Source organism: Monodelphis domestica, chromosome 8 (assembly GCF_027887165.1).
Source record: "Monodelphis domestica isolate mMonDom1 chromosome 8, mMonDom1.pri, whole genome shotgun sequence".
Taxonomy (NCBI): domain Eukaryota; kingdom Metazoa; phylum Chordata; class Mammalia; order Didelphimorphia; family Didelphidae; genus Monodelphis; species Monodelphis domestica.
In genome coordinates this window covers 68,569,180-68,713,358 of record NC_077234.1, presented here as the reverse complement: position 1 = coordinate 68,713,358, position 144,179 = coordinate 68,569,180, and the positions used below count along the sequence as shown (strand labels likewise).

Sequence of the window (144,179 nt, the reverse complement as noted above, 5' to 3'; positions counted from 1 at the left end):
TCTGCATGCTGGTACAGACCTGAGAGCCCAGACTTCTGGGAAAGAGCACCAGCATGAAGGAAGTCAAAACTGAATACCAAATTTACCAATGACAGAGGACAGAAAAAGGAAAAGGGGATTGTGGGAAATGTAGTCTAGGGTTCAAAATTCTAAACCAATATATTCCCCCCGTGATCCTTTGGGGAGACCAGTTTCCCTAAAGGATCATGAAAACATAACTAACTTATAACTTGTACTAGAGGTATGTACAAATATTATAGTTTTTAAAAAGAAATTACAATAATTTGGGGATAAGAGGAAAACAAAAAGTAAAAGGAACAAAACCAATAATAGGTGCATTGACAAAAAGCCAATTAGGGGGCAGTCCCCTTTGTCATAAGAGTGTACATTCAAAACAAAAGCATTTCAAACTCCCCAAAGTTCAAATTCACCATATCTCAAAGTTCAATCTAGATCTTATGGTGCAGCCTGTGGTCTCTGCTGGCATCTTCACAGCACCTTCTAGATTCTGAGAGGTCGTCTTTCTAAATTAGGCTCAAATTCAAGTCAAAGTTCACAACAATAACATAGTCCCCCACTGAGGAAAATAATAATACATTCCCCCCAAGGAGGAGACAGGGATACGTGTAGGAATTACACAGGAATTACATTGTTGCATCATAAGCCATATGAATTAGGTATCAAAAATATGAAAGAAGTCAAATAAATTTAAAAAATAATCTCTGAGTCAGATATAACTTGAGAAAAAAATTCTGGGAAGAAGGAAAAAAGAAAAAATGAAAAAAATAGCACAACTCACAACAGGTTCTTGTCCCATAATCGTACAACAACAATCAAGTCACTAACCTAATTTAGCAGTCTGGATTACAGTAAGTTGTCACATCATGAGAGAAAATAGAAAAAGAGACTAGATCTCAAGACAAATGGGAAATAGAATTCTGTGATTCAACCCTTTTCTTCACTTTTTCTGGGTAATGGAGCCAGAGCAATCAATGTTATATGCTTGATATAGAATGTGGTACAAGGAAGTCCTGCACTTAACACATGTTAAATAGCCGCAACCTCGAATCTCACATATGATCAAGTCATTGTGTTTTTTCATACAGAATGTCATTAATTCCCATAGGATTGATTTTGTTTCTTTTACCTTTTTCTCTCATTTGGCACTTTGAAGGTCAAGTTCCGTGCTCCTTTGTGGTCTGTTTCTCCTTTGATTAGACATAGTCATTGAGGAAAAGTCTCAGAATATTTAAATAACCAGTGGCAGGTTGCCATAGTCCAAAGCTTTTTGAGTATTCTTTTATATGCTAGGTGAATGAACATCTTAGGTATTCTATTGCAAAAAGTAAAAGGAGTTTTAAAAAAACCCTTTGAGTACTAGTTACATGTGTTTCAAGGCAAAAAAATGAGAAAAGAATAGAAAAAATCAAATACTGTATGACACATGTAGGAAGAAAACAAAATATTAAAATTGCGAATATTTCACAATTACAGAGGTATAGAGTCTACTTTTCAAAAAATAAGATTCTTTTCCTCTTAGACTTAACATGATCCCCAGTGCAAGTGTAAATAAGGTAAACAAAACAATGTGAGTGCAAATGAGGTAGATAAAGCAATAATACATTCAAGAAAATACAAAAAAAAATAGTAAAGGCACAAAATGTTACAAAAGGAACATCAGGTCAAGATAGGTCACTAATACAGATTTTCTTCTTTGAGGTAGTTTTTGTGTTGCCCTACAAGGCAATTTGTGCAAATACAAGGATCGATCAAATAAAGTGGAACAAAATAGTACAAGTCCAGCAATAAAGAAGTCTTATTACATTCAAAGGTCAAATGCAATCAGTACAAGGAATGATTCATCATAAACAGAAGGTACTCATTTTACATGGCTACAAATGAATCCAAGAATCCCTCTCTCCAATTTTTATGGGTGTTGGTGTAGTTAGTAGGACCTGGAATAGTCCATCATAAGCAGGTTCAGTCGACCCAGTACTTTTGAAATTCTTTATGTACACACTATTACCTGGGGTAAAATCATGAAGTGAGAATTCTATTGGGCCTGCTTGAACAGCAGTTCCAGCATCGTGGAGTTCTCATAATTTTGTTTGTAATTGTCTGATATATGTAGCAATAGTTGTATCCCCTCCTAACAGTGAGGTATAGGCAGAGGTAATGGTTCTGTCTGAATAAGTGGATTTTCAAATAGGATCTCAAAAGGTGAGATGTACAAATAATCTCTGGGTCTGTTTCTGAGATGAAATAGGGCCAGAGATAGAATATCAGGTCACTTTAAAAGAGTCTCCATGGACAATTTGCCAATCATGGTCTTAAGTTTTTATTAATTCATTCAACTTGGCCATAGCTCTGGGATAATATAGTGTATAAAATTTAGGGGTTATCTCTAAACATGAATAAATTTGTGATAAGACCGAATCAGTACAATGAGTTCCTTTATCTGAATCAATATGTGTTAGCAGACCAAAATGAGGAATAATTTCTTTCAAAAGGATTTTAGCAACAAAGGCCACTGTGGCATGAGCAGTAGGAAATACTTCAGACCACCACGTCAGTTGTTTAACTATGACCAGACAAAATCGATACTATCCAGCTTTTGGCATAGAGATAAAGTCAATTTGTAGGTGCTCAAACGATGCGTAAGCTGAAGGACATCCACCAAAGGCTTTTCCTAGAAATATGTGTTGGTTAAAGGCCTGGCAGGTAGGACAAGCTGTACATACTTTGGAGGCAATTGTAGTTATTCCATACTCTTTTAACAGAGTCTACAATGCCTTGGGTGCCAAAATGGCCATGTTTATGAATGGAGTGACAAATCTGGTTTTAGAAAGCTCTAGGGAGCAAGGGCTTGTGATATGATGATACCCATACTCCATTAAACTCTTTTGCTTTGAATCTTTCCTTCCATTTTTCCACTTCCTTAATATTGTATCTTGGGGATACACCACTGAACTTTGTCTTTGGAGACCATGTGGACTCTAAAAGAAGGTGCTTGCTAGTCTTCCCATTGGTCATTTAACAGAATCATCTTATAGTCCTAAATTGTAACTACAGGTGTATAAAATATTTCAATTTCTAAGAGGAAATTTAAAATAGTTAGAGAGAAATAGAAAAGAGAGAAAGCAAAAACAATGTTTTTCTAGATGCAATGACGACAAGCCAAATTAGGGGGAAGTCCCCTTTGGCATAAAAGTGTACATTTACAATAAATGTTCATTCCCCTTTTTTTCAATCGATTGCACCCAAAAAATCATTCTGTATCTCCTTGATGCAGTGTAGGATTCTGCAAGCATTTTTTTTTTTCAAAGAGTTCATTCTCTGGATTCAAGAAGTTAGAAAACTTCTTTTTCTGAAAATTTTCTGAAACAAAATTTTAAATCTTGGATTTTTTATTAAAAATATAAGAAAATCCCCCCAAAGAGGGTGTTCACCAACACCCAGATCAACTCAAAAACGTTGAGTTATGGGTGTGTGAGTCAATTATGAAAAGAAAAATTCAAAAACATAAAAGAAAAATGAAGAGGAAAAAATTAAGCTTTTGAGAGAAATAAAAGTCAAAATCAGAATAAAAATATGAAAAATTATGTATATAAAATTTCTGAATTAAAATATAATAAATTCATAACAGGCCCTTGTTATTAAGGTCCAAGTAGGGGAAACAATTGCAGTAATATTGTATTTAAGTTGTCATAATATAAGAGAGAAAAAAGGACTAGATTTTTTGTGTAAAAAAGGTAAGTGTCATTTTCTGGTCTGATATTTCATCATTTCTCAGGGATAGGGGAGCCAGAATAGCCAATTGTTTGGTACTTTCATAGAAAGTATTTTACAAGGACGGTATTTCAAGGAGTCTTGCCTCTTAACATATGCCAAGTACCGCAACCTTGAGTCTCACACTAGGTTCAAGTCCTTTCATACTAGCATAGAAATTCATCAATCCCACATGGATTGGTTTCCTTTTGACCTGTGTCCTCTTTCGGCACTTTTCAGGTTAAATCTGTGCTTCTATAGCACTATGTAGATAAAGTTTGTGCTCCTTTTTTTAAATCCCATTTCCTAGAATTAGACACAATCATAAATCACAGTCCCATAATATTTATCAATAAATGGCAGGTTTCCATAGTCTAAAGCTTTTTGAGTCAGCATTTTTATGCTAAGCAAATGAATATATTAGCTTATTGCAAAAATAAAAAGTAGTTAAAGGGACTCTTCAATATAATTACAATTTCAAATGCAAAAAATGAGAAAAAGACAAAAAATAAAATACTGTATGACACAAATAAAGTGCAATAAAATAGTACAGATCCATCAATAGGGAAGTCTTATCATAATCAATAGTTAAATACTATCTATATAGTTAATTATTCATTATCAACAGAGGGTATAATCAGTCACAGAGGTACTGCATTCAAAAAATCCATTTCTTCTTTTCTACTATTTGGAGGGGAGACAAAACTGAAAAAACGGTTAATTAATATGAACAAAATCAATGGAGTCTAAGAGGAACCTCTTTCTGCCACACATTGAGGGGCAGTAGCACCCTGAGTATTTTTTGGATGAGCTCCACTTAAGTTATAATATTGTGGAGTTAGTTGGTTTGAGTTTTTTTCCCAATTTCTATTTCTATAATTTTTATTCCTATAGTCATTATAGTTATTTCTATCACTCCTAAAGTTGTGATTTCTATGATCATTATTATAGTCATTTCTATAGTTATTATTTCTAAAGTTAGTATTTGTTTTTTCCCATAGCCAGTTCTTTCAGACCATTATTACATAACCTATTTTTCCACAGTAAAGGCATGTTATTGATTTATCTGTGGATTCCTGAAAAGGGGCTATGGTCTCTCCCTGATTTTTCAGTTTTCTTTTTAACATTTCTATTTCTTTCTGTAAGTTTTCCACTGATTTCCTGTTTTCCTCACATCTTTTTGTATGGACCTTATAAATGTAGACTGCTACACTCCTCAATTCTTTGAGGTCCATAGAGTCCCAGTTTGGGCAGCTAGTTTTAAAGTATTTTACCACTGAATAACAATTTTTAAGGAATTGCATACATATCTGTCTAATGTCTCTTTCTCCAGATCGATCAAAGTTCATATATATGTTCCCCACATCAAAAAGTCTGTCCATAAACTGAGATGGAGTCTCATCTATTTCTTGTTTGGTGCTTTTTAATTTAGACCATGAGTCTGGTCTATCAGAGCATGGTCTCATGGCTATCAATAATGCTTCTCTGCCTGGTTTAATTTTGTATAATCTAGTTCAACATTGGGGTTCCAATGTGGATTTTCAGTTGGCCAATAGTTTGCTCCCTTACCTTGTTTCTAATTAGCTAATAATTAAAGAGATGACTTTATTTTTCTCTCTGTCAGAAATTTTGCTAATAAATTTTCATCATCTATCCAAGTGGGGTCAAAAATTTTGAATTTTTATAATTAATAATAATATTTATAATTATTATATAATAATAATTATATAAATAAATATATAATTATTACAATAATATTTTTATAATTAACATTGGATCTTCCTCAAATGAGGGAAGGTCTTACTTGAATTTATTTAAATCCTTAGGATTGAAAGTTGTATGGTGTCTTATAGATACCAAATTCCCATTTTATTGAAAGTTGGAATTTCTCTTAAAGGGAATGAACTTCTATCTGAATTTTCTCATGTTTCTGTCTCTAGGCTTCTTTCTCCATTCTCAATGGGGTAAGTAGGAGAAGGGGAAGGGGTGGACAAGCTGAGGGGCGGGGGTTGTGGGCCCATAGTGCCAGAAGGATGAGGGGTAGGAGCAGTATGGGAAATGAATTGGGCAGGGTAGGAAGGAGGAGCAAAGGAAGAAGGGGCAGAGGCTTGGGGGAGGATGAGTAGGGGGTGGGGCTGGAGGCATGGGTGGGGGAGGGGCCAAGGAAGAGGGGGTGGGACAGGAGGCATGGGCAGGGTGGGGGTTTAGGGTAGAGGGAGCTGGGAAGACATGTGTGGGGGGAGGAGTGGGTTGGGTAGTAGAGAAAGGAGTAAGTTGGGTATGGGAGGGGTTGGTTTGAGAACTAGGAGCCATATTGTGTAGAGCATGGTGAGACAGAGATTCTGATAATGATGAAGTGTGGAGAGATAAATCACTCATATTATGGGATGTTATTGAGTCCTTTTTAATTCTTTTTATAAAATCTCTAAGATACCCCAAACTTTCCTCTATAAACTCAAGCCTAGTATTCAGTTCTGCATTTTGTTGAGTAGTAGAAAGAGTAATTGGTCTGTTTGACCAGGAAATGGGCTTTTCAAGAGGAGACTGACCTGAATCTCTTATCTGATTCTATAGCTTATGTTTGGTATTTTCCAAGTTTCTCTTAGAGAAAAATAGATACAACATTATAGCTCCAACAATTAAAATCCCAACCAAGAGCAGTGAGGAGTATAGCTAGTGCCATATATACTCTGGGATTATGAAATAGTCAAAGAACAATGTTTGTCCAATTTTGGTCATTTCTGAAAGGCCAGTTGTTAATTAAGTTGTGTGCTGGCTCTAACCATACTTTTTATGGGTTTGGGTGTGGTCCTTTTAACAGTTTTTATCCAATTAATTCTTCTGTGTGAAAGGGCAGAGTGAGACAAGACTAAAACTTAATACAATCACTTTCTCTAGTAGGGTTCCTTTCTCCAGGTTTTTCTCACTGCTAGTTAACAACATTCCAGTGAGTTAGTATTGTCATTGAGGATCGGCTGATGGAGTTGTTTTATTCAATAAGGCAAGGGAGATTTAGAAACAGCTCACCCAGCTAGGAGCTTAGGGTCCTGTTGCTAAGATTAAATAGCTGTGTTCTATCTAATTTTAAGAAAAAAAGAAAAATTTAAGATAGATTATTTATAATACAAGGAAGATATTAAGGAAGTGGGAAAAGGGGAGAGAGAGGGAGAGAAAATTCTTACTTCCTCAGAACCAGGTAGAAATTCTAAGCCCCAGCCAGGGGAAAGGAGTCTCAAGATGATGGGCCTTTCTTAGAAGTTTACACTTCCAGAAAGGCAAGGAAACAAAGTCAGTCTTTCCACTCACCATGGTGACCATCTAAAAGGAAAGTAGTCTGAGGTCTTCTGCACAAGTTCCTCCAATAGTCCAGTTCCACAGCCAAGTGTCTTCATTCCAAGTCTGAGTGTCTGTTTTCCAGTCTCTCCTCAAGTGTCTGTCTTCCAGTCTCTCCTCCGAGTGACTTCCTCACTCTAAGCCCGAGTCACTGATATCCAGTCCAGCTCCAAGTGACTGATCTTTTGATCTATCTCCATGTGCCTCTGTTTCCTCTATTTAAAGACCTTTTTCTTTTGTGTCACCTCCCCTAAATTTTATGTCTATCAATCACAGTAGACACTCCTCTCCAGGACTGCCAACTCAATGTATGAAATACGTGTTCACATCTTTTATAGTTAGTTAACACTTTTTTGTGGTTAGTTAACAGCTTTTTTTGGTTATTTAACACCTTTTTGTAGTTAAAATAGGTAGATCTACTTTAAATACTGAGTTCACACTTTTGGGGATTAAAATCTAAAAATAGATAGTGGATTACAATTCAATCTTCCTAATAAAGGAAGAGCCAAGTACTTTCATTGTTACAGTCAGTAGATCATCAAATCCAATTTTCACAATCCTCTGATTCCTGTGTCCCCCTTCCCCATACACCTTCATAATTTTTGGGTCATTCCTTGGGCTCCCCCCTGAGGGGAAGTAGCACCCTGGGTGGTTAGGCCATAAGCTCCACTCAAAATATACTGCTGAGAGGTCATTTGGTATGAGTTGTCATGCGTCTGATTTATGTTCCTAGGATTATTATTATCAGTCCTAAAATTACGATTCCTGAAATCACTATTGTAATTATTCTTTCTATAATTGCTTCTTTGATAAATTTTCTAGTAGATATTGTTTCTTACTGCCTGTAACAAAGTCCTACATGTGGCCCTTCCTCTGACAGAAGCAGCAGGTAGGGGACTGATAGTTAGATTCTTATAGAGGGGCTAGTGCCATTGGTTGAGCATCATGTCCTTTGTCTTATTTATAAAACCTATCCTTTAAATATTTGATTTCTTTTTTCAAGGTTTCTATGACATTATTAGTCTCTTCTGGTTTTTCTTTTTGGCCTTTAAAGACATAAGCAGCAGTGTTCCTCAACTCTTCAAGGTCCATCTGAGGCTACCATGTGCAATGCATCTTAAAATAATCATAGACCACCCTGCAAGAGTTGTTTACAGAATGTCTATTTGCCTAATATCTTCGTCTTTGGAAGTATCAAGATCTAGGTACCAACCTCCAAGCTCAATGAGTTTATCCATGAATTGTGAGGGTGTCCCATCATCTGATTGTCTAAGGCTTTCAAATTTTGACCATGCTTCTGTATCCTTGGAGCATTCTCACATAGCTGTTATAATGGCCTCCCTACAACAATGTCATTGCAAGCGGTCCTTGGGACTATAATCCTATGCAGGATCCTGAGCTGGTCAGTGTGCGATGCACTATGACCCCAAACCTTGTTAATATGACAGATTATCTTTTTTTTCTTATGTTCTGTTAGAAAAGCTTTGAACAAATACTCAACATCCTTATAGGACAGGTCATATGGATAAAAAATATCAGCCATTTTTTGGTCACTACCAGACATTCATATTCAAAATGAGGTAGATTACATTTCAGTTCTCTAATTTCTTGAAGAGTGAAAGGTATATGGGTGTCTTAAGGACACCATATCCCCATTGCTTCCTTTTTGGGGTACTTCCCTTAAGGGGAAAAAGAATTCATAGGAGTCATTTGATTGCTGTGATTCCTTAGAATTTGACTGTGGGGATGCCGAGGCAACATGGATAGGAACAGGTATGGTGGCAGGAAGAGATTTCTTTGGGACTGGGACTCGTCATGGGGTGGGGGAAGGGACAGGAGAGGATGGGGGATTAGAAGAAGTATTAAGTGAGGTAACATCAGTCAGGAGTTGCAGAGCATGAGAGAGATGTTGCAAAGTATGAGAGAGAAGGTTCTGTACCTGATGTATATGAAAAGGATGTCTCGTCTCCATTTTGGGGGGAATAGGATTGAGCGCTGTGGTTTAGGGAAAGGCTTGCAAAATTCAGACTTGCTTTGGATGGGATCAGTATTTTTCATTAGATTATGTAAGTAGTATTTGAAGTTTTCTGATTGAATTTGTTTGTCGGCCTGCATTTCTGCTTTGTTGGGTCTTAATTTTTTTTGTCTTAATATTGAAGATCAGAAAAATAAAATTTCCTAGAAGTACAAGGAGAAGGAGGGAATTTGGAATATCACATGCCTCTAATTGGGCAAAAAGCAGAAGACTATCATGCATGCTAGAATTTATGCTGCTTAGCATTTTGATCAAAAAAGAAAAAAAATGTATATTTTTACTTATTTATTTATTTTTAATAATGATTACTATAAGGGGTGGGGGTAGAGTAAGGTGAGAATATTTAGCTTATTTCATTTTACTTTAATTTTTATGATTTTATTGGATTTTTATTCATAAAAAAGGGGAAAATTATTTAATTATTTATTTGTTGCTGTCCTCTACTGGTAGCAGGCAAACACTGTAGTTAAGCAGTAAAAGGGGGAAAAAAAGAAAAGAGGGGAAAAAAAGAAGACAAGAATTAGAAGAAAAAATCAGTGCTCAATATTGAACTCTAGTGGCCAAGAAGCATCACTACAACTGGGAGGGGTTAGGGGCATGGTTGGGGTGAGTTTCAGGGTAAGGGGTATGGTTAGGGACTGCCAGAGACCAAAATGCAGGATATGACTACAAAACCTGATGGTGACTGAGAGAGGGAAGTGAGACAGGTTTGGTAAGGTAAGGAGGGGTAGGAGTTAAGTTGGGGTGGCTAAAAGAGGGCCAGGACCTCCTAGCCAATTCAAAAAGCCTGGAAGAGCCAGGGAAAAGTACTTCCCTTTCTCACTAGACTGGGGAATGGTAAGCTTACACTCACCAACTAGAACAGGAGCAGGTCGGCAGAAGAGGCAGAAAGATGGGGGTGTGGTAGCTGCAGGAACAGCCAAGCTTAGCTAGGGTTTGGCCAAAATGTGGGCAGGAATGGCTGATCAGGCTGATCGGGCTGCTCTCCAGACTGTGGGAGGGGAGCGGCTTCTTCACCAAGTCCCCCAAATTAAAGCAACTGGACCAGTAGAATAGCACTCAGCAGGCTGAGTGGAAAATAGTCATAGTTGCCTGAGGCTCGGAAGGTTGAAGGAGAGCTAGAGGAACAAGCCCAGCTGGGTGACTGGAGCTAGGGTTTGAAAACTCCCAGCAGAAGAGTCCTTAAAAAGTTTTTAGTTCAGATCCCTTCATAAGTCGCCAAAATGTAAAGATTAAAATTAATATTCAATACTCCAAGTATTAATTTAATACTATTTTTTAATCCACTTAGAGCAAAGAGGAATTTTAAAAAATGGAGAAAGGAAAAAAACACTCTCTTCCTCTAAGCCTGGGAGATAACATCAGCATGGAGAAAGTCAAAACTGAATATTAAATTTACCATGACACAAGACAGGAAAAGGAAAAGGGGATTATGGGAAATGTAGTCTCTAGGGTTCAAGATTCTAAATCAATACATACCCCTCCAGAAGGTAGTCTTCAATAGTTATCATGTCTGAAAAATCCATCACTTCCTGGCATACCTAATATTGACCTTAGGAAAAAAGTGAATGCAGTTGAGATGCAGGCTGTACTAAATGCCATTTCACTTTGACATCATTTTCAGAGCTTACACTACAATGACATAGATTTTAAGAACCCAGGGTTACTTCTGTGCCACGAAGAGATGAAGCATCAGAAAGAGAATTTTAGTCAATATGAAAATAATAAAAAGCTATGTGAATACACAGGATAGTGATGGTGGTGTGTTGGAAAGGACAATCAGGGAGGAGAGAAAGGGCAGTGAGATCATGGAAAATATAAAAGGGAAGATATTTCTTCAGATAAATTTTCTAAAGATTTTTAAAAAGGAAAATTTCAAGAGAAAAAAATTGTTTAATTGATAAAATGTTACAAAACCTAAATACTCTAAATAAGTTGCTTCTTTCTGTCAAAATAGGTCAAAATATAATCATGTCCATACTTGTAAAGCACAGATAAATTTAGGACTTCAGATAATCAAACTAAAAACAACTTTTGCTTAAATTTTCAGATAAATCAAATACCTAAATCATTATTAATAATTAAAGGATAATTATTTTGGAGAATCATTTCATCTTTAATTTTTTTTTTTATTGGTGGCTTTTTGTTTTTACTTTGTTGTTATTTCTAGATTTAATGATTGCCCTCCTCACTTACCCATACCAGTTCACTTCTATTCCCTGCTTTATTGCTTGAGCCCTCTATTATAATTAAGAAAATCAAAACAAAACCATCTAAGTGCTCATGAAAGGAAAAACCAACAATTACAACCAAACAAAAACATTTTAAAGATTTTGCATGAACGTAGTACATCTAAAATAGGAAGGCATCCTGTAGTGGGAAAAATAATTTCATCATATGTGTCTGATAAAAAAAATTAGAGGGAATTGAAAAAATATATGACCAAGAGCCAATTAAGAAAATATTACTTTGTTGGAAGAATCTCTCTCTCTCTCTCTCTCTCTCTCTCTCTCTCTCTCTCTCTCTCTCTCTCTCTCTCTCTCTCTCTCTCTCTCTCTCTCTCCCTCTCTCTCTCTCTCTCTCTCATATACACATGTATTAGTTGAGCTAAAGGTTGATTAATTTTATTAGTCTTTGGATATAAACTTGGCTTTTTTAGAAGTTCAAAAACTTTTTACTTCCAATTTTGTTTATTTCTCTTATTTTTAAGACACTTCTTTTGTGTCTAAATTGGATTAACTAATTTATTGACATTCTAATTTTTTTATAAATGTATAAATCATTAGTCTTTTTTTTCTGACTGTGATTAACTATTCACAAAAGTTTTATTTCTCAGTGCCATCAGGCTCTTGATAAAGCTATAATTTAAAAATTTGTTCTTTGACTCATTTTTTATTCAGAATATCATTGTTTAATCTGAATTTCAACTTGCTACTATTGTTCATGTTCCCTATACTAATTATTATTTTTTGATATGGTCTAAATAATGTATATAATTAATTTCCCATTTTATACTTATGATTTCTTTATGTGATAACATATGACCTATTTTTGTGAAGGTATTATTTGATACTGAGAAATCTGTATGTTCATTAATATTCCAACTCCAAAGGTTCCACAGATCTTTCTAATTTTACATTAGCAGCAGTATGTTTAGCTCTATATTATCCTTTTTATTTACCCTTATGTTAGCTTTATTCAGGTAGGGATATTAAGGTTGCTAGCAATTATAATCTATGGCATTTTGAAATGGCTAGCTTTTTAAAAGGATTTAGACTGAGTTTAGAAGGTTAATAATGATACCGTTTTATCTATAATGACCTCATGTATAGTGCAGTTTCTAGATTTCTATACTGGCATTGTGAATCTTGTTTTCTCTTTTTTTCCTAATAAGATGATGGCAGTTTCTGCCTTTTTTGGAATTTGTTGGAGCATGAGAAAAAACAAATTCCCTAGTCCCTAATTTCTTATATATAGCAAACAGTTGGATATTGTGTTCTTATTCAAGGAGTTTTTCTCTTTTGTTTTATTGGAAAGTTTAATCCAGTTAACTTTAACTTTATAATTGTTAGTTTTGAACTTTCTTCCATTCATTTAATTTATATTGGTATATTACCCATTCATCTTTCCATTTTTTTGTTTCTATAATTAGTTTTGTTTGTACTAGTTTATTCCAATCTCTTCCCAAGGTGCTTACTCTTCACTTTTATTTGTGTTCCCTATCCTTAGTTCTATTTTTAATTTAATTTTCTTTTGTTTGTTACTGATTTATTTAATACCATTTCCTTATTTTTACCCTTGCATCTATAGACCTACATAAAGATATATATGAACCATTCCCCACCATATTTCACTCACCACTACTCAAGATCTAATCTCTTAATTTGAGTAGCATATATTTATTTTATTTTTTCCTAGGATGTATTTGCCTTTTGTCCCCATCCTTACTTTTTAGAATCCCTAGTCTATCCTGAATTTTACTCTCCAATTCCTGGGTTATTTACCAATTTTCCCCTCTGAATTCTCTTGGTTTCTTTTTAAAAAGATATGAGTTTGAGAAGACAAAAGCTTGTTCTCCTCTTATTCTAATCTTATATTAGTAAAATTTCAGGTATTAATCTACCATCTCTTCCTCCCATTTTTCAGCATATGGGTTCATTATATTTTATGTGTATGTGTTTATTACATTCTATGGGGACTTCTTATGTGAAGTTCCCTTAAAAATATCAATTCATGAAGAAGGTAATAAGGTAATATGATACAATGAGAGTTGCAGTCACAGGACTCAGTTCTCTTCTTTGCCCTTATCATTGCCATTCACCCATAAAACAAGAAATTCTTACCTCTCTGTTTATATTCTCCTTCTCTTTCTAGTCTGGATGCTGACTACCTAAGGCAGGGTGGGGGTTAGGTACCTATTCTTACTCAGTAGGGTGCAATAGCACACATAATGTTTTCTATGAGTTCATCTTCTAAGGAACCCCTTCTCCTCAAACAAAATTTGGTGTGAGTTTCCTTTTTCCTCCAGGGTCAACACTATTATGGGAATTTACTTTAAAGGATGCCTCCCTCACTTACCCCTGTTAAGGAAAAACTACCATACCAGCTAAGCAATGTGATGGATAGGGCACTAAACCTAGAGTCAATAAGCTCTGAATTCAAATCTCACATATATTCGCTATGGGGCTCTGGGCAGGAAAATTGACATTTCTCTGAATCAGTTTCCTCAACTATAAAATGATAATCATAATATCTATCCCCAGAGTTATTTGTGAGGATCAAATGAGATAATATTTGTTAAGAACTTAGTTCTTAACACACAAGTTGGTGGCACAGAGTCTAGTCTAGTAGTTGTCTCTCAGTAACCGAGGATGACTATTGTCTTTGTGCGTTTTCGTGCACAAAAACACTTGTGCATGAAGATTTAAATGGAAAAGTCAATGCACAGAGACAGTCCCACTCTCTCGGCTTTGGAAGCCTGGGTCCAGTGGCACAAAAAGTCGTTACATCTGGAGACTTCCTCAGCTGCATTGGATGGCCGTGTTGTCTTTTGTGCTCCAACATGCCCTAAGCACTCCACAGTGCCTTGCTGCGTCGCCATCTCAGCCGTTGAATCTTCTTATTGGTTTCTTCTGTCTGTTCAGCCGAAATAGTCTTCACATGCTGGGTGAGCAAAGCTCTAGTTTACCAGGGGTCCACGACGACCCTATGGCTATCCTCACAAGGTTTAGCCGGCCTGTCGAAGCCGTTGCCCGGGGTGTGCCCGCTGCCTCATGCTAGCAGCTACTAGGAGCCACAAGTGAGAGCTGGGTGTCAGGTGAGGGTCAGAGGCTGGAGAGCTGCCCTAGAAGGGCACAACAAGCCCTCCATACCAGAGATACTACCCCTCCCTGAACACCCCATACACCCCTGACTCAGAGTATGTGCTTAATAAATGCCTGTTGCCTTCCCCTTCTTTTCCCTGTCTCACCCTGGTGACTCTTTTCTACTTGACTTACCTTACTATTCCATGCCCTTCCTGTGATTGTCAAAAGAAAAATGAAATTGCTCTCCCTCTTTCCATGGAGTCTTGCGGGGGTGGGAGTGCACAACCTGCTCTACTCTTGTTCCTATTTCTATCCTACCAACCCAAGTCATTGAACTATATGATATCCCCACTCCACCCTCAACACACACACACACACACACACACACACACACACACATGTTTCAATCCATGGAACATTAACTCAATCATTCCCTTCTCCTGATTCTTTAAGAACTTCATTAATCATTAATCCCTGGATTGTTAGTTCTATGAATTCTCATTGTACCATCCTTTTTAAGGAAAAAAAAAAATTGATAGTATCTTTTGACATTTGTTTTTAAAACACCCTTGTTCTACCCTTGAAATATTAGTAAATTAATTTTTTCTTAAGAATATTATTTTTAAATCACCCATACATATATACACATATATTTTTGCATCACCTTCATTTGCAAATATTCTTCCCCTATTTACATAAAGATCTATTTATTTTAACCAAGCATGAGAGAAGAGCAGTTCAATAAGACTAACACATCAACCAAGACTTAGAATATAATATTGCTTAGTCTTTTTTATCAGTTATGTTTATTTACCAATTTTCATCTCACTGCTTTTGAAATTTTATTCTGCTTATCTTTATTAAAGGTAATTCCATCCTCTGGGCATTTAGTGCCATAACTTTGTTTCTTGTTATTCAGTAATTTCCAGTCATGTCCATGTGACCTCTTTGTGACTCCTTTTGGGGTATTCTTTGCAAAGACATTCAAGTGGTTTGTCATTTCTTGGTCCAACTCATTTTACAGATGGGGAAACTGAAGCAAACAAGGTTAAATGATTTGCCCAGGGTCATAAAACTATTAACTCTCTGAGGTTCAATTTGAACTCAGGTTACCTGACTACAGACCCAATTCTCTATCCATTGCTACAATACAATACAATGTTATCCATTGCTACAATGATCTTGTAGCAATCTTTGATTTCTCCAATCCTTCCCCATCATATAATCTCATCCCAGATTTACAGTACATGGCTAATGCAAAAATATATATTTCAATTCCAAATAATCTCCTTCCCCACTCATTGAGAAGGCAAAAAATATGAAACCCATTATATATGTCAACTGTAAAGATTAAAATTAGGGAATATGGGGAGACTGAGGCAGGTAGAAATTAGTTTCTCTCTGCAAGGAATATATATTTTTTAGAGGTTTATTAAAGGTTAAAGATTAAGAATATACAAGTAAGAAACATGTGCCTAGGCCAGAGGCCTAGACAAAATAACCTCACATCATGGAAGAGACGCCTCTGCTCCAAAAACGGAAGTCCAAAAGGCCCCAGACCTTCAAAAGCCTTTGCTTAAATATCTTCTCGATCTCGGCCCAGGTGAGATTACAAGGCATTCTGGGGAAGTGGAGCAAAGGCTCATGGGGATTGTAGTCCTGTATTCGAGTCTATTTTTTACATCCCCCCGTGTGATCATTTGTGGAAAAATTAATTTTTCCCCAAAAGGATCATAAAAACATAATAAACTTAAAAGATTACAATAGTGTGAGGATAAGAGAAAAAAGAATAAAACCAATAATTTCTGAACACATTGACAAAAAGCCGTTAGGGGGCAGTCCCCTTTGGCATAAAAGTATACATACAAATAAATGTTCAATCAACCACACCCAAAGTTCAATTTTGTGCAACTTGTGGTCTGGAGGCTTCTTTATGATGGCTTCTCCAACAGTTCAGTTTCTGGATTCAGAGAGGTAGCATCTTCTTCACCTAAAATTCTTCTCAAAAAGAATTTAAACTTTGCAATTTAAATAATGATATTTTTTACATTCCCCCGTGTTGTGGGTGATTGAAAGATTCAGAATCAGTTAGGGATGCATGGCTGAGGTATAAGGTATATGAATCAATTGGCAAGAGAAAGAAAAAAAAACATCAGAAAAATCCAAATAAAAAAGAAAAGTTTCTGGATGAAAATATAGACTATCAAAGTCTTATGTATAAAAATTCCAAGTAAAAGAAAAATAAATCTATAACAGGTCCTTGAATCAGGGCCCAATTAAAATGATCTAAGCAATGATGCATTTACCCAATCAGCGCCAGGACTACAGAAAGGTACCACACTATGAGAGGCAGAAAAGAAAGGGACCAGAGTATATAAGCCAAGGTTCCGGGAGCCAAGTTTGAGGTACTTGGTAGAATGTGGAACAAGGAAGACCTGCTTTTAACACATGTTAAACAGCCGCAACCTCGAACCCCAAACACGTTCAAGTCCTCTTTGTCTAGGCTCAAAGTGACGTCAATTTCTCCAGGATTGGTTGGTCTCTTTGACCTTATGCTCTATTGGCACTATGCAGTGGCTCTTTTGTGTATATCTTGTCCTAGAATCAGACAGAATCATTAAGCAAAGTCCCATAATTTATTTAAATAATTAGTGGCATAATTTTTATAGTCACAAGCTTTCTAGGGCATGCATTAGCAAATGTATTTCAAACTTGTAGCACTGAAAAGTTAAAGAAAATCTTAATACTGGTGACATGTGCTTCAAATATAAAAAGGAGAGAAAAAATAATAAAAAAAACTGAAAAAGTATATTGCACATGCAAGAAAAATATAATAAAAAAAGAGCTTTAAAAAATTCAAAAATATAGCTTATAACCATTGACACTCTGTGTCAGTTAAGAAAATATAAAATACAAGGCTTTCTCACCAAAAAATGAGATCCATTTCCTCTTTGTATCTGGCCATGATCACTGTGAGTAGAAGGCAAATGAATTGAACAAGGTTAACAATTTTTTTATCTTTAAAAATACAGTAGTACAAATATGTAGATATCAAAATCCCCAAAATTCTCAATAGCCCAATTAATTACAATAGCAAACAAACACACTTTCATATTTCACATAAGTTGCTGTATGACATTTTTAAAACCTATGAATTGATGGACATTTGTCACAATTTTTACAAACAGAGCAATCCTTTAACCTTGGTAATAAACATATTTTTTTTTAAACAAAGTAAAACTCATCTTGGGTTTAGAACATAATCAAGAAATCTATATATCATTCTGGTGCAAGTAAAGTAGTGAGCTGAAGAGTATAAATAAAGGGTGCTCCTTTTGGAGGCTTTTCCCAAGGGTACAAATGCCCTGAAATTAACTGCCCAACTTCCATTCGCATGTGGGAAGGTTGGGGGTTATAAAATACATTTCACTTCAGCTACTAGAATGGGCCTTACCTCGTGGTAGGGGCAGGCAAAAATAACCAGACTGTTAAAAAAAATTCCAAAATCATATTTAAAAAACCCTTAAAATCAAATCATTTGAGATATTTAGCACATTAAAATTCCAAAGGTTGTTAATACAATTATAACCAGTTCTGAAGTCCATCTATCCTCAGCAAAATAGAAAAAAGCTGTTTTTTCATATATGGGCTTATTCACAATAATGTTTGTTCAACACAGTTATAGGGGAAAAACAACAGAATTTTAAAACTCAGTACATTCAAAATAAATTCAATCAACCTTCAGTTCACAGAATAATATTCAATCCAGTAATATATGAACTTAAAATCACAAAGTTAAACCTTAAACAAAACAATGCAATAGAATACAGAGATTTTCTTATAAACCATTGGAGTCTGAAATGCCTTAGAATATAGCCTTTAGTCTCTTCAAAGTTCCTTGGGGTTTTTTTTTTCTTGTTTGTTTGTTTGTTTTTAATTATCCATTTAAATGTCTATTGTCCGAAGGTAGAGTAGTAAAGGCTAGGCTATGGGGTTCAAGGGATCCGTCCAGGGCCCCATAGCTGGGAAGCATCGGAGGCCAGATTTTAGCTAGAGACCTCCCGTCTCTGGGCCTGGCTTCCAGGTCGCTGGGCCACCCATTTTCCTCCCCAAAATTAAAGTTGAATCTTTGGGCTGAGTCTGCTCCCAGACAGGCAGGCAAAATCAATGAAATTGCCAGAAGAGTCAAAAATCCTTTTAAACAGCCCATTGCTTTTTAGGTTTCTGTTTGAAAAGTCTGTTTCTTCTCTCTAGTCTTTTCTCTCTTTCCCCTCTCTGATCCCGCAGTGGCCAATACCCCCAGCCACGTGGAGGCTTAGCCTAAGGGAAAATCTCCTTTCCCTCTGGTCTCTCCCCTCCGCCCACGTGGCCAATACTGTTACCAGCTGGTCGCAATGAGTCCTGAGCGATCTGCTCCAAGGATCGGGCTCCTGGGTCTGGGGCACAGAAATAGGCAGGCAGCGGGCCGGTGAGAGGCCAGGAGCAGGAGCGGCTGCGGGGGTGGGCAAGGCCGGGACCAGGTACCAGGTGAGGATGATCAGGGCTGCAGGCTGCAGGCAGGAAGCGGCGGGGCCGCTTTCTAGGTACTAGCTATTAAAACTGAATTTAAGATCAGAAAAGAAATCAGAAGACTGAAAGTTCTTTTTCCCGTAGTGGTTAGCCAAACTGTAAAGATTAAAATTAGGGAATATGGGGAGACTGAGGCAGGTAGAAATTAGTTTCTCGCTGCAAGGAATATATATTTTTTAGAGGTTTATTAAAGGTTAAAGATTAAGAATATACAAGTAAGAAACATGTGCCTAGGCCAGAGGCCTAGACAAAATAACCTCACATCATGGAAGAGACGCCTCTGTTCCAAAAACGGAAGTCCAAAAGGCCCCAGACCTTCAAAAGCCTTTGCTTAAATATCTTCTCGATCTCGGCCCAGGTGAGATTACAAGGCATTCTGGGGAAGTGGAGCAAAGGCTCATGGGGATTGTAGTCCTGTATTCGAGTCTATTTTTTACACAAGTCACATAAAATATAGTCATTAACTATGTACTGAAGAAAAAGGAAAAAAAAAGCAAGAAAAATATACTTCAACCCACTCTCTAAAAGTGGGTCACATTTTATATTAGGGATTCTTTGGAGTTGTGGTGGATCAGACAATATTTTCCTAATCTTCCCACTGTTCTCTTCTCTTCTAATAGTTACCATCACTACTCCCTCCTTCACTCAAGTGCCAAATTAACATTCCTTTAACATGGATCAGTCTCTGTTTCAAAGGCTTTAGCTGCTTCTTATTGCCTCTAGGATCACGAAATAGACTCCTAAATTTGGCATTTATGGTTTCCAAAACCTGCATCCATCCAATCTTCCTAGATTGATTTCACATTTTTCCTCTCACATACTTTACATTTTTATGAAGTTGGCCTATTTACTATTTCTCATACATAAAATTCCTGAGCCTTTTCCATGAGCTATTTCCTACTTCTAGAATGTTCTTCTTCTTTTTCTTGGCTTTTCATGGCTTCTACGAATTCTAAATTTCTTTCAATGCTTATGGTCCAATCTCCTCCTAAGCCTTTACTCTCAGTAGCTAATATTCTCCTTTACCAAAATTAATATGTATCAAGGTTTCAACAAGGGAGTTATTTGATTGGTTTGAACACCTTATCAGAGGGTGATTCTGTGTTTGAAACTTTTGCTTGTCCATACCTTTCCCCTGTGTGGACCTGCTAATTCATGCCTTTTGTAAATTGCTGACCAGGAATGCTTCAAAACGAGTTAGTTAATCTATGGAAGGATTAGCTTTTTACTTTTTTGTAATATAGCATCATTTATTGTCCAGACATCTAAAAGTTAGCAGAACTGGTATATGTTTTGTTGTATTTTTTTTCAACATTTCAAACTTTTTTTTGGTGGTCAGCATTGGATTTGAGTGGGAAAAAATAACTTTCCCTTCCCCAGAAGGGAACTACTTTGGGACAGTCAATCAGCTAATATCTACTATGAAGTGACTACTCTGTTCCAGAGGGTTTATGGGTTGTGCCGGAAAGACTAGCACCTCTGGTTTAGGTACTTGCCAAACCTTTTTCAGGGTTGCTCATTCACCTTTGATATCCAGTTGTCCTTCAGTTCTCACCTGTGTTTCCAATAAGCTATAGGATGCACAATGCCCATACCTGGTAAAACAATTTTGCCAAATGGGCTAAACAAACAAATCAGTGAGTTAGGGGCATGTCAGTACCATGTGAAGCATATGAAGACTTCTCCTGACAGAAGGGGAAGATGAGAACACTTTGTTCCAAAGACCATGAAGGAGGCTGAAATAGATATGGTGAAGAGCTTAAAGTATGATCAGTTAGAAGTTGCCAAGTTCTTTCCCAGGTCATCTCCAGTTGTCCTGACTTTTATCTTGCCACTATACTACAGACTTTGGAAGAGCATGGCTGATGACTGTGCAACTCTGCCTCACTCAAGTTAAATATAGGGGCAAGTAAAGACATCACCCTGTAATGTCATTGGTCCTCTTCAAAAATGAAGGCCAAACAATAATTATTTTCCAAGAACTGTGATAGGCACCAGGATTACAAAGAAAGAAAAGAACACAAGTGATAAAATGGCAGACTAAGGAAAGATTGCTTTGAGCTTGCCCAAACATACCTCCAAACAACTAACAACACCCCCCCCCAAGAAAAAGCATCAAAATGAATTCTAGAGGAGGACCAATCTCAATTCTACACTTTGGGAGATAAAATTCAAAGGGCGATATATAAGCAAGATACATACAGAACAATTTGGAGATAATTAATAGATATAAGGCACTACCATTAAGAAAGATAAAGAAAGGATTCTTGTACAAGATGAGGCTTTATCTGACACTTGAAGGCAGTAAGGAAGCTAGGAAATAAAGAGGAAGAAGGGTAGAATTCTAGGAATGAGAGACAGTCAGTGAAAATTCCTTGAGTCAGGTGATGGTAATATTCATGGAAGAATTTAATGGAGGCCATATTTAAAGATGAATTTTGTGAATGGAGGTGAATATGCTGATGTGAGGGGGATAAGATGACTGAAGAGATAGGAAGGGGTCCATGTTTTGAAGAGCTTTGAATATCAAATAGGATTTTCTATTTAATTCTAAAAGTGACTGGAAGTCTCTGAGTTTATTGAAAAGTGGAAGCAACCTCACTCAATTTAGGAAGGTCACTTTGATAATTAAGTAGAGGAAGAAATCTAGTGGGACTTTTTTGTTTCTTTGTTTTTTAACCTTTACCTTCTTTCTTAGAATTGATTCTAAGGCAGAACAGCAGTAAACTCTACAAAATGTAGGTAAGTGACTTGCCCAGGATCACATAGCTAAGAAGTATCTGAGGCCATATTTGAAGCTAGGATCTCCCATTTCCATGACTGGGTCTCTATCTCCTGAGCCACCAAGCTGCCCCCATGGGAAGAGTGTTTTTGCAGGGAGATTATTAGAATGGTCTAGGTATAATGGAAGGCAAACAATTCTGGAACAAGAGGAAAGACTTACTCCAGAATTTAGAATTTGGTACCATGAGTCAGAAGGAAACTAGAACACTATGCAGGTGAGAGGAAATCTTTGGAATTCCAGAGTTTTGTTTTGCTTGCAATTTTGAGTTCAATTTCCTTCTGATAGGAGTCCAAATGATATGGTAGCATTGAATGTTTGTATTTGAAGCCATATGTGCTATCCTCCAGAAAGGGAGAATAATTGTGTTGATTTTTAAAAAAACTTTTGTGAATCCCTTTATATGTTTTCTGTATTTATTTATGAGATCCTGTGAGTTCTTTATGTCTTTTTCATTTTGTAAGGGGTGAAATAAAATTTGTCCTCTATCTGATACCACTGTTACCTTGAGTGTTTATATGGGAGCTGGGGGATCTCTATTCTCCACATTTCTGAGAAACCTAAATATAAGTTTTATATAAGCAATATTTGAAGATTTCCTAGAGTTAATTCTAGTTTTAGATATAATAAGTCAAGTAGAGAATGATCTTTTTGGGGTAGGTCCCTAAATCTAATCTAATCCTTATGGGTGCTGAATAACAGAAAGTTATTTTTATTTTCTTACTAAATATTTTTTATTTATTTATCTGTATATATATTTTTTGTATTCCCCTACTAACATATAACACTTTGAAAGAACAGGTTTTTCCTTATTTCTGTTTTGGGGTTTTTCATTCATTTGTTTTCTTTTTTTGTTTTAATTCTAGAGCCTACCACAGCAGTTTACATATTATGGGCGAAGCCATAAATTTTTTTTCATAAAAATTCTTTCCTTCTATCTTAGAATCAACACTATGTATTATTTCCAAGACAGAAGAGTATTAAGGGCTAGGCAATAGAAGTTAAGTGACTTCCCCAGGGTCACACAGCTAGGAAGTATCTGAGGTCATATTTGAACTCAGGGCCTCCCATCTAAAGACCTGGATCTCTGTCTACTGAGCCACCTAGTTCTCCACAGAGCTATAGTTATTCATTTTGGCAGGTAAGGAAATGATTTAAGGCATGGCCTCTCTTGTGTGGGGTAGAAATAGAATGGAGAAAAGTTAGCAATAGTTAAGGAGTTTATATCTGAAGAAGTATAAAACCTTTTGACTCAGTAATACCATTATTAGGCTTATCTCTTAAGGTGATTAAAGAAAAAGGAAAAGAACCTACATGTTCTAAAATTTTTATAGCACCTCTTTGTTATGGCAAAGGACTGGATATCAAAGGGATAACCATTGGTTGGGAAATGTCTAAATAAGTTGTGGCATATAATTTTGATGGAATACTACTAAACCATAAAAAAATTGAAAGGCAGATTAATTAAAAATATGGAAAGACCTACATTAAATTATTTTTTAAAAAAAGCAGAACCAAGAGAGCTTAATATATAGCAATAGAAATATTCTTTGAAGAATGACTTGTGCATGTCAACCTCTAGAGAAAGAACTGATAAACAGAAAGAAGTAAGACATAGCTTTATATTGTAAGGAGGAAAAAAGTTTATTAAAAAAGTTGAACTGGATTATATTTAAATAGGGTTGTCAGGAATTTATGTTAATTCTGAAGAGATTTATTTACAATTTATTTATAAAATATAGAAAGAGTGAAATAAGAAAATCAGAGAGAGATTAGGGTAAAATATCTAGCTTAAGCACTAAGTAATTTACTCCTGGCCCCTGTCTCAACCCAGGTAGGGAGCGTTAGTCCTTAAACCTCAGCAAAGTTGAGGAACTAGGAAATTCTCTCCTGAGGCTAGTCTCTTCAGAAAATCCAATATGAAAAGAGTCAGTCTTTCACTCACCATGTCTCAGGTCCAGTCAGCAGATTTTCCACCAGCCTCCACTCCAATGAAAGAAAGAACTGCCAGTAGAACTCCACTTAGGAAGTTGTCACTCCCTTTTAAAGACACTTTCTCTTGTGTTACTTCCTGTGCCTTCCCCTAATTCTATGTCTACCAATCACAGTTGAAGTCCTGCTTAAGGACTGCCCAGGATGCAGTCAATTCTGATTCATTACTCACTATCACACAGACCTCCCCTACTCAAGTGAGAATGGGGTGTTTATACCTCCGGTGATTTCATCTAAAAATGGGTAGATCTTCCCACTCAACTTTAAGTAGGGTATTTATACTTTTGGTGATTAGATCTAAAAATAGGCAGGGGTTACAATTTATTCTTCACAACCAGGGGAGAGTTAATTATTTTCATTTTCACAAGCAGGGGAGAGTTAAATTTAATCTTCACAATCCTCCCGATGATCATTGGGAGACTAGTCTTCCCATTGATCATTTAACATAATCATCTTGTACCCCTAAAAATTTTCTAACTACAGGTATATACAATATTGCACCTTCTAAGAGGAAACTACAGTAGTTAGAGATAGAAGGGAAATAGAAAAGATAGAAAGCAAAACCAATATTTTTGGCAAATGATGCCTTCTCTAATAGAGGGAGCAGAGGAAGGGCATTTTAATGTAACAGATAAATAAATAAATTTAAATAAAAAGGAAGATTGAGGAATTGGAAGAGAAGACCAAGGTATTTGAAGTAGGCATAAATTGAGGAATGAAGAAAATTGTAAAGTATGTATTATAAGGGTGATCTTGACGTCCATCAATAACAGAAACAAATATCTTGGTGGTATGCTTAGAAATATAAAGGTCATTGCCAGGCGATTATGAAAGCAGGAGCATAGTAATCAGGGAAGGGGAGATTGTTCAAGAAGTATGTCCTTCATGGATATGTGTATATAAGGGAATAAGCTAAACTTGGGGAAAGTCCCAAGAGATATTATGTCTTTATAATAAGACAGTAGAAAATAGAATAAATATACAATAGAAAAAGCTAGATTTCCTTGAGAATAAAAAAAAAGATGAAAGGAACATAAGAGGAAGGGATCTAGGATTATAAAACAATGGAGCAATATAATGCTTCCATTTTCCAGATTAAAACAAAATGGCATCCAGGAAAAATGAGTCATTTGCCACAGGTCATAGAACAGTGTGTGGAAGAGAACAAGATTCCAATTAAGGGTCTTTAACTTCAAATCCAATAGTCTTTCCATTGTACTGTAATGGGAGTGGTATTGAAAAGTTTTACTAGAAATGGAATGCAAAAGAGAATAAGCACCAGGGAAGAGTTGAATATCTTTACTGTAGCTGACAAGAGAATAGGAGTGTCAATAGTCAGTGCAGCAGATTTGATCTGATCCCAACCTTTATGGGGTTAGTACCCAGACCAAGAGCATGGGATATAGTCTTCCCAGGAAAGGAGTTGATGACCATAGGACCATAGGACCCTGAAGCAAGGGGCTATAGAGCATGAGTTCGTCAGGTGACCATTGCTAAGGCAGAATTTACTCTACCTATCATGAGGATAACTGTGAAAAGAACTCAATGCCAATTCTGGCTCTGATAAAAAGGACTATTAAATACCTATTGAATTGAACTGAATTCCATATGGAATCCTTGAGTAGAATGTGAATTTCTTAAAAGTAGTTAATTTTTCCTCTTTTTTATATCTCTAATGCCTAATACAATGGCTTGCACATTTTAGAAATATAATAAATGTTTATTTAATTAAATTAGCTCTGTAGTATTTTGGGTCTGATATTTCATCTATACAGCCTAAATGGCAGCAAGGATTTAGTTATGCCTTAATGTAAGTTTGTTCCCTCTGAAGTAGTGGAAAATATAAGAGAGGACCACAGGGAGGTGTGGCCACCATTATTTAGGGTTCATAATAAAGGACTGAACTAATTTGGATTAGAGGAATTGGAGTGGAAAAATGAAATATTCCAACCAAAGAGCATGCAAATCAAAATAAACAACAATGTCTATGATTTCAAGTGTGTGGAGAATGCTGCATTTCCTGATATCTTTTAATGTTACTTTTTTATTAGAAAATACTTTAAATAAAACAAATTAACTTTTATAAATGTTTCATCCATTTTGTTTAGGATCCTATATTGAGAGCTGTTAGGCACATCAGTCATTATATTGTCTAATCCTTTTATTTTATAGAAGTAATCCTGAGCTCATAGATGGTAAATAACCATCAAAGTCACATGGGTAGTAAATAGCATGATCAAGATTTGCAGTCAAGTTCTCTTTACACTGTACTATGTATCCAAGTATTTCCTAGAATATAGTTTGTTTTTTTCTTCTTAAGCCTAGAAGCCTAGTCCTTAAATAATACCTAATTTTGGTCCATATCAAATCATTAAAGAACACAAAAATTTAAAGAAATCATCAGATCAAAAAAATTGGCACAGCAGATGAAAATGCTGGTTATCTTGCCAGGTGATATTCATGTAAAAGGAAACCAAATGATCTGGAGTTTATTTTTATTTTATATTTACTGCTAGTTATTTGGGAAAAAGAAAAAAAGTTACAGAAAACTGAGAAAAGGGATTTTTTAAAGAATTTTTCTAGAGGAAAAGCTATACTTGAAATATTCGTGCTAAAAAGCTCAAAGATGAAATTTGACCTATTGATATTCAGCCTTAAAATTTGAAAGTCTGGATCAAGAATCTGTTTCCAAAGGACAGTTTTAAAAGTCATAAACAGTTTTCTCATTTTCCTGACATCATAAGTTTTTAGCTAAAAAGACAAGGGGTAGGCAATATGCCTTAGTGGATAAGGGATCATTCTTAGAGTCATAAAGACTTGGATTCAAGTTTTCCCTTTGACCCATACTAACTGGTAGTCCATTAAACTTTTAATGTCTAAGGTCACTTTTCAGGACTGTCTGTTACAAATGAATTACTGAATTTCATCGGTAAGAGTGTTTCCACACTGGGAGTTCCCTACATGAAGAAATCACAAATTTGGAGAAAAAAAAAAATCTACCCAAGTTAAACTTGGAGAAAATCCAAAGGCAGCTGTAGGTCACACTAAGGACAATTGCCTGTCTAGACATTATCTCTGATAATGATACCTTGGGCCATGATGGAATCCAGAGCAACCATACCTCACTCTCAGGTAACTGGAGAGGGTGACAGGTTCTCATATTACCAATAATTGGCATGGGGTTTGAAAGGAGAAAAGTTTGTATATCCTTAAGTGATTTGGCCAACAGGCTGTCTCTAAGGTTCCCGCTAGCTCTAAAATCTTTTGATGCTATGAATAGAAGACACAGAAAGAACAGAATTTTTATGTTTTTGACCACTAGGTAGCTATTGCATGATACAGAAGGAGAATGGGCTAATTTTTGTAAAGAACTTCATGCATAGGCCAGTTTGTTATTTGGTTTCTGCTGATGCTTTTTGAATGTGCAAGAAGTCTCTTACAGGAGCTAAATCCTATTTAAATACCCTTACTTCAACCCAAGTCAGCTTTATTTATTTTTGTTTCTTTGTTTTCTTCTCCAAAACAACAATAACAATAACCACACAGCATGTCCCTTCTCACCTGCCACAACCTCTAGCAAACCTTGTCAAATATTCCTCTCTCCATCTGTAATCTCTCCTTATTTTAAGCTTGAGCAGTGTTGATAATGTGGGCTGAATTCAGCCCACAGGAACATGCTGCAGCTAGCTGTGTTTAAATTTTGTCAGATTACCATGCAAAAATGCCGTAATAAAAGGGGTTGCTCCCCCCCCCACATACAACCCCTGTTTTTTGATGAGCACAGCGCAAACCAGAAAATGTGCCAGTTTCCTACTGTATGCCAGATTTCCAAACTGGCTCCCTAATTGCATGCTTTACAATGCAAAGACATGTCCTTTGGCACACCAGTGATGAGGGAAGACTAAACTCGCATGCCAGTTGGGGCCATCAGATCAGAGTGTACTGACTAAAGAACCTTTCTTGCAGTATGGTTTTTTTTTTTGTGATGAAATGGATTTGTTTCTTCAAAGACTATTTTAATGACAATTATACTAATATATTTGAGGAATAGGAGTGACAATCAGTTTCTGAGAACATCTTCACAGGAAGTAAAATAAGTAGGCAAACAATAGTCCATCATTGCCTAGCATCTTATTCTAGTTTTACTGAAATTAAACCAACGTACTCCTTTTTAGATCCTTGGAAGAAACATGCTTCTATGTTATATCCTTGAGGGGGGAAAATACTTGAAGAAACAAATACAGAGACCTCATATGATATTTTCCTCTTTGTGCAGGCTTATACACTTTAGAGACCAATGAGAGAATCATTGAATCATAGACTGAAAGCTGAAAGAGACTTTAGGGGTTCTCTAGACCAGCCCCCTCATTGTATAGGAAAGGAATCAGAGGCCTTAAGAGTTTAATTGATTTGCCCAAGGTCACAGAGGTAGAAAAGGGCAACAGTGGCATATGAACCCAGGTCCTAAGACAACAAATTCAGTTCTCATGTTTTCTCTCCTAAATATTTTGAATCATGAAATGTTAGTGTGTAAAGGGACTTAAGATGCTTTAGTAAAGAAAATACTGAGGGGCATTTCGAATAGGTGTGTATAAAAATGCTTTCCTTAAAACATTGGTCCGACCTCACCATTCCCCTCTTCAATAATCAATCATGACCTAGCTCTTCAACAACCTTATTACATGACCCCATTACGCATTCCACAATCTAGCCAAACTGGCCTGCTTATCACTACTCATATATGGATTCCATTGGCTATTTCCAAGACTTTACTTGTCTCCCATTCAGCCTCACTGCTTAGAGACCTTAGTCACATTTAAACATCTGTACAGGGGCCACTTTCTACAGGAGACCTTTCCTGAATCCCCTCTATTGCTAGTGGTCTCCCCACCATCACCTTATATGTATTTTATATATACCTATGTATATCTGTGTCTTCTTCTTTAATAGAAAATTCCTTAAAATTAGAAATTGTTTCTTTTTCTTTTCTTTTGTTAAAAAATTATTCATTTTCTATGTTAAATTATCCAGTTAACTCCTTCCCTCCTCTCTTTCCCCTTTTCCCACCCATTAGAGAAGGCATCATTTGATTTTTAATCATTGAATTATTATAAACAATTCCTGGCACAGAACAAGTGCTTCAGAAATGTTTATTGTATGTTTTCTGTTGTGATTGTTGCCAAGTTGATAAACATATGTTCCAATTTGGATTTATCAATTAAATATCGGCTGTTTAAGAATTCTGTTTGTTTAATATATATGTGGATATATATATCCACATATATATGTAATACATTATAAGCACATAAGTTATGGGTAATATATAATATATTACATGTGTATACATATTTATGTAGTACAACCAGGATCCATAAACAACCAATATGTGTGTATGTGTGTATGTCTGTATATAGAAATATAGATATATGTTGAAAATGAACAAAACAATTTATTTAGTGTTTATTATATGTTTCTTCAAAGTTGATTTTCATGACAATTTGCTAATATACATGGAGGATAGAATTGATGGAAAAATGGGCATGAATTTAGATAATAAAACATTATAAACATATATATTATACACACATACATATATTCTATAAGTACATAAACAAGTACATATATGCACATGTATGTGTGATTGGGCAGGTATGATTATGTATATTTTATATTTTATATAAATATTGATATATGAATATCTAATTCCAATTTGACTACTGACCTCCCTGGTGTTCTCTAAGCTCTAAATAAAATTTCTTCTTCTTAAGAAAGTCTTCCCAACCCTTCTCAATTCCTGTCCCTTTCCTTTCTTGATTATATCTGATTCATCCAGTTTAGGATCTCTTTTGAATATATTTGTCTCCTATCTCTGCTATTAGGTTGTCAGCTCATTAAGGGCAGAGACTGATTTTTACCCTTTTTTTTTAATACCCAGTTTAGCACTGTACATGGCGCATAATAGGCAATATTAATAATAAAAATAATATTTATTGATTGGTTACATCTATAATATTATGTATGTATTATCTATCTTTTTTTCTGACTTTCTGGCTCTTTATTCTTTATATCAGAGTCCTTTTATATAACTTCCTCTCAGTCAACTCCATAACCTTGGAATTGAAACTTACTTGTAACAAAGAAATCTAATTAAGAAAAAATAGCATACATAGTAATTATATCTGAAAAAGTATGCCACATTCTGGTCCTTTAGATGCCCACTTCTCTGGCAAGAGTAGGGAGATAGATTTCTTTATCTTGTTTCTGAGATTAAGATTGATTATTGCAATCACACAGACTGAAATAGAGACTATTGGAACAGAATTTGTTAGAGCTAGGAAGGATTTTAGAGAACATAAACCCCTTCTTAAAATGTGATTTTTGTATGAGAAAGGATTATGGAATTTATTGTTTTTGCTTCTCCAGCTCCTGACATCATTCCTAATTCCTGCCATATAATAAATGATTTACTGTTTATTTATTTTAACTACTCAACTTATAGGTGAGGAAGTTGAGGTCCAGGGAGAAAAGGTGAATGTCACATAACAACTTAATAGTTTAATAGAAAAGTTAGAACCTGAATCCTGTGTTTGACTGATAATCTCATGCTATTTCCAATATATTGTGGTACCCTCCTGGAAGGAAAGGAAAGAAAAGAAGGAAGGAAGGAAGGAAGGAAGGAAGGAAGGAAGGAAGGAAGGAAGGAAGGAAGGAAGGAAGGAAGGAAGGAAGGAAGGAAGGAAGGAAGGAAGGAAGGTGAAACTGGTAGGGAGGGAGAAAGAAAGAGAAGCTTGGAGAGAATGAGGAAGAAAGGAAGAAAAGGAGGAAGGGATGAAGAAATGGAAGGAGAGAGAGCTGGAAAAAGAGAACAACAAAGAAGTAAAGATTAGAAAAAGAAAGAAAGGAAGGTAAAAAAGAATTAAAGTTACATGTTACAAAAGAAAGGAAAGGAAACAATGATTTACCACCAAATTCTTGTTTTAAAAAGATCTTGTCAGAATTTGCTCTTAAACCTTGATGTTTACTAAAAAAATTAAGGTTGTTTATATAAGATGTACAAAGGAAAAAAGCAAATGTTGATTTCACACTGTCTGTTATCGCTGAAGCAACCATGAGTATGGGCTGAAGCCTAAATCACTGTAGAGAGGCACATTTTTCTTTTCATAATGGAAATTGAAATGGGAAAAAAATCCAAAATGCTTTTTTCCTTAGACATGAACTGAACGCATTATTATTCTGTTTTCGGTTTTCCAGGTGATTTTTCTCTCACCCTGATTGTGCAAGTCAAATAAGTCACCGGGCAGAAGGTAAGTGTGCAAAGGAGTTCAAGGTGGAGTTCTGTCAGAGGGAGCTGGAACAAACCATTTCACATAATCCTTCACTTGTGAACAGACATTGCTGCAGTTTTAAGAGGCAGCCATGAACAGCAGAAATGCAGGGCGAGGGAGCATTTAAGTATAGGATGTTTCATGTTTCATTGCTTCAGGCATGGAGACTGGGATGCAAGCTGAACAGAGCAAGATATAAAATTACCATACTGAGTAACCTGTGTGGCAAGAAGAGGACAATACAGTCTTCTCACCCAGAGGCAAAATATAATGGGAAACTGGAAAACAACCACTGTGGTAACAAAGGAGACTGGAATAGACCCCACGCAATGTCAAGTAGAGGGAGGTTGTCTTGTAGGTAGTGAAGAACCTGTCATTAGTGGAAGAGAAGAGTAAATGGAATTCGAAAAGAATGGAGAAAGAAAGCAGAATTCATAATTACCCTCGAAGGGAGTGGAGTGTGAATAAGTGAAAGGCGTCCAACATTAAGAACTTGGGACAAGCTAAAATACCATCTACATTGACAGAAAGACCAAGAAATGTGTTATCGCCTAATGGGATGCTCTGTTTTTAAAGTCTTGGAATAAAGAACACAAAGACGTTGGAGGAATTGCCCAGATTCACTCAGAGTAGGTAGCATATATAGATTTTGAGACCAGATCTTCCTGAAGCTAATCTCCCCAAATTAAGACATCTCTTATGAAATTGCCCCTCATGAGGCTGACAGGAAAGGAAAATGTTAAAGGAAACAAAAAGGTCGAAGAATGTCTATAGAATTTCTCAGCGGCGTTCAGTTACTAAACTGGTGCCCAAAGTGAAAAGTTTGTGGAGAGGGACAGTGATGATGTCAAGTGATTATGAGTGATGATGTCAAGACATTGAATGAGATGAGAAGATGAAGGTCTTCTAGCAGGACTGAATCAATTGATTTTGAGGGTTTCATTTTGGTCCATGAAATGTTTTGACTGAAAGTTTACTGGGCTTAATGAGTTCTTACTCCACTACTCTTCACTTCTGGAAGACTAGATAGGGCAAATTTTTAATTTCCAGAGCTTTTACAGCTCATTCTTCTTTCATAATTTATAATTTTTATTAAGAATATTGATGGCCCAAAGTAGAGATGGCAAAGAAGGGAGAGGAAGGAAAAATCTTCCTAATTCTCCAGAATTTGGTGCATGACGTTAGCATTCTGATTTTTAATAAAATGATCAGTATATATTTATGGAATGCTTACTATTTGTCAGGGGTCTTCTAAGTGGCACAGGGGTAGAGTACCAGACCTGAAGTCAGGAAGACTCATCTTCCTGAGTTCAAATTTGGCTTCTGACACTTCCTAGCTATGTGACCCTGGGAAAGGCATTTTGCCCTGTTTGCCTCATTTTCCTCATCTGTAAAATGAGCTGAAGAAGAAAATATCAAACCACTCTTATATCTTTGCCAAGAAAACTCCAAATGTGGTCACAGAGGGTTGGACAATACATTCTAATTAACTGATAAAACCCAGTATTCCCCCATTTGATATATAAGGAGTTTGATTTTCAGGGGCATTAACAGAACATAACTGGTAAAGCTAAAAGTCAAGCCAAGGTTTTTTGACACTAGGTCACTGTTGGGATAGTTATAAAAGACACATAATAAGTTGTAAATTATGCATAAATTCATTCAGAAAACATAATGAAACACCCACAAGCTCACTGGGGGCAAAGAGTTTTGTTCATGACCTTCAATATCTTGATATGCAACTATATCCTCAGCATGTAGGACAGTGCCTAGCATTTAGTAGGTGGTTTGCATTTGCTTGCTGATTGACTACTAGAACTGCCTTCATGACATTTCCTGCTTTCTACTATTCCTCTAGGTCACTACTTTCCTTCATTCGATTTCATTAGTCTAGACTGTGGGTTGTGTGCAGCATATTTTCACACCAGAATCTCCTGATTGAGGGCAGATGTTTGTGGCTCTTAAGATTGTCATTAATCTACTCCAGTCACCACCAAAGTAAACGCACTTATCACTTTGCTAGTGCCCACTGGAGATACTTGTTTCATCCATTTGTTGGATATGCACATTAGTTTTAGTATTTGTATGTCTGAAGAAGTTGTTCTGTATCAGTATAGCTGAGAATTACTGTAGCGTAAGGAATAGAAGACTGGCAGGAAGATGTGGCTTTGAATTCTGCCTCTGATACATAATAGCTGTCCAATTCTGGGCAGGCCATAACCTCCCTATGCCTCAGTTTCCTCATCTTCAATATGAAAATGATAATACCTGTAACACTTCGATCACAGGTTTATTGTGAAAATAAAATGAGATGATGCATGTCAAAAATTTTGTAAACCTTAAAGCATTCCAGAAATGTCAATTACTGTTATCATAGCTATCGTCTTAGATTACAAATCTCTAGAGGGCAAGAGCTGGGTGTGTTTCAGTAAATGAAAAGAAAACTTGTTATTTTGTCTGCATAACATGAAACAATTGGTTTGAATATTTTTAAACTACATGAATTGAATTTACTTTTTTAGACTAACTCATTTTAAACCCATAATAAGTTATAAATTATATATAAATGATAAAGTGTCAAAAATATAAAATATGATGATACTACAATATTTGAAATTTGTATAGTACTTTATATTATAGAATGTAATGAAATATTTTACATTAGTATAATATTTTTTAATTTTAAAATATTAATTAATTTAACTTTTGTACTTGAAATTATACATACTTTCAAGATTCACTCCAGTTTGAACTCTGGTATTCTAACATGATACCTTACACATAGATCCTTTAATAAATCCTAATTAACTGGTGAAACCCATTATTCCCCATTTAATACATAAGGAACTTGAATCTCAGGGGAATTAACAGCAAATAATTAGTAAAGCTAAAACTTAAACCAAGGTTTTTATTTTTTTTAACACAAAACCCAACATTAGGAGAATTATTAATGATTAACCTCCCCCTTTTCTTTTTTGAAAACTATTTTATTTTATTATTATTTTTAATTTTCCCTCAGATTAGATGTTGGTATAATTTGTAATAATCATTTACTGACACTTTTTTATCTATGTTCTTTTCCTCCTTCCCATCCCTTCTTCTTTCCCAAGATGACATAGCTTATATGTTTTATTATACAATACATATTTCCATGTTTATCATGTTCTGAAAGAAAACATGTTGAATATACTAGAAAAAAACTCGCAGAGGATATAAAGTGAAGAATACAGGTTCTGTATTTAGACAACATCAGTTCCTTCTATGGCGGTGGATAGCCTTTTTTGCAATGAATCCCTTGGGCATGACCTGGAGCCTTGCATTGCTTCTAATAGTTAAACCATTCACCTTCCCTTACTTATTGAGGTAATTAAAAAAAAAATAGAGTATAATCCCAAGAATGATGCAAGGAGATAAATGGGGCTGAGAATGGAGGTTAGATTGTAGAATGGGGTAAGTATCCTATAAAGAGAGTGGTGGCAGCCAGCAGAGAAGAGAGGGACCAAATATAAATTTCTGTCCTCATTTTGTATAAAGTAGAGAGAGGTGAAGAAATGAAGATATTTCTGCAAAATTTTAGATTACTTGAGAATTTGAGAATTCCATAAGTATGCTATATACCATGAAGAATAGCAGGAAAGTGACAAAATGGAATGTGTGTGTGTGAGTGTGTGTGTTATATACCAAAATTCTCAGAAGCATAAGTGTAGAAGCTAGTAAATGTTTAATGAACTAGTCTAGAAGAAGAAAAAAAAGATGTATACCTGAAACTCTTTTAAGTTTAATTTGCATTGATAATGTTTTCTGCATTAATTAATAAATCTGGGGAATAAACAAAGCAATGCCTCAAATTTTAATTTGTAGCATTTGATAATTTCTGAGGTGTAAATGCTCACTTTGAAAATTTAACAATCAACTCTTGTGAGCCAATTTGGACTGGACTCCAGCATGAGCCTGGTTTTAAGTAATTCTAAAAAGTGTCCTCGATCTTTGATTTCTCATTTAATGATTTCATCTGTGATATTGCAAACTGTATGTTCACAAATGGAAGTGACCTTCGGTACGTGAGGCTCTACTATGAATGTATTATTCCAGGTTTCCTTCTGTAAAGGATAGAAATTGGGAGAATGAAAAAATCCTCAACCCCTTATGAAAGAGTCTCTAACCCAAGGAAAGTATATTCATGATGAGCCCATGTATGTTATTTATGGTTATCAAATTTGGGTGATATCCTTAAATTTGAAGTACAGTTTCATATCTTAGAAACAGTTTTACTACTTGTGGGCTTCTTACAAATGTTTAAAGTGAGTTAGTTAATCAATATCTCATTAAATTAGTATGCATAGGCTCAGTCTACACAATACTCCTACAATTGACTGAACACTTGTTTTGTTTTTGTTTTTTAAGTCAATTAATCAAGTGATTGTTTGGGTTACATGACAACAAATAACTGTTCTAACTGCTTTTTTAGATTTAAATTGACTGATTGATGTTTCATGAAGAAAACAAAAAGCAAACTACACAGAGAAGACACATGAAGAACAAGTATAGGTAATACATGAGTGAGAATTCTCGAGGTCTGATAAAAAGGTCTGAATATTTTTCAAGGAAGATAACGGCTTCCCTGATCTGTGATTTCATCTGTCTAAACATTTCCTCCACAGAAAAAGAAAAAAAAAATGACAACCCTCCTCATTTCTGTAAAGGATTAGTGAGTTTCCATGGAGAAAAAGAAAAAAAATCATAATAGTGATAAGGCTTTTTCCACTCAAGTTCAAATCATCTGGTGCCCACCTTCTAATTTGTCTTCTCTTTCTCTAGTAGACATATGTCTAACATTTTGTCACAATTCTATGACAATTTTTATACTAATATCTATCTGCAGGCAGATAGGTGGCTCAGTGAATTGAGAGCCAGGCTTGGAAATAGGAGATCTTGTCATTAAATCTATTCTCAAATATTTCCTAGTTGTGTGTGACCTTGGGCAATTCATATAATCTCCAATGTTTATGCCACTTTTCTGCCTTGGAACCAACAAATAGTAATGATTCTAGGATGGAAGCAAAGTTTTTTTTTTTTTTAATACATCTATATACTCTTTGAGCAATGACAATGAACAGTTTTATCTCTAAATTCTATTAGACAATGTTCTGAAGCTGGAATTTGGAAGGAGACTAGGAAAATTGTCAGCATCTTTAGCTCAGTTACATTTGCAAAAAAGGGGTGGAGCAGCCTAAACACTGAAGCAAAATATGCAAGTCTGATGATTGCAGGGGAATGACTTCAAGTGTGAACTACTCAGCATTCAATGTAAATTGTGTCAGATGTGGGATTCCAGCTGTTGTTTTGCAGTTTTTAATTTCCCATTAGCAGTCTCAATGTGTGGGAAAGCTATCTGGCCTACCGTAGAATCTAAAACTGTAGTCAAAACTTCTACATCTTATATTTGGTCACATAAAGGCTTTGGGATATCGATTAAATGAATCCACTTGGAATATATCCTATATCTGGAGACAAGAGGATGTAATAATATGGAGTCCAATGGATATCTGCTTTAGGGAGAGTGGATTGGAGAAAGCTGTCAGAAATGCTCAGTTAAAACATGACCTCCTGTTAGGGGGTGAAGATTAGAATCACCTCTTTTATCATCAACTAACAATCTGATCTTAGTAAATTATACTTCTCTGGGACTCAGTTTCCTCAAATAGAAAAAGAGAGGGATAGCCTAAAAATGTACTCTATGTTCCTATTTGGATACTCTATAATTTCATGACTTACATCTTCCATGATTCTATGAGTAGATCAATGTCCAATGTAGGATAAGGCAGTGACAGAGAACATGGGCCAAGAAGTATTAATAACTATGTATGGCCAGTAATTCTATCGCTCATATAGTCTTGCGCTGTATAATTTCCAACAGGACACTGGCTATGGGAAAAAAGGAAAATCAAGTAAAATCCCTTTTGTTGGTGACTATTGGACCAGGGAATATTTCTTTTAACCTTCTTGTCTCTTGCCTGAAAGTGATAATCAATGAGAACAACCTAAAAAGGATTTGTCTTCTCTCCTAGACCAAGAAGAAGATACTGCTCAAAAACTTATAGGATGCAAAAGGGAATAATCTATTGATTGTTGCTTTTTTTTTTTAAAGAAGAGTCTTGAAATCTGAACTAACCTTCCTTCAGAATGACCAAATACTATCCCTTAAAAAAATCTTTACCTTCTGTCTTAGTATCATTTTTTTTCTTTTAAATTCTTACCTTCCATCTTAAATCAATACTGTGTATTGGTTTGAAGGCAGAAAAGCAATAAGGAATAAGCAATGCAAGGTTAAGTGACTTGCCCAGAGAGCCAACTAGATTTGAACCCAGGACTTCCCATCTCTAGGCCTGGCTTTCAATCCACTGAGTCACTTCACTTCCCCCTTAGCATCAGTTCTAAGAAGGAAGTGTCAAGGTGTAGACAACTGGGGTTAAGATACTTGTCCAGGGTTGCACATCAGGGAAGTTTCTAAGGCAAGATGCCAGGTGCTTTATGCACTGTGCTACCTACCTGCCCTTGAATGACATTCTTATAATAAAGACTTCTTCTGGGCAATACCTCCAGATAAAACAATTGAAGACATTATCGACTTAGAGCAGAGAGGAGCCTTGACAACTTCTAATCCAATTTATTTTACCAATTTGAAAACTCTAATCTAGAGAAGTTAAGCAAATCAATCTATCAATACACATCTATTAAAAGCCTAATGTTTACCAGGCATTGTGCTAAGCACTGGAGTTAAAAAAAAGGAAGCAAAAAAACAAATTCTTCTCTCAAGGAGCTTACAATATAATGGGGGAGGGAGGAGATAGTAGGCAAAAACAAAACAAAAACAAAAACACAACTTTATACAGCCAGCTATGGACTTTATAAATAGGAAGTAATTAACAGAGGAATGATTTTAGAATTAAGAGGGGTTGGAAAAATCCTCCAATAAAAGAAGAGATTTTAGTTAGGATTTAAAGGAAGTTTGGGTAAATAGTAGGTAGAGAGGAGGAGGGAGGGCATTCCAGGCATGGAGTACAGCCAGAAAAATAATGTTTTATTGGTGGAAATCAAGAGGCCAATGTCATTGGATCAAAAGGTGACATGAGTCAGGGAATAAAGACTAGGAGAAGAACTATGACTGAACGTAGGTCTTATTACTCCAAATCCAATGGTCTTTCTACTGTTTCATAAGTTACATTGTGAGTGAAGGTGCATGGGGGCTCATAATCATCTCTTTTTGTTGAATCATCATCCTCTTGTTGCATTCTTGAAGTAGATCTTTCCTTAGAGGTCTAGCAAGTGAGGTAATGAAAAGCAGATGTGCTCCTCTCCCAGAAAACCCAGTGTTCACAAATGCTAAAATTATAATAACAGAAGGGATATTATCCTTAAAGCCTAAAGTCAGAAAATTCTCTTTCTTAGCACTAATGCCAGCCATATTTGTTCTGTTAAGCATCAGGTGTCCTGATCACTGAAAGTGTCCAGGGGTTAATGTGATGGCAGTGTTGATGATGCAATGCATGCATAGCAATGCAAAATGATAGAGCATACCTACTAGACCAACTGGAGTCCCCTGGAATTTTTATAAAACACTGTGACTAAATTGCAATCATTTATTCAGCTTCTGTTCACTATCTGTGATAAAGGGAAGCATTCTGCAGCTATATTAGCTGGGGCATATTGTTTCCTATTAAGCCAGGCATAAATGCTGGTGAGCCTCAGCACACTGCCAGCCTTCATTTTACTATGTGTATTTCCACATAATGAATGGGTTATTATATTGGTTCTTTTTGCACTACTGCCATTCAGAATAATCACGTTCTCATTATAAGCCCAATTTCCCAGATGAGGTGATTTTATTTGCTTTTTTCCCCCCTTTTGCTTATAGGTAATGCAGAAACAGCTACATTATGGCCATTCTCTTGCCACAACCATACCTAGCCAAACTCAGTTGCACAGTTCATAAGGGGCCACTGTCACTCATGCTCCCTCATTCCCACAACAGCTGTGGGACAGATGGTGGTGCAGAAGGGGTGGGAGCTTGGTCTCCTACAAACACAGGAAGCAAAACAAAGTAGGTAGCAAAGTGCCAGAACCTTACAGACTTTGGCCCCAGATAAAGTTGGACTTCAGCTTTGTCTCTCTCGGTCTTCCCCCAACGTCCGGTGAGGAGGGGCTCTGTCTCCTCACCAGGCTGCTCTGTAATCCCTGCCAAAATATGTAGTCTTGCATGCCTGACCATGTTGGGATTCAGAGCTGGAAGGACATTAAGAGGTCATCTGCATTCTATATAGTAATAAGAATTAGAGCTAACTTTGAAAAAATAGCACTTCAGGGTTCACAAAGTATGCTTTTCAGAAACAAATCTTTGAAGTAGAGAGTTCAAAGATGCCATTCCTATTTTAAAGGGAGATCTTCAGTGGCTTGGTCAAGGTTCTACTGGTCCGAGTCTAGATTTGAACCCTCTCACCTGACTTCAAATCTATCACTCATTCTACACTGTCATGTTAAAGTTTCCAACTCTCCCTCATTAGAGTACTAAAATTGTAATGGCATGCAGTGTGGAAAAATTAAAAATTAAAAAAAAAAGTCGAACCCTTATCTTCTGTTCTTAGAATCAATACTGTGTATTCATTTGAAGGCAGAAGAGTGGTAAGGGCTAGGCAATGGGTGTTAAGTGACTTGCCCAGGGTCACAAAGCTAGGAAGTATCTGAGGCTAAATTTAAATCCAGGACCTCACTCTCAGCCTGGCTCTCAATCCATTGAGCCACCCAGCTGCTCCCTAATTTTAATATTTTAAAGAAATGAATGTTAAAAAATGTAATTGGAAAAATGTTTTTTTAAAAAAATTAACAAACCAAAGAAATGTTTCCTTACATTTGGTCCAGATATTTGTAAATGCAACTTTTGCCTGTTTCCTGCCCACCTCCACCCCCTACCTTCTGTCTAAGTCTAATCTATATTACAGCCTTGCACATATTTTAATACAGATATCACATTCTTCTGATCTCTTATTTTCAATCTCTCCCTCTCTTCTGGCTCATTTTCTACTTCCTACAAATGTGCCCATGTCTTCTTTATTCAAGGAAGAGGGGGAACACTATTATTCTACATCTCTCCTGCCCTTTGTAGCTAAATTCCTTGAAAAGTCTTTCTACAGTAAATGTCTCAACTTTCCTATTCTCACTTTCTTCTTAACCTCATAATCTGGCTTCCAACTTGATCATTCCACTGAAACAGCTTTCTCCAAAGTTACTATTGACCTTTAAGTTGCCAGATCTAATAATCTTTTCTGAATCTTCCTTCTCTTTGACCTATCTGCAGTCTTTGACACTAGTGATCACTCTTAGCAAATTGATTCTCTCCTTTCTCTAGACTTTTGGGACATCACTCTTTTCCTGGTTCTTCTTCTACCTATCTGACATTTCTTCTTTTTCTCCTTTGCTATATCTTCCTCTAGATCATACACTTTTACTGTACGTGGCCCCTATGATTCTGCCCTATTCCCTTTTTTCTTATTCCTATATATTACTTCACTTAGTGATTTCATCAGCTCCCATGGATTTAATTATCATCTCTGTGCTGATGGTTCTCAAATCTACCTATCTTGCTGTATTTAACCTTTCTGGGGATCTCCAGCCTCTCATCTACAACTGCCTTTTGGATATCTCGAACTAGATATCCAGGAGACATGTTAAACTCAATATACCAAAATTCCACTCATTATCTTCCTCCCTAAACCCTCTAACCAACACCACCTTCCTACTATTGTAGAAGAGAGCATCATCATCTCAGTCCCTCAGGTTCACAACCAAAGAATCATCCTGGATTCCTCACTCACTCTCCCATAACAATTTTGTTGCCAAGGCCCATTCATTTTCTCAGCTGCAACATTTCTGCAATATTTCTGCAATATGCCTCTCACATTACCACCACTTTGTTGCGGGCCCTCCTCAGCTCACACCTGGATTACCACAATAGCTTACTGGTGGGTTTATCTGCCTCATCCATCCTCTGATCCATCATCCATTCAGCCACTAGAGAAATTTGTCTAAAGTCACTAGGTTACTCCTTACCCACACTCAATAAATTCCTGTGGCTTCCTATTGTTGCAGAAGCAAATACAAAATGCTCTGTTTATGATTCAAAACCATTTATATCCTTGTCTTCTTACATCTTTCTCCTCAACATATGCTTGTCTATCTTCTTGACTATTCCACAAATAAGACACATCATCTCTCTTGTCTCCCTGAATTTTCTTTTGTGATACATTCCCCATGCCTGAAATATTTTATCTCCTCCACTTTGACTACTGAGCTTCCTGACTTCTTATAAATTTTAGCTAAAATCCCATCTTCTACAGGAAGACTTTCTCAACCTTCTTAGAGGTAAGATTAGCATCCCTTACTTCCCTTTTGAGTAATTATTTTCCTCTAGTGATAATATAGCTCCTTGAAGGTGACTGATGATCTCATGACCATGGCCTTTTCTCTCCCATCAGAACCTGCTCCCTAGGTCTGATATTAGTCAGACGTGGACCAAAAAACTAAAGGAACATGGCCAAATAGATATTGGAATCACAAAGACTTGAATTCATTTTTTATCTCTGACACAAACTATCAATATGTCCATGGGAAATGTCTCACTTTCTCAAGAATGAGAGATTCAATGCCTCCTTGTCCCTACAACTACTCCTCCTCTCCCCTGCCAAGTGAATTTCAGCAATTAGGCTGCAAATGAAGGGAAATATTTAAGTTGGGTGTTCAAGATCCTTCCTTTTACTAATATTCTTGTCCTAATATCATATCATAAAATGGAATATGCATTTATTAATATCTACTGTGTTCCAAGCACAATACTAGATACTGGAAGGGATTTTATTTTATTTTTATTGGAAAATTGTATTTAATTAATTTAGAATATTTTTCCATAGTTACAAGAATCATGTTCTTTCCATCCCCTCCTTCCATCCCTCTCCCAAGGCTGACATGCAATTCCACCGGGTTTTACATATGTCACTGATCAAGACCTATTTCCGTATTATTGATATTTGTACTAGGGTGATCATTTATAGAGTTTGCATCCCCAGTCATATCCCCATTGACCCATGGGATCAAGCAATTGTTTTTCTTCTGTGTTTCTATTCCCACAACTTGGAAGGGATTTTATATGTAACATAATTTAATTGGCAGCATATTTCTATTTTATATATGACAAAACCTACAAATACTTATCTAAATCTTCCTTATTACTATACAGGGCAATACTGTCCTTTCAGTCCCCAAATCTAGGTGTCATCCTGGAGGCTTTACTACCTATCTACTCTCTATCTCTCAATCTATCTATCCTTGGTTTTCCTATATTGCACAGGGTAGAAGTGTAAGGGCTACTGATGGGCCAAATCCCACCACTGAACACCATAGAACCTTTGGCCTGTTCCATTTCTGTCATTCCTCTTTAGATCAGCTGGAAACCCCTGCTCCTAAGGCTTCATCATTTTGATGTCAAATTTAGTGTGGATGCTAGATCAGCTATAGCCCATTTTAGTTCAGAACTTCCAAATTCAGGGATTTGCTTGCCTCAGCCTCCTAGGAGTACCCCATGCTAAATACTACAAACACTTCTAAATCAATATGAATAAAGCTGAGTATAATAAAATTATGAATATATGAATGTTCCTCACCAAAAAAAAATATCATTGAGGGTCCAATGGAAGCTTTAAAGATAATGATCAAATATTTCAGAAAATGTACATATAAAAATGTTGTATTTTATTATTTGGAAGGAATTCTAAAATTCCTATTACTCAACCTCATCATTGTAAACATAATGAAGTGAAGGGTCAAGAGATCTAAGATTCTAAGATTTGTTAATACCCAAATGAGGATGAATATACAGATTTTCTGACTCCCAATCTAATGGGAATATACAACCCCACGCTACCCCCAGGCAAGTAGAGATGCTGAGGTTGATATTCCACCTAACAATGACCTTACACAGACTCCCTGGGTGATTCATCAGTTATTCATCAGTGAAGTGCTTCTCTATGGCAATAGGAGAGTTACTGACTCAGTGTTTGCCTACCTTAGTACAAGAACAGATCACTTTCTCTGGTGTTCCTACTGATTTGTTAGAAAAATCCTATCATTAATTTTGAAAATTTTATCATTCTTCCCCCTTGCTTTGTTCTCTAGCTTTAGAGACAACCTCAAATGCTTTTTCAACTTTATACAATAGAATTGTAAATTTAGAAAGCTGGCAATGACTTTAGAAATAATCTAGAATAAACTCACTTTAGGGATGAAGAAACTGAGGTTAGGATAGCAAAAGTCACTTCCTTAAACTCAATCTCTATCAAGGACTTCTCTTCTGAATTGGTTTCTCTTTCCCTAAAATAATACTAATTCATTTCATCATTTTTTTTAAGTTTCACACCAGATTCTCTAACCAGGGTTGCAACCTTTTAAAATAAATGATCTGACTTGGTTCATTATTTGCCCTTCCCCTGTGGGAATTGACCCTGAAAAGCTATTCATTTTATCTATGATTTAAGGTGTAGCCTGTTGGTGAGTGCCAAGGTTCCTAATGATAATCATCAGGGTGAGCTTTTTGCTTACCCAAGCTACAACTTATTGTCTCCTCAGAAGATATGCCCAGGTTATTAGTCTTTACTTGAATGTTCCAAGCAAAAACGACTTTATTGAGCCCGAATTACTATGAAAATACCATAAATTTCCACTTGATATAGAGATACAGATCTAGTCTAGTTCAACTCTCTTATTACTATCAGTAACTCAAACCTTCTTCCTTCTTTTCTTTGCAAGCTTGGCTACAAACTTCTGTGCTTTGGAACAAAGTACTGCATACTTATCTAAAGAGAGAGTAGGCATCCATTGCCCTTCATTCACCTCTGAGCTTTGTTCCTGACTTTCTAGACTTTAAAAACATGCCTCACTTGATGTCTCATCCTAGAACTTCTTACCAATCTCACCTTGAGCCTCTTTGCCCTGGAACATCCAACTATTCCTGAGTTGGGTATCCCTTTACCAGGTCTGGCTCTTTCTGCCTTTGGTGAGTTCCTCTTGAAGACTCTATTTTGTAGAAAGTCTAGGCTTGTCCACCTTTGTTCATCTCTGGCTCTAATCTTGTATTTTCTGGATTTCAAAATTATATCTGAGCTACTATATTATCCTAGAACTTCCATCAGCATCTGAAATCTTCAACATCCAACTCTGTTGACTTCTTATACTGGGATATCCTTATACAAGGCTGACCCCCTTCTCTTATTGGTGGGCTTATTTGGGCACCTCCATTTTGTAAATGGACATAGGCCAGTCAACCTTCTTCTCTCCCTTCAATCTCCCCTGCAACATTCATCTTGATTTTACCAACTTCCAAAGTTATGTCCCCCTGTGGATATCTTTAGCCCCTCTGCATCTGTTCATTCTGTTGTGGATTGTCTTCCCACATTAAAATATAAGCTGCTTGAATGCAGCAATTACATTTCTTTTTGCTTATATTTGTGTCTCTTCAGCTTATTTCAAAGCCTGGCACACAATATATTATCATTTAAAAAAATTTAGTCAATTTAGAACATTATTCCTGGGTTACAAGAACCATATTCTATTCCTCCCTCCCCTAACCCTTCCCTTCCCATAGCCCACACATAATTCCACTGGGTATTACATGTATCCTTGATCAGAACCTATTTCCATGTTATTGATGTTTGCACTAGGGTGTTCATTTAGAGTTCTCTATATCCCCAATCATATATCCCTTGACCCTTGTAGTCAAGCAATTGTTTTATACTTCGTTGTTTCTACTCCCACAGGTTTTCCTCTGAATGTGGATGGTGTTCTTTCTCATAGATCCCTCTCAGTTGTTCAGGAGCACTGCAATGGCCACTAATGGAGAAATCCATTACATTCAATTGTACCACAGTGTGTCACTCTCTGTGTACAATGTTCTACTGGTTCTTCTCCTTTCATTCTGCATCAATTCCTGGAGGTCATTCCATTTCACATGGAATTCCTCCAGTTTATTATTTCTTTGAGCACAATAGTATTCCATCACCAACATATACCACAATATGTTTAGCCTTTCCCAATTGAAGGGCATCTCCTCATTTTCTAATTTTTTGCCACCACAAAGAGAGCAGCTATGAATATTCTTGTACATGTCTTTTTCCTTATTATTTTTTGGGGTAGAAACCCAGCAGTGCTATGGCTGAATCAAAGGGCAGACAGTCTTTTAGTGCCCTTTGGGCATAGTTCCAAATTGCCCTCCAGAATTGTTGGATCAATTCACAACTCCACCAGCAATGCATTAATGTCCCAACTTTGCCATGTCCCCTCCAGCATTCATTACTTTCCATTGCTATCATGTTAGCCAATCTGCTAGATGTGAGGTGGTATCTCAGAGTTGTTTGTATTTTTATTTCTCTGATTATAAGAGATTTAGAACATGTTTTCATGTGCTTATTAATAGTTTTGATTTCTTTGACTGAAAATTGCCTATTCATATCCCTTGCCCATTTATCAATTGAAAAATGGCTTCATTTTTTTGTATATTTGGTTTCACTCTTTATACATTTGAGTAATTAGAGTTTTGTCAGAGGTTTTTGTTATGAAGATTGTTTCCCAATTTGTTGCTTCCATTCTGATTTTGGTAGCATTGGTTTTGTTTGTACAGAAGCTTTTTAATTTGATGTAATCAAAATTATTGATTTTACATTTTGTGATTTTTTTCTAACTCGTAATTGGTTTTAAAATCTTTCCTTTCCCAAAGATCTAACATGCATACTATTCTGTGTTCACCCAATTTTACTTATACTTTCCTTTTTTATGTTCAATTCATTCACCCATTCAGAGTTTATCTTGCCGTAGGGTGTGAGATGTTGATCCAAACCTAATCTCTCCCATACTGCCTTCCAACTTTCCCAGCAGTTTTTATTAAATAGTGTATTGTGGTCCCAAAAGCTGGTATCTTTGGTCTTATCATAGACTGTCTTACTGAGGTCACTTTCCCCAAGTCTATTCCACTGATCCTCCTTCCTGTCTCTTAGCCAGTACCTAATAGTTTTGATGACCACTGCTTTTTAGTATAGTTTAAGATCTGGTACTGCTAGGCCACCTTCCTTTGCATTTTTTCCATTATTTCCCTGGATATCCTTAATCTTTTGTTCTTCCAAATGAACTTTATGTTTTTTTTTCTAATTCCATGAAAAAAAATTTGGTAGCTCAATAATAAATAATAAATAATATGGAATAAATAATAAAAAATATGGAATAAATAGTATGGAACTAAATAAGTAAATTAATTTGTAAATTACTTTGGGTAGGATGGTCATTTTTATTATGTTAGCTCATCCTACCCATGACCAGTTAATGTTTTTCCAATATCTCAAATTTAGTTTTAGTTGTGTGGAAAGTGTTTTGTAGTTGTGTTCATATAGTTCCTGTGTTTGTCTCAGCAGATAGATTCCTAAGTATTTTATATTGTCTAGGGTGATTTTAAATGTTATTTCTCTTTCTAATTCTTGCTTCTGAGATGTGTTGGAAATATATAGAAATGCTGATGACTTATGTGGGTTTATTTTGTATCCTGCAACTTTGCTAAATTTGTTGATTATTTTGACTAGCTTTTTCATTGATTCTCTAGGATTCTTTAAGGAGACCATCCATGAAAAGTGATAGCTTGGTCTCCTCATTGCCAATTTTAATACCTTCAATTTCTTTTTCTTCTCTAATTGCTACTGCTATTGTTTCAATAACAATGTTAAATAATAGAGGTGATAATGGGCATCTTATTGGGTATGCATCTAGTTTATCACCATTGCAGATGCTGTTTGCTGATGGTTTTAGATAAATACAGTTTATTATTTTTAGGACAGGACCTTCTATTCCTATACTTTCTAGTGTTTTCAATAAGAATGAATGTTGTATTTTGTTGAAGGTTTTTTCTGCATTTATTGAGATAATCATGTGATTTTTGTTGGTTTGTTTATTGATATGGTCAGTTATGTAGATGGTTTTCCTAATATTGAACCATCCTTGCATTCCTGATATCAATCCCACCTGATCATAATGAATAACCCTCGTGATGACTTGCTGGAGTCTTTTCGCTAGTATTCTATTTAAGATTTTTGCAACTATGTTCATTAAAGAGATTGGTCTATAGTTTTCTTTCTCTGTTTTTGACCTGCCTGGCTTTGGAATTAGTACCATATTTGTGTCATGAAAGGAATTTAGTGGAAGACCCTCTTTGCTTATTATGTCAAATAGTTTATATAATATTGGGATTAATTGTTCTTTGAATGTTTGATAGAATTCACTTGTGAATCCATCAGGCCCTGGTGATATTTTCTTAGGGAGTCTTTTTCAATTTCTTTTTCTGATATGGGATTATTTAAGAATTCTATTTCTGGGGGCAGCTGGGTAGCTCAGTGGATTGAGAACCAGGTCTAGAGACGGGAGGTCCTAGGCTCAAATCTGGCCTCAGACACTTACTAGCTATGAGACCCTGGGCAAGTCACTTGACCGCCATTGCCTAGCCCTTACCACTCTTCTGCCTTGGAGCCAATATACAGTATTGACTCCAAGATGGAAGGTAAGGGTTTAAAAAAAAAAGAATTCTATTTCTTCTTCTGTTAATCTAGGCAATTTACATTTTTGTAAATATTAATCCATATCACCTAGATTGCCATATTTGTTTCTATATAATTGGGCAAAATAGCTTTTAACGATTACCTTAATTTCCTCTTCATTGGAGGTAAGGTCTCCCTTTTTATCTATGATACTGTTAATTTGGTTTTCTTCTTTCCTTTTTTATTACATTGACCAATACTTGTCTATTTTGTTAGTTTTTTTTTTCAAAATACCAGCTTCTAGTCTTATTTATTAAATCAATAGTTCTTTGACTTTCAATTTTATTAATTTCTCCTTTGATTTTTAGGATCTCTAATTTACTCTTCATCTGAGGATTTTTAATTTGTTCACTTTCTAGTTTTTTAATTTGTATGCCCAATTCATTTACCTCTGCCCTCCTTAATTTGTTAATATATGAACTCAAGTATATAAATTTTCCCCTGTGTACTGCTTTGGCTGCATTCCATAGGTTTTGAAAGGATGTCTCATCATTTTCATTTTCTTCAATTAAATTATTAATTGTTTCTATGATTTGTTCTTTAACTAACTGGCTTTGGAGAATTATATTGTTTAATTTCTAATTAATTTTTGGTTTACCTCTCCATGTACCCTTACTAATTATTATTTTCATTGCATTGAGATCTGAGATGGTTGCATTGATTATTTCTACTCTTTTGCACTTGTTTGAAATGTTTTTATGCCCTATATACATGGTCATTTTTTGTGAATGTACCATGTGCTGCTGAAAAGAAGGTGTATCCCTTTTTGTCCCTATTTATTTTTCTCCATATATCTAGTAACTCTATTTTTTCTAAGATTTCATTCACATCTCTTACTTCTTTCTCATTTATTTTTTATTTGATTTTTCTAAATTTGATAGTGGTAAGTTTAGGTCTCCCACTAGTATAGTTTTACTGTCTATTTCCTCCTTCAACTCCACTAGTTTCTCCTTTAGAAATTTGGATGCTATACCATTTGGTGCATATATATTGACTACTGATATTTCCCCATTGTCTATACTGCCTTTTAACAGGATGTAGTTACCTTCCCTATTGCTTTTAATCAGATTTCTTTTTACTTTGACTTTGTCAGATATCATGATTGTGACTCCTGCCTTCTTTCTATCAGTTGAGGCCCAATAGGTTTTTCTCCAACATTTAATTCTAACCCTGTGAGTGTCTACCCGCCTCAAATGTGTTTCTTGCAGACAACATATGGTCGGATTTTGATTTCTGATCTACTCTCCTATTTGTTTTCATTTTATGGGTGAGTTCATCCTATTCAAGTTCAAAGTTATGATTGCCACTTTTGTATTTCCCAGCATTTTGATATCCTCTCTTAGTTCTGTCCTTTCTTCTTTTGCTATATCCTTTTTAACCAGTGGTTTGCTTTTAATCAGTTCCCCTAATTCCCACCTTTAATAAGCTTCCCTCTCTGCCCCCTCCCTTTTTGATCCATTCTCATATTTGAGGGTCTGTTAATTTCCCTCCCCCCTCTCTTTCCCTCCATTTTTGTACTCCCTGCCCCCCTATTCCCTTTAGTTTTCTATTCTATCGTTCCTTGTAGTGTAAGATAGAATTCAATACCCCCGTGGATCTAGATGCTCTTCCCTCTCAGAATTGATTTCATTGAGAGTAAGGCTTTAAGTAAGGTTTATGTATTACCTATTAGCACTCCCTTCCTCTCCTTTTTATAAGTGTATTCTTCCCCTCTCCTTCTCATGTGTATCTTTGTGTGATAAAGATTATCCTATTTATTTTATTTATTCCAGTATCTCTTGGGGCCATCTTTGATTCCCTCCTCCCTTTTTCTTTTTTTTAATATATCCATCTTATAATGCTTATTTCCACCAATCGCTTCCTGTGAATGATTCTTCTAATTACTATAATAGTGAATATAAGTTTTGAGAGTTACAAATAACATTTCCCCATATACTGATATAAATAATTTGATCTTATTGAAGCCCATAAAGAAGAAAGTTTGAATTTAAAAAAAAATCTTGTTTTCCCCTTTTCCTCTCTTTCTTATTTACCTTTTCATGTTTCTCTTGATCTTTGTGTTTGGATATCAAACTTTCCACTTGGTTCTGGTATTTACTTTACAAATAGTTGGAAATATGCTATTTTGTTGAATGCCCATAATTTCCCCTGGAAGTATATAGTCATTATTGATGGATAGGTGATCCTTGGTGGAAGACCCAAATCTCTTGCCTTTCTGAATATCATATTCCAAGCCTTGTGGTCCTTTAGTGCGGAAGCTGCCAGATCTTGTGTAATCCTGATTGATGCTCCTTTGATATCTGTATTTTCTATTTTTGGCTTCTTGTAAAATTTCCTCCTTAGTTTGGAAGCTCTTGAATTTGGAAATTACATTCCTGGGAGTTGTCTTTTGAGGATTTAGTGTAGAGGGTGTTCAATTAATTCTTTCAATGTCTATTTTTCCCCCTTGTTCAAGAACATCATGGTAGTTTTCTTAGATAATTCCTTGTATTATGAGTCAAGATTTCTATTTATTTCTGGGTTTTCAGGTAGACCAATGATTCTCAAATTGTCTCTTTGTGCTGTGTTTTCCTGATCCATCATCTTTTCAGTGAGATAGTTTATGTTTTCTTCTATTTTGTCAGTCTTTTGACTTTGCTTTATTAATTCTTGCTGTTTTGTAAGATCATTGACTTCCAAATGCCTTATTTTGGTCTTTAAGGACTGGTTTTCCTTTTTGGTTTGTTCTATCCTGCTTTTTTGTGGCTTCCAGATGTTTCTCCAATTGGGAGTTCTTGTCCTTTAAACTTTTATTTTGTTTTTGAACTATTTCCCACTTTTCTTGGCAGAAGGCTTCAGTCTTTTTTTTTATAAGCTCCACTTTAAATTCTTCAAGAGCTTATGGACAATTTCCATTTTGGGGGGAAGGTTTTGGTTCATTATTTTGTACTTCTTCTATTTCCTCTGTAGTCTGAGTTTTTCTTTCATAAAAATTATCCAGGGTCAATCCCTTCTTCTTGTTTTTCTTGGTGTTGGGAAGTTGTTGTTCCTGGGCACTGCTTGCCATTACTGTGGTGGTTTTTCCTTCCCTTTCCAGTTAGAAATCTGAGTGAAATGGGCAGGTTCTCTATGTATGGAGCTAAGGAGCAAAGATTTTGGCTGAGGCCAGCTCTCAAGTCTCTACAGCTTCCACTGTTGGCTGCCCTTCTCTGTGCTGTCTTCCCTGCTGTTGCCCACGGTCTGCACTCCTCAACCTGCTGGGGCCTCAGGTCTAGCTTCTCTCAGGGGTAGGTCCTCGGTGGTCTCAGTCAGCTGCCAAGGACCCAGAGGTGCCCCTCACTCACTCCAGAGGTGCCCCTCCCTCACTCACTGATTCTAGCGCATGCTGGTTCTGTCTCTGGTTCCATAGGTGATGTGGGGGAGTGTGGATCACCTCATGTTTTGGTGGAAGCTTTCTCACTCCCTTATAGTGTGAAAATGCCCAAATCCCATGAACCTTCAATGCTGTGCCCTACTGTAGAGTCCCTTCCTTTATATGAATTTGGTTTTTTTTTTTTTTTTGCTTTTTGAGGTAGTCTATATCGGTAGTTGGTGAGGAGAGGAAGAGTCCGGTACCTAGGCTGCGGCCATGTTTAGCGGAAGTGGAAAAGGACTACATTATGTTATTAATATATGCTTGTTGTCTTGCTTTAATTTGTCTTCCTTATTACAAAGACAACTTACTTATTATCTTCAATTAATGAATTGAATGATTAATTGAAGAATCAACTCCTCTTTCTTGAAACAATAATAATGATCATAAAAAATAAATAACACTTTAATTTTCAATTATTATTTCTGGATACTAAAAGTAATATCACACAATGTATTGAAGACTTGCATGGGAGCCATATGTTAGCTGTGTATTCATGGGGAAACCACTTAAGCTCTCAGGGTCTCCAAACAACTCTCTGAGACGTTAAGTTATAAATGGATTGCCATTCTGTAGTTGTATGGGTAGTTTTCATCAGAGGAATTACTAATACTAACAATATCAAAGTTCTATATTTCTCTTTTGTTCCATTTTCAGGGAAAAAAGTCAATACTAAATGCTTTTTGTTGTCAAATTATTCATCTTTTCAATTGCCTGTTGCAGGTTGATTTGAATAAAATGGCACTACTACATACCAATAGCATTTAAATAGTACTTTATGATTAACCACTTTACAATTATTCTCTTATTTGATCCCAATAACCCTGAGAAGTATATGCTATTGGTATGCCCATTTTATAGATAAGAAATTTGAGCCAGATAGATTTTAAGCCCAGGATCATATATCCTAAACCCTGAAAGTAAATGTCAGATTGAAGTCAGATTTGAACTTCGGCCTTCTAGAGTCTAGATCTAGTACTCTATCTACTCTACCTGTTCCCTCAAAATAGTAGACTAACAGTTGGGTTATTTTAAGCCTGTAACCCAAGGAGTCACTATTTATAAGATCCCTGTGTTCTATACTTTTATGTAGATCTGTTAAAAGGGCAGCAGGCTAATTGTGTGATCTTTGTCTTTATAGACCTCAGGTTTTGTTTTTGTTGTTGGTGATCTATAAAATTAGGGGGTTGGACTACATGTTCTCTAAGGATCCTTAAAGCCAAGACATTTTGAACTGTATCTTAGCTTCATTTTCTGAATGTAAACCACAATGCTATCCTTAGGATAAGCCATTAAAAAGGTGTGACCAAAGGGGTACCAGCAAATTTGTAGGTTCAGTTATTGTGCTATTCATCATCTTAAAATTTAGATTTATTTATTTGTTGCATTAAAATACCCAGTTAACACCATTCTTCCTTCCCTTGCTTATTTCTACTTTTCAAGTCTTTCACACATTTTTTTTTGTCCTACCTCCTTCAAAATTAAAGAAAGAATATTGGGACTCCAACCCATCCAGACATGGGTCCCACACTTGCATTAGATGGCAAAGTGGCTGGCCATTTCATACACTTAGAAAAGACCAGCCTATAAACAAATCAAGGTTGGATTTGAATCAGCTATCACCCCTCTTTCCATAGTCTTAACCCAACATCATATAGGCTTAGTGTTTAATAAAAAGTTTTGAACTGAATTGATTTTCCAAGTGGAAAGTGACCTTCAACCTATAAGATCCTTTTCTATTTCCTGCCATTTTATCAGAAAAAGAATGCACTTAGAAAGTAACATTTTCCTTTGAAAATTTCGAGGAAAAACCAAACTCCTGGCAGTTTGCAATAGATCTGTGCTTTTATTAGGTTGGGAGCAACTAACACATCCCACAGTTACCAAAAAAAAAGAGAGATAGTTTATATTAGAAGGATAATCTGTCTTCTCAGTGGAAGCTTAACTTAATTTTTGCCACATTTTAACTTCCATCTTTCCTCCCCTTCATTATTTATGATGTTTAGGAACAAATTCAAACAAAACATATCATTTATCATAAGCTGAAACTAAAACATATGTCAGCCAGGCAGACAGCTTTGCATTCAACAATTAGAACAAATGGTTAAAAAAGAATGCTTCATTAAGTTGGCATCACATTCTGAAATATCAAACTGCCTTAGAATTAGCACAGGGGTCAAAAGGGTAGGCAGAATGTTGAAGAGAGATACCATCAGATGGAGTCAGAGCCCAGGGTCTTTCTGTGCTGGGTAACATGCCACACCATCTTATTTTTCCAAACTATCAGACTGTTATTGGGGGGGGGGGGAGAAAAGAAAGAAAAAAGGAATTAGTCAATTTCTTAAAGACCACCCCAAAGTATTTATTTTTCCTTCTACCATTGAGTGGGAAGATAAGAGCTCTTAAAAACTATTCTGGAATGAAATTCCATTAGATTCAAGAAAAATCATGAGGACAGGGATGATTATAGTGAGCATTTTCATGTTTTGTGACAAATCTGTTTAAGTATGTTAATTCTAACAATTAATACATTTTGAATGCACACTAGCTCTGTGACTTTGTGTGATTCACTTAACCTTTTTGCCTCAATTTCTCCATCTGTAAAATGATTTGGAAAAGGAAAAGGTGAACTACTCCAATATCTTTACCAAGAAAGTCCCAAATCAGGGTCATGGAAGATTGGATATGTATTAGAGAGGGAAATTAGGGAGAGATAATAAGGGAAATTAAAAGATGTTACACCAGGAAGCAGTTTGAAGGAAGGAAGCTGATTTCTGAGTACCTACTCACTTCCTGTTCTCTTCACTAAGCAACCTAATGAAGTTTCCCTCACAGATGGTAAGTCAGTTCCTCCCTCTAATAACAAAACCCTTCAGGACAGTTTCTTTAGTTAAAAGGATCTATTTATTCTCTTGGGGGGAAGGAAATAAGGGGGAAAACTGGGAGAGAGGGAAAGGGCTTTTTCCCTAATTCTAGTTTGTATCATTTGCTGAAGGCTTTGATGTAAGTCTCTTCAAAAAGGAAATATTTCTTCCCCTGAGGGAAGATAGCTGTAACCCTGCTGATGTCTTTCCTGGGCAAGTTAGAGGTAGAAAGGTAATGGTCAAAGAGAAGATGTCATTAGACCACTCCAAAACAGAAGTGAAGAAGTGAGCTTGAGTCCAACTGTCTCCTTCCTCAAGCTTCCACAGAATTCCCTCTTTCTCCTCTCCTGATAATCTGGGTCTGGATTCCATGTGTTCTTGAGCTCTTCTTGCTTTGCATACCATTTCTTCTGTCTGTGCCCATTTTTCTCAATCACAGATAGTATTGAAACAACAATAACAACACATATTGGATTTTTGGATTTTAATATTCTACTCTTGATAGTCTTAAAGAGAGGTTTACAACAAAATGGACTCTATGATCCCTTTGAATTTTTAGATCTTTTGGTTTTGTGAATTTAGAATTGGCTTCATTATGAAGCTAAATCATAGCAGTCAATAGAGATTATGAAGAGAAGAATTAGGATTATTATTTATCAGTATAATGTGGTTTGGTGAAAACTGTTAGATCCAGAGATAATTCATCATAATTCATTCCTAATTCATCAGCTTCCTTATCCATGTTGCTTGAAGCAAATCCCTTAAAATCTCTGATCTTATACTTTCTTATCTATAAAAAAGATGACTATTGAGGTGCCTTAAATCTATGTTCCTATACATAACATATTTCAGGGTTATGGAGATAATCAGGGGTTGAACCTTTACCTTCTGTACTGGAACCTGTGGAGGTCAGCACATGGAGTACAAGTTGAGATGGCACTGTGGAGACTATTACCCAATGGAGCATGCATGGATAAGCTTGTAACCTGGGTCATTTAGATGGCTCAAGCCACTTTCAGGTATGACCATAGGTTGTTCATTGCAAAAAGAGGCATTCAGGCTTGGCATAAGGGAAAGCAAAGTGGATGAGAAACACATATATCCAAGACTCTAACATGCCTCTGCAAAGATAGCCTACAAGGTTAGTCTTTCATTATTAAGTTATACATAAACATGCTTCCAGTTATATCAGAATAAATCTACTACATTGAATATACAAAACACGCAATATATTTCTGTATATACATGTATACCATATAGCTAGACTCACATATATATATTGATAGAGACATATAGGTAGACATATAACCTGTGCAATTACATATTTATATTTACATATCTTTATATTATGTTTTTTAAGGAATTAAATTAAGGGTTTGACTAAATATGTGAGAATTCTAATATAGTGGTCATTGATTTAAAATATTGTAGCACAGTCAAAATGACTTTTAGCAGCTTTATTTACAAGGAGATTGAAAGAGTGAAAGTAGAGAAATATAAAAAGAGGGTAGAGAATATTTCAAGCCTATCACACTAAATATTGCTCCAGTGCTCAGATCAGCCTGGCAGGGCTTGTTAACCCTTGACTGGAGAATCCAGTGCTCCACCCACACAGCTTCCTCCAAGAGAGGGAGGCCCCTCCAAAACTAATATTTCTAGAAGCCAGGAAAGGAAGGTCAGCTACTCACTTAACCAAGCGAAGCTCCAAAGGAGAAGATCCAGGAGCAGTCTTACCAGAAGCAGACCCAGAGCCAGAGTCCCAGGTCAAAGTCTCAAGTCATAGCTCTAAGCGACAGTCCCAGTCCAAGATGCTCCAAGCCCCAGATTCAGGCTGAAGATGACCTCAAGTTGAAGCCTTTCAGGACTTTTTATCATCACTTCTTGTCCCTTCCCCTTTTCACAGGGGCCAATCGCAGTTTCCAAATTGCCTAGTACTGCCCAGGTGGGCAGTGTCTGTGCAATCCACTCCTCATCTTCTGAAGGAGTCAACTATTATCAAAGGATTCACAAGTTTCAGATTGATTAGGTTTAGTTAAAAGGGTGGAGCTCTACAAGTAAGTGACTTGTGAATTCTCTTACTTGATGGCTAACAGTGTTAAGTAGGGGCTAAGTGTTAACTCAAAATAGACAAAGAGAATAAAGAATTACCTTTCATAGTCTATACTTAAATATTATCTACATAGTACCTATATTTAAGAATGTATTATCTTTAGGCAAAATTATATCTATGTATACATGTATTTATAAATAATTAAATACAAAATAAAACAAAACAATCCATTATACATATGTACAACATATATATACAAATGCAAATATACATACATATGACATATAAACCTGCATATACATATGTATAGAACACAAGTCTGTATCGACATAGTCATGCAAGGTATGTAAACATATATGCATATATCTGTGCATAAATGTGTATGCCTATAGGTATACATGCTTAGATTAATTTATACATGTGCAAATGTGAATGTCTTTAAGTAAATCTATGTATATTTTAATATACTTTTTCTAATATCATGCAATTCATGTTCTCTCTCTGCTTCCCAGCCCTCCCCTCTCCCCAAGATTATGTGTAATATGATATATGTAATATATTTTATCGTGTAATATATGTTTCTTTGTTTATCATGTTGTGAAAGAAAACATCTTGCTTTCACTAGAAAAAAATTAATGGAAGAAATAAAATAAAACAATGGTATGTTTCTATTGACATTCAGACTTTATCTGTTCCCTCTGTGGTGGTGAGTAGCCTTTTTATGTCACCAGTTTTCAGTGATATGATTCAGAAGCTTCCTAATAATATAAAGATTTGGAGGTCATTTTTGATAATTTCTCACTACATTACCTTACTGGTCCCATCAGATGCTGAAAAACATTATGGTCCCTAAGTCTATGCCCCACCCCCAACCAACACTCAGCATCCCCACTTGTTTACAGTTTGAGGGACATCATGATTTAGATCTGAACCTCTTCTCCTTGGTCCCACCTTTCTGCCATTGAGGAGCCCTCACTGCAGAGGCTTATACCATTTCTGTTTCTTACAAGTTTTCCTGAGTCCTCAACATGGAGAAAACTAGAGTTTTCTTTCCTGGAATGACTTTTCCTTTTAGGGAGGGCTTCATTACTTTTTATCCTGCTAGTTTTTTTGTTTGTTTGTTTGTTTGTTTTTTGGTTCCTATTGTTCATTGCCCTCTACCTTCCCCAGTTCTGTAATGAATCTGGAATAATTGCAAGGGTACCTCTGGCAATTGGAACTCCACCTTCTATATAGTTTAAGTCCTGGCCCTACTCTCCTTGGGAACTCTGCATCTTTCAGGACAATTTTCTTGCTGGCTTCTGTAGGACTGTTAATCTCCAACACATAGTAGTTATCATCTACTGCAGGGGACTAGCTCCCTTAGAATTGGCATATATTGAAAAGGCTTCCCTCCCTTAGCCAAATGGTTTTATGGCTCAAAACATACCATCAAACCAGATTTCCAACATTCTTTTGAAACTTTCCCTTGTATACCTCCCCTCTCACACAAAGGTCTTTCAGGGGTCTATGGGAAAATTCTCTTCTCATGCCAATCTATTGTACTTCTGTTTTCAACTCAATGCTGATGACCACTTCAGTCTTCTTTGCCTCCTAGGTTCCAGAGCACCTGAGCAGCCCATTTCCAGTTCACATAAATTTCTTCCATTGAGTCTCAACTCATGGAAGATGACTCTCTCTTTTGACCTTCCCAAAGACAGTATTTGTATAGTGCTTAGCACAATGGCTAGCATATAGTAGATACTATATAAATGCTTATTTGTCCCCTCTTCTTCCCTCCCTCCCCTACCTCTGCTGGACTAGTGTGCTAGGAGCTTGGCTCTCATTAGGGTGGGTGGAAGACACTCAAGATCACTGAGAACAGAAGCTTGCTTATGCTCTCCTTTATTAGGGACACAGAAACTAGAGTCTCTCTCTTTCACCTATGCCTTCACTTAGTTCCAACAAGATTTTATCCACCCAATGAATTTAAATATAAAAGATAACCCAGAAGGGAAAAGGCTGACAGAGAATGCTCCTGAATGTTATTGCTTCTAGGAACATCAGTTGCCATTTGATGTTTACCAGTTGTAGGACATTCTCTTGGGTTTCTGACACGTTGATAGAAGATGGAGGGGAATAGCTTTTATCTTTTAAAATATGTCTTTTTAATGCTTAATTATTTAAGATGAATTAAATGTGAGAGCTTGTTGAATATCAAATCTACTGTACTTGCTAAATTAAGGACTATAATAACTAGGTTATTTAAATTACTTTGAAGCTGGGCTGCTTCAAGAAATGTCATCAAACGGGATGGATGTCTCCTTCCATTATGAGACCCTAGGAGGCTCATTGTCCCTGTTATATCATTTGCTTGCTATTAATGCCAATATTCTCCCAAGAATGCTATTTGACTACAAACATATATACATGGTATGATATATGATATAGGACGAATATTGCAATATCGGAAGGATCAATATTACAAGAAAATCAAAGAAGCCTAGAAATAAGCCCAGTCACTTTTAACAGTGAGAAATATTATGAATGCTTATTTTTGTTAATGAGGAGTGGAATAATATACATTATTTACATGTGTGACCAGAAATGAAAATGGAGTGGTCACATATCAAGAAGAGAATTAAACAAATGAATAATTTGAGGTACAATGGTATCTTTGAAGTATTTAAAGAAGAATAAATCCAATACTAGGACCAAGTTTGATTATCACTGTAGCAATTCATTAGGCCAATCCTCTATGGCGATTCTATGGACATAAAAGAACAAGAACCAAACAAGATGAGAAGATAGAAAGAAGTTGTAATTTGCCCTGGTGAAGAAAGTTGCCACACCAGTGGAAATAATAGATTGATGGAAGTATCCATGTCAAGAATTAATTGAGTATAGATACACTTTTTTGAGGTATTATGTATCCCTGAATCTGATAAAAATAAAATGCTTGCCAGGTGAATAAGTCATTTGGCACAGCTTCTGTATGTTCAGAAACATATTAGTTATTTCAGACTTACGTCTCAGAATCATAGAGCTAGAAGGGACTCTTGAGTCCATTTCATTCAACCCCTTAATTTTCTTATTTATGCTTAAGGCACTAGTTATTATTACTAACCTCTGTGCAATAAACAGTGTTCTAAAACTCATAACATACCTGGAAGAGTGCTTAACATAGGTGAGACCTCCTCATTAGCAATAATCCAAAGTCCATGGCACAAGATGGGGGTGGAAGGGGAGTTAAGTTGTTTTTCTCTAAGTGCTTTTAGTCTGGGTTTGCATGAGGAAAGTATTTCCATTCACCATTAAAAAAAAAAAGAACTGGAAGGAGAAATATGTTTTTTCAGTGGTAATTAGGTTGAACTTTGCTGAGTCCTGTTATCTCAAGTAAAATTCTATTCAAAGAAGACTCTAGATTGAAAAATGATCAGTCCAGGGTGTTTGCAATAAACTCTAACATGACTTCTATAACTCATTATTAGGAATTCAGTTAATATTTCTGAAAAATGGAAACAAAATTCATTCAATGAACAACTAAGCTGATATATTCTCATTTTTTAATATATAGCAATATATATATATATTATAATATAGGTAACATAATATATAAGTATAGTTTATATATGTAACAATAAAAATCACTATATTCTTACTTTTTAAAAAAACACTTATCTTCCATATTAGAATCAACACAATGTTTTGGTCCCGAGGCAGAAAAATGGTAAGGGTTAGGCAATAGGGCTTTAGTGATTTGTCCGGGTCACACAGCTAGGAAGTATCTGAGGCTAGATTTGAACTCAGGACCTCCTATTCCTAGGCTTGGCTCTCTACTGTTATATTCTTGGAAGAAAAATTCAAATTTATGCTTTTATCAAAATAGAGAAATTTTTTCTCGACTATTTCCTTAGGGAATAACTTTGATGTCTATTTGTAGATGTGGTTGTAGGAATTTGATAGCAACTGTGAAATTAAAGGAAATTAAAATAAATACCATTTACAAAAAAGAAGAAACAATGAAATTTTTTTTTAACTAAGCTTCAGATAAAATGGGGCAGAGACATGGTATTCTTCATGCAGCTTTACTGCCAGTTTGCTATTTTTTTTAACAAAACTTTCTAATTAGGTTATAGAATGAATCTGCTTTTGGAACAATTCAATTTCTAATCTCATTTACTCTTGAATAAAGGAAATAGAGGGCAGTTAGGTGGCACAGCGAACAGAGTACTTGGACTGAAATGGGGAAGACTCCTCTTTCTGAGTTAATCTGGCCTCAGACACATATTAGCTGTGTGACTCTGGGCAAGTCAATTAATCCTATTTACCTGTTTCCTCATTTGTAAAATGAGCTGGAGAAGGAAATGGCAAATAATTCTAGTATCCTTGTCGAGAAAACCCCAAATGGGGACATGAAGAATTGTTCACAACTGAAATGACTGAAAAACAACAAAAGCAGTAGTACCATGAATAAGCAAATAATATTGCAGGGGAAAGAGTAAATGTTCTGTTCAGAGTTTGCAGAGTGAGATTCAGATCCCAACTTTACCATTTACTATCTGGTTGATCCCGGAAATGCCACCTTACCCTTTAAAAAAAAAAAAGTTATTTAATTGATTAAGAAAATTTTTCCATGGTTATGTGATTCATGTTCTTTCCCTTCCCTCCTTCCATCCCCCTCCTATATCCAATGTGCAATTCCACTGGGTTTTACATATGTCATTGATCAAGACCTATTTCCATATTATTAATATTTGTACTAGGGTGCTCGTGTAGAGTCTACACCCCCAATCATATCCCCATCGACCCATGTGATCAAGCAGTTGTTTTTCTTCTGGGTTTCTGCTCCCACAGTTCTTTCTCTGGATGTGAACAGACAGCATTCTTTTTCCCAAGTTCCTCTGGATTGTCCTGGGTCATTGCATTGCTGCTAGTAGAGAAGTCCATTACATTTAATTGTACCACAGTGTGTCAGTCTCTGTGTACAATGTTCTCCTGGTTCTGTTCCTCTCACTCTGCATCACTTCCTGGAGGTTGTTCTAGTTCACATGGAATTCCTCCAGTTCATTATTCCTTTTAGCACAATAGTTTTCTGTCTCCAATAGATACTATTTGTTCAGCCATTCCCCCTCATTTTCCAATTTTTTGCTACAACAAAAAGCGCAGCTATAAATATTCTTGTACAAGTTTTTTCCCTTATTATCTCTTTGGGGTACAGACCCAGCAGTGCTATAGCTGGATCAAAGGGCAGACAGTCTTTTAGCACCCTTTGGGCATAGTTCCAAATTGCCCTCCAGAATGGTCGGATCAATTCACAACTCCACCAGCAATGCATTAATGTCCCTACTTTGCCACATCCCTTCCAACATTTACTATCTTCCTTTGCTGTCATGTTAACCAATCTGCTACCACCTTACCCTTTTTGCCTCAGTTCCCACAACTAAAAACTACTATTTATTTGAAGTAGGGATTCTTAAATGATTATTTCATCAAAGACTTCCCCTCTACAATTCAGTTTGATTTAAACTAATTTCATTTAGTGAAGTTTATAATATATCTTCTGTCAAGGGTTTCAATTATGAGTTAAACACATAAGAAAAAAAAAAGACAATACTGATTTTGCCTGGGCCAAAGCTCTTATCTTGCAACTTAAAATGAAAAAAAAAAAATTTGACTATTTTCTAAGGCAAAGAATATAATGAATACAACTAACTTGGTGACATTTAAAGGCAGTTCTGAAAAACAGGTTTAATTTCATTTTCTTAAACTAAGTTTGCCTGCTGTGGTGGTTATGAAGATCCAGCTTATAGGTAATTTGTAGAACAAGTTTGGTGGTGAGAATAGTTCCCCATGTGGACATCAACCAACAGAGGAGAAATGCCACAAAAGAGCACACAGGCTATCCAGCTGCCACCACCTTAGAGTAGGGAGCTACCCTCGATAGACATCTATGTTTTGTAATGAAAATGTAATAGCAAAAGCATAAATCACTCTTGAGCTTCTTGCCTGCCAAATCAACTTACCATCAAGGAACATGTTACTACCTGACAGCATATTTCAGCACCTTATGGACTGAAAATAGGGAAATGCTAAATTAGTTCAAAACTCAACACCTTCCACCTACTCAGGCATCTCCTAACTTGTGGCTAAATTGTCCTTTTAATATTCAGATTGCTCAAGCCCTGATAGCCATCTTATGTAGATTGTATTACTTTTTCAGATGGCAAGTAGGGGCTTTTGGGGGGTAAGTAATATGTTTTTTTCATGTAGCTCTTTTAATAAAAAAATACTTTATTATATAGCAGTTCCTTCCTTTATTTTGAGGGACTTTATTACATTTGCCAATGAAGACAATTTTTACTAACCAGGACATGTTTTAATTCTTTCAGAATATCATCAACAGTAGACAAAAATTAAAAATTATCAAATACAAATTTAATATGAATCGTAGGCATGCATTAAAGATGAGAAAGAAGAATGATTCTGAGCATTGTTACCCAGAAACATTTATCCATTTCATATTCCCACTTAATATTATCATGTTAAAAATGTGGTTAGAGAACTTAAGTATTGGTAAATATAGTGTTGTTGGCAGAAAGGGCACAAGTCTGGAAATCATGTTGGAAAATGCCTAAATTCTTAAGTATACATAAAGAATAAATGAACATATAACATGTCCTCAGATCCATGGTGTTTGACAATGCTGTCCACCTGGGGGGGAAAAAAAGAAAAGAAGCCTCTAGTACCTCAAAAATTTGTCAGAGCAGTATTAAGTACTACTATAGAATCTTCTCTTCCCCCACCAAAAACAAACCTTTACCTAGAAGTAAACAACCTGAATATGGCATTGCCAACCGTATCTGATTTCTTAACCAAGAACTAATATTAGAAAGCAGTTCACAGGGGGCCCAAATTCTTGCCCCAAATAAACAACACATTTCCTTTCTTCTTTCTAAAGAGAAGTGCCAAAATTCAGCCACAGAAGCCTACTTTCCTAAACACCGAACATTTCCAGAGAGACAAGTACATCCAAACTGCTATGAACCCTTTCTGCCAAGATCACATTTTTGATATGGTTGCAAAAGAAAATTATTTTTTGAACCAGGAACTCTGACTATATTTGCTAGATACTGCTGAAAAGTCAGATAATTTTAATGAATTAAATGTTCCCTATATTATATGTATATATGCAAATAATCTTTTCATAAGCAGATTTCCTGAGCAAGTGAAGATTGGTGGGGTTCATATATGTACTCTTGGATGAATTAGTCAATAAATCAATTAATTGATCAGCAAGTATTTATTAAGCACTATGTGCTAGGCACTTGATATACAAGTATAAAAACAACCACTACTCCCATGGAGTATATGTTCTAATGTGGAATAAATGCTTTCTCTCCCTTTTACTATGTCTCTATACACACACATACACAACTACAAATATATGCACATACATACACGCACACTATAATGTAAAATGAAAGTCAAGTCCAGAATTTGGTGGAACATAGATAAAATTTCAAACTAAACTGGTTTAAATACAGATTTTAATGGTAGCAACAAAAAAAAAATTGTTAGATGAATCCATTCACATTGGAATGGTATTGAAAGACTTTGCCTCATTTTAGGGCTTTCTTGGGTCTCCATATCTAATGGCAAGCCAAGCAACTCGCTGCATAGATATAACAGACAAATTCTAGATGGGTTTCCAAAGTTAGAAGCTGTGTGGTTTAAATGAAAGCAAAGGAACCTTATCATTGTACCAATATTAGAAAAATCAGATCCCAGTTATCTTTGTATCAATTAACATAAATAGATAGATAAAGCTAATCTAGGTGATTGGTAGAAATCTTTGGGCTATACTCAAAGATTTGAATTTTTTGTTCTAGTTGGTTTTCTCTGCATATTCCTTTTCCTCTTAGGTTGAAAAAGATGACTTAACTGTCCTATAGCATACCGGGAAATAAATAGAATGTTTGCATTTCTATGAATGCAGCTTCTCATATTTCAGGAATGTAAAAAAAAGGACTGTCAAATCCTGGAAAAATAATTTAAGCCACTGGTTTGTTAAGGCACAAAAATGCAAAGACCTTATCCAAATATAAGGCATTATAATTATTAAGCTATCTCTACTAATCCTTGAATAAGGGCTAAAATGATCATGGAATCTTGACAAATATGGCAATGCATGAACCTCAAAATAAAACATGTCTATTCCCTAAAAGCCAACCAGCCTAATTTAGCTTGGAGAGTCTCTTTCCCAGAATACAGGACACCCAATGGAGAGATTTTTTCCCTATTCACAGTATATGAAGACACTTTAGTTAGCCACAGAGATATTGCACTGGTAGAGAGAGAGGATACACACTAATAAAGTCTTGAAATCTTGAACTATCAAGTAGATGTATAATTATCCTTTATCATCAATATTAGAGGTGTCAGATATATTGCCTGTGGGTTACATTTAGTCCACAACGATTTTGAGTATGGCTTGAACCAGATTAAAACATAGCTCCTATCTGATTTTAATGTATTAATATGTGGATTTTTCTAATCTACAACCCTCAGAGATCTATATATATGATTTAGTGGCTCTTTGAGTTTGATACTACTAATCTATGTAATCTCTAATAAGGATCAGACCTAGGAAAAATCATGAAGCAATTTGTCATGGTCCTCTTACATTCCAATTTCTATGGAGAACTCTCTCTAGTCTATGCTTGTCAAGTTGAACTCAATTCAATTAAACTAACATTCATTTTGTGCTTTCTACATGCAAGTCACTATGCTAGTCATTAGGAATACAAAAGTAAGAATCAAAAAGTCCATATCTTTAAGGAGTTTACATTCTATTCCCTCTTATCAAAACCTACTCTCATAAACTATGTTAATTAATCTGATATCAGTTTTTAATATTTGTGGCATATTATATCTCCTAGGGTACATCTGTATTTAAAGATTTATCCCTAGCAGATGAAAAATTTAGTACCATATGGAAGAAGGAAGAGTCAGTTATACCAGATCAGGTCCCACAAACTACAAAATGGAGGTAACTTGCTACTTTGTGTATTCAATGAATATTTATTAATTGCCTACTATGTTTTAGGCATCATGGAATAGATTATTAAGACATGAAGACAAAAATAGTCCTGTTGTCATCAAGCAGCTTACATTCCAATAGGTAATTCAATTCATCATATAATCATACAGGTAGTCAAAATAATTTGAGGAGATAAAGAGTATTTACAAGGAAAGTTTCATTTTATTTCTATGAAGAGTGACACCTGAAATCAATTTTGAAGGAAAAAGAAAAGATTTTGAGAAGCAGAGATGAGGAAATGTAGTTTAGGAACAGGAAATAGCCCATAGTTTTGTACAGATATAGGAAATTGAAGGTCAGATTAACAGAACAGTAAATAGTACAATGCAGAGTGAGGGATACACTTGGTTATATCAAGGGGAGTAATGTGATATGAGACTGGAAAGGTGGGTTGGAGGTAAATTATAGAGGCCTTCAGTGATAGGTTGAGGAGATTTTAAACTGTCCTGCCCCACTTGGGACACTTGAGCATGACTGGAGAATGAAAAAAATTCTTGTGTTCTGTTAAAGTGATTACAGGTCTTTCTGGATCAGTTTCCAGAAATTTGACCTAAGGTCTTTGGGTTGAAGAGCTCTTGGAATTAAATGTTTTATCTGCAACTTGATTCATAAATATCAGTTGCCTTCCTTATATATGTAAAAAAGATGAGGGAGGGCACTACATTCCTCTATTGCTCCTAAGCTCAGATATTATCATTGTCATATATATATATACAAATTATACATATATATTTTGCTTCTACCCACTGGCAGCTTCTTATCCCTTTTTGAGATCAACTGTTGTTAACAAATCACTATGACTTCATATCAGGATTAGAGAAACAAAATTTACTTCATATAGCAAACATTATGAGATCCAGGAAATGCATGTGGACCAAGCACTATGGAATAAGCAAACTACCTTATCTTCTCCCCAACAGGAGGGACAGAATATTTTAAATCTCATTCCCCTTAGTTCATGCAGCATGGCCCTAAATTAATCTAGAGCAGATAATTCTTAACTTGGCATCAGGTAATCTGTAGTTTATAATATTTTGATAACTATATTTAATACAATTTTAATCCTCTGTATTAAATTTAATCATTCCAACTCAAGTTCTAGTTCATACTTCCACTAGGCTGTGATTATCCTAGAGTCTGACCATGTTACATCCCTTCCATTCCCCAATACCTCTGTTTAACATCCATAACCTGGCCCTTTCCTGCCTTTTCAGTCTTCTTACATCTTACACCTTTCTATATGCTCTCCAATCCAGTGATACTAGCCAGCTTGAGGTTTTGGCTTGAACATGGCACTCCTTTTCCTGGCTCCAAGAATTTTCTCTTAGTGTCCTCCATTTGTGCAATTTTCTCCCTCCTGGCTTCCTTAGCTTCCTGCAGGTAAAATCTCATCTTATACAGAGAGTCCTTCCCAGTCTACCTTAATGCTAGTGCCTTCCCTAGAAGACTATTTCCAGTTTATCCTGTCTATCCTGTCTATATTGTCTGTATAGTTGATTGTGTGTTATCCCCCTTCTCCCATTATAGTCTGAGCTCATTGGTACCAGGAATTGTTTTTTGACTTTCTTTGTATACCCAGAACTTATTACAGTATCTAGAACAGAGAAGGGGCTTAATACGTGCTTATTGACTTGACTCCAGATACATAGATTCCACCAGATGTCCAAGAAACAAAAAATAAAAACAAAAATAATAAATCAAGAAGCTCTGATTAGAGAAACTGAAAATATTTTGAGAGTAACTTGCCCATCATTGTAGGAACAGTGAGCAAGGCTCATAATCAGGGAGCCATAACTGTTTAAATATCCACTTGACCCAAACAAGCTGCAAAGAGTTGGCAAGAGAGGCATCAGTAGAAATGACGAGACCTCCAGACACTGAAGAAGCATCAGTGTCCATTGTCTGACCTTGGCAAGAGAGAATGAGAAAATATTCAAATCTTCAAAGCACTTGACAAGATAGCATGTGTGTGGGGGGGCACAACTGCTAGTTTTTCCATATCTCTTTACTTTTCTCCTTCCAGTATTTCTCTCCCACCCCCAGTCCTATTATTATGTGCTCATCTAGTCAGAGTTTAAGTCTCTTGATTATGTAGCATGTCAAAAAGAAAAGGCACATAAAGTTATATCAAAGCTTTCAGCATTCTAGCTGTCTCCTGCTAAGGCAATCCTGGAGAAACTCAGGCTAGAAGTTTCACTGCTGCATCCAAACTGGCGCACCTTTGAGACATAACTACATGTTTGCTCTCTGTTTTTACTCATCCTTCACTGAAATTCTGCTTGGATATCACATGATAGAGGTAACCCTGGGCTCTCAAAGACTGGGTCAGCAGAGTTCAAGCTCTGGCAGGTCCTTTCAAGATGGAAACATCTTTTGAGTGTGGGTCTGATGATGGACTTAAGGTGCTTAATGTGGATGGACTCAGTGAAAATTAGAGGAACTTGCCAGATTGGTAAAAGGATGATGATTATTTTTTTTTAGGCACAGCAACTTTCAAAGACCAGTCAGTCAATAATTACTTATAAAGCATATAAAGTACCTACTATGGGGTAGACACCATCCTAATTGCTTGGGCCATAAGAAGGAGGCAAAAAGGCAGTGCCTGCTTTAAAAGAGGTCATTCTCCATTGGGAGAAGTCACAAGCAAACACATACTTATGAATAAGTTAAATGCAAGTTACATAAAATATAGAGGGAGCACAAGCTGCCTTGGTGGAAGGAGAATCCAAATTGACAAAATTATAGCTCCATGATAAGGATGATGATGTTTTAAGATTTCAAAGGACTCTTTTATTTATTTATCTGTTTTTTTTATTCAAAGATAATGCATTTTCCCAATTACATATAATAATTTTCACCATTTTTTTTAGATTTATAAGATACTCTCTCCTTCTCTCCTTTCCCTCCCCCAATTCTGAGGTGGTAAAGCAGTTTCATCTAGGCCATACATGTATTATCATGCAAAACATGCTTCCATATTGGTCATTGTTGTTAAGAGCACTCTTATACAAAACCAAAATCCCCAAATAAAATGGTAAATACACTGATGTGAAAAATAGTATGCTTTGATCCATAGCCATCCAACTCCTCCATTTTTCTCTGGAGATGTATTTCAAAGGACTTTAAAGGTGTCAATTAAACCTTACAACAACCCTGTGAAGTAGGTAGTATTCTTAGTTTACAGGACAGAGAAACTGAGGCTAAGAGGAGTTGTGATTTCCTGAGGTCCCAAAGGTAGCAAGGGTCTGAGACAGGACAAGTATTCCTAATTCCATTTCCAGAAGTGGTTATTGCCTGTATCTGAACTCTCCTGGGAGTCCTACCACTTTCCCCCTTAAGATATCTTTCATTTTGTTTATTTCCTCTCTTTAACTATGGCCATCATCCTAGTTCAAGTTCTTATCATTTCATCTGTTCTTAATAGGACAGAGGTTCTTAATTTTTTGTCCATGGTTCCCTGAGTGTTTAAGTCCATGGATAAACTTCAGGGACTTGGGAATTTAGATTGGGTAAAATTGTATATTCATTTTCACTAAACTCCAAATGGAATTTAACATTTTGTTCCATTTTGGATGTGGGAAACAAATATTCTTTATACATTTTCATTTTAAATGTTTTTACACATTCAAAGAATTTTAAATAATTATTTTCAGCCATTTTGAGATCAATATTATCTTCCTCCCCCTTCTCATCTCTACCCACTCCCCAAGATGCAGGCAATATTATATATGTATTATCATAAAATGCATATTTCCACATTCATCATGTTGTGAGAGAAGATGCATATCATTTACCCTAGAGAAAAATTCATGGAGGAACAAGTATATTTTTAAGAAAGGAGTCAGTAGGCTTCATCAGATTGTCAAAAGGATCTATAACACAAAAGAAAATTGATGAATACTAGCATGAATGCATGAGCCTTTATCCTGGTCTTTGTAATCTGAGATTCCCCAGAAGCATCTGGTTCAACCAATGTCTGGACAAAAATCCTCTGTACAATTTCTATCATAAGTGACAAACTATCCTTTGCTTAAAGGTGATGGGAAGCTCACTGCTTTCTGACATTGGCCATTCTGTTTGGGGACAGCTCTAATTGCTAGAAAGGTTTTCCTTACACAGAATTAAAATCTTTCCCTTTGCATCTTCCATCCATTAATCCTTGGCCCTTTGAGGCCAAGTAGAACAAGGATAATCCCTTCCAATCCTTCTTTCCTGAAACCAGTGGGCTAATCATTCTAAAATGCTATTTGCATCATATCAATCCGGTGCTTGAGAACCCACAAGCTGTTACCTATCTCCTTTGCTTGGCATTCAAGTCCCTTTGTGCTCTGGCCCTAGCCCAACTCTTCTGTCTTATTTTCTAATACTCCCCAGAACTTTCCTAGTGCTGGAGGCTGGAGAAACACTTGCTCTTTCTCTCCACTGGTATATGCCCCAAGATGATCAGTTCCACCACTCTGCCTTTTCTGAGGCTGGCCAATACGTTCTACCTGACTGAGATACCATACCTTGTTTTATTTGTCTGCTCAGACCCAACCTTGATTGTGACAATTTTTTTTCTTATTACTCCATAGGACATTCATTTTTTAAATGTCTTTTGCATTCAGAACTTTGTTATTAATGATAATTAAAGCCAACAATAATTATCAAGTTAAGGTAATTAATAATAACAATAACTAATAGTTATAGAGGGAAGACAGGTGGTGCAGTGGATAGAATTCTGGGCCTAAAGTCAGGAAGATTTAGGCTCCTGAATTCAAATCTGGCCTCAGACATTCACTAGCTGCGGGACCCTGGCCAAGTCAATTAACCTTGTTAGCCTCTGTTTTCTCATCTGTAAAATGAGCTGGAGAAGAGAATGGCCAAGCACTTCAGGGTCTTTGCCAAGAAAACCCTAAATGAGGGCATGAAGAGTTGGACAAAGTTGCAAAGAACTAGAAATTTATATGTTTTAAGGTTTGCAAAGTGCTTTGCATATATTGTCTTATTTGACCCTCTCAACAACCCTGTAGGCAGGTGCTGTTATGACACCCTATTTACAGAAGATCGAACAGTTTGTCCATAGGCATGCAATTAGTAAGGACCTGAAACTAGTTATAAATTAAAGTCTTCCTGAGTCCAGGTCCCAAGTTCTACATCCTGTATTACTCTACTCTCATAAAAATTTTAATACCAATTCCTTAGTATTCTTTCCACCTAAATTCTCAGCTTCTTTCAGGGAAGGTTCTTTTTCCCATAAGACCTTGTAGACGGTGAATGAATACGTTGATTAAATGACCAATCTTTCATCTTTAAACAAAACATTTAACCTAGGAATAATGCCTGAAAACAGACTACTCTAGAAAAAAGAAACTGTCCATTAGAAGTATTAGTTAGCATTTACTTTTTAATCCTATGGAAAAGGATAAAACTCAGAGACTAGACTTTTGATTTTATTGGTATAGGGAACTCCTTGATAAGAGAATTTCTTTCACCAATGCAGATTGCCACCTTTTCTACAATTCAGAAAGTTGTTTGAAGCACTGGGAGTCTCCCTGACTGACTTGCTTCACCTTCTGTGCCTCAGTTTCTTCAACTATCAAATGGTTGAAATAATAATCTTTGATGTCCTTTCCTAAATCTCCAATCTTTTGATTCCTGGGTCATGTAACCAACAAATGTCATAGGTAGGATTTGAATCCATATTTTCTTCATTCTGAGGTCATTTTCTATCCAATACTTCCCAAAGCTTTTCTGTGAGAGACTCATGGCATTAATAAGAGCCATGAACATTTCTACAGCAATGTATTTCTATATTTGTTGTCTGGTTTTTTTTTTTCATCAAATGGTAGTAGTCTCTTGGAAGCTGAGAATGACAATTGTCTTTGTGCATATGCGCAAAGATACTTGTGCGTGAAGGAGATTTAAGTGGAAAAGCTGATGCACAGAGACAGTCCCACTCTCTCGGCGTTGGAAGCCTGGGTCCAGTGGCAGGAAAAGTCGTTACACCTGGAGACTTCCTCAGCTGCATTGGATGGCCGTGTTGTCTTTTGTGCTCCATCATGCCCTGAGCACTCCACAGTGCTTTGCTGCGTCGCCATCTCAGCCATTGAACCTTCTTGTTGGTTTCTTCTGTCTGTTTCGCCGAAGCAGTCTTCACATGCTGGGTGAGCAAAGCCCTGGTTCACCAGGGGTCGACGACCCGATGGCTACCCTCACAAGGTTTAGCCGGCCTGTCGAAGCTGTTGCCCGGGGTGTGGCCGCTGCCGCATGCTAGCAGCTACAGGGAGTCACAAGTGAGAGCTGGGTGTCAGGTGAGGGTCAGAGGCTGTATTATGCATAATAGACAAGGTAGGAATTATGAGGACCTGAACAAACTGATTCAAAGGAAAAAAAAATAAGTTGTTTTGGTCTTTTGGCGTAGAGTTCCTGTTTTCTGACCCTCTTTCCTTTAGACCACACTGCAACTTCCCAAGAACTGTTATTTAGGAAGAAAATCATGCTGGGAGAGACGATGACAGGAAATGTAGGGCATATCATAGAAACATCATATCTCATTTGACAAGCAGCCAATGCTGACATGCAACACATCAAAATTTCTGGAAGTTTAAATAAATGACTCTTTTAGTTGGGAATAGGAACACAATCATGACTTTAATGAATTAATTTTTAATAGAATTTTAGGGTGAAAAAGGGACTTTAAAGATCTCTTGGGCCACTTTCTCTCATTTTGCAGATGATAAAATCAAAAAAGAAAGCATGTGTTGGCTTGCCCAATGTTTTATGACTCATGGGTAGCAGAGTGACGACGTCCAACACAATGTACTTTCTACCAGCTACTTCTTATTTGTTGATACTTGTCCTCTGTTGGCAGAATTTCGTCCAAAGTCTTTTAGGGGTGACAGAGGTAAGTCTCAAGAGAGTATCATATTGACTTATCATGTTGGGAAAACAAGTGTACAGACCATTCTGGCTCTCTTGAGTCAATTAAGGACTCTACAAATATTTATCTAACACCTACCATGTGATGTAAGGGGCGGGGAGGGAACAAGCATTTATTAAGGACCATCTGTGTTCCAGGCAGTGAGAATATCTTTGATAAGGAACTATTCCTGTAGTGTGTAGTAGAAAGTTCACTGGCTTAAATATCTTTGTTGTTCCATTAACCAGCAAATGAGAATACACAGCTAGGTGGCCCACTGAATAGAACCTTGGGCTTGGAGGCATGAAGACCTGACCTCAACTCCTCCTTAGACATTTACTGACTGTATGACAAGACACTTAATTACTGCTTGTCTCTGTTTCCCTATCTGTGAAATGGAGATAATAAGAATACTTACCTCACACTGTCATTGATAAATAAGGAGGGGAAAAAGGAAAGAAAGAAGGAAAGGAGGAAAGGATGTGAAAAAGAAGGGACAGAGGAAGCAAGCAAGCTATGGGCTGAAAAAGAAATACTTATTAAGTACTTATTATGTTTCAGGCCCAGATCTTATTAATTGAGAATTGAAAACAAATCATCTAAGGACTGTTTTGAAGCTTAATCAGCCTGGTATAAGGAATTTCACTTACACATAACATGGAGGTAATAGAGTAGGACTATAGCATTGGATCCACAGCAGGAAGAGCAAAGGGAAGGGAATATGCATTATATGGCACCTTCTATGCATAAGGCTTTGTGCCAAGCACTTTTAAAAATAGCTCATTTACACCTAATAAAAACCCTCCAAGGCAGAGGGATTATTATCTCCATTTTGTATTTGAGGAAATTGAGGCAAGCAGAAGAAAAGGATTTGCTCAAGGATAGTTTTTGAGGGTGTATTTGTCTTCTTGACTCCAGACCCAAAGCTCTATCCACTGCATCATGGTGAAAATGATATAAAATGCCTTAGGCGTATCCACAAAAGGAGAATATAAAACTTTTGATGAGAGTACAGAACATGAATTCTGCACAATTGTATTTCATTTTTGTAAGCAGTAAAGAGAGTTCTATTTGCACACAAAAGAAATGGTTTCTTTGGTTATGGGCTATATGAATAATCTCTCTTTCTCCTACAGATGTATACACAAATATCCAGTCTCTATTTAGAGACAACTCAATTTAGTAGGCACTGTTTACTGCTTTCTTAGACCTGGAACCAAGTTTTGCGTCTGACTTAGACTAGCTATGGAACCATGGACAAGTCCCTCAAGCCTCAATGATGCAGGTGATTCCCTTAGAGTGTAAGGGAATATATAGAATATATACACCACAAGGTTGAAGATCTTCATCAGTAAAAGGATGCTCCATGTTGGGAATTACCTACACTAATAATATGTTTATAATTAATAACAATAAAATTTCAGCTTCATGAAACTCTCCTACACATCTCTCTCATTATATATTTAAATATGAAGGCAAATAAATGCAAGCATGTACACATATGTATATGACTACAAAACTCATATTTCTCTATTAAATATATATGCATAGGTATATGTACATACATGCAAGCATCTTAATACATTTTGGCTGGCCCCATGATTTCAGTGCTTTTGGGACCTCTCAGTACCTAATGGTAACTTCCTATATCAATTCAAATGAATGCTCGGTCTTCAATTTATCCCCTTAAAGAGTACTATCTCAAGTAAAAATAGAAAGAATTTCTCTCTCAAATTTTCTAATATGTGTAAAAATATTACATGTGCAGTCAGGCAAAACACATTTCCACATTAGGCATATTATAAAAGAAAATACAGAGCAAAAAAAATAATAAAACAAGAAAAATAAAGTTTAAAGAAAAGGATATGCCTTTATTCTTGGAAATGCAGTATTCCAAGAGAATTCCCAAGGACTCATGATGAAAGATTTTAACCACGTCCTAATAAAGAACTGATGGAGTCTGAATTCAGACTAAGGCAGATTATATTTCATTTTATTTCTTCATTTTTACTTTGTTCAAGTTCTCTTTTACAAAATGAGTACTATGAAAAGATGTTTTATACTATTATACATGTAAAATCTCCATCAGATCGCTTGCCATCTCAGGGGGGAGGAAAGGAGGAAGGAGGGAGGCAAAACATTTGACTCAAATATTTTTTCTTGTCATTAATGAAAAAATAAAATTTAACAAAGAATTAGTAAAAATATTCCTTGATCTACATTCAGACTCCATCAGTTCTTTCTTTGGAGGTGGATAGCATTTTTCATCACAAGACCTTCAGAATTGTGTTAGATTATTGTATTTCTAGGAATCATAGCTATCAATCACAGCTGATCATTCTTTAATATTACTATTAGTGTGTACAATGTTCTCCTGGTTCTCCACACTTTACTTTGTTTCAATTCATGTAAATTTTCCCAGGTTTTTTCTGATACCATCCTGCTTGTCATTGCTTATACAATAATAATACGATACAATACAATACAATAATAATATTCTTTCACAATCATATACCAGATTGATGTGCATCCCATCAATTTCCAGTTCTTTGCCACCACACATACACACATACTCACACACACAAAAGTAGGTAAAATATTTTTATATATATAGGTCCTTTTTCTTTTTCTTTTTTCATTTTTGGATATAGACCTATTCTGGGTATTTGTTGGATCAAAGGATACACACAGTTTTATAGTCCTATGGGCATAGTTCCAAATTATTCTACGGAATGGTTGCATCAATTTGCAACTCTACCAACAATGCTTTAGTGTACTAATTTTTTCCATATCCTCTATAACATGTTATTTTACTTTTTTCTTCACCAATCTGATACGTATGAGGTGGTATCCAAGAGCTGTTTTAATTTGTATTTCTTTTTCGTTTTTTTCTTCTTTTGAAAATGCTTGTTCATATTCTTTGACCATTTTTCAATTGGGGAATTATGCATATTCTCACAAATTTGACTCTGTTTCCTATTCATTTGAGAAGCAAGCCTTTTATCAGAGAAACATTTTTTGTTCAATTTTCCTGTTTTCTATCTAATCTTGTCAGCACTGGTTTTGTTGTGTAGAGGTTTTTTAATTTAATGTGATCAAAATTATCTATTTAACATCCCATAATACTATCTATCTCTTTTTTGTTCATGCACTTTCCCCCTTATCCTTAGATTCAAAAGATAAAAATTTGTATATTTCTCTAATTTGCTTCAAGACCCTTTATGTCTAAATTGCATACCCATTTTGACCTTGTGTTGGTATATTGTGTGAGATGTTGATTTATAACTAATTTCTGTCAAAATGTTTTCCAGATTTAGCAGCATTTTTTGACAAATAATGAGTTCTTGTCTCCCTCTTCCACAAAAATATTTTGGATCTTTGGGTTTATCAAATACTAGGTTACTTTAATCATTTACTAATATATATTAGCTCATCTATTTCTCACATATCCTCCATTCCATTTCTTAGCCAGTACCAGATTGTCATGATTATTATTACTCTGTAATACAGTTTGAAATCTGGTACTTCCAGCTCACCTTCCTTCACATGTTTTTCCCCATTGACCCCTGATATTCTTGACCTTTTGGTCTTTTAGATGAATTTCATATCTTTTTTTTTCTAGTTTCATGAAATTATTTTTGGTAGTTTGGTATGAGATTAAATATGTAAATTAATTTAGGTAGAATTATCATTACTATATTGGCTTGTCCTATCTATGTGTAATATTTCTCATTCATTTAGATTTTACTTTATTTGTGCAAAAAGAAGTAGAAGATTTTCTTGAGTTATAATACTCAACTACTCTGTGTCAGAAGTTGACTTGAACCTAGGACTTCCTGATTCACAGTATATCTTTCTGACTGCTAAGATATATTCCTTTTGAGCTATAGATACTTGCCTTTTCCTATAGCTACAAATGATAGATAGATAAATATATTGATGCAGATAAAGCATATGTGTGTGTCTGTATGTGTGTAATGTGGACATATACAAATATAAATAGATATGGATAGAAATAGAGATATAGGAGATAGATATAAATATAGATCTAGGTATAGGCATACATATAAATACTGGTTCAGATATGGTATAGGTTTCTATAAATATAGATATATAGGGATACAGATAATATAGATGTAGAAAATAGAGATAACAAGTATAAATAATAGAGATAAAGATTGTTAGAGTCATGGAAATGGATATAGTTACAGATATAAATAAAAGTATATATTTAGGAAAGAGACAGCTAGGTAGCTTACTAGATAGAATAGAATAATAGGCTAGACTAGATGAGACTAGAGTGGGGGGAGAGAGAGAGAGAGAGAGAGAGAGAGAGAGAGACAGACAGAGAGAGAGAGACAGAGACAGAGAGAGAGAGAGACAGAGACGAGAGAGAGAGACAGAGAGAGAGAGAGACAGAGAGAGAGAGAGAGAGAGAGAGAGAGAGAGAGAGAGAGAGAGAGAGAGAGAGAGAGAGAGGGAGGGAGACAGAGACAGAGAGAGAGACAGAGAGAGAGAGAGAGAGAGAGAGAGAGAGAGAGAGAGAGAGAGAGAGAGAGAGAGAGAGAGAGAGAGAGAGAGAGAGAGAGGATGCTGGACCTGGAGTCAGTAAGACCTAAGTTCAGATCCAGTCTCAGACACTTACTAGCTATGTGACTGGGTAAATCACCCTCTATTTGCCTTAATCCTTTTAGAGAAAGAAATGGCAAATCACTCTAGCATCTTTGCCAACAAAATTCTTTAAATAGTATTGGTGTGCTATGGTCAGTGATGTCACTAAGACTCAGACATGACTGAATGATTGAACAACATATACATATACATGTATATATTTGTATATGTAATATACACAATATATGTATGTACCTTTAAATATATAGATACAGATATAGATTATATATTGTTGATATATGTATGTATACATACACATATGTAAATCCATAATAGCTCATTTATATCATAGTTAAAGATGTAGATGATATAGATTTAGGGAAAAAATAAGAAGGCAGACAGACAGATAGACAGATACTATATAGAGTTATATATGATCATAGAAATAAATGACAGATAATGTAATTATGTTGATAATATTGATAGATTATATAGGAAATCGAAATAGGGAATAGAAAAAGAAATTATATATAGAAGCTGATATGGATACAATGTCTACCACTGCCCTAGTTGTCGCTAAAGTATGGCAAGGAAACATGGTATGATAAACTGAGCGTTGACTTCAGGGTCAGTCAACCTTGGTTTAAGTTCTCCCTCTGTCTGACACATCCTTTCTGTGTAACCGTGGGCAGGTCATTTAGCCCTTTGTGTTTGGGACATCTATCTCTTTAAGACTCAGTTGTTAAGAAGGTGCTGATCTATGTTGGTGGATGGAGTTCCTCATTTTGTAACTTAAAAAAAAGAACTTAGCCTAGTTAACAAAGGTTGCAGGACACACAATCAACAGTCATCTAACTATGTCTTTTGGTTTCCAATTTTGTTTGTTTCCCACTATATCAACCTGCTGGCTTCCCAACTACTTTTTTTTTTCCAGACAGAAAATAAATTTCAGCAAAGTTATGGAAGGTCATGCATTTTACTAACCTCCAGTGCACTCTGCTGGAGCTGACCCAAAGGTGGAGCAAAATTGCAGGCCAAGTGAAGAGATTATTTGGCATTCAGCTGCCGTTGAAACCACCTGTCTCGTTTAAGTCCCCCTAGGACCATGAAAGCTACAGACACAGAGGTTCATTATTTATTTATTTATGCTCTATTCTTTCCCCCAATTCCCAGCTGCAACTTGATCTAGACAACTGTTAAATGCAACAGTGGACCTGTGACAGCTCCAGCTGCACCCTGATCTTTGCAGCCATTCACCGTGACAGCGTGGCTGCGACAGGACAATGCAGCTGCCATATTTGCCCGCCCATGGCTGGCACAGAAGCACTGTCTTTTTCTCTTCTGCAGAGGCTTAGTAGTGGTAACATTCTTCTGGCAAGTTGAAGACCTTATCTCCATTCATGCTTAGGTCTGGACTACAAAGCACAAACTGAAAGGAGGAAACCATCCCTGTAACTCAAGGGAGAACATTCCATTTCTACAATTTTATGATATTGTCAAAACCTGCAAAGAGTGAACTCCATGTGCCATTTTATGTGATAATAGATTTAGAGCCTATAGTCCAGTGCCATCATTTTACAAATGAGGAAACAAAGGCTTAGTGATGTCAAATAGATTGCACAAGGCCATACAAGAAGGAGAGTTGGCATTTGAACCTAGATCTTCTTATTCCAAATTCATCATTCTTTCTTTTAAATCATACTGTCTCTCAAATTCTTCTCTTTCTGGCAATCCACTCTATACACTGATGATCTAGCAGATATGTGTGAATATAGTTTCTACAAACAGGACATCATCTGCCCTCCCCATCTCTCCATTGACTAGACAGTACAGAATCTTCATGATAATCTTTGGTTCAATAAGTTTTTTTCAATGGGACACTTGTATCCCCTTTTAGAATTCTGAGACATTTTACATATCTTTTTTCCTTTGCAACTTAGAATTGTAATTATACTATGAGATGAATAGAGGAGATATTATAATCTCCATTTTTCAAATGAGGAATCTGAAGCTCAGAGATAAATGACTATTCTAAAGTTACACAGCTAATAAGTAGTGAAACTCAGGTTTATTCCCAAATCTGTGTTCTTTCTACTTTGGGCATGGACTGTGTCTGATCCTATCATTTATATATAAGCCACACTAGAAATAACTAACTGGATTCTCCTGAGGTCAAAGTTATTTGATTTGAAATCAAATGTTGGGGAAAAGCACAATACTTTTTCAAGCCACACATATTCTATTTAATTCAAGAATCATTAAATATTATGATTTTTCTATGAGAATTTCACAGTCAGATGAAACTAGAGGTAGAAGGTGGTATAGGATGGGTCTGGGAAGGACTTGTTCATCCACTGTCCATGAAGCACCTGTGACCACACAATGGAAGATCACAGTACAGATTTGACTATGGAAGTCACCACGAATACACAAAAACCATGGTCAGGACATAGTCGTTGCTACCATCAATCAGTTCCAGAGACCATTGATAAGTGTTGTTCCAGAGTTGGTGGGAAATGCTTAGTTGATATATTGAAACACTAATGCATTAGAATGGGTAGTGGGATAATAAAAAAACAATCTGAGTCTTGACAGAAAGTTTGTGTTTGAGTGTTGGTATTGCTAGAGGGGATATGGTATAGTTTAATGTGAACTGGATAAGGAATGTGAGTATCTGTATTCAAATCCCCATAGTACTATGGAATTTGGGCAAATCTGTGCTCTCTAAACTCTCCGATTGACAAAAGGATCTCAAGGTCCCTTCCATTGCCAATTTGTGTTCACCAGTTGTGACCTTGGACAAGCCACCTTCTGGCTTGTCCTCATCTGCCTCTTCCCCATTGGTAATTGTCTTCCTCCCATGAGTAGTAGTGTTATTTCATCCCTTTATATAAAACCCATATGTTTGACCCCTCAGTTGCTTTAACCTTTGTTTCAAAGTGCATGTCTTATTACGTTTTGTAGCCCCATGGAACTAGAAGAAAGGAAAGTCTCACACTAATGCTCTTCCCCTTTGGCATCTCTCCTCCTCCCATAATTATCAATCCTGTGTGCCAGTATCTGTGTACAAGAACATCTCCCTACTCCTTTCCCTCATACTCTCTAAGTTACAGACATTTGCTATCTTCATGGAAAGTTAAAGTGTCCAATCAAGGAGAAAGATATGTTGTGGGTGAAACAGTAGATCTTGGGTAAAGGAGGGAACTAATATTAGGCTCATGACCTTGCAAGGTTATTTTAAAGGAGGCATTTGTTTACCTTAAAGTGATCTATGAATATGACTTAATATTATTAGTAGACAGCATTTCAAAAGATATTAATTATGAGAATACTTGTTTCTATTAACTATTTCATTGGACAGAATGTTTCCTCCACTAATATAAGTGTAATATTCTTCAAAATAGTATGAATTAAAAGAGCATTTAACCCATCATAACTCAAACAACCAATCAGTAAAAATTTATTAAATGCCTACTATATACCAGGCACTATACTAACTTCTGGAATTAAAGGTTTTTTCCCTCCTAATTTTAAAGTTTGAGTTGTAAATGAATGGCAGTCCATTAGGGGATACATTTTATTTAGCAAGTTTTAGTGCAGGGGAAAAAAATCTAGCTTTGATATTACTTATATAACAGCTATTTTTGGTTCAGACTGAAGAGTGATGGCACACTAACTTTCGACACTAGTTGCTATTCAAAGAAAAAACCACAAAGCCTAAAGCTGCTAGTCCTTTCATTCTTCAATGCTTAACAGTATCACAAAGGGCGATGCATTTTCTAGAGAGCTGGGGCATCAAAGGAAGAGTGATAATGACACAGAAAGAGGAACCTACTATCCCTATGGATGTCTTTCTCAGACATTGACTGAATACTAATAGATTATAGGGTTTGTCTAAGAAGTATCCATTGAAGTTAGTGATTATTTCATTTCTTTTAAGTTTGTTAAGCAACTGGCTTCTCTCCAAAGCATCCCATTTCACCAAATTAGGGGAAAATAGGAGAGAAGATTGTTAAGAAAATTAAAAATTAGGAAAAATTAAAATAAAAACTAAAAACAGTGTGTTTTGATACACAAAGTAGTTAATTTAATAAATGTAGGTTGACTGTGTGTTTGATGTATATTAAGGACAGAGTTTAACTATAAGGCAATAAAAACAATTTTGTTTATTTCTGTATGTTTCCATAAATATATATGTAAGTATGCATCCATCTATCACCTGTCTGACTATATATCTATTTATTTATCTATGTGTGCCTATGTATTTATCATTGCAGAATGAATACTATTGTACATGTAAGTGGAAAAATGCTTCCAAAATAGATCTAAAACCTAAAAGATCAGAGTTATTTCATATAAAATGTACACTTCTCAATTATCATGTAGCTTAACATTTTATTATATTCTGAGTGGATTATTTCTTACATAAATAATAAAAACAGAGGGGAAAAAGTCAGTCATATAGAACTTTTCAGTGCCTCAGTGTATTACATATGCTCTGTCTTGTTCCACACTGATGGTCTCCAGCCACTGCAAAGAAGAAAGGAAGTTACATTTTTCATCAGACTCTGTGTAGCCATTAAAATTATTCAACAATTCAGTTTCTATTTTATTGTAGTTCCTCTTGTTCTTCCATACATTTCATGTTGTTTTTCAGACATTTCATATTGTTCTTCCATATTGTAGTTGTTATATTATCTTTCTGGTTCTACTTGTTTTGTTTCTGTATCAGTTCTTATATTTTTCCATGTTTGTATAGTCTTATACATTCTTATTTAAAGTATAGGAATATTTGATTACATTTAGGTATCACAATTTGTCTGGCCATTCCCCAGTCAATGGAATAGACTTCGTTTCCACTTAGTTACTATAAAAGTGTTGCAATTAATGGTATACATTGGGCATTTTTCTATTTTTGACTCTTGGGGACATAAACCTGGCAATAGGATCTCTGAATAAACAGATATAAAGCTTTTAGCCAACTTTCTTAGCATAATTCCATACTGATTTCCAGAACAATTCTTTAATATCAGTGAATTAATTTGTATGCTTTCCCACAAGCCTATTAACATTAACTATTAATTTCTTTTCATTCTTGTCAATTATCCAGATATGAAAAGAAATATAGTAGAGTTATTTTGATTTGCATTTCACTCATTACTAGTGATCTGGAACAACATTTGATATGGTTGTTCATAGTTCAAAATTCTTCTCTAGAGGACTATTTGTTCACATATTTGGATGATTAATTCATTGGGGAATAGATCTTACAATGGGATATCAGAACCTCATCAAAAATATTTCATGAAAAAAAAGTTTCCCCAAGAGATTGCTTTTCTTCTTATTCAAGATAACTCATTTTGTCTGTGCAAAAGCATTTCATTTCAGGTAATTAAACTATTTTCTCTCTTGTGATTTCCTCTGTTCTTTGGTGTAGAACTTCCCTGGAGCTATGAAAACTCCTTTTCTGATTCTTCTTTTAATAGCATAACCTTAGCATTCAAATTATTTATCCATTTTGATTTTATTGTTCTATATGTTATAATATCTTGGTCTTAACCAATTTAATGTCAAATTGTTGTCAAGCTTCCTCAACACTTCTTGCCAAATAGGAAGTTCTTTCTCAAGAAATTTATGTTTTTAGATTTATTGTACACTGAATTATTGAGATAAAGTGTTTTTGATTATCCCTTATCTTGTTTTTTCTACTCGTGTGCTTTTCTATTTTATTGTATACAATATAATTTTGATGATTATTGAATGTAACCTGAGATCTTGAAATCTCTCCAATTTTAACTAATAAATGTTATTATTTTGACTATCTCCAACTGTGTAAACTTACTTGTCTGATTTCCAGTTATTTCATATGTTTCTTAAATTCTAAAGAATATGCATGAAACAATTAGTTAGAATTCTTCTGTTTTATCTGGACTATTACTTGGGATTGTTAGGGAAAGTATGTGCATATTCCTTGAGGACTATTACTCAACAAGCATAAGAAGGGAAGAATGAATCCCCATATTTGTTATAGATATATGAGTTATGATATGGGATACAGATATATTATTTTTTACTGTTCATGAACATCCCTGGAATGCTAAGTTAGGCACTGAACAAATGATTTCAATATGTATAAAGAAAACCAAACAGGTATTGCAAGTAGGAATAAACTTGAACATGTGGGAAGGTATAAGTGGGAGAGAATATTCCTCTTTGTTCTTTCATAACCATCTTCTTTCTGCTGTTGAAATCCCAATTCTTTTTTTTTAAACCCTTACCTTCCGTCTTGGAGTCAATACTGTGTATTGGCTCCAAGGCAGAAGAGTGGTAAGGACTAGGCAATGGGGGTCAAGTGACTTGCCCAGGGTCACACAGCTAGGAAGTGTCTGAGGTCATATTTGAACCCAGGACCTCCTATCTCTAGGCCTGACTCTCAATCCACAGAGCCACCCAGCTGCCCCCTGAAATCCCAATTCTAACTTACCCTCCAATAGTGCCCTGGGAAGACCCTATCCTATTATTATCAAACTGTTGTTCATATAAAGATTGTTATCTACCTTGAAAAAGTTATTGTGGATAATCTCTTTTGAATGTTCTACACAGGTGTTGTTTTCCTAATAGAATATAAAATCCTTTAGAAAGAGTGACTGTTTTATTTTTATCTTTTTTACCCCCAGTGCTAATAGTAGGTGTTTTATAAAAGTTTGTGATGTTGAATTGACTGGATTAACTGGCATATCCCTAAAAATAATAAAAATAACTAAATGTAATAAAGACTATCCTTTCTACTCTGTCTGGGAATTTTCCAGACTGAAGTTCACTAATTATAATATCCTATCTTGCTCCCTATACTATTGGCAGGTGAAACTAGTTAACCCTTACCTACAGTTTCATTATTTTTTTCCTCTTTCAGCCCTTGGCAACAATTATAAATCCTAGGAAGGAGATAGTATCATCCTCATGACAATGCATTCCTTGGAAACTCAGAAAAAAGTGAGAGCCTTGGTAATGGCTCTGCCTTAACTTTGATGTTTCGGTACAGAGTCCGTCATGTGACTTAATGAAATGGATTTTCAGCCAGTATTTAAGTGTTTCCTATGTGCAAGGCACTGTATTAAGTGTTAAGAATGCAAAGACAAGTGATGCAGAGCGAGAGGAGCAGAACCAGGAGAACATTGTACACAGAGACTAATACACTGTGGTATAATCTAACGTAATGGACTTCTCCATTAGTGGCGGTGCAATGTCCCTGAACAACTTGCAGGGATCCAGGAGAAAAAAACACCATTCATAAGCAAAGGATAAACTATGGGAGTGGAAACACCGAGAAAAAGCAACTGCCTGAATACAGAGGTTGAGGGGACATGACAGAGGATAGACTCTAAATGAACACTCTAATGCAAATACTATCAACAAAGCAATGGGTTCAAATCAAGAAAACATGTAATGCCCAGTGGACTTACGCGTCGGCTATGGGGGGTGGGGGGGAGGAAAAGAAAATGATCTATGTCTTTAACGAATAAAGCTTGGAAATGATCAAATAAAATATATTAAAAAAAAAAAAAGAATGCAAAGACAAACAAGAAACAGCAAGAGCTCTATTCTACTGTGGAAGAGGAAGAAAACAATGAGAATGAAACAAGGATTTATTAAGTGAATACTACGAGCCAGGCACTGTGCTAAGCAATGGAGTTACAAATACAAGAAAAAATGAGACAGTCCCTGCCTTCAAGGGGCTTGTTGTTTTAATGGAGAAAGACAACACATAGAAGAGAGCTGAAAAGGTAGGGGAGAAGGCCTTGACTTGACTTCTGTCAAGGAGATGACTGGATCCCTCCACAGATGGACAATCCAGGAAGAACTCACCAGTGAGAGGAGTTAGAGCTTATAGAGAGATGTTCCAAGTTAAGAAGATTACAGGGGTTGTTAAATGCTCCAGAGTGAAAAGGGCCAGGAGCTGAGGGTGGAACATCTAACCCACTTTTCTAGTAACTGAGCTCACATGGTATTCTTCAATGGCTGAGCTTTCTGCCTTATATCCCAGTTAACAAAGATTGTATTTTCTAACTTTTACTCCTATTGACTTCTGGTTCTCCCTCTGATAGCTCCCATGATCTTGAACTGATTTTCAGATTTAGGCCAATGGTACTCTTTTCCTCCTTGTATTTTCCTCCCTACTGGAATGAACACCCAATTATATGTTTATTTTCAATATTCCCATTTCTTAAATGCCCACCCATAGAATAACAAGAATGCTTGACATACTCCAATGTTCAGACCCTTGGCTTTAGATCAATGCTATACATGCCTTCTGGCTCCTGTTCTCAGTCTTCTATATTCTAGCCTATCCCACTGCTGTTCAAGACCATTTGATGACACTGATGGGCTGTCATTGTGCCATGTTCTCAGAATAACTGACGTTTTAACAGCTTCATTTGCTGTAGACAGAGAACATAGAGTCGTAAACATCCTCAGGGCTAAACACATTGAGATGTTTGCCCCAGGTCTGAAATAGGAGTAATGGCTTAAAGCCAATGCTTTCCATAGAGCTGATTCTTGTGCAAAATCATTTCCATCACAGATCCAAGCTGGTCAGAAAATGTTGGTCTCTGTTCTTTTACTTATTCTACCTACAGTGTTTTTGTCTTTGTTTTTTTTTTTTCCATTTCAGGCTCATTCGTTTTGTGAAAATAGCCTTTGGCAAATGGTTTGGGGGAAATTGGCCTAGACCCATTTTAAATGAATAATAAAGAGTAAATAAATTTGTAGTTATTTCTCACCTTTTAAAATTTGATTTTTCTCTGCACTCTCTAATACACACATGCACATATGTACTCACCTCACACATGGATGCACACCCACACTAACTAGAAAATTCAGCAAAAAAGATATTTCTTGGATATGTTTGCTCATCAAATTAGGTTTGACTGTTCAATGTGACTTAATTACATATGGTATAAAAGTCACCATGGGGCACAGTATATTCAAATATGTACATTCCTTTAAAAGAAACCCTCAAAATTAGGTTTAAGTGTTTCATCAAATTTCAAAAGTAGTAACTAAAACAAATGGACATTCTGCTTGACTTTCAAAATCTCATTGCTAATCTCACATATCTGTCTGAAATTTTAATTAGTGATTTAAAATGTGCTTACTCAAAGAGTCCTGTCCAAGTTGTCCATGTCTGCCAAATTAAACTATTAAAGTAAGTAACATAATTAAAATCCTTTTAGTTCTTAATCAATATTTTATTTACACTCATATTTCTTGAGTAACTTGATTCGTTTTGAGGATGGGATAGTTTCTCATTCTCTTTTTACTAAAGTTCAGTTCAAAACATGAGCCCCATTCTTCAGTGCCCAGAAACAAGCACAAGTCAAATAAGGACACCCTTGGAGCAACTGTCTCCTCTCCTCCTCTCCATAAGTAGTCATACTTGCAGAGTAGCATTGTATTTATGTGTTTTTTCCTAGGGAGTTGGCCCAGGGTGCTGCTGCGTGGAATCAGTGGGTGTCTACAGATGGTACTTCTGCTGTCCATACAGACGGCTCTTCAGTATTTTTCCAGGGGGGATTTATAGCAACATTCATTTGGAGGTGAAAGTAGCAATGCTTTGTTTGAGCCTAAGAGTGGCTGCCAATACCTACAGAATAAACTCTCTTCATTTGGGTCCCAGTTCAGTCTTGAATTAGTATGAAAGGTATAAATACAAGTATGTGTAAGGAGGTGGAAAGAAATGTTTCAAAGGGATGTCTAGTATAAAAGATCAGACATATAATTAGTTCTTTCAAAATACTATTTTGATAGAAGCTTGGAATGATGGTCTTAGAAAAAACTTTACAAGCCATCCATTTTAATTTTTATAGGGAAACTGAGGTCCAGAGAGGTATCGAATAATCAATAGTCACACAGACCCAAATTTGCTACATTAGTAAACATCTATTGGGAGAGCAAAATGAAATAGTAAAAAAAAAAAATATATATATATATATACATATATATATATATATATATATTAGCACCTTTATATGGCTCAGTGGATTTGATTCTTCCTTGCATTTAAAAAAAATAAAATTAAAAAACCCTTATATTCTGTCTTAGAATCTATGCCAAATGTCATCTCTAAGTCAGAAGAAAGCTAAAAACTAGATATTTGGATTTCAGTGACTTACCTAGGTGTCTCAGGTCAAATTTGAAACTAAGACTTACCATTTCCAGGCCTGGTGCTCTATTTACTGTGCCACCTACCTACCTTCTTGCATTTTTTTTTATCCACTAAGGTCTTGTTTTCCATTTTCCATCACTTTTCATTCCCAATGTCAAAAAGAAGTTACAGATGAGTGTTAAAAAATCAATAAATTAATATACAAGATTTATTTAGCACCTGCTAGGGTCTGGGATTAGAAAAAAGTGAAACATTCTTTGCCTTCAAAAAATTTAAATCTATAGACAAGGTAGTTTGGAGCAGGGGAGGAACTGAAAGCTAAGACCATAAAAAAGTTTTATATAGGAAGTAGAGTTTGACTATAGGAACAAATAAACATATAGAGTTTGAAGGGATCTCAGAGACCATCTAGTCTACTCAGTTATACAGCTTAAAATTATATTACAACTTTTGGGACATCCTGTTTTCTAAATGAGGAAATTGAGGTCCAGGGAGTTGTCCAAGATGATTGAAATAATAAACTTCAAGAGATTCAATGTTTGATTCTAGAGCCATTACAATTTTCTCCAAATCCCACTAAGCTGAATTCCAAGAGGCAGAAAAGAGGAAGGTGTATATTCTAGACAAGGGGAATACCCAGTTCAAAGGCATGGAAATAGACAAGGGAACATCAAGTGTGAAAAAGAGCCAATAGAACAATATAGATAGTCTATAGAGTGAGTGGAGAGGAATAATGCGAAAGAAGATTAGGAATGTTCTTTCCATATTAGCCTTTTCCTGAAATCACTTATTAAACAGTTTAAGACCAAGGACAGATCCTGGAGGAGCTCCTCTAGACAACTCCTTCCAAGTTGACATCAAGCCAGCCATGAAGTTAAATATTAGCTACAATCCACCTAACTTGTCTAGCCTCCATGACCACATCTTATCCAGAAAGATAGAATAAGAGATTTTGATAATTCTTTGCTAAAATATAGGTGGACTCCCCTTCTGGAGAGCAGTCTCCTGATCAAGCAGAGTGAGTACTTCTATCACAGAAGTAAATAGGGCTTATTTGGATTGAATGGTTCTTGACTAAAATCTGCACCTAGTTCTTTGTGATTAATTTTTCCTCTCCTCCATACTCATTGACCATCAGAATCACGCTAAGTGGTCTAAGAGTTTGCACACCATTTTGCTCAAGCTCTTTTTGAAAATTGGGACAATATTGAACCTTTCTCTCTTCAACTATTCTCCCATCCTTCCCATTTTCTAAAGATTACAAAACACGGTTCAGTGACCATACTCACAGGTTCCTTCTGGAGTTATTCAGGGCCAAGTGACTTAAATTTATCAAGGGTAGCTTGATGCTGTGTACTTTGCTTGGATTTCAATTTTTTATTCGCTCTTCTTTTTCATTTCTTTCCAATCCAGAGATTATTCTCTTTGGCAGAGAAAACAAATGTAATAAGAGCTGGGTACCTCCTTTCTTCTTTTGCTTATTTCCCCCCATTCTGAGAAGCAATTTAAAGATTTTCATTGAGCATACTGCATTCTCTAATGTAATTTTAAAAAATACATTCTTATTGCCCTTAGCATTGCTTGTAAACTTTACAGCATTTTGAGCTTAAGCACATCTTTGTAACCTGATTCAATTCTTAGAGAATGATGCCATGCTTTTATATTTATCCTGCAATCCCTGATATGGCTTCCATTTTCTCTGCAAATCTTTTTAAAATCTAACTTGGTTAATGAATTCCCTGTATGTTCACTTTGGTCCTTTATTCATATTCCTCTTTTCTTTCTCATGGGAATTCTTAGTCTTCTGAGTCCTCTTTAAATGGAAGCTTTGGAATGAGATTTTTGCTCAGCTCTCCAATTCTCCACTCAGAAGGCCAGAGGCAACTGAGGCTACTGATGAGGTGTGGGTAGCAATGCTGATACAATCTCCCATGATGATGAATTTATTGGTGATGAGCTTTTCCTGGGGTGGATGTTGGAGGGGGAGGTTATGATGATGGAATTGAACCCAAGGAGTGATGCTGTTGGAAATGAAGAAAACATTTTAAAATTTCCTCTAAAAGGATTAATGGAGTCTCTTCTATTGTGGGAAAGGTACCCAAAGTGTAAAATGGATATGAGGCATGGGGAAATCATTTAGTTTTTCTAACAAAAGAAATACTTCCTTGCAACACAAACAATAACACATTGCCTTCATTTTAATCTTCCTAAAAAACAAAGGAACTCTGTGAGAGTGTTAAAGCTATTTGTTTCACATTTCTTTTCTATCTGTTTGCCAGAGAAAGTTACAAAGTCCACCTTCTGGCCAGCCAGGCATGACTTGGGGACTTTTTAGTCATTTCAGCTGTAATGGTAATGCTGCTTCTCCTGGAAGAAGTCCTGTCAGAGCAGAAAGTTCTTTTGAACACTTAGATTTGACTCAGGAAACTTGGAACTCTCCAACTCAGTCTCAGATGGGGAGTCCTAAGAGTGGGAACATTCATTTCTTGAGATCCCTGTTCAGAGTTCATGTCTAGAGGAAGAAACACAAAGGATAAGGTGGAGTGAGGGCCAGTCTCAACCATGTCCAAAGGCTTTTTGTTGCTATTTAGTTGTTTCAGTTGGGCTAAACCTTCGTGATCCCACTTGGGGTTTTTTGGCAAGGATACTGGAGTGGCATGCCATTTCCTTCTCCAGTTAATTTTACAAATGAGGAAATTGATACAAACAAAATTAAGTGACTTGCCCAGGCCTACACATCTAGTGGCTGGATTTGTACAAACAGATGCTTTTTCCTTTCCTTTTCTTTCAATCTCTTTGGGATACAGACCTAGTAGTGATATTGCTAGATCCAAGGATAGGCACAGTTTTAGAGTCCTTTGTGCATAGTTCCAAATTCTTCTCCAGAATGACTGGATAAATTTACAACTCTACTAACAGTGCATTCATTTCCCAGTATTCCTGCATCCTCTCCAACATTTATCATTTTCCTTTTCTGTTATATTGGCCAATCTGATAGATGTTAACTGGGATCTCAGTTTTTTTAAAATATTAATTTATCTAATCAAGAATGAATTAGAGGGGGCAGCTAGGTGACTCAGTGGCCAAAGAGCCATCCCTAGAGATGAGAAGTCCTGGGTTCAAATCTGAACTCAGATACTTTCTAGCTATGTAACTGTAGGCAAGTCACTTAACCCCAATTGCCTCGCCCATTCCAATATTCTTTTTTAGAACTGATATTTAGTATAAATTCTCAGATGGAAGGTAAGAGGTTTTTTAGAGTAATTTAGAAAAGCAGCACTTTCTCTCCATAGCACTTCAACCCTATCTAGAGAGAAGCCCTTCCTGGCTTAGTTGCTAGTCATATTTGACACAAATTCCATTCTTAGAGAAATCCAGAGATGTCAAGAGTAGCTGCATCATCTTATTAAAGTCAGATATCTGACTTATTCCATCTTCTTTCCAGAGATGGGAGTAGAGAACTATATAAAATGGCAAACTCTTTTGATTCATTGTCTTTGTTTAACTGCTCCCCACAAAAAAATTATGAGTGTATATTCTTTTCCATATAGATATATATAAACTGTTATCACACACATATTTTTAACTGCATATATTTATTTATGCCACTTTCATTATAAATCTATATTTACATACACATATATATGTTTACATAGATATAAAAAACTGATTTCCCATCCACACACTCAGACACATATATTGTTTTCCCTAAATATGTTTATATATAAAACCTCCTCATACACATGCATATAAAGCTGTTTCATATACATGTATACACACTTCCACACTAAATATATACATGCATATACCTACATATATATGTATATAGATATAAAATGCTATGCCCTTTATATACATATACACTCAGACATATATAATTGCTTCCCCTAAATATGTGTTTTATATATATATATTCTAAATATATTGAAGCAGAAAAAAACTATATAGATAGCTAGATAGGCAGGTAGACAGATAGACAGGTAGGTAGATATATGGATGGATGAATTGATAGATAGATAGATAGATAGATAGATAGATAGATAGATAGATAGATAGATATGCTAGTTTTCTGCCCCTCCCGCTTTGCCTATGGAATTTCTTTAGAATTAATTGTATAGTTAGTCCCATGCCCTCCCCAGGTCCACATATATTCCAGGTTCAATATATTGTTTGGGGTAACCAAAATCTCAATCTGAGGCCTCTACCAGTATATTTTTAAGTCTAACCTTAAAAAGGAAACAGAATTAAAATAATAATAATAAAGCCAATTATTTGAATCAGATTCAAAGAGATCATAATGGTAAATAATAGGCAACTGAATCAGGTAATAAGTGTTTTAAACATCTATTCCCAAAACATATGATTTCTCAGGACTCCAGGGGAGTTGTATTGAATTGGCTTTACTCAGTCTTTTTTTGCAAGATTACAGGTGAATGCATTTTTACCAGCCCCCGTTAGGTGCACTATATTCCAGGCCCAGAGCCTATCAAGAGCCTATTCTTATATTTTAAGACTGGGACCCGAATTCCAAAAGTTCTTTTCAGACACCATTCTAAATCAGCTGTTCCTTGCCAGTAACCTTTTATTATACAAGAGGTCTAATTTTATAGAGCCACTAGCACAGGGTTTTGCAAATAGTAGGCATCCAATTTTTTTTTTTTGAATGCACAGTTTGGCTGAGGAGAGCTGGGACAGAGAATAGGAATGTTTGGATGAAGCTGCATGCATGTTTCAGGGCAGGAAGAGTACAAGTCTCATGTGATAGAGTGTTTGTTAGGGCTTCCTTAATAGGCATTTCCCACTGTACCATATTCTCTTCCAACTACTCTTAAACGAGATAAACTGAAGAATTTTCTGGCTACTCCCTGCAGCTGTGTTCCAACTGCACACTACCTGAGTGTGTGTGGGGGAAGACTCCTACATGTTTTAAATGTGCACAGCTGGCCTCATTCTGAAGGAGCAAAGAAGAACCAACCCATGGAGAACCCTTGTTGCATATCCTCATTGGCTCCCCCTGTGACCTACCAGGGTTAAGCCCTTTATTCCACATTCTCAACTTGAGATATATTTATGTGAGTACCATAGGGTGGGGGTCTGTATAATTCTTAAACCATTTCTCTTTGCCTTCCAAAAGCTATATACAAACCCTTATAAACACCCTGTCATCTAGGTAACTTTATATATTAGCCTCCTGCCCACTGTTACATCGTGTGAGTCACTCTTTTCAGCCGAGCTCACTTTAGATCTGTTTCCCTGATTCCCCCACTCTGCCAGGCTTCCATTTAACGTTTTGCTATGAACACATACCAGAAACACTAAAAGACAAGGTTTTGTCAAGTGTAGAATGCAAAGGGCTTACAGGAATTAAAAAGATAAATTGTTTAATGCTTTAAAAATAACCCCTACTACCTTACGTCTTTTGATTTCATTTATGAATGTATTGTTGCTCTGGTTTCAAATGCTGTTCATTCATTCTATGTATGATTTCTTGCCCAAGATATTCCATTGTTAATGAGTGGATTTTGCTCACTAGGAATTCATTATCTCATATCTGCCGTGGTGTTTAGGAATATTTCACAACACATTCTTTGTAAACTTTAGACATCATATATTTAGACTTGGAAGGGTCCATAGAGGTCCCGTAATCTAGCATTTCACCTTTCTCCGGAGGAAACTAAGTCCCCAAAATGTTTTGTCTTCTCATTGTTATATAGTTGTTGCAGTTGAGTCCAACTCATTGTGATGCACTTTTCTTGGTGAAGATACTGGAATGTTTTTGCTATTTCTTTCTCCATCTAACTTTACAGATGAAGAAATGAGGTAGTTTAATGACTTGCCCAGGGACATGCAGAAGGTATTTATGGTGATTTGCACTCAGGTAAATGAGTCTTCCTGACTTTAGGATCTATATTATAATCACTGCATCACATAACTATTAAAGAATTTGCCAAAATTAGAATGAGCATTAAAGAGATGGGCCAAAATTCAAATGTAGAGCCATTGATTCCAAATCTGGAATTCTTTGGACAACACTATTGTTCTGGCCAATACTACTTTCCTTAATATCTTTATAGTTTTTATAATCCATGTGTTGGAAACTGTCGTCTAGAGGCTAAAGGATCTGGAATCAAGAGCTCAGGAGCTGTATGACTGAGAAAGAAGCCTGAGTCTCAGATATCTCTTTTTAAAGTCATATAAAAATGTAACCTATTATTATCTCCTCCCCATACAAGTCTTTTCATTTGAAATTGTGCCTAGGGTCAAGAACTCCATTGACCAAGATCATCATCATCCCAGTTCTTAGTTCAAGATTCTTGGTATAGTAAAATTGGAGCTCTCTTCACCCTCCTAGAATCACCCAGGAAGATAAATGGCAAAGTTGATAGAGTACTGAGTCAGTAAGATCCGATTTCAAATCCAGTCCCAAACTTCTATGAGCTAGATCACCCTGAAGAAGTCACTTAAACTCTTCCTGCTTTAATTTCTACAACTATAAGATGGGGATAGTAATAACACCTACCTCGCAGAGTTATTGTGAGGATCAAATGAGAAAATAATTGTTAAGCATATAGCATAGTGTCTGGAACACAAAAGACAATATATTAATTCTATTTTATCACTATTATTATAATAATGTTATACTTTTAATATCTTATCCTTGCTTGTGTCAGGTGACGCTTTCCTTGGACCTCTAAACATACTCTTCTACTTTCCTGGCCCTGGATTGGGGAGAAATCTTGTTTACTGACCTACTCATTGCTCTTCATAATGAACTTTTACTTTTTTACCTTCATGCCTTTGCATTGGCACTCTTATCCCTAGAATGTTCTCCCTCCTCCATTCCCTTTAGTAAAACTCCCCAAATCCTTCAGAACCCAGCTCAAATACCTACTCTTTCTACTTGATGTGAGCTACCTTAAAAACTCTGGACCACCTGCTCTAGGGAGGCTCTCACTTGATTCAAACTAATTAGTATTTTGGAAAAAGCAGTGGACTTTTTAATCTTTGTTTTCCACACTCTGTCTTTGAATATTGTGGGTATTGACAAAGTCCCTGTGCTGGGTAAAATTGGGGACGAGCAAAGTTGATAAATTTAACAGTATAAAGAGTGGTACATAGACTACACAATATTGACAGTCCTTTTTCTACTTCCTAACTCACTAATCAGGACATAATTATATAGACACTAAAGAATACTCAGTTGACACATGATAAGAATACTAACTGGATGAAATAGGAAGGAGAATAATAAATAGATGAGGAATCAAAAAAACATTTGTTTACCTTTCTATTGTGACTTTATTATAATATATTTTTATTTTTCCAAATTACTTTGATACAACTTTTCAATATTTGTTTCCTAATATTTTGCAATCAATGTTCTCTCCAGCTTCCTACCCTGTCCCCTTCCTTAATGTAGCAGTCCACCCATAGCTATGGGCAAGGGAAACAGTTAGTGTGTACAGAGTGGCTTAGAAGAGAGCATGCTCAGTCTAGAGCATGCTCAGTCTTGAGCATGCTCAGTCTTGACCATGGCTGGGAAAGCCTCTGACCCTTGACCCCAGCTTCCCCCAGGTTAGGCGGGAAAACAGGTTTCTTTGTGTTCACCTGGCTAAGAGAAACCACACCTATACCTTGTCATTAACCAATGATAATCATTCCTATGTATTGTATCATATCAAAGAGATTAAATACCTGGCTGCAGCAAGCTCTGCCCCTCTTCTCTCTCTTCCTCACTTGGATCTCAGCTCTCACTGATGCCTGTCTTTGCTGGAGCTTGGCCTCTCTGGCCAAGCTCCATCTTTGATTCCTTTCCTGATCTACCTCTCCCACCTGGGACCTAGCTTTTGGCCAGGCACTTTCTTTTCTCTATCATGTCTCCGACCTGTGTGGTATTAAATTTGGATCACTGGACGGGTATAAGACTTCTGAGTAGTCCACTGATCAGAGTTTCTGCTGTGGCTCCTTGATAATTAATAAGGCCTGGATTTCTGACTCATTCCTGCCAACTCATATCTCTAATTTGACTCCGCCACCCCCCTCGCGGCATACAGAACTTCTATCCTTCCTCTATCTTCCTATCTTGAGGCTTCTCGCGGGTTCGAGGAAGCTTCACCTAAGAAGACAGGTAATATGATATGGGCTATACATATATTATCATATAATACATATTTCCTTGTTCATCATGTTGTGAAAGAAGGCATATATTTCTTTCACTAGTGAAAATTTCTTGAAGAAAATTTTTTAAAGAATGGTATGTTTCAAATTGCATTAGGACTATGGTCCTTCTATGGCAATGGATATCCCTTTTTTGTCATTAGTCTCTTGTGGGTGGTCCTGGATCCTTGCCCTATTAATAACAGTTAAGTCATTAACAGTTGTTCATCATACATTACTGTTGTTACTGAATACAACATTCTCCCAGTTCTACTCACTTCATATAAATCTATCCCATTTGTGTGTGTATGTATGTCTGTGTGTGTTCATCTTGTTTGTCATTTCTTATGGCACAATAGAATTCCATTACAAGCATGTACCACAGCTTATTTAGCCATATCCTAATTGATTGATATCCCTGCAGTTTCCAATTATCTGCTACCAAAAAAGAGCTGCTATAAACATTTTGTACAGGTAGATTCTTTTCCTCTATTGTGAGTTCTTTTTTATTATCATTAATGAGGAAATCATCATATATGTATCCTTATGCCTTTTTGTTGCTGTTCAGTCATTCAGTTACATCTATCTCTTCATGACCTCATTTGGAATTGTCTTGGCAAAGATGCTGAAATGGTTCACCATTTTCCTTCTCTAGCTCATTTTCCAGATGAGGAAACTGAGGGAAACAGGATTAAGTGTCTTTCCCAGGACTGGATAACTAGGAAGTACCTGAATTGGATCTGAACTTAGTAAGATGAGTCTTCTCTTCTTCAAGCCTGGCACTCTATCCACCTTTATTCTTTATTCTATCCCCTTACACTTTAGTAACTCTACAAAGAAGTAGAAATTACTCTTACGAAGTGTTTAGAAAGGTATCTAGAGCAGAATAAATATATGAGGAGAGAATCCAAATAGGATACAATCTTATAAACACTGAGAGATCTCTTTATCCTATAATTCCTTGAGAGGAAGATATTGACATATCCCCCACATATTATAAGGTATATTAATACCTTTAAAATTATTAAAATTTCAATAACTTTACAAAAGGGAATATTCTTTTCATAGAAGTTGTTTTGGGAGTGTGGTAATTTATAAGATTTAGATCTTGGAGATCATCTATTACAAAAATCTGGACTAGGTCACGTAAATTTGGATAGGCTAGAGTATCAGTCTCAAATTAATAACATAAATGTAATCAGAATATATGTAATGCTTGACATTCGAGTTCAGAAAATCAATTTTGTAAAAACAAGATAGGGAAATGTGACTGGAATGCAGTTTATCTCAGAAAAATTGGTTTTTAATCAACTACAATCAAAATGTGAATCAACATTATGAAAGTAATTCAAGTTTAAGCTGCCTTAAGAAGGGTATAGAGGAACAACTAGGTAGCACAGTAAATAGAAAGCCAGAATGGGAGTTAGGAGTTCTGTGTTCAAATATGACCTCAGAGACTTCCTGTCTTTGTGACTTGGGGCAGGTCACTTCACCCCATTGCCTAGCCCTTGACCTTCTATTATAAAGTCCTTCTCAGACAGAACATAAGGGTTTTTGTTTGTTTGTCTAAGGTCCCTTTGAACTCTGAAATGATGTGGTTAATAAGGCTCCTCCATGCTGTTCCATTCATTATCAAGAATCATAAGAAATTATAGATGGAAGAGACCTTAGCGATCTCATAACCCATGCTCTCACTTTACAAATGAGAAGATTTTAACCTAAAAATGAGTAAGTAACTGGTCTAAGGAAGGAAATCAGAGTCCCAGATTTGAATATAGGACCTTTGATGTTCAGTCTAGTGTGCCACTTGGCAAGAAACATTTATTTATCAAGTCAATGCCCCATCCTCTTGCTTTGACTGGGTATCATCATCCAAGGGTCACAGAGGCAGAGGAACTTAAAGGAGCTTGACTTTCCTGGAAATATAAGAAATAGGTGCAACCAGATGGTTCAGTGGATAGAGATCCAAGCCTGGAGCGGGAAATCCTAGGTTCAAATAGAGGCTCAGATACCTCCTAGCTGTGTGGCCCTGGTCAAGTCACCTCATTTACCATTCTATTTTGGAATTGATACTTAGTATCAATTCTGTACCTACATAATTTTACTTTTCATCACTAATTATCATTGTTAACAGTGGCAATAGCAAGAAATAACCATGAGATGACCCAAGAGGCAGTGTGGTATAATGGAAAGAACCTCAGGCTTACAGTAAGAACGGGGCTCCAATTTGAACTTTGCCACATAATGGCTTCATGGCTTTGGGAAAGCTTTCTGCCTCTCTGAGATTTTGGCATTTATAAAATGGACACAAATCCTAAATCTACTTCCCTCATGTAGTTTGTTGTGAGGATCAAATCAGAAAAGCTATAAAGACAGTTCAAAATTCTATGTAAATAAATGAAAGCTATTATAGGGAATAAAGAGACAACTTCCTAAGAGCATATATTTAAATGAAAAGTGACATTTATATTATTATTAAGTCATAAAACATAAAACTACCTAGGCTAGATTCAGTGTCTGGCACAGAAACTTAAATGTCTGACAGGAAACCAATAATGACAGCTTAACAGAACAGAATGCACAGAATTGACAAATCTCTTAGCAGCTGCTTCTCTGCATCTCCCCTCCCAGCCCCATCCCAGCATTAGAGCCGCCCAGTGCTAGGAGGGACAAAACTCAGGAACTGGAGAAATGCAACTCTCCCTGGTTTCTTAGGCCTTGTCTCCTAGCACTTCAAGGGAGCTTACAGCATTTTTAAATGAACAGATTGAGCTGGGCTCAAGGAAGGGGGAGGAAGGCACAGAAACATGACAGAGAGAATCTTTAAAATGCCCCATGAAAGGAACCCACAAGGGAAATCTGTTTACCAGAGCACATACACTGTGACCTGAATTGGAAGGGTCCAGAACCTGGGCCCAACACCTGAAACATCCCTGCCAACAAGCTAAAAGGGGCAAGAAGGAACTTTCAGGCTTAGAAATCGTGCAAGCTCTGATTTCTATGGAAAACAGAAAGAACTATACTATAAAGAAATTTGACCCGAGGAAATTAAAAATGAAGAATTCTGCCTTGTGATCCCAGGCAGGACAGGAGGACATCTTTGACAAAGACACACAGTCCACATTGGGGGAACTGATCCTCTGAAACCAGGCACAGTCGTCTCTTGGCTGCTTCTTATCAAGAAGCCAGATCTGTGAAAATTTCCAGCTAGCCTGTCATCTGCTCTCCAGTCCAAATAGTCTAAAAAATAGATGAGCTTCATTTAAATGACAGCCCTGCACCAGAGCTCTGAATTCTTCATGAGAGAATCAGGTTGCTCTTGTAATTAATCTGTATATTAATTAAAATTCCTATATAGTGTGGGACCTGCCCTACCTTAAGGTAACTGAAATTATCTGAGATGTAATTAAAGGAATGCATACATGTATATGCGTACATTCATGTACATATATATACATGTTACATATATTCCACTCTTTAGAACCATTAGCAAATGAAATGATGCTATTTTTATATACTTGGAATATATTTTATTTACTTTGTTAAAGGGTCTATTTTTATAAGCTGACAGTTGACATATATAAGTACATATATATTATATATATATAGCTAGACATTTATATATATAATGGAATAAAATTATGAGGAAGGGAGAAAGAGTGAGAGAGAAAGAGAACAAGAGAGAGAGAGAAGCAAGGTGGTGTAGTAGAAAGATCTGTGTTCAAATTTTGCTTGTGACACATAGTAACTCTGTGATCTTAATCCTATCACTTAACCTTTCAGCAATCCAGTTAACTATTTAAGTCTATGTGTCAAAGAACAGTAGTCAGTGTGCATTGATAAAGGAAATTTCCTTATTCAGAGTTCCATATATCAATGAAATTATGTGTCTGAACCAAATGCACACACACACACACACACACACACACACACACACACACAAATGGAATCCCAAATATAGAATTGGAAAGGACCCAAGAGGCAACTAGTTCAGGCTCTCATTTTAAGTTGAGGGAGCTGAGGAAATTAATAGGAAATTCAGAGCTTTGCCCAAGGTACTCTAATAAGCATCAGAAGCAAAATTTGAACTCAAGTACTGACTCCAGCAACATTCCTCATTTCCCTCAACACATTGATTTTATGAGGATTAAAAAAGGCTAATCTTGCCCACCTGTGACATGAAGCCAAGTGGTACTTGCCTTGGAGTCAGGCACATCTAAGTTTGAATCCCACCTATGGGTTTTATTAACTGGGTAACCAGGAGCAATTTAGTGAATCTCTTTCAATTTCTATTTCATCTGTAAAGAGAGATATTAACCCTGGTAATATCCTCAGAGGATCATAGATTAAGAGCTTTCTTTTCATGGGAGAGAAACTAAGGAACTGAAATATTGAGAGGTTGCTCAAGGTTATGGAGTTAGTAAGTGACAGACACAGAATTTAAACCTGGGTCTGTTGACCCCAAATCTGGGGCTCTTTCCAATGTGTTTGAAGATTAAGAGATATGATGTAAATAAAGTGCTTTGTAAATTTAAAAACTATATAAATGCCAACTACATTTATTTTTAAATTAAATATAGCCACACCATTATCTATAAGTGGTTTGTACATATTGCATACTCTCTTCCCTCCCCCACAGGAAATCTTGTTTCCAAGCACATTGACAGCACCTATTTTTATAAACGACTTTGCTGAAAGTTTAGCTATCTTTCATTTTGCCCTTGGGAACCCCTTTGAAATCTAAACACTAAACCAATTGCCCAAGTTGAGGGAAAGTTTGCGAGAGTTCAGATCTGCTTCCCATCAGACTGGGAGACAACCTTCTCCATCCACAGCATAGATTTGGTTGCAAGAGAAGTGAGTGACAAGGTAAGAGGGTTCACCCAGTTTGAGCTTCCTCTGTATGGTTTATTTCATTTGAAGTCAATCCCAAGGACTTCAGAGGCACCCTTATTAAAATGTAAGTAGAAAAATTGCATTCTGATGCTGCATAAAAATGATTTCTTAATTACCTGTGATTTAGTTTCTTGCCATTACTGCAGACAATTCTATAGCCTAATCTTTTATTTAAAACCATCAGGATATTTCCCAAGCAACAAAGGAAGATGAAGAGAAAGAGTCTAATCCATAATCCCAGGGCTTAATTTGTGCTTCTGTCAACAAGCCTTAGTTATATTGCATCTTTGCCTATCAACCTTCACAGAAACAAAGACTCCATTTATTTGAGGATTTGAGGGAGATTGATTTGATGTCTACTAAGTCCACATTCTCAGTGGCTAATGTATTTTATCAGTTCACCCATATATGTGAACACACACACACATATATGTATGTGTATGTATGTGTATGTATGTGTGAATGCAGATAGATATCACTTTAAGGCTTTTCACTTTTTCCGAATAGTTGACAGCATTAGTCTACTAAGAAAACTATAGTTAGAATATCAGAAAATTCATTTGTTTTCACCTGTTGATATGCATGTGTTACACGTGTATGTAATACAGTATTTTCCAGTGTTGGTTTCAAGAAAGCCAAAGAAAACAATATGGGAGAAGCAGGATGCAGAATTAAGATCAACTCGAGACTTAATGCATAGCCTACAAAATAACACAGCTTTCACTTTGCATTTTTCCAAAAAAAGGGATGATCTTTCAAAAGATGCTCTTCCTTTCCAACCCACATGCCTTTCTGCCCAGTTCTTTATAGTTTATTGAGAAAAAAAAAGCATTCAGAGCCAACGAGCTGGTTCTGGTAACAACTCAATTAAAATGGAAGGAGACACATATTTGTGTGTGTGTGTGTGTGTGCGCGCATATGTGTGTATAATAGATCATATAGAGAGTAGTGTTTGTGTATATATAAATATATTATCATATGTATGATATGATATACATGTGAATATACATGTATCTCTATATAATAGTAATAACTGTAGTCTTATATGTTACTTTAAGGTTTGCAAACATTTCATATTCACTATATCACTCTGTCTTCAGGATAACCCTTGGAAGTAATTACTATTATCATTGCTATTTAACAGATATGGAATCTGAAGCAGAGAAAGCTTAAATCACTTGTGCAGAGTTGCCCATCCAGGAAGTGAGGTAAGATTGGAAATCTGGTCTTCTTGACTCCAAATCTCAAGCACTTTCCACCATACCATCTTTACGTCCAAAACTATCCTCGAAGATACAAAGAAAGTTGACAATGGCAAAGTAAGTGGGGATGGTTAAAAATATGTGTCAAACCAATAGTTGGGCACTATGTAGATAAAGATCAATGTTTTAGTCTTAGTGTTGTCTCCCTTCAATTCCTACTACTTAAAACCCATTTTTCTCCCTTAAAGCATTTGTTCTTATGTTGTAGTATAACCCTTAGTATCATATTTTTAAATCTGAAGAGGATCTTGGTGGTTATCTGTCCCCAAATCTTCATGTTACAGATGGAGAAACTGAGGACTAGAAGGTCAAGGACTACATATTTAGAATAGTAAGAGAATTTTGAAAGTACTTAGTTGAAAACCCTGATTTTGCAGATGAAGAAACTGAACTGTAAAGAGAGAATATACCTTTCCCTAAGTCACAGGTTAGTAGAAGGCAAATCTGGGATTTAGATCCACTCCTCTGGTTCCTTATTTAGCACTGTGACTTTGAAAACATAACAACAGAGATACATTTGTTCCATGAAATAATGATTGTAAATATTAAACAAGGCATAAAATAGAAAGAGGTACTCCATATGCTTTATGTCTATATTGATAGATAATGTATGGGACAAAGGAAGAGCCAATGAGGGACAGACATGCACTGCTGGTTATGACAGAAGCAAACACTTTTGAAAAATGTGTATCTGCTTGGTTTTTTTATTCCTCATTTGATATTTATGACAGAACCAGTATTTCTCTTTCAAGGAATCTTTTGTGGTTTTAATAAGTAGAAGAGAAATGTTGGGGACAGCTTTGAAGAGGTAGTTTGTTCTACTTAATCAAATTTATGTCAAATCTTTACAAACCTTAAAGTATAATTTAAATATTAACTATTCAAATTTTCTCTTTTTTTGTGGGTTATCTACTTTTTTCAACCAGGTTGGAAATGCAGAAATCATTATCTCAATCCCGCTTTGATCATCACCTGAGCCTTGATCTGATTTGTCTCCCACTTTCAGGGGTTTTCCATATTAATGTTGAACTTAAGGAAGACAAACAATCAACTTCATCTACTGTTTCTCAGAACTTCTGAGCTCAAAAGAGATGCTAGCTTTAGCTTTCCTGAATATCAATAAGTTCTTCTTCTTCTTTTTTATCATTGTTATTTTATAGTAGTTATCAAAAATAATTAAATATAGTGAGTTTTTGTCTTCACTGCACAATAATTAAACTATGTTTGCCTATATCTGATTGCTGTTCAACAATAGTTCAAGAAATCTCATCTGTTTCCCTTTCAAAATTCATCAAGGATGCCATATTAGTCTCTCTCTCCCTCCCTTCCTCTCTCTCTCCCCTCTCTCTCTCTCTCTCTCTCTCTCTCTCTCTCTCTATATATATATATATATATATATATATATATATATATATATATATATATGTATCATAATCATGCAAATAACTATGTTCATACAAGATATAGATAGGGTAAATATAAACTAAATTCAAAAGAAGGGCACAGGGGGCAAAAGAAGAGATCAGGAAAGACCTCCTAGAGAAGGTAGGACTTGAACTGAATACTGAAGGAAACCAGCAGAGCCAGTAGGCCTTGGTGAGGAAGGAGAGCATTTCAAGTATAGGGGACAGAAACTACAAGTGTACAGAGCTTGAACATGGAGTGTCCAGTATGAATAGCAGAAAATTGGTCTCTGTAACTTGATTGAAGAATATGAAGAAAGAAGAAATGGGGGCAGCTGGGTGACTCAGTACATTGAGAGCAAGGCCTGGTGATGGGAGGTCCTGCATTCAAATCTGGCCTCAGATACTTCTCAGCTCTGTGATCCTGAGACAGTCACTTAACCCCCATTGCCTAGATCTTACTGCTCTTCTGCTTTGGAAAGAATACAGTATTGATAGAAAGGTGGAAGGTAAGGGTTTAAAAAAAAAAGAAAAAAGGAGGAAAAAAAAAACTTTGGCCTTAGCATGTTGAGTGGAATCCCTTTGGAAGGGTTCAAATGGACAAAGACAGGAGTTAACCAAGAACAGAAATTATGGATGGGTTGTGATCTCTGCTGCTGGATGGAATACTTATATTGGATACAATAGTGAACCAATGAAGTGGTACTGAGTAGGTATGTGTGAGTAGGCATAGAAATGGCCAGATTTAGAGGTTTGTGTATGGATAAATATAGGCAGCTAGGTGGAAAATGAATAGTACAATGGGCTTGGAGTAAGGAACATCATAGTCCAAACTTTATTTCACATACTAACCACATAATTAGCGTCAGTTTCCTCTGTAATATTTATTTGAGGAAAGATGGGGGGATTGGAAAAATGGGGGATAAGGAAGGTTTGTAGCAGGGTATGGAGGAGTTGAGGGGAGAGAGGGAATATTGCTTGTTGAGGCAAAGGAGAGAGATGTCTCCTGCCGAGAGGAAACAGCAGGGGTCCGATAAGTACTATTTGACATTGAATGACTGAACTGATGTTCAGCTTCCTCTATGCCCCAGAAAAGATAGTCCACTTATCTGATTACGAATTCAAATAAGGTAAAGTTTAATAACCAATTTGGATTTTAGAGGTATAAGGAAAGAGGGGCGAGGAATGTCCCTAAATAAGGTTGGAGTTTTCCTCAGCTTGGAGCTGAGGTCAGGCCTCACAGGCAGGAGGAGGGTTTCTCCCACTCCCATCTACTCTATATCTGTGCTAGCTTTGTCAAATTCAGAATCTTAGCAGTAGACAGCAAGCAACAAGAAAGTCTGAACTTCAGAGCTGGTTGGGCCTGAATATTCGGACTGAACCAAGTAGAAGCCCTCCTAATCCAGACTGGGAAGCCAACCCTCCTCCCACCTCCCACAACAGGAAGGAAGTAAAGCCCGGCAGGAAGGAAGTGCTAGTCACAAGACCCAACTACAACTCCCAGTTGCCACTTCCCCCACCAACTGTCAGTCTTGACAATTTCTTCTCTCTTGATATTACCGCTATTGCTTGTTCCAACACAGTGGCAGAAAGTTCAGAACTTATTTCTAGTTTCCTTTCCAAACCTCATTCAAAATTACCAATGGATATGATAATAGCATCTATTATTAGTATCTATTATGATATGTAGATATAGCATCTATTATCTACATTATATAAAGAGATATTCGTAAAGTACTTAGCAAATCTTAAAGTGCTATATAAATACTAGTCATAGCTGCTGATATTATTGTATAAATGTTCATGTATGTGTATATTATATATGTATATACATTTTCTTTTCCAGTCAACTGTGAAAAGGAAACTAGACTAACAGTTTGTGTGGGGGAAGGGCCAACTGGGAGTGGCAGTTGATCTTGTGACTAGCACTTCCTTCCTGCCCTGTGGGACTTGGTTCCAGGTATTGGAGGAGGAAGGAGCTTGTTCAGCCCAGTCTGGAGTGGCATGCTCTTCTTGGTTCAGCCCGAAGACACAGGCTTCTGAAGGTTAGAATTGTTCTTGTTTGCTTTCTGTGTACTGCTAAGATTCTGAATTAGAACAACGAGAGTAGACGGGAGTGGGACAAACTCTCTGCCAGCCTCTGGGGCCTGACCTCAGGTCTGAAGCTAAGAAAAAAACTCCAATCCCAACTAGTTATTAAACTTTATATTATTAAATTCGCAGTCAGATAAGTGGACTATCTTTTCTGGTCATAGAGGGAGCTGAACTTCAGCTCAATCATTCCAGGACAAAGAGTCCTTATTGGACCCCTGTGGCTTCCTCTCAGCAGGGGGCATCTCCTTCCCTTGCCTCACCAAGCTATATACCCTCTCTTCCCTCAAACTCCTCCATATCCTCATACAAACCTTCCATTATCCCCTGTTTTCCAATCTTCCTATTTCCTTTCCCAATAAATATTACACAACTCACTAATTGTGTCTGACTCTTCATGATGCCACTTGAGGTGTTCTTGGCAAAGACATTGGAGTGGTTTGTCATTTCCTTTTCCAGTTGATTTTTTCTAGAAACTGGGGTACACAGGATTAAGTGACTTATCCAGGGTCACATAGCTAGTAAGCACCTGAAGCCAGATTCAAACTCAGGAAGAGTCTTCCTTATTCCACACCTGACTCTCTATCCAATGCATCACCTAGTTGCCCAAAATATGTATAGATAGGCATATAGATATATAGATTTACATACATATATACATGCATATATTTAAATTATTTTTTAAAAATTCAAGCATTTGATTAGCATTAATTCATATTCTGAATCAGTGTGATTATTCCATTTCTCATTAATACAATATGTGATGAATATTATGCCCCATGATGAACAATGTCATAATGTCACTGATATAATTGGAACATTCATAATAATGAAAGAGAGAGATACCGAGAGGCAGAGACAGAGAGACAGAGAGATGATGACTCTCATCAACAGAGTCAGAAAAGCAAGAGAACATTTGGAGACAAAGAGAGACTCCCTCATTTGATGTTATTCTAATTTAATGCCCCAGATCACTATCGGGAGAGGAAGCATTTGTCAAGCCAAATCACCTTTATGAGACTTCAGTGCAATTCAGCATCCTGCCCCAAATCAGTGTAATTTAACTAGAAATAAATTATAAAGGTGCTTATTCTGACCTTCTGAGTATATGCCAAGAACAATTCATTACTTTTCCCTAGAAAGGCTCAAGAAACTTCATTCTGCAGTACACAGGGCCACTCAGGCTGCTATGTACAACCACATCATCACTACAAAAGCATTGGTTGGCAAAAGAGAATTATTGCAAGACCAAGAAAGCTAAGCAACACGAATCATTTCAGTTATATATCGTTGCCTATTACAAAGAATGAAAAAATAATTCCTCCTACCCTGGTTTATCCCTAATAACTCCAAGTGCAATGTTTACAGAGTTCTATTGGAACAAAACCTCAGAAGAAAAAAACAAAACAAAACAATGTACTAAATATTGTGTTCTGTTTCTCCAAAATGGACCCATAGATAAAAATATGAATGAATAGCAAAATTGTAGCTTAGCACTGACTAATGTTCAAAGCCAATATGAATGTTTCTTTTGATACAATTGATTGAACATGTTGGCCAAAACATAAAACGTTTTTAAAAGAAACACACATACACATACACATTCACACAAATAATCCTATAGGTTGATGTACTCTCATTATCTGCTTGAGCTTACCAACCAAACACTAAAGAGGTTATTTCCTTAAGTACTGATTCCTAGGTTTAAGACTCATAGAATTCAGTGCTGCTAGATGATCTAGTTGTACAATATCATTTCATAATGAAGTCCTAGGTAAATTATCATGACTACAGTCATTTTGCTAAGGAATAGCAGAAGCCAGGAATGACTTCAAATCCAGTGTGCGTCTCACTATGCTAACAATTGGTAGGCTAGTTTTCCTTAAGTTTTCAAAATCTAGATCAAATAAGAAAAAAAATCTAAGTATTGTGGTAGAGGCATGGAGAGAGAGAGAGAACTTGTAAACCAAGATGCATCTGTGTACCAGCATCCCTCAGCATCTCTCATTTCTACCTCCACTACAAATAAGCAGCATCAGGTTCCTGTAGCAGCTCTCTCTAGTCACAGCCAAAGAGTAGAACAGTCATTGCAAGAAGAAATAGTTTTCCTCAGTTTGCTTACTCTATTTCCGTTTCAGTTTCCAAAACGAAATGTTCCCAGGAGTTGGCAGTTGAGCTGACCAGGGGGAGGGGACTTGGAGTCACTCTATCTGGAGGTTGAACCTGGCTGAAAGACCCTGGTGGGGCTGACTTGGTTTTGGGGTTCTCTGGTTTTGGACAGTTGAAATTGACAAGAAGTAGAAACTTGGCTTTTGAGTTGGTGGTCTATTTAAAAGTTGAGCTGGCCAGGAGAAACTGAGAGACTGAACTTTGTTTTCTCTCTTGAGGAGTTGTCTCAGACTGAAGGACCCATGGGGGGGGGGGCTTCAGAAATTAAGCTGAGAGACCTTGCTGATTTTGTGAGGAAGAAGAAAGAAGATTAAAAAGCTGTTGTCCTCCATCTCCCTAATTGTCTTAGAGTCATAGTTTGTGACTGGACTATTTCCTCAACCCCTCCTAAATTCTCCTTGTAGTTTAGGGAAATCCTCATCCCTCTCACCTCATTTTCCCATCCTGTTATCCCAATAAACCCCTTGACTTGAAAAAGGAAAAGAAAAGAATATCTTTATAGTTTACTCAAGGGTGGGGGGAGAAGCTAAAGGCTTCAAGAAGAATTGGGAGGTGAGGGAGGCAAAGGGAGGAGAGGGTTGGAGAAGAGAGGGAATGAAGGGCAAAGGAGGTTAGAAAGATATACTGATCCATCAGCCATCAGTAGGGATCAGTAGGCAAACCCCAAAGCATTCCCCAGAGCAGTTCCCCTGTGTGGCAGCATCTATGTACCAGCATCCCTCAGTATCTCTCATTTGTACCTCCATTACAAATAAGCAGCATCAGGTTCCTGTAGCAGCTCTCTCTAGTCAAAGCCAAAGAGTAGAGCAGTCATTGCAAGAAGAAATAGTTTTCCTCAGTTTACCTTCTCTATTTCAGTTTCTATTAGCTAAAGAAAGATAACCTAAGTTTAATGAAAGTTTTAAATCTATCATAGTTAGAATCCCTACCCCACCCCTAAACTCCTGTAAACATTTTCATCACAGTAGGGAAAGATGCCATTTTTGACCATTTAGGTCAAAATAGGAATTATTTTACATCTTAGAGTCTGTATCTACAAAAGTAGTTTTCCAGTGTTTTGGTGAAACATGAAGAAGGTAATTGTTTAAGTCTCAATGATTTTTCTACCATAAGTAGCACTGACCATTAATCCTAATGGTAATGTATACTATAGTAATTTTCATTCATTACTACTTTTGCATTGTTGTCAACTTGAGAAATCCAAAAGGGGGCAGCTGGTAGCTCTGTGGATTGAGAGCCAGGCCTAGAGACAGGAGGTCCTATGTTCAAATCTGGCCTCAGACACTTCCCAGCTGTGTGACTCTGGGCAAATCATTTGAACCCCCATTGCCTAGCCCTTACCATTCTTCTGCCTTAGAACCAATACTGTGTATTGACTCTAAGATGGAAGGTAAGGGCTTAAAAAAAATAAGAAATCCAGAAGAATGGGTTTGAATGTTCAGCGATAAATGAACAGTCCAGGCATTCTTGTTCAGAAATGACCAGAACTGAAAAGAAAACTGGATGATCAAATTTGACACACAAGAGAAGCATAAGAAAGGAAAACAGAAAAGGAAAAACTCAAGGGACTCACTTAAACTAGACACATTCCTACATGGGAAAGTAATAACCAGTATACTTAAAATGTCTATGATACAAAACATATATTTAAGCTTTTCAAGGGAAACACTGTTAAACTGATTATATTACTACACAAGAATGTGATAACTAGGATAATTAATATTTCAAAAATACTTGAAGTACCAAGTTACCTAAAGTACTTGGGATACTTAAGGACTGAAGAAACTTAAGAACTTTATAATTAGGGTAGTAAATAGGCACACACATTGACAGAGAGCAGGAAGTAACTTAAGTATGATGGGATGATATCCTCCCAAAACAAATGAACAAAAATTAGAGATAGGAAAGGGGAAAACATCAGGAAAAGTGATAAATGAACAGATATCAACACTTATAAAGCTAACTGAAGGATGAGGTCCCACAGTCTTTAGATAGCATGACAGGATTCAAAGCTAAAAGCAAACCTAGAGAGCAGTTAGTCTAATCTCTTAAAATATATAGATGAAGAAAGTGAGGCACATAAAAGATAAATGAGTTGTGAAACAGAGTAAAGCCAATACAAGCTGGAATTCCAATGCAAATCTTCTAACTCCAAAATCCAGTGCTTTTTTCAAGCATCCTGGGATAGGAAACCATCAGGCAATAATGGTGCTTTCATTAGAACTTCAGCTATTCATTGTTTCTGTTACTTCCAACTGGGTCCTAGGCATTTCCCATGAAAGGTCCTACTTCAAACTCAGATTCACTAAGTACAAAATAGAAGTCATCATCTTTCTCTAAAAAAAAGCTCCCTTTTAGACTTCTTTATGTTTGTCAGTGCTCCACCATACTCTCTATCACTGACAGTCAAAACCATGGAGTCACTGATGAATCATATTTCTTCTTCATACCTCATATTCAGTCACTAAGTAATGTCTATCTTCTTTTCTCTATGGCTCTCATACTTGTTCCTTCCTTTCCATTCTCAGTGACTCTGATTCAAATCCAGATCCTCTTATCTGAATGAAAGAAACCATTTTCTAGTTGACAAACAATCCATTACTGGCATTACAGCCATAGTATTCCCTAAAAACCATTTTGATTTCACCCGGAATAAAAAAAAAAATCTAAATGGTCTCTTCTGCCCTACTGAATTAAATCTGAAGTTAGATTTCATGAGTCTGCTCAGAGGATGTAATAGATATTTTTATCATCCTACATTTTGGAATTTATTTTCTACTACATTCTTCTCTATATTTTATATTGTCATTATTTTATTTATGTATATTCCCCACTGTAAACTATTATTTAAATGAGATACTATATGTAAAGGGCTTTGAAAACTGTAAAGTGCCCTGTAACTGGTAGCTATCATCATTCTTCCCTTTAACTATTGGCACACTTCTAATAATAGAGTCCTAAGCAGACCATGAGCTCCTGAGGAGGCACCTCGATATTCAGTAGCTTCCAATGACTTCTTTCAGAAGCTTGAACACTCATTAGATATTCCTTGAATACTTAGTTTTTGATTTATTGTTTAGAAACCGTTGATTTTTCTTTTTTGCCTGCTTCATTTGATCCTTAAAATTCTGGGGTTTTACATATAACTCACCTGCATTTTCCTAGAGAATTATAGACTTCATTTTCAACCATCATTTAGAATTTCAGACTGTTTTTACATATCTCATATCCTCAGCTATGTGAGAAAATTATCTAGAGAACCTAATGGGTGCTTAAGACAGAGGAATGAATAGAACATAGAAGGGAAAGTCATCAGGTATGGTCATGCACACATATCTGTCGTCTCTACTGCTATCAGGGCTAAGGATAATGGATCACTTGAATACAGAAGTTCTGAGCAGCAGTAGGCTGAAACTAATTAACTATTTGAACTCTTGAGCCCTAATAGAAAAAGCTCTGAGAGCAGATGGCCACCAGGCTGGTTTAGACAAAAATAAATAAATAAATATAGAATAGGTTGAAGATTCTCTGCTCATCAGGATGTTGATTTGCTATTATAATTCCAACTGGTACAGGATAGGGAGAACAAGGCTTAAAACAATCAGTATGTGTGAGTGATGGGTCTCAAGTCAAGTGATTTCAAATCTGGTCTCAGATCCTAGCTAATATGACCCTGGATAAGTCACTTAACCCTATTTGCCTCAGTTTTCTCATCCATCAAATGAGATTGAGAAAGAAATTGCAAACCATTCCAGTATTTTTGATAAGAACACACCAAATACAAACACAAAGAAACAGAAACATAAAAAATGACTGAACAGCAGGGTTTGAAGTCTGTAGCACAACAAAGAGCACACTAGATTTTGAATTAGGGAGGCCTGAGTTTGAATCTTACTCCATTTATTAGTTGTATAACTTTGCTCAAGTCCCTTAACTTCTCACAGCCTCAGATTGCTCATCTGCCAAATTGGGATAAGAGTAATACATAGTTATGAGGATCAAATGAGATAACATATGTAAAGTACTTTTTCAAATTTAAAGTACTGTTTAACTATTAGCTGGATTGCAGCTAGGTGGTACAGTTGCTAGAGTACTGAACTTGGATTCTGAAGCCTCAGATACTTGTTAGCTATGTGACCCTGGGCAAGTCACTTAATCCTCTTTGCCTTAGCTTCCTCATTTGTAAAATGAATTGGAGAAGAAAATGGCAAACCACTCTAGGATCTTTGCCAAGAAAACCTCAATTAGGTCACAAAGAGTTGGACGTGGCTTTTGTGTGTGTGTGTGTGTGTGTGTGTGTGTGTGTGTGTGTGTTTATATCCCCAACATTTGCCATAGTACTTTATACATGGTGAATACTTAAACCATGCTTTTTCATTCATCTATGAATCCATTGATCCTTTCATCTCATTTGATCGGAATGAAATAATTTTCAACAAATGAACCATCTTTCCTCATTGAGTGTCTTACGTCTTCTGTACCTGTATCTACTTCAGTGTATGGGTTACATTGTAGTTAACCTCTTCTAGGTTAGACCCCTTAGTAACTGGGGTTGCCCTCAGCAACAGGCAACTTTTACAAAATTCTCCTAATACAGACTGCTAGAAAAGGGTAGCCCGCAGTACCAATTTCCAGAAAAGCTCATATTCTAGCCAGAACAAACCATTTCACAAACATTTAAACAGGAAAAAGTTTTGAAGCAGCAATAGAAAACAATCTTTATCACATGGCCACAGTCATAAAAGTAACATTCCAGAAGCAGGGAAAGCTTCAAGTCAAATAGGTGTACCTCTATTTCTTAAAGAGAAGACGTCTTTTACTTGATCTAACATCAAGTTATTTTCTCTTTAAGAAATAATAATTTAACTGATATATAAATAAGGGGAAGAACAGCTTTTTAAGCTTTTCCTATTAGAAGAAATTCCTTCAGTTTTAAAAGAAGAGATAAAATAAATTTAAGGAAAATCAGCCAAATATTTGCTCTTTGTCCAAGCCACCACAGCATATTTTGGCTAGAGAAAGAATCTAACTAGCTCTCATGCCTTTGGCCACGGGGGCATCTTATGTAAGACAGAAAGATGTTATGACTACACTGCTCACCAGATAAACCATTTTTAAAGTGAGTACATAAGCAACTGGTTGGATCTCTGCACATTGATCCAATTTATTCAGCAAAAATAATTGGACCAGGAAATATTATCTCAGCTCCTTCCGCGCCAAATGGCAATTATAATGTGGGGATACAATTCCATTCAAAGCAATTTAACAAATTCATATTAGATGACTAATATATATATATATGTATATATACATAGAGATAGAGATAGAGAAGGTATAGATATGTGTGTGTGTGTAATATACACACACATATAAAGAGACAGAGATAGATAGCAAATAAACCAAGATGCCAGTCTCTGCTTTCAAGGAGCGCATATTTTCTACTAAGGTAAGACAAAATAGCCACAAAGTATCTGTAACAGAAATGCATGTCAACCTAATACATTAAATAACATAAAAAAATAACAAAGGAAAGACAGAATGCTAATAACTAGAGGGATCAGAAAAGCCATCACGAAAGAAGTAGCATCTGAGCTCTGGTCTCAAAGAAGCTAGAGATTTTACAAAATGGAGGTAAATTCATTCCAACAAGGGAACCCCTTATGCAGAAAACTAGAGGTAGAAGAAAGAATTCCATGCATGGCAATTATTTAGTAGGTCTGTTTACCTGGAATCAAGACCATGGGAAGGACAGTACTATGAATAAGACTAAGAAAGTGGATGGTGGCCTGATGGTGGTAGGCTTTCAATATGAGGATGAGCATTTTGTGTGTGATCTTAATGGAAATAGGAACCATTGCCCATTTTTGAGTGAGGCATGAAATGGTTGAACTTGGATCCATTTAGCAAAGTTGTGGAAAATGGATAGAAAATGGATTCCTTTTAGGAGGCTACTGTAATGATCCACATAGTACCAGGTAGGGCTGAGGGGGTGAGAATAGACAGAAGGGGAAGGATGTGAGAAATGTAATAAATATGTCAGCTTCAATCCTTCAGTTGGCTTTTTGTCATTCTAATAGCCTTGGAAGATAAGTTGATCAAATCTGTTCTGCCCAGTAATTTAGCCTGAACTTTGATGTTGACCCACTCTATTTCAGTAAGTAAAACATGATCAGAAACAAATGTCAAATAAGAAACAAACATCTTTTCCTGAGATGGTTTCCTGTGATTTTACCTGAAGGCAATGAGATTGCCCAAGTGACCTTTTCAGATCCCAAACCAGCACTGACTTTGCATGTTTGCCTTCAAAGAGTGAATGCTTTCCACCCACAATCCAGTACTGAATTCTGTTGCATTTTCCTCTGTAGACTTTCTACATTCTAGCCCCTCTTGAAATGTTTTCCTTTGGCTGAGTTAAATTAATGCATTTGCTATTCATTTTGATGACTTGACTCTGGCTCCTTAAGTTCTAGTTCCTGAGAACTGGCTTCAGTATTGAACATTTTTTGGTTTCAGGGCAAGGACAAAAGGAGATAAAAATGCAATAACATTCTCAACCATGAGAGTGCTTAAATGTTTCCCACAGAATAAAAATATTACCCCAGCCATGGGTGAAAAGTTTGGCTAGTGAATCCTAAATTGTATGAAACTGTTTTTTTCAGTGAGTGGGAACTGTCTGTTGGAATATTCTGACACTCATGTGAGCAATTCCATAGCCCTGAGCACCTATAAAATCTGAATTTCTTCCCAGGAGCATTCACTGACATGAAGAAACATTTTTATTTGATAAAGCATTAATTCTCTGAACAAGCATTTCTTTGACCCGAGGTATGAAAAATGACCCTAGTTTTCTTCAAAGGGAATAAATGAATGGATGAATGAAAAGCATTCATTAAATGCATGTTTTCTACCAGGAGATGTGCTAAGTGGTAAGGATACAAATTCAAAGAAATAAGACATTTCTTGCCTTCAAGAGACTTTAATTCTCCATTAGAATATAAGCAAAAAGAGAGAGAGAGGGGGGGGGTTGGTCAGAATCCAGGGACTGGAGTCATGTATCAAGTTATTGCCAAATCCTTTCCAAAATGGTACTGTTTATTTACTTGCTATTCTTAGAGCTAGAATTGGAGAACAGAATGAAAGTATGGCAATGTGGTGTGGAGATTGCCAGGAAATAGTGTAGCAGGACTGATTCGAGGTAAAATTAGGCTAACACCAAGCAATCAGCGGCCATCATTACTTCTGGATAGCAGTGGAGTATGGAGCAGGAATTTTAGAAGTCATACCAAAGTAGGAATTACTTTACCTATGAACTTGGTAGCAATTGACTTGTGTGATATTTATCCCATGACCTACATAAATTTGGAAAGACAAATCGTGAGAAGGTCAATACAAAATAATTCTTTTTTCAATGATAGTAACATATGTAAACTAGCAATTAAAGCACAAATATAATTCCATAGAAGGAGCACCCACAATGATGAAATCAGAATCCGTTGGAATATGATTTAACTAATTGTTTAAGGAGATTTTTTAGAGCAGATACGAGTCAGAGAAACTGGGTTTCAATCCTGCCTTTGACATATACTAACTCCTTTTAGCTTGGAAACAAGTAAATAATTTAACCTCAACCTCAGTTTCCAGAGAAGTGAAATATCTCTATTCTGTGGCTTCAGAGGCCCCCTCCAAGCTTTAGATCTATAATTTTATAGCTATTAAAAGGAGTACAATTTTTCCTGTTGTATCTTTTCCCCTCCCCCTCCCCTAAATCATTGTATTTAATTTTTATTCTTCTTGTTTTTTGTTTTGACTGGAGATTTCATGACTATTGAGAGAACTCCTGGCAGGGAAATTACTTCTAGGAAAGTCAGTTCACCTACATCAAGATGTCATGTTACTTGTTCATAATTACAAAATGATTAAATGTAATGGTCAGGATTTGAGTCCATGTCTTCTAAGGCTTGTCCTCTATCAATTACCTTAAGATGATTCTTTTCATATATATTTACATTTCATGAAATATGGATATTCCAATTCTCCACTATAGTCTTCCTCCAATATCTCTTGTTAGGGAAGCCCTCTGTTCTCAACATCAGTGTCAGCCAGACACAAGCATTGGCATGTCCTTACAAGCAGAAAAGGCTTCATGTTTTGGTCATAGATAACATCTATTCAAGAAGCAACCCAGCTATTCACCAATTTGACCACATTTTGCAGTCACTAAAACTCTTTGAAATCTTCCTAATAATATTAGGGTAGCTAGGTGGTGCAGTGTATAGAGCACAAGCCTTGGAATCAAGAAGACCCAAGTTTAATTACAGCCTTATATACTCAATAGCAGTAGGACCCTGGCATTAACCCTTGTTGCCTCAGTTTCCTCAACAATAAAATGAGCTGTAAAAGAAAATGGTAAACTTTTCCAGTATTTCTGATGAGCTAATTCCAAATGGGTTCAAAAATAAAAGAACATATGGACATAAGAAAATGGGCACAGAACTGAAATGACTCAAGAACATCAAATCATAAGGAGCTTGTAAACTGGGATGATGGAGGAATTAACTAAACCAATTAAAACACGGACACTTAAAGGGCTAAAATAAGAATGGATTTGCATATAATCTCATAATATCACTGTGATTGAGATGGCACATAACCTCTAAAGTTGCATATTTTTCAGACAGTGTGTAGAGTTTTTTATACACATTTTTACATATATCATTTATCAAAACCTATTTCCATATTATCAATATTTGCAATAGAGTGATCATTTAAAGTCAACATCTTCAATCATATCTCCATTGAATCATGTGATCAAACATGTGTTTTTCTTCTACGTTTCTACTCCCACAGTTCTTTCTCCGGTTGTAGAGCACATCTTTCTCATAAGTCCTTCAGGATTGTCCTGGATCATTGCATTGCTGATAGTAGAGAAGTCCATTAGGTTCGATTGTATACACATTTTAATTACAATTATTTAGCATTATAAGATTTCCAAAGTAGTTTCCACCTAACAACCCTTTGAGGAAGTTAGGCTTTAAGTGATGTGATATATAGAGCTCTGGACTTGGAGTCAGGAAAACCTAAATTAGAATCCAATATCAGATACTTACTCTGTGACACTGGACAAATCACTTAGCCTCTGTTTGTCTTAATTTCCTCATTTGTAAAATGGGGATAACAATAACTTCTTTCTTCTAATTATGTACTGAGGATAAAATGAGATGTTTATGAAGTGCTTTTCAAATTTTAAGGTGCTTTATAAATATTTGGTTATTATTCAACTATCCTACTTTTCATGACCCCATTAAGGGTTTTCTTGGCAAAGACTCTGGAATGGTTTGACATTTCTTTCTCCAGCTCATTTTACAGATGAGGAAACTGAGGTAAATCGGCTCACACAACTAGTAAGGGTCCGAGGTCTGATTTGAACTCAGGTAGAAGAGTCTTCCTGACTCCAGGCCTCATATTCTATTCATTGTGCCACCTAGATTTTCATATGTTCATTAGCTATACTGAAGTGCTATTATCCCCACTTTACAGATGAGCACAGCAAAGCACTGTGGAGTGCTTAGGGCGTGTGGGAGCACCAAGGACAACATGGCCATCCAATGCAGCTGAGGAAGTCTCCAGGTGTAACGACTTTTCGTGCCACTGGATTCAGGCTTCCAACGCTGAGAGAGTGGGACTGTCTCTGTGCATCGGCTTTTCCACTTAAATCTCCTTCACGCACAAGTATCTTTGTGCACATTCATCTACATCACAGATGAAAACGCACAAAGACAATCGTCATCCTCCATTACCGAGAGACTACTACTACTACATATGAGGAAACCTGATCAAAGAGGTTAAATAGCATATGCATGATTATACCAGCTGTATAACATTTACATTTCCAATCCAAGAGTCAGTCCTAGTTGTTCTGATTCCAGATCTAGGACCTTTTTTTTTTTTATCATATTGCCTTATTTGGTAAAAACCAGCTTTCTTAAGAAGCTCAGTGAAAATTGGAGGAAATAGTTTATTAGCTCTCCCAATCCATGGGCTCTGTAACCACAAAATGTAATCATTTTGCTATTGGATTTCTTAATGACAACCTCTTCCTTCTCTGTTTTGCAAGAAGAAAAATAAAATGTTTCCTTAATAAGGAACAATTTAAAAATATTTTCCTGCTCCAATACTTTTATTTTTCTCGTTTGATCTCTTGAACAGTTGTAGTTGTTTGTTTGGTGGTAGTCAGAACAAGACTTGGGAAACATTATACAAATATTTTTATAAGCTCTTGAGGAATTTTGAAAAGCCAAAATTCTTTGCCTAGAGGGTTATGTGGAATATGTGGAACTCAGTCAATATCCATTCATCCAAAATGTATTTACTAAGTGTGTAGTATTATTTAAAGGACTGTTTTAGGTTTTGGGAATATAAAGACAAGAATGAGATTGTCCCTTCCTCCAGAGTTGGCATTCTTTTGGGAGGAACTTATCTATTTATAAGCACTCAAATGTGAATCAACATGATGTAGAAGATAGAGAATAAGTCTCAATGTCTCAAAAACTTGGATTCAAGGCTCAATTTTGACTTAGTTCTGATGAAACGACTCTTAGCAAGTCATTTTTACTTATCTGATTTCCTAAGGAACTCTCCAAGATTCTAAATTGCAGCAAAACTACACTGGTGGAGGGTTTTTGCTCTTCAGAATTCTCTCCAATTACAACAAAAATTCACTCCCAATCCCCACCTAAAATAAATAAATAAATAAATGAACAAGCAAACAAACAAATAAATAAATGAAATAAATGAAATTTAAATTTGTGATCTCATAAATTTGGTTGCATTTTCCAAGAGTGAATATTGTAATCTGCCCATTCTTGCTCATCCTTTTGACTTACACTTGTCTTTTCTTAAGTGTACTAGTCTGAAGATATTTCTTGCTTGCCCTTAAAGTTATAAGAATGAATTTTATTAAATATCCTTTGATTTTCCTATGATATTCTCACTTGATGTGTCCATTACAAATAAAACAAAATAAAACAGAACAAAAAGCACACTGGTATTCTGTATTCTTTATACTTTTCTGTCAAATTTGTAAGGGTAAAAAATGTTCTTAGAATGGAACATTTTTAATGGAGGTCTATCTATCTTTAATAATCTTATGAAATGCATTTTTAATTAAATTAAATTAAATTTTATTTTTAATTCTGCTTTCTCTCACCGATCTCTCCGTAAACCCCTTCCCTAATTCTTGAAAAGGCAAGAAAAACAAAATCCATTAGGAACACATTTAGTCAAACAATACAAATTCCCTTTGTGAGGAAGGAAGGAAGAAAGGAGGGAAGGAGAGAGAGAGAAGAAAGGAAGAAATTGCATTAATATATCCATCACATATCTATTTGAATTTTATCTTGGTAATTAAAATGAAGTTCTATTCAAAACCCAATTTCTGCTACCTTACTTTTCATGTTTTCCAGGAACTTTTGTGAAGTAGCAATCTCTTACTTCAGTAGTTCTGGTTTAGGGGTTTATAAAACACTGTGCCTCTATTTTTTTTTTTCTGTTTCTGTCTCACTGATTGACTTTTCTAGTACTTTAACTGGTACCAAATAGTTTTGATGAATACTTTATTTGTAGTGTCATTCATCTGTTACTATTCAGGCTCCTTTATTTCATTATTTATTCATTTGCCATTTGTCTTTTGCCCCTCCAAATGCATTTCATTAGTACATCTCCTAGTTCTCTATGATAATTCTTTAGTAATTTTATTGCTATGGCATTGAATAATTAACTTAATTTATATAACATTATAATTATTATAAATATTATTACATTTGCAAGTAAACATGATTTGTATGTGAATGCGAACATTAAAAGAACAATTATTTCTAGTATCATAAGAGCAGTCTGACAAATTAGGAAATAACTTCCCAAATCTTTTTTGTCAAACAAATGTGATTAAATTATTATATTTGTGTGATATCATGAGGAATGAATATTTCTCTAATTATTTATTTTTGCCTTTATTCCTTTAAAGGAAGTTTTATAGTGTATTCTTATAGTTTTTATGTGTGTCTTAGAGTAAGAAGAAAATCTGTACTTTTTTCATTGAATTTCTCTTTTTCTCCTTGCATTGTTGATATTATATCTTACCAGCAATATGAAGAAATGTTTTATCACAGTTATTGATTATTAAGACTTTGTTGCATATATGGCAACTGTCCTAGGGTTATTGTTTCAATTAATTTTAATTGGTTCTTAAAAAGTATCTAAGGAGATCATTTTGCTATTTGTGAAAAGTAATAGTTTTCAATTTCTGTTTTCCTTCAAATTTATTCTTTCATATTATTGCTATAGCCAGTACTTCTAGCCCTATATCAAATAATTATAATTTTAATGGACACCCTTACCTTTCTCCTGATTATTTGAAAGAGCTCTATGCTTTCTCCACAACACATGCTTTTAACAGTTGACTTTAGATAGGTTTATTATATTAATTAAAGTTTCACTTATTTCAATTCTTAACAGCAGTTTTAATACGAAAAGGTATTGAATTTTGTCAGAAGCCTTATCAATATTTATTGAAATTGTTATTACTTGCTATGTGTACAGTTTTCCTGATATTAAAACACCCTTATTTTCTTTATGTGAATCAACCCAATTTAGTAAATAATATTTTGATAGTTCTAGCCTTTAGTATTATATTTAATATTTTATGTTAATGTCCAATACATATAGTTTACAACTTTTTTGCTCTACTCTGTTTCTCCCTCTTTTAGATAGCAAGACCATATTTGTATCATAGAAGGTTCCCTTCATTTCCTATTTTTGTAAAAAAAATTCATGCGAGATCACAATGAATTGTTCTTTGAATATTTTATTTAATTCACTTGTAAATCTATCTGATGCTAGTTTTCTTTGATTTTTCATATGTCTTTTTTTAAAATTTGAGTAATTTAAATGGTTTATTTCTTCTTCTGTTAAACAGTAAATTTCTACTTAAGTTCAGTATTTTTTTTTTAGAGATTCATTCATTTCATTTGTTACCTTTGTTGACATATAATTGAACAAAACTATTTTGTGAATGTGGAATTTCATATTCAATTGTTGTAGATTCTCATTCTTCCTTTTTTAATATTGACATTTTGGTTTGCCTATCCTTTTTTAAAAAATCTGATGAGGTTACAGTTAGGGTGTTTTTTTTTGTTTGTTTTTTACTTTTAAAAAACTATTAGTTTGATTTTTTTTCTTTTACTTTCAAATTTTTCATCTTGTTTTTAAGTTTGAGAAATTATTCTATAAATATTTTTATTTGCTGCTTTGCTACTTTTAGCAACAAGTCTAGTTCATTGATTTTCCCCCTATTTTGTTGATGAAAGTGTTTAGATATGAAATATTTCCCTTAAGTACTTCTTTGGCTCCAGATTTTTGACAGATTGCCTTATTGTTTTCATTTTTTTAAATTATCAATTGTTTCTGTGTTTTTTTGTCCCATAAATAATTAATATTATGCAATTTAACTTCTAGTTAGTGTTTAATATTTTCTTCAAATGAACATTACAGAAAATTATTTTACTACATTGACATCATTGAGAGATATACTTTGAATTTCTTCATTTATGCATTAGTTTGATACATGGCTAATATATGGTTGGATACACTGCATTATTGTAATATATAGTCAATTTCTGTAAGGGTGACATTGCTACTCAGAAATAGATAGACATTTTCCTTCCTATTCTTCACTAATTTCCAGAGAGCTATCATTTTAACCTTCCTAAAATTATCTAACTTTATTATCTTTTGTTAAATTTGTTTCATTACAAAATGGGTACATTAAAGTCTCTTTCTATTAAATTTTTACTATTTCTCCCTATACTTAAATACCTTGATGAACTTTTCTTCTAAGTACTTAGATTTTATGCCCTTACACATATATTAATTCAAAACATCTATATGTATTATATATGCATTAATGTATGTGTATGCATGTTTGTATATATGTGAATTATAATGTCACAGCATCTAAATACTTAAAAGCATATGTTCATCCATGTACATATATGTAATGTTGTGTTTATACATATAAATGCATATGCATATAAATTGAATAGCATCTATATTTTTTAAAGAATCATATATACATATAGGAAGATGCATGTGTGTATGTGTGTGTTGGCCTCAATTATTGGGCTTAGTGCTTCAAGTAAGAAAATGCCAGGGAAGCAAGCCATTTCCAATTCTTTGATCAAAGACAGCTGAGCAGGTTTAGAAGCATTGGCACCCCATGACAGGGGAAAAAGAAAACTCTCAGAGGGAAGACCATGCCAGCAACCTTTTGGGGGTAGTTTGGGGAGGGACAGAACAGAGCAGCCTCTTGATGACAAAAAAATATTTAAGGGCAGGAGAGACTAGCTAGTGCCGGGATCGTAGAAGCAGTATTACTCAAATGACTGGGGATATGGATCCCAAGCGTATTCTGAGTTCTGAGACATCTAGGGAGATTAAGTTCACATCAGGAGCCCAGAAAAAGAATGTCAAGATCATAAAAAGCTTGATCGTCCCATACATACATAGAATGTGGGAGGCAGTAGAACATGGCTCTGGCATGAAATACCAAATCAATACTGATATTAGAGATGTGAGTAAACCAAAGAAGATATTGAAACTATAAAGCGGTAGGAATCATGCAAGAGGAAGAGACTAATGCTAAAATAATTACAAACAGAGAAAGGGAAAGAAAATGGCTAAGCCATAAGAACTATAAAAAAGCCTACAAGAATGAAGCAGGAGAATTGAAATGAAATAAAAACTTGGAAAATAATTAATAGCTTAGAAGAGAAAGTGATAAAACTTACCCAAGAAAGACTCATTTATAAGACACTGTTATAAAATATAGCAATTCACAGAGTTCAAATAAGGAGCTAAAGCAAAATTAATTATTATGATTCAGGTGAACTCAAACAAGCAAGAGTAGTAATTATAAACTCAGAAAAGGCAAAAATAAAAAAGTAAAAAGTGAAATGATTAAAGGTGATGAACCTCATAAAGTGAATCAATATAAAATACAGTATATGTGGTTAATGTACAAGCTGTCATTCAAATCACACTTGCATTCACATATATCCATATGTATTCAAAGCTTACATATGCATTTGAAACATGTTTGCATATATGTGCTTTAAATGGCATAACATTTACATACTTAAAATAAAAGTATGCATGCATATGTGCATATATATGTATCTATGTATGTGCCTGTGGAAAATACACACACATATACATTTCCACCCCCACTAAAACCCATCTCTCTGTCACACACACACACACACACATATGAAGATACATATATATATATTCCTTTACCTTCCCTCTTAGAATCAATACTGAATGTTGGTTCCAAGGCAGAAGAGTGGTAAGGACTAGGCAATGGGGTTAAAGGACTTACCTAGGATCATACAGCTAGGAAGTATCTGGTGTTAGATTTGAACCTAGGATCCTGCCCAGTTCTTAGTCTACTGAGCTACCTAGTTGCTCCCTCTAAATACTGTTTTTATAGCAAATTTTAAATGTTCGACAACATATCTACTTATTTAACTCATTCCACATGCAATTACCTTGGTGCTGAGTCAGGTACCTTTGGCAACCATATAATCTATTTCAGTATACTCTACTGCCACCTAACATATTACTTTTTGGGTCCAATACATCCTCATGTATCCTTAGAGACTGAATAACTTGAAATATTGAAAATTGATTGAATCCTCTGAAAAATTTCATCATCACGTTTCACCGTTAGGCTTCATTGACAAAGAACAAAAGAAACAGCTAGCTTTGAAAACTGGTTGAATTTGCTTATATGTTTGGCTGGAGAGCAAATTTGATTTTCATTCTTTTTGCCTTGAATGAAAATAGGGTCTGTTAACCACAACCCATCAATTTTCTTACCAGTTGATGCATCTGTTAATAAATCCCATTAAATTTAGTCTGTGACACCCTAAGACCCTGTCTATGGACTTGGGGGCTGAAGATGTTTGTGAACATAGGCTTTTCAGTCCTGTCTAGCTCCTGAGGTCTTGAAATATCTATCACAGTTATTGGGTCACTTTCATACAATAAATAGACTCTTGCAGTATATATTTCATTAAAAGTGGTTATTAGGACATGGCATATGATATACTATATAAATTATATTATACATGGTTTAGTGCCATATCTGGCTATATCATGCATTTGGGGAATATGGGGTAGGTAGGGAGGACTCACACTTATGGTATGAGGGCTTATGGAGTCCTAAAAAGGGGCTGTTCTTCCATCTTTGGTGTCCACCTTTCACCCAGCTCTGACCTGTGGCTCCAAGAAGCTGTAGCATGTGCAACAGTCAAACTTCAATAAAACTGTCTTGTCAGATGGGCTAAAAAGGATATTGAGTTTGATGGATATCTATCCCTGTTATAGGAATCAGGTAGAACTGGTGGACGATGACAATTTGTTCCAGTGACCAAGATGGTGCTTAAAACAGACTTTGTGAAATGCTTAGAGCTTCATCAGACTTCAAAGACTACAAGGTTATCTACTTCCTCCCAAGCCAACACCAGTCATATGATCTTTCATCTTGCCACTGGACTTAGATGACTGAAAGGCAAAGTGAGGCTAAGAACTTTGTTCTATTCTGCCTCACTTAAATTCATCCGGCGACATCATCATCCTTTTTATAAAATAAAACACTAACAACAATAAAAACAACAATCATATAGCATCACAATATAGATAATTCTATACTACCTGCTTTTTTTAGGGATAGTACTTTGGCCTAATAAAACCTACACTGCTTAAATGGGACTCTTTTATAGAATAAAACAAGTTAAATGTCTTCATCTTTCCTCCATGTTTAGGACTCACAAAAAGCGAGCTATGTAATCATTTGATTAAAGAAAATAGTTTAATTCTTTTGACTCTAACATAAGGTCACTAAATAACTATTTAATTTTCCTTCTTATAATAAGTTGATGAAATATTCTTTCAAAAGATTTGGCAGTGTTTTTCATTTGAGTTCAGAAAAGCTGGGGATGTTTCAATTAGTCAGTAGGAATACAAGTTTCTTATATAATAAGCAGCTTAATTTTTTCCTGAAAGACAGGTAAGGTGCTTGTCATAGGTCTTTTTAGCTGCAAAGAAGAAAAAGAACATTTTTCTGCCTTCTCCTTTTTGTCTGTAAAGTATGAATTCATAGAGAGTAAAGGAGAAAGTATGTAATCAGAGTGGCAACTTCCTCATTTTCTCTTCCCTTTCTTTCTTTCTCCCCTCTTTTTTCATTCCCAGAAATGAACTTGATTTCCCTTACGCTCAGGTATTTATTATCCTTTTATTCAATAAACTCCAGTTGTTCCCCTATGCATTTTGAATCAGATATGCAATATTTGGTTTGGCTTTTAAAGCCTTTACTGCTCTGGCCCCTTCCTACCTTTCCAGTGTTTACTCTTTGCTTTCCTCCACATACTCTGCAATCTGGTGACACTTTGTCTCCTTGCTGTTCCCCTGCCTTGGACATTCCATTTTTTAAATATTTGCTGTCTTCCACACTGAAATATTCTCTCTCCTCATCTCTGCCTCCTGGCTTCCCTTGGCTTCCTTCAAGTCTCAGTTAAAGTTCTACCTTCTACAAGAAGCCTTCCCTAGTCCTCCTTAATCTTATTCTCTCCCTGACTTTCCTCATTTTCTTCTGCTATGCCTTTTTTGTATGTAGCTTTTTGCACATAATCAAACCACTAGATTGTGATTTCCTTGAGAGCTGGGACTGTTGTTTGCATTTTTTTCCTTCTTTGTATCCTTAGTGTCTAGCACAGTGCCTGGCACCTGGTAGGTGCTAAATAAATGTTAATTGACTGGCTGAAATCAACTACATTAAAAGGCTTGTTTTTCCTCAGGGTTCAGGAAAAGGAAAAGTTTAGCACATTCATAGCAAAGGTTGAATCAACCAAGTAATAAGTCAAGAATAATTTGAGGACAATACAAGAGAAAAAGTACAAATGTGTCTGAGGTCCAACAGCCTCTGGATCAAGGCTAATCAACCAAGCAGACTTGTCCAATCACCTGAGACAGGTGGTGTGTGACATTTGAGCTGAAGCTTAGATTTAGTTAGTTACTATTTTTGCTGCTCACCCCTTAAGCAGACCCACTGGAGGGAGAAGCACCTAGGAGGGTGACAACAGCTGGTCTTGATAGTTTATTACAGTGAAAAATGGTCATTCTTCAAGGAAGCCACAATCTGGACCCATCTGTGTTTTTGTTGATTCTATATTGGTTCAGTGACTGACACATAAAAGCAATCTCTAAACCAAAGGGACACATGGACTTTCCCTCCTTTTGATCACGATGTAAAATAGGAAGACATATAAACCACCAATGGTACCCAATACAAGGTCAACGACACAGATGTATATATACACATCTACATATATGTGAGATATACCTGAGCATTTATACATATCAAATATATACAAATCCAAGAGGTCCTTGTTAAGATAACAGTGTTTAGGACTGTCAAGGTATGGGCATGATGGAAAAAAGACCTGGAGAATCTTCAGAGACAATGATAAGTTCTGGTGATCTTTCATTTCATCAAAAGAAATGGGAGTGGGTTGCTGAGTCCTATCCAATTCATGTCCTGGAAATTATGTTCTAAAGTGGATAGAGTGATGGATCTAGAGACAGAAAGACGTAAGTTTAAGTCCATCTTTAGACAGTTGTTAGCTATCTGCACAAGTCACTTAAATGCTATCTCACTCGGTATTCTCAACAATAAAATGGGGATGATGATAATAATAATAATATCTATATTTGAGGTAGATGCTATTGCTATTCTGTTACTTGTTGCAGGGATCAAATTAGATAATATCTGTAACGTGTTCAGCACAATGCCAAGCACTTAGTTGCTGCCATATAAATGTTTAGCCCCTTCTTCTCTGTTTAGCAGTCAGAAGTCAAGCAGTTTGGGTGACTAGAGAAGGCAAGATAGTAGTATATATTATGTGGTGGACATGCTTCCTGGCTGGGTTGAGAGATTTACTATTTTTCCTTAGGTGAATGGAGAAGGAATAGAATACACTATTGTGATACAAGAAATGGCAAGCAGGTTGGTTTCAGAAAAAAATTCTGAGAAGATTGATTTGAACTGATGCAAAATGACGTGAATGACACAAGGAGATTATTGTATATAGTAATAGCATTATTGTAATGCTGATCAAGTAAGAATTAGCTACTCTAATCAATACAATGATCCAAGATAATTCATAAAGACTCATAATAAAAAGTGCTATCTACTCACAGAAAGAGTACACATGAGCACTGAGTATGAATTAAAGTATAGTTTTCTCACTATTTTTCTTGCTTTTTTGCAACAGGACAATAATGGAAATCTCTTTTGTATGATTTCACATGTTTACTGGTTATCATATTGTTTGGAGAATGGGGTGGGGCTGGATGGAGGGAGGTAGAGAATTTAGAACTTGAAATTTTTTTAAGTGTCAAAAATAAACACAATACATTTAGCAAAAACAATGAAATTATTTAAAATGGTCAATAAATCAGGAGAAGGGGAGTGGATTTTAAAATTTAAAAGATTATTGTTGTATAGTTTCAGTCAAAGGCTGGTGACAGGAGCTGAGAAGGGATTGGGAGCTGAGGAATTATAGTTATCTTTTTCAAGGTGTTCAGATGAGAGGGAGAAGAGATATAGGATGTTAAATGAATGGGGTGGCATCAAGTGAGGCTTTTTCATGATGAGAGATATCTGGGCATATTTATAATAAAAATTTCTTTACCTGTGACTCAAGGTCTATGGATAGATTTATGGATGTCTATGAGCTTGGGTGGAAAAAATCACACCTTTATTTTTAATAAATTTTGACTGAAATATAACATTTTCTTCAATTATGAATATAGACAAAAATCTAAGAGTTCATAGCTAAAAGGGATTAATAACAAAAGAATAGGAGCTAAAAACCCCTCCTATATGCAGAAAGGATGGAGCAAATGGATAAGGATAATAGTTGAAAATTAGTTGAGGGAGAAGTATGATCAAAGAGACAAGGTCCTGGAGAAAATATCTTTAAATTAAAGACAATAATACAAGGGTTGGCATTGTTAAGGAAAAGAACCTCCTTATCCTCTGAACTTGGGGGAAAAATAGAAGAGGAGGGAAATGTTGGTGAGGTATAACATAAAGGGAAGAATTGTCTATTCTGCAGAATACCAAGCACAGTGCAGAGATCAGAAAAAATCAAATGCTTAGGTGGACTAGGAAGGAGACTTTGGCTGCCCTTACACAGAGGTCCTTTGGGAGTTTCTCCAAAGAACTTGCTTCAGTGGCCCCTACACATAACTTCAAATTGTACTTCTTAACTCAGTCCCTAGGGGACCTGCCCTTCCAATTTGGAGTGAGAGTACTTAATGATGATCCACTTCTCATGGGATACCATCTTTAGACTGCATCTACCTGGTCTGGGAAAAGTACAAGTGGCTAAGGAATCCACGTTTAATTTCCCAATTGCAAAAAGTTCAGTGACCTTCTTGATGAAATCTTTTTTATTCTTCATCTTATACTCTCCACTCTCCTCCGTTACCCAAATAAAATAAATTTCCAATCTTATGAATTCTGTCCCCATAACATTTCTTGTATCCATTTTCCTCTCTTGATTCACAGAAGCCCTACCCTGGATCTCCTTTGCCTGGACTGCTACAATAACCTCCTAATTGTCTTCCCTGCTTCAAGTCTCTCCTATCTGCAATACATCTGTTAGTCAACTGCCAAATAATATTGTCTAGTCCTGTTATTCTCCTGATTGAGAATCTTCAATGGTTCTCTATGACACCTGTGATAAAATGTGAACTTTTTAATACAACATTTAAAATCCATTTTAATATAGTTCCAAGCAGTAGAAAGTACTTATTAAGTCCAGTCCAATAAATATGTTTCAATCTTATAAATGTTTACTAAGCATCTGTGCTAAGTGCTGGGAATAAAACTAATAAAAGAAAGACAGTGCCTTCTGTCAAGGAGCCTTAAGTACAGTGTATGAGACAGAACACAAAAGAGGCAGGAAAGATGGAGAGGGAAATAAGGAATATCAGGGGTACCTACGCAAGGGCATCTTGTTAAACGAAGTTAAGACCAAGAGAGCAACAGATGCCAAATGGAGTGGGCTGAGGGTCTAGTTTCTTCCCGTTATAAAGGAAGACATTGGAAGGAGTGTCATTCAAGGCTTAAATTAGGCGCAGGGTGATAAAATTAGACATCATGAACTTATCCTAGGAAGGGCATCTTGTGCCTTGGAACTTAAAAGAGGCAGAGCAGCAGATACAAACAGGAACAGCATACACCATGCCAGCAACCAAGGAAATGAATAAAAAGAATGAAACAATCCCTCTCCACAATTCTATGTTCATTTCATATTACTCCACTTTGTGCAAGGTATGTCTAGCCAAATGGGTCTAGTAATTAACTGTTCCCTCAACTGAGCATTTCTGCCTCCTGTTATATAATTCAATCATTAATGATAGTCTCTAGAATCCATCACTGCCAGTTCCTTGAGAGCAGAGATCATTTTTTTTTCTCCTGTGAAAACAGCTAATGTAGTTTGGTATCATGTTGGTTGATGGGTGAATGGATTAAAATATGTCAGGGTTATTATACACCAAAGACTGCCATTTCCATGGTCTTGCACCCATCCTTATTTTTTATATTTTATATTTATTTTTATATTTTATATTTTTATTTTTATATTTATATTTATATATTTATATATTTATATTTTAATTTAAATTTTTAACAATTGCATCTAATAATTAATTTCCATGCAAGCATTTCTACGTTATATGATTGAACTTATTTCCCTCCCTTCCCTTCCCCCTCCTGGTGCTGGCAGATGATTTGATCTGGGTTATATATGTATTATCATTGCATCCATCTTTAGACACTTCTTTGTCCTCAAGGGCTTAAAGAATTAAATGTTAGAGACATATAATCTGACCCATTTATTTATATTCATTATACAATTATGGTTCATAGAAGCTAGTAGCAGATCTGGGACTAGAATTAACTTCATCAAATTCTCATTGCTGTGATATTTCCACTATCACCCACCCCTCTACCATTTCCATTCTTTTAAAAAATGTATTCCATGGTTACATGATTCATTTTCTCTCCCTCTCCTTTTCTCTCCCCACTTCCAGAACTGCCAAGCAATTTCACTGGGTTATACTTGTATTATCACTCCATACCTATTTCTATATTATTCATTTTTGCAATAGAGCAATATTTAAAAACCCAAATCTCAAATTATATACCCATATAAGCAAGTGATAAGTCACATGTTTTTCTTCTGCATTTCTACTTCCACAGTTCTTTTTCCCAATGTGGATAGCATTCTTTCTCATAAATCCCCTGAGATTGCCCTGGATCATTGCATTGCTACTAGTAGCAAAGTCGATTACATTTGATCATCTCATAATGTTTCAGTTTACTGTGTACAATGTTCTCCTGGTTCTGCTCATTTCACTCCACATCAGTTCAATGAGGTCTTTCCAGTTTTTTATAGAAATAAGGCAATTCATCATTCCTTATAGCAAAATAGTATTGCATCATCACCATTATATACCACAATTTGTTCAGCCATTCCCCAATTGGTGGACACTCTCTCATTTTCCAATTTTTTGCCACCACAAAGAGTGTGGCTATAAATATTTTTGTACAAACATTTTAAAAAAAACTTTTTGTGGTACAAACCTACTACTGACTCTGTATGCATTCTTTTAAAGCTCTTTGAACATAATTCAAAGTTGCCTTTCAGAATAGTTAGATCAATTCACAACTCCACCAGCAATGCACTAGTGTCCCAATTTTGCCATATTCCCTCTAATATTTTTTATTTCCTCTACTGTCATATTGGCCAATCTGCTAGGTAAGAGGTAGTACCTCAGAGTTGTTTTGATTTGCATTTCTCTAATCAGGAGGGATTTAGAACAATTTTTCATGTGATTATTGATAATTTTGATTTCTTCATCTGAAAACTACCTATTCAATATCCCTTGACCATTTGTCAATTGGGGTATGGCTTGATTTCTTGTACATTTGACTTAATTCCTTATATATTTGAGAAATTAGAGCTTTGTCAGAGAATTTTGTCTTAAATTTTTTCCAAGTTTATTGCTTCCCTTATAATTTTTGTTGTATTGCTTTTGTTTGTACAAAAACATTTTAATTCAATATAATCAAAATTATTCACTTTACATCCTGTAATGTTCTCTATCTCTGGCTTGGTCTTAAATTCTTCCCTTTCCTATAGATCTGAGAAATATATTATTATATGTTCCCCTAATTATGATTTCCCTCTTTATATTTAAGTCATTACCCATTTTGAATTTATCTTGGTATAGGGTATGAGATATTGATCTAAAACTAATTTTTCCTACATAGTTTTCTAATTTTTTTCAGCAGTTTTTGCCAAATAATGGGTTCTTATGAAAAAAAAAATTAGATCTTTGGGTTTCTCGAACACTGTCTTGCTGAGGTCATTTGCTCCTAGTGTATTCCATTGATCCATCCTTTATCTTTTAGCTATACTATTTCTATTCTATCATACTACTACTAACTGGGGATACTTATGTAGCATCTATACCCAAGGCACCCTTTTAGTAACAATTTTATAACTCTAGCTGGGGAGCCCTTGGAAAGTTACAACACATATAACTAAATTTTAGCAACCATGAGTTGAATCTGTTACTTTTGAAATATCTTGCTTTTCCCGACTCCAACTCAACTATTGGTGGAAAAGATCATAGAATCATAGACCTAGATTGAGAAGGGACCCTAGAAACCACCTATCCAACCACTTCATTTTGTGAATGTTGTAATTGAGACATAGGGAGATTAAGGTCCACTGGGAGTAAATATCAGAAGCTACAACTAAATCCATGTCTTTTGATACCATATCTAATGTTTCTTTCAAGGTTCCACACCACTGTGGGATGATTTGTCTTCTACTTGGTGAAAATAGTTATAGCTTTATCCATCCATCTGTAACTCTCATACACCTCTTGCCCTCCTAGCAAATATTTGAAGAGATAGATAGTATGCCACAGTGAGGGAATGTGGAATAATGCAATTAACTAACCCATACATGGGTCAAACCTATAGCCTTGGACTCACAGTTCTATAACAAAGGACTGAGTGATCTGATAGATATTATAAGGAACACACAGATTCAAATTAACCTGCATAGAAGCTCCAAGCCCATCAACAATGGGACATGAATATTTCTCTTTGAATGGAGGCTTAGTTTTAGAACTTCCAGTTTTCTTTGTGTCAATAGAAGACTCAGTATTCAGTACTTGATGACTAGCAGTCCCCTCTAATGAATTTCCTGAAACAATCTGTTTTTATGTTTCTTTCTTTCTAAGGCTGAATTATCTCCCTTAATATATATTGTAGAATACATACTATTTTGGTTATGATTTAGACTAAGTAGCCATTGAAATCTCTTTGAAACCCAAGATTCTGCGATTGTTTTACTTTTCAGAGGAAGTTTGTACCTATATGCTAGACAAAGAGTTCTTTTAAGGAAATGAATAGAATATACCTATTTTTCTAATAAATTGTTATGTTTACAATAATACTTGTCTTTTTTGACACTTATGGTTGTGATCCATAGTATTGGTACTTATTCGACTTTTTTTTTTCTTGAACTGATATTGGATCTTGTCAGAAATAGTAAAATGGTTATCTTTATCCAATTATAGAAAGGCATGTTCTATTTTTATAGAAATTCAATTGTTTGCTATCTTGAATATTTTTCATCATAAACATTTATAAAGATGTTTATAAGCTTCACCCTAAACATTTATTACACTCAATTTATATCATATGGAATATGGCTCCTATATGGTTCTTTCACAGAAAGTCTTTTTAGGATCTTAAAAACTTTAGAAAATAAATTTATCTAAGTTCTTATCAAAATGTCATTATAATGAATAAATATACACACAATATGATTAAAGTAGGGATAGCACATTAACTGTCTTAAAATATTTGAAGAACTATTATATGTGAAAAGAACTAGAGTTGTTCTATTTGATGTAACTAGCTAATACCACTGATAGAGTGACTAGGTCAAGAGTAAGGAAGACCTGAGTTCAAATATGACCTCAGATATTTATTACACATATGACCATTGGCAAGTTATTCATCTTCTGCCTGCTTCAGTTTCTACATTTGTAAAATAAGGATAATAATAATACCTTCCAGTATTGTTGAGAAGATCAAATGAGATAAATGTAAAACACTTTGCAAAATTTAAAACTTATAAATGCAAATAATAATTAAAATAATTGTTAATTATTAATGATGATGCTTATTCCTAATTTATAAAACTGGGATCATTAGGTAGACTTTCAGAGCATTACATGTAGGCTACATGTCTGGGAATAAAAAAATACATCATTGTTAACAATTAGACCTGTTCAAAAGTAGGATAAGCAGCTTCTACTGAAAATGGGATTCTTGTCATGGTAGATCTTCAAGCAAAAACCAAATGATGACGTTGTCTTTCTTTAAGGGTAGGTTGTTAGCCAGTATAAACTTGGAGTAGATAATAAAATTAAAGTTGACTCTGTGAAATCTTAAGTTGAAATACACACACTAGAGTAAGGAGAATAAAATGTGAAAGTCTCAACTATACATCTTGTTCTTATTTTGGGGATTCAGAAGCCCTCCTTACTAGTGATAGCTTTACTCTTCACCATGCTGCCTGTCTCAAGGGAGGGAATAAATAGCTGTATATATCAAAACAGTCATCAATCAGGTAATACAACTATAAAAATAGAATTTCAAATGTAAGTCCCCTCCCTCTTTTTCCTACTTCTATCCTTTGAAAAACAGAATGAAAGACATTTACTGTGGGGTTACTTAGCTTTTACTTATGTCTAAGCACATGGGGTCTTACAATGAAATATCTCCTTTTGACACCAAGTTCATCAGACATAACTTACATTTATATATAGTATCTCATTTGATCCTAGCAATAACCCTGTGAAGCAGGTATTACTATTATTCTCATTTTATTGATTAGGAAACTGAAGCTAAGAAAGATCAAATGATTTACCGAGGTCAGACTTAAGAAGAATCTGAGTCAGGATTTGAATGCAGGTTATCTTGAGTCCAAATCCAAGTTCAGGGCTCTCTCTACTGTACCATCTAGCTGCCTTAATAATGAGGAGAGAAAGAAAATCACCAGAGCTCAATTCAAACTTAACTCCTTCCCCTTTTTTGAGGCTTGAAATTTCTTCAATTAAATCTTGATTCAAAAAATGACGATAACCATCATAATAAAATTTGATGGGTTTTGGGTTTTCATCCTATAATGATTTTTTCACAAATTTACAATCCTTATTACTCTCTAGTAAAGCTTTGCTTTTTTGAGAGGGAGCATTTTTGCTATGAATTGAGTTTCTTAAAAGAATCCTCAGAAGTTTTGGGGTTTGACCAAATCCAACACATTTAAAAATAAAGTTGTAATTTTTTTGAGACACATGCCATATGTTGCTGCTAAATTCCCATGTAACATATGTAAAACATATTTTGTAATAATGATGGGATTTCAAATTTTAACTTGAATACAGAAGATTTTTCTCCTCCAGGAAAAGTCCTACATAACCATAAGAATTGTTTTCCTTAAAAATCTATAAACAAATACCAATTCAATGACCTCCTAAAGATATTAAAGGCAAGAATGACTTTAGGGGAAATTTCAAAGTACACAAGTTTGTCTTCATTATCTACCAAACTTGTTTTAGAGAGATCTCTCACCCTCTCATTTTCAATTATTTTATAAAAAAGTCATCCCTAATTTTCAGCTGTCTCCTTCTCTAACCAGTCATCTATACTCCAAACCTTCTCGTTTCTTCCTTGTTATTCTTGTCCTGTATTCCAAACCTTTGCCAGTTGCTAGGAGATAATTAACTAACCCAAAGTAATGATAAAACATTAAGACAACCTCCCTCATATGAGTATGGTGAGGAAAATACTCCAGAGACCTTCAAATGTTATAGAAATATAAGTTAAGAAGATGATGGGAACATCAAACATCATTGCTTTTATACAATATAGCATATATTAATATATACATATAGCTACAATACTTTTCCTCCATAAAGTTAGTTAATGCTTACCTCTGTTTTCTCTTTTGCATCTCATCTGGAAGGATGTGAAAAGGGGCTGCTGCCTCTGCTCCTGGCATGTGTTAGTAGCACCACCTGGGCAAGGTGACATGTTTGTGCAGTCGCAGGTGCTTCAAATACCAATCGTGTATTAATTATAGAATTTAAAGCTGGAAGGGACACAGCAACAATGACATAATATATTAAGAACCTAATATGTGCAAGGCAGAGTGCCAGGTGCTGAGGCTACAAAGACAAAAATAAAACAGCTGCTGCCCCCAAGGAGTCACTCTATTACATACAAATGAGAAAGAACCCTTGCTTTAGACCCATGGTCCTCTACTTCTGCAATCAAGGAAGAGGCACTTTTTTTCACCTTTTCTCTAAGTAATTTTAAAATTGAATTTAACATACACAGAAGCATGTGTGTGTTTTGTATGTATATTCATGTATACCTGTCTTGGATTTGCATAATTGATAACAAAATGAGTTCCCAGACATTGTTCACCGAGGTGTAGGAAAAGATATTGTAACTAAATTCTCTCTCTCTCTTTTTCTCTCTCTCTCCCACCTCCCTCTCCCTCCCTCTCTCTCTCTGTCCTTCTCTCTTCTCTCTCTCCCTTCCTCCCTTTCTCCCTCCCTCTCTCTCTATCTCTCCCTCCCTCTTCTTCTTCTCTCTCTTTTTTCTCTCTCTCTCTGTCTCTGTCTCTCTCTGCCTCTGTCTCTCTCTTTCTGTCTCTCTGTCTCTCTGTCTCTCTCTCTCTCTCTATTTCTGTCTGTCTATCTCTCCTCATACACATAGATTCTCACTTACATGAAACTGGAGATCTTGGAAGACATACCAATGAAGATAAATATACTCATGACTTTGTGATCATTGATATAACTTGAAAATAATATATTTATAACAAAAATATGTTAGTTTATTCAGCAAAGAGTCTAAGTTGAAGAGAGATTCACTATGGATGATGACATTTTCCAGATTGTACTATATGCAGACAAAACTTTGATGTTGTATCAAGGTCCAGCAAATTGCAGAGCTTCCTGTAGGAGATCAATAACAACTCTAAAGAATCTCACTTAACCACTCACACAGGGAAAGCTAAGTGGATAAAGAACTTTATCTGTCTTTCATATTACAACACAGTTAAAAAGATGAAAAGATGACCTATAGAATTTGTCTAGCAGTAGTGTGTATGTGTGTGTGTTACAGATACTGCAAAGCAACAATGAGTTTGTGAGAAGTAAAATTAATACACAATAACTCAAGTATTATATTTATGAGTTATTAAAATAAAAACTAGAGTTAAAAGGGAGCTTACTAACTCAAGCAGTGAGAAAGGAAGAGGAAGAGAGGGAGGAGACACCAAACTATATACAAACATGACCAGGCAACATGGTGGAGAGAGGAGAGGAATTCTGGGAAATACTGAAGGACTTCTGGGGATGAAGTTTGAGGGTTCAAAATTCTAATTAATACCAGTTGGAATCAGAATTAAAAAGTCAAAGGAGAGAAGGCTGAATTGCCTTTGGGGAAATGCTGTCTCTTTAATGACTGGAAGTATCCTCCTGAAACAAAAGCTGACCTACTGATGGAAGTTAATCTAGACTCTGCAATTTAAGAGTCAAAGAGAGTTGCTTAGAGTACTGAAAGATTAAATAATTTCACCAATCTCACAGCCAGTAGGTTTCAGAGGTGGAATTTGAACCCAAGTCTTCCTGTCTCTGAGGCTAGACCTCTACCAGACATACAATGAGGCCTCTACCCACCATACCATGGTGCCTCTCATTTTCCTCATACCAACACTTTGCTTGGTTGCTAAGTGGTTGTAATTCATGGCATATCACTTCATAGTCTCTGAAGGGAAATGAGTATCATCCAAAGGACAATGGAGAGGGGTATGATTGGTGCGAACAGGTTTGAAGTATATCACAAGCATAAAACCACAAAGAACAACCAGAAGAGAAGAGCACATCCAAAAAATGCATGAGCAAAGAAATTAGACTGATCATGCAAGAGAACTCAGGCAGTGTCCCAAGGTTTTTAACTTAAAAAAATACTCTTGCGGAGAACTCAAATGATATGGACAAGAGTCAAATAAGATGCAGGAGCATCAAAGATGTGCCAGGCACCATGCTAAGCACTTTCCAAGCATCATTTCATTTGATCCCAACAACAACTCTGGGAAATAGTTGTTATTTCTATCCCCATTTTACAATTGAGGAAACTGAGGCAGAAAGAATTTTGCTTAAACTTTTACCTTCTGTCTTAGAATCAATGTTGACTCTAAGGCAGAAGAGGGATAGGCAATGGTGGTTAAGTGATTTATTTGCCCACAATCACACACCTAGGAAGTGTCTGAGACCAAATTTGAATCCAGAACCTTCCTTCTCTAGGTCTGGCTCTCTATCCACTGAGAAAACTAGCTGTTCCCAGAGTTTAAGTGACTTTTTCAGAACACACACCCAATAAATGTGAGACTGAATTTTGACTTTAGTCTTTCTGACTCCAAACCCAACCTCATCCCTCTAGCTATGCAGCCTCAGCTTCTAGGCTAAGATTGCAATATGCAGCACATGAAAAGAATACCCACATGGCAGAGACCATTCATCTATTTAAGCAGTTAAGCAAAAAAGACTAATCTAGGGAAGCCTCAAATCATTCCCACAAAATGAAAGTAGATAATAATAAGTAAATAACAAAAAAAAAATCAGATTACCAAAGAACATTAAAGACTTTCAAATTACATTTCCTATATAACTGAAGTAAGCAACACAAATATATTCCACCTTTTATAGATAAGTAAACTGAGGCTTGGAGAAATTAACATGACTTGTCCACTTAAAGTGGCAGTTTGAGTAGTTTCAAACCTAGATGTTGTCTAACTTTGGGTCCTTTCTAATGAACCCTACATAGTCTCCTTTAAGTTGCCTGTGGCAATGACTTTCTTTTTAAATTCTATTCCATGAAACAAGTATTTATTAACTGCCTTGTATATGCCAACATCCCTCTCCTTAAACAGCCCCCTGCCCTTTTTTGTTGTTCTTGTTGTTACAATATGGTCAGGATTGTACTCAGTCCTTGTTATTCCTATAAAGGATCAAAGTGTAAAGAAATGAGACACATTTCACAAATTGTATAAAACTACAGAAGACGCCAAGTACATCTCTCTCTCTCTCTCTGTGTCTTTGCCAGCTTTCTTTGCCCTCATGGAGGGGAGATTCAGGCAACATGGACCCTAACCCACTCCTAAGGGTTGAATGAAATGCCTCAGTGCACTAGGCTGCATTTAAATGCCAACACATTTTTTTGATTTTCTGGAGTGGAAAGAATAGAGTGCCTGGGAGTAAACAGAGTATCTTATGTCTTTCAGAGTGATGTGTGTTTATCTCAATGCTGCCAATCGATGAATTCCAAACGGTTTATAATTTTTTTAGACTCCTACAGGGCAATCAGACACTACATTCTAAGGGATTTAGAAATGTCAACTGGTAATACAAACTGGTGGTGGCCCTATGGCTGGAGATCAGGACCATAACTCAACATGTTTACAAATTATATCATCTAGTCTGCTGTGCTAGCAGTAAACTTACCTATAATTAGAGAACAGAAAGGATTATAGGTTTTTGTTCTCTCTCTCTCTCTCTCTCTCTCTCTCTCTCTCTCTCTCTCTCTCTCTCTCTTTTCTCTCTCTCTCTCTCTCTCTCTCTCTCTCTCTCTCTCTCTCTCTCTCTCTCCTCTCTCTCTCCTCTCTCTCTCTCTCTCTCTCTCTCTCTCTCTCTCTCTCTCTCTCTCTCTCTCTCTCTCTCTCTCTCTCTCTCTCTCTCTCTCCTCCCTTGAGAGTCTGAACTCTCATGACATATGGATTCTTCATCAGTCCTAAAATCACACAGAGGGCTTCCCCAGAAGCTACTTTTAAAATCAATAGGCAGTGAGGCTTTTTGACATGATGCAGAATTGCTATAGACTTTTTAAGAGGGGGAGCAAATGGCTTCTCTAAATGAATCCCCTATGTTATTCCAGGCAGATGTACATACATCTGTGATCTTTAATGGGAGAAACTAAAAATATTACATTCCTTTAGGTAACTTATAAATTAGAAAAGTCACTCTTTTCAGGCATATTCATTTGTTCCCTTTGTTCTTCCTTTTCATCTTTCCTCTCCTTTGTTCATCAGTTCTCCTCATTTGTGCTCAGGTGGCACCAGTATGCACCTTCCTGAGCAGAGAATGCTGACCTAGCCTGGCTTGCTCTTTTGCTCCCATATCCCCAGGGGGGTTACTCTCCCTGGTGAGCTTCATGCTTAACTGGACTGAAAGTGACCTGGCAGTTGCCAGCAACCATGCTGATAATCTTTTCTAGGCTAGAGATGTACTCTGTAAGGCAAATCCCCACGGCTTGGGTACCACATAATCATATGGTCACAGGGCAGATTTCTGGCTGGAAGCCTCTTCCTGGCCAACACATATTCCTGTGTATCCTGGGAAGCAGCATGGAATAATCGCTATGCATTCACAGGGCTCTTCTTGGAATCTTGGCTTTGCTATTGACTATCTATGATTTTGAGCCAAATCAGAGAATTGGACAAGGACATCCCTATGGCCTCTTCTTTGTCCAGATCTGGGGCAGGATGCCACCATACATAATATTTGTAAGATTTATAACATTTCCAAAAAGCATTTTTCATTTACCCAATGAGGAGGGTATTATTTTATTATCTCCACTTTAAAGGTGAGAAAATTGAAAAGGTAAGTGACTTGCCAATGGTCCAATAAGAAGCCTGGTTTAAGGCACACACTGCTTTTTATACAACAACATGGAGCTCAAGGAGGTTATGGTAGTAATTCTGTCCATAGTGTTTTAGTCAAATTCAGCATACAGTAACTATGTCAAACCTTTGCCTTATAAAGAAGAGAGCTACTTAACCTGGGGATTGTGAATTTATTTTTCTTTTTTTAAGTATTTGGGGACACTATGCTTTAAAAAAAAACAAAAAAAAAACTCTTACCTTCTGTCTAAGAATCAATATTGTGTATTGGTTCCAGGGTAGAAGAGTGTTAACACCTAGACAATGGGGATTAAGTGACTTGTACAGGGTCATACTGCTAGGAAGTGTCTCTAGTCCTGACTCTCAATCCACTGAGCCACCCAGCTGCCATTGGTACACTGTATTTCAATGCAATTGGATTTCTTTATTCTTCTGTGCATTTTATTTTATTTTTAAAACTCCAAAGCATTCTGCAAAGAGATCTTCATTTTTCACTAGACTACCACAGGAGTCCACAAGACACAAAAGTTGAAGACCACTCAGCCCTGGAACAGGAGTCAGTGCATCAGGAACCACATTAAAATGTCATCTTGAAAATTTTAACAAAATAAATGCAAACATAATAAAACATAGATAACACTGAGTTTTAAAACTGCCAATATCAAGCCTCCAGGGATCTTATGTATGGATTAGTGGCCTCCATTTCTATTTGAATTTAACAACCCTGGGCTGGAAGCTTCCAACCATTGAAGCAGATAATAGAAATATTGCACAGTGACTTAGTCTTTTACCTACATTAACTGTCTGAGGTAGAAGACATAAATAAAATAATGTCCATTTTGCAGGTGAGGAAACAAAGGTTCAATATTTAGGTGTCAGCTTGATCCATATCATTATCATCCAATGGACTCTAATCCATTAAAAAAGCATTAAGGGCCTGGGATAAGCCCCCCCCACACACACACACCAATTAAAAAGTCCCTGATCTCTTATAGTTTAACAAGAGATTAAAATATGTAAAATACATATATAACCATATATGTATATGCATGTTTATAGATACATGTATATGTGTTTTTACATCAATTCCTATTAGACCAGAAGCTTCTTGAGTTCAAGTCCTATATATACACATGATAAACACACACACACACACACAATAATTAGGGGAGGAGAGACACAGCACAAACCACTGGATGGATCAGGAAAAGCTCCCTAGAGAACCTGGTAACTGAGTTGATCCTTCAAGAAAGCTAAGGATCCTTAGTGGCAGAGGCAGAGAAGAGGGTATTCCATGGATAAGGGAAACTCTCCAATATCTTGGTATTTAGAGGTAGGGAAACGAAATTATTTTGGCTGGAATATAAAACACAAGAAGGGAGAACCATTAAAACAAATCCAAAAAGGAAGCCAGACTGGGAAGGGCTTTCAGTGTCAAAATGTGAATCTTCCCCTCTATCCTGGAGGAAAAAGGATGCCAGGAAGGCTCTCACACAGGGGAATGACGTGGGCACAAGCTTAGCCAGTAGTAGGAATGGAAGCTAGAGCTGAAAGCCAATGTGCAGTCCATTGTACATATGATCTTAGGAGTCTGGAATATCAGAATAATTCAGAATCAGAATAAGTCTTGGGGTTAGCAAGTCCAACCCTCTCCTTTTACAGACTGAAACCGAGAGTAATAATACATAGACACGTAGTCCCCAAGTGTCCGAGGCAGTGTTCAGACCAAGGTCTTCTTACCTCTGCGTTTAGCATTCTCCACTCTTCTACCCTGTTGAGGTCATATTATCTCTTCCATTATGGCTCCCATTCACTTAATTCATTTTGTAGCCTGCGGCATCATAATCTCTTGTAAGCCATGGTTACTAATATAATAGGAAATAATGCTTCTCCAGTATGTTTTATTTTTAAAGAACTTGACACTTAAAAATAAATAGTAGGCCTATACTAGAGTACCTCATTGCTATGAAGCTCACTGCCTCCTAGCTTCGGCTGAAGAACCAGGACTATATTCAGCAAATCCAGAAAGAGTAGAGGTGATACCCTGTAGGGGAGTGAGAGCTGCCCCTCAGTGAGAGCACAGTAGTCAGTTCCAAGCCCTACTGGGCTAGGGATGGGAGGGGGCACAAAGGAAATAACGTAGGTGCTGGTAACTCCTGACAGCTGGTGCTAAAACACTCAAATTCCTTGGGGTTTATAGCTTTATATTTATGTATGCTAGAATAGACTATGTATATAAGTATATACATATACACAGATGCCCACGTGTTTAGCATCTATATAGCATTTTAAGGTTGCAAAGTACTTTACAAATATTATCTAATTTTATCCTCATAACAACATAAGAGCTCTGGGAGATAGATGTTTTTATTGTTTCCATTTCATAAGATGAAGAATCTGAGGCAGATAAAGGTTAGGTGACTTACCCACAGTCACAATGCCAGCAAGTGTCTAAGGCTAAACTTGAACTTATGGTCTTTGGACTGTAGATCTATCCACTATACCACCTCTCTCTCTCTCTCTCTCTCTCTCTCTCTCTCTCTCTCACACACACACACACACACACACACACACACACTATCTCCCTTCTCTTTCTAGATAGATATATTTAGATATAGAACTCTGTAGAAAAATCTATTTATTATATGTCATATATTATCCATATTTATAGAATATATATATATATATACAGAGATCTCCCTATAGAGAAAGAAATAGATATGTGTATGTATTTCTAACTTTGTCAATCTATCAATGAATCAATAAACATTTATTAAGTATCCATTATGTGGCAGGTACTATGCTAAGCACTGGGGATAGAAAAGTGGCAAAAGATAGTCTCTTCCCTCAACAAGCTCAAAATTGAATGGGGGAGCCAAAGTGGAAGCAAATACTTGCAAATATGGTATTTAAAAGAAAAATAGGAATTAATTAATATAGAGAAGGCACTAGAATTAAGAGAGGTCACAAAAGGCTTCCTGTAACAGAAAGGATTCTATTTGGGGCTTAAATGAAGTCAGCTAAGGCAGTAGGTAGAGATGAGGAGGGATATATTCCAAATACTGAGGATAGAAAAAATGTCTACAGTATACACAAACACACACACAGGGAGAAGGAAGGGAGAGAGACTGAGAGAAAACAGAGTAAGATAGAGAGAATAGCTCTCTGGTGCACCAGACAGATAAAATGTATAATTTTTAATGATATACTGATTTTTTAAAAAAGCAACTACTTTGGAATATTGTAGCTCATATTTTGCTTTTCATTTACAAGAATGAACACAGCTATAATTTTCCATATATATGCATATATTTGTTTATGTGAGTAATTGGATGTGTAGATAGATATCCTAAACTACCATAAACCTTCCCTTTTTTTAACACTCTCATCTTCCATCTTAGAATCAATACTGTTTATTGGTTCTAAGGAAGAAGAGTGGTAAGGGCTAGGCAATGGGGTTAAGTGACTTGCCCAGGGTCACACAGCTGGGAAGTATCTGAGGCCAGATTTGGAACCCAAGACCTCCTGCCTCTGGGCCTGGCTCTCAATCCACTGAGCTACCCAACTGACCCCAAACTGTCACTTTCTTAATCAGCTTAATTCAATCTAAATTCAACAAACATTTATTAAGTTTCTAATGTGTGTCGATGGTTGGTACTCTATATAAGAACAAGAGACAGAAGAGGCTTTGTGATATGGATATTATCTCTGTCCTCATGGAGTTTAAAGTTGGGTTGAAGGAAATGCCCTTCCCATGGAAAAATGAAGATACCAATCTTTCTAGATTATATCCTCCTTTATATCTGGGCTCCCTTTTTTTGTTGTTCTTTTCATTTTCCCTTTAAGACTTCCTTTGATATTTCTTTTTTGTTTTTAACTTAAAAGATATGCAATTGGAAATGGATATCATGGAAGCTCAGGTGTGCTTTGATCTATACCTCTGATTGGAGATAATAGTCACAGCTTCCAAAATCAGTGCCATCCAGTGACTTTCATTCATTTTGCTGGTTGAATTTGCACACTTGATGATTCTACTTGTACTCTTTTAGAACCTGACCGTCTAAAGGTCAACATTTACAACACTGGTAAATTTCCTTCCTCAGACACCTGGATCTCTTATTTGCTTAGCAGGGTTGTAAGCACATCCACACAGGTAGACTAAATTCTTTGTTACTCATTTCCTGTTCCTATCTCCAGAACTGAGCAATGAGACAACAATCCTCCATCAGCTGGCCATATTAATATTGATATCCTTCCAAAGTATGCCCCCATTATAATGAAAATGTGGAGCGAGTTGCTTGTTTCATTGAAAGAAAAATCAATGAAAATATCAAGACAAAGTGTAATGTCAAACACATCCAATAATCAGACAGCCGCTAATGACTAAAAGAATCATGAGGTGGGCAAAAATGAAAATTTAAAATCATGTGGGTTACTAAAAAAAGCTCCCCCAATCTTTTCACCAAAGTGAAAATGTTTAGGATTTATTGGCAATCCCTGCCTGCTTTCTGATAGGTGGTCAAATGAACATTTTTTTGTGTTTAACTCTACCCTTTATCTTGGCCTCAAGATACCCTGTAACAGCATATTTTGTCTTTCAGTCAAGACACGCAGAACAATTACATGAACAAACAATGAGAAAAATGAAGCCAGACAGCAGCTGGAGTAAACCCAGTTTCTAGACATTACCACCCCCCCACCCATCCCTCATCCCCCAAAAGCAAGACAAAGGGTGTAGGCTACAACTGTGAGGGAAAGCTATGCTGGAGAATGAAAAGTGAGCTGTTTCTTGTACCGCTGTAGGCAGGTTCTAATCACAAAATGGAGCTTTCTGGAGTCAGACCAAACAAGAACTTAGTGTGAAACAGAGTACGTCATAGCTTATTAGAATAGAAAGAATTTTACAACAGGTATCAGTGCCTGGATAAAAATCTCATTATTTCCATTAATATTGGGAGTTTATTTAACTTTTCTGAGACTTAGTATTCTTATCTACAAAAAAAGGATATTGAATCAACCTATCAACCAATCAACATTAAGCATTCATCATGTGAAAAACATTGGGAACAGAGTTGTAAAAACAAGATTCCCTACACTCCATAAGCTAACGGGGAAAGAGGAGTGAAGGAGAGACAGAGGAAGACAACATATGCATATATAAAAAATTCAAAGTACGTCCACCTGCAGAGAAAAAAATTGATAATTAGATGAAAGCAAGACATAGTTTTATATGTGCATTTTTTTGGTCAAATGATTTATTCTCTGGTACAGGGGAGAGTGATACTTGGGAATTTTAATATAATCAACCAACAAATAATAATAAAGTAATAACAAAGTAATAATAATAATAATAAAGTAAAGTAAATGGAGGAGAGTATTTACAGCTA

At 36.0% G+C, this 144,179-nt stretch overlaps 1 long non-coding RNA gene across 2 annotated transcripts; it reads left to right on the top strand.

The window, feature by feature from the left end:
- The first annotated feature begins 53,956 nt into the window (after window positions 1-53,956).
- On the top strand, window positions 53,957-116,983 carry LOC103104383 (uncharacterized). Of its 2 annotated transcripts, none has more exons than XR_008914234.1 (3): window positions 53,957-54,012; window positions 101,045-101,219; window positions 116,363-116,983. It is a non-coding gene; the product is annotated as an uncharacterized LOC103104383 (long non-coding RNA). The 2 variants fall into 2 exon arrangements; XR_008914233.1 differs by lacking the exon at window positions 53,957-54,012 and adding an exon at window positions 54,771-55,057.
- Window positions 116,984-144,179: the final 27,196 nt, after the last annotated feature.